Source organism: Peromyscus maniculatus, chromosome 9 (assembly GCF_049852395.1).
Source record: "Peromyscus maniculatus bairdii isolate BWxNUB_F1_BW_parent chromosome 9, HU_Pman_BW_mat_3.1, whole genome shotgun sequence".
NCBI classification, from domain to species: Eukaryota; Metazoa; Chordata; class Mammalia; order Rodentia; family Cricetidae; genus Peromyscus; species Peromyscus maniculatus.
Window position 1 is genome coordinate 55,777,081 of NC_134860.1, and position 144,179 is coordinate 55,921,259.

Sequence of the window (144,179 nt, forward strand, 5' to 3'; positions counted from 1 at the left end):
CCAGCTCCCATATAAATCACACGCAAAGACTTATTCTTAATTATAAATGCCCAGCCTTAGCTTGGCTTGTTTCTTGTCAGCTTTCCTTAACTTTAATTATCCCGTCTACCTTTTGCCTCTGGGCTTCTGCCTTTCTTGCTTCTGTATATCTTACTTTCACTCTTACTCCATGGCTGGCTGTGTAGCTGGGTGGCTGGCCCCTAGTGTTTGCTCCTCCTTTTCTTGCTCCTTCTCTTTCTCCCAGATTTCTTCTATGTATTCTCTCTGCCTGCCAGCCCCACCTATCCTTTCTCCTGCTTCGCTATTGGCCGTTCAGCTCTTTACTAGACCATCAGATGTTTTAGACAGACACAGTAACACAGCTTCACAGAGTTAAACAAGTGCAACATAAAAGTATGAAACACATCTTTGCATCATTAAACAATGTTCCACTTTGTAAACAAATGTAACACATCTTAAAATATTATTCTACAACATTGATGTGTGTGCCTATGTGAGTTTTTTTTCTTTCTGGTTTTTTGAGACAGGGTTTCTCTGTGTAGTATTGGTGCCTGTCCTGGATCTCACTCTGTAGACCAGCCTGGCCTTACAGAGATCCGCCTACCTCTGCCTCCCAAGTGCTGGGATATAGGTGTGTGCCACCACCGCCTATGTGAGTTTTTATGTGCATCATGAGCGTGTAGGTGGCCACAGAAGCCAGAGAGTATGGGATCCCTTGGAACTGGAGTTACAAAATAGTTGTGAGTCACCTGAGGTGAATGCTGGAATTTGAACCTTAGGCTGTTTACAAGTGCAGCTCATAACCGCTAAGCCATCTCTTTATTTGCCTGGAGTTGTGAGTGATGGGAAAGGAAATCATATAGGCAATATGCGGTGCCAGAGGCATCATGCTAAGTGCATATGTGATCTGCACAGGACTTTCCGTAACACTTGGTTTTGTCTTAAGTTGCCATCTCCATGTTTATCTTAGTTAGGGTTCTATTGCTGGGATAAACACCACCGCCCAAAAGCAACTAGGGGAGGAAAGGGTTTATTTTGCTTACGGTTCCATAGTACAGTCCACCATCTAGAGAACTCAGGGCAGGAACTCAGGGCAGGAACCTGGAGGCAGGAGCTGATGCAGAGGCCATGGAGGGGTGCTACTTACTGGCTTGCTCCCCGTGGCTTGCTCAACCTGTTTTCTAATTTTTTTTTTTGTTCCTCAAACAATGATAATTTTATTCTACCATTTCCACCTTGTCATGTGCCCTTTTCCCACCACTTCTTGTAGGTTGTTTTGCTGAGCATGGCATACACTTGAACTCTTTTAACACACTTGGCAAGTGTGCTGAAAGATTTACATTCTGATGCTCTAGCAAAAGTGCCCACAATGCCCAAATCACTCTGCACGGTACTATAAGCCTGAAGGAATGAGGTTAAATCCAAGAGGTTTACTAGGTCATTGATTTGTGAATGGGAATAAAATTTTCACTTGGGTCAACCTGTTTTCTTATAGAACCCAGGACCACCAGCCCAGGGGTGGCACCACCCACCATGGGCTGACTCCTCTCATACCAAGCATCAGTCAAAACAATGAGTACCAGGATTGTGGCAGGAATGTGACAATGAGCTGTGTACCCCAAGGAGAACAAGGGGGGCCATAACTGCTGTGTGCATGCCTGAACTGCAAACACCAACAGGAAGTCAACAACAGCTGTATGTATATCAACAAAATCAACACAGGAAATGAATGAGCGGACCGTCCATGCCAGAAGGGCGGCCACAAGCAGGTGGTGTTCTTCCATACAGTGCCCAGGCTCAGGATGCCAGGTGCCTGTACCATGTAGACACTGCCACCGCACACTGTGGCCACAGCCTGGGGAGTGACCTCTTTCTCCACCTATAATAAATGCTAGTTTCTGCAGAGAGAGAGAGAGAGAGAGAGAGAGAGAGAGAGAGAGAGAGAGAGAGAGAGAGAGAGGAGAGAGAGAGAGAGAGAATGCAAATGTATCACAGGCTTGCCCACGGGCCGATCTGGTGAGACATATTCTCAACTGAGGTTCCCCTTTCCAAAATGACTCTAGCTTGTGCCAAGTTGACATACAATCGAGGCAGCACAATGGTAAAGGCACAGTTTACCCCCTTCTAACCTGGGTCACTTGAGGAGAGTTCTTTTTCCACCAGAGAGTTACAAAGGAATCATCCGTGCTGTCTGGGCATGCCGGCAGGGGAGGAACTGTACTGTACATCTGAAGGAGGAAACTGTGGGCTAATCAGCACTCAGGAAGGAGGTATAGGAGGCTTAAAAAGATCACATATTTTCTCTAAAATCTTTACTAGTGACTTCAGTGTTAACCAACCTAAGCTATAGCCATTGTTCTACTTTCTTCCCTCCCTCCCTCCATATTCCTTCTTTCCCCTCACAGTCCCCATTGTCCTCCTCCACCCTCCTCTCTCTCCTCCACTATTCACACTCTTCTTTCTTTCTATCCTCTTTGCCCACAGTCTTCTAAAGATCTGTTTTCACCACTCCAGCTAACTCTCTGAACCTCCTCTTGAAGCTGGTGGATTCCCACCTCCAATTGCTACATTCATTTCTGGTTGTAGTGTGACTTTTTATCTTGGGAGCTGGGGGAAAAAAAAGTCTGTTCACTCAAGATAGGGCAATGATGACAGACAAACGCTATGAGTCCCCCAAGTCTAGCTTGGGGCTTTTACATGGGAGCGTGGGAGAGGGGTCACTTCCAGCAGCGTGGGGGACTCAAAGACAGCTGTGGTCACAAAAATGCTGAGCGCATCGGTGGTGACCCAGGCAAAACATGTCCCTGGAAGATCACTGCACAACCTGGAGGCAGCCACTAGGAAGCTTTGTCTCCCCAGCCATTATTACTTGCTGCTTCTGGAACTGTGGGGAGGACGCTGAATCTTGTAACTTCCTAAGGTTCCTGAGCGGCTAGGTTGCATGTTTACTTTCATTTCCAGCAGACAATGTTTCAGTTCAGGAAGAAAGGGCTACACATCCCTACTTTAGTGGGATTCATTGTTTCTGAGTCTCTGGAAACCTACACAGAAAGCTTGGCGGTGGGGGCCACCTGTTCATTGATCAGTCCAGGTGCATGTTATTGATGACCTTTAAGCGACAAAGAAAATCTGGACTCAACTTCCGCCAGGGGAAACATAGTCTGATGTCTCAGGTCATGTAGAAGGCTCAGAGTACCACAGTCGGAAAAGATCAGGGGCCTTCAGGGAACAAGGAGATACACAGTCTCTGTGGCGATGGCATTTCTGTAAGGTCATTCAGATTGACAAGTTTCTGTATGCAAAACAGAGTGGACCTGCTGTGTTGGACACTGAGAGGTGCAGGTGGGGAGTGCTTCAGAGGCGGCAGAGGAACTATTGAAATGGCCCAAGTAGCCCCACAGCCTGTCTGTACTAACTACCTTTGGGAGACACTTAGGTGGGACACACACTGCTGTGTGCGATGATTCAGCTAACGATAGTTACCCTCCCGAAACCACAAGGTTCTGAAGGAGGCATTATTTCTGTTGGCTTACCACTGTGAGCCTAGCACAATGTCAGGCACATAAAAGATATCATATAATAGTCATTGGATAAGGAAACTCATAAGTATGATGGAAGTAGGGAGGTCCATGCTTTGCTTACAAAAATTTTCACTTCTTATAATTTCAGTCACTGAAGTCTTACATATATTGGTTAGATTTAATTGTCAACTTGATACACTGTAGGATCACCTGGGAAGAGAGTCTCAGTGAGGTCTTGCTAGATCAGATTGTCTTGTGGGCTCCTCTGTGGAGACTGTCTTAATTTTTTTTTTTTTTTTTTTTTTTTTTTTTTTTTTTTGGTTTTTCAAGACAGGGTTTCTCTGTGTAGCTTTGCGCCTTTCCTGGGACTCACTTGGTAGTCCAGGCTGGCCTCGAACTCACAGAGATCTGCCTGCCTCTGCCTCCCGAGTGCTGGGATTAAAGGCGTGCGCCACCACCGCCCGGCTAAGACTGTCTTAATTTATGTGGGAAGTGATGAGTTGGAGCCTCTGGCTCACCCCTGCACAGCCTGGGAAGCCCCAGTCCTGTCTCTCTCTCTTTCTAAGCTCCACCTGCTCGGAGTCTCTGAACAAAGGGAAGGCACCCAAAAGCCCAGGTCTGCCTTCTTGGCGGCTACTGCAGCAGCTCCTCCCCCTGAGTCTTCAGCTGCCCAAGTCCCCACCTAAGCACCCAGCTTCTGACCATAATTGGGCACAAACTTAACTTGTGGCAGACACATCATCACCCCTCGCCTACAACCTATATAATCTCCCTGCTTTAGTTCGAGCATGTGGCTTCTCCGACCTTGATCTCTGGGGCTGGAGAACCCACCCAGGCGTTGCTTTGCTCAAATAAACCTGTTATTATTTTTTTACAATTTGGCTTAATCTGGTTTACTGCATCAGTGGAGAAACCTATTATTGGGGGAAGGGGGGGTTGTCAGAAAACCTATTAGGAAGACCCAGCCCACAGTGGGCAGCACCATTCCCTAGGCCTAGGGTCCTGAACCCAATAAGAAGGGGGAAGTGGAGCTAAGCACACTCAATCAAGCAACAGTATGCATGCGCTCATATCGCTCTGCCTTTGACTGTGGATGTGACCAGCTGACTTCCTTGAGATGGACTGCGACGTGGAATTGGGAGCATTAATAAACTCTTCCTTCCCAAAAGTTTTATTTTTTTTTGGGGGGGGGGGCGGCATCAGGGCATTTTATCTCAGCAACAGAAATGGAAATAGGGCAATTATCCTCCGTTGTGTCCTTAGAACGCCATTGTGCTTCCTTTACATTTTCAAATAAAAGAGACACTTGTGACTAGACTAGAGGTTGAACCTGGCTGTAGAAACTGGGGGGCATTGTTGCTGTTGTCTGTGGTGCTGGTGAGGGGACCCAAGGCCTCGAGCATGCTAAGCAAGTTCTCTACCACCAAGCTTCATTCCCAGCCCTAGAACACAGTGAAGGTTAAATTGACTTCAAAGTCTGTGTTTGGGGTTTTCAGTGGCTGTACTGAGGTAAAAGATGCTGGAGGCGTCAGTCTTGGAAAGCAGCCCAGGGACAGTCCTCCTAGCTCTGTCATTGCGGAAGGCATCACGGCGGGAATTCATTCGAAAGGGAGATCCAGTAGCCAGACAGCACGCCAGAGTGACTGAGTCAGTAGACACAATCCCTTATAACTACTCACCCTCCTGAGAACTCTATCGGGGAACCCCGAGAGCTATTTTAGTTCCTTCTGAAGGCACCACCACCCCACCTCCGTGACCTAGCTTTCTTCTGTTACGTCTGGGTTCTTTCTACCACCTCTAGATATCACCACACTGGGGGGGCCAAGCTTCTAATATATGCATTTTGGGGTTGTCAAACCACATCCAAACTATAACAAGGCCTCCAAGAGCATTGTAGGAAAAATACAGATTGCAGAATCAGATTCGGGTTTAAATCTCCACTTCGTGTTTTATTAGCTATGGATGTTGTAGAATTTGTCTATCACCCTTAGACTCAGTTCTCCTGAGTAATAAAGATGTGTCATTTTCTTTGCCTTTGCTATGGGGACTAAGTGAAATTTTTTTTTAAAAAGATTTATTTATTCATTATGTATACAGTGTTCTGCCTGCATGTATCCCTGAAGGCCAGAAGGGGGTGCCAGATCTCACTACAGATGGTTGTGAGCCACCATGTAGTTGCTGGGAATTGAACTCAGGACCTCTGGAAGAGCAGTCAGTGCTCTTAACCTCTGAGCCATTTCTCCAGCCCCCTAAGTGAAATTTTATACCTGACATATGTATATAGGGGTAATTTTAGTAAGAAATAAGGAGCTGGGCATGGTGGCAGTCACATTTAATCACAGTACACAGGAGGCAGAAGGCAGGCAGAACTCTGCAAGTTCAAGGCCACCCTGGTCTACAGAGTGAATTCCAGGACGGTAAAAGGTGTCTAGTGATACCTTGTCTCAAGAAACAAACAAAGAAAATAAAGAAAAATTTCACACAGTTCACAGCAAGGCATATTTCAAAGGCTGCCTGAGAGAAAACACTGCAGTGACTTTGGACTGCTGCTCTGTGGGAGCCCACAGAGGCTACCTGTTAGGAACTTACTCAGGGTCAGAGAATCTGAGCTTGCTTTACCCACCAGGGCGGCATGAGGAGATGATTTGGCCACAGGCATGTTTACCAGGTGTTTGGAAGGGTCTACACTTGGCCGTACAGGGGTGGGGTGGGGCTTTTGCCTCTCCCTTTGGCATGTTATAGAAAACCCTTTTGAATAAACCTCGGGGGTGTTGGGTATTGACCCAGGCCCTCCTGAAGCTGTCCTGTGTCTGTCTTTCTCCTCATCGTCTAAGTCTTTCTATCTGATATTTTCTCATTCTCTCCTCCAACCAAAAATCCTTCAATAGGTGGGAGCAGGTCGGGGCTGGAGTGTGAGTATTTACCATCTCTCAGAAGACTGAGCGCCTTCTGCCTATGTTGGGCTGTATTTGAAGAGGAAGGAAGTGGACCTTGGTCTTTGTTCTTTGTGTGGTGTCTTGGATGAGGGTGGTCCCCAAAGGTTCCTATGTTTGAATACCTCATCTCTAGTTGATGGAACTGTTTGGGGATGATTAGGTGGTGTGTCTTGTGAAGCAGGTGTGTCACTGGGGTCTGGCTTTGAGGTTTCCAAAGCTGGCCCACCCTGTTTTCTCTCTCCCTTCTTCGAGGTTGTGTCTCACGATGTGAGCTCTTGCTACTGCTCCAGTGCCATGCCTGCCTGCCTGCTGCCATGCTTCCCACCATGACGGTCACAGGCTCTAACCCTATGAAACTGTAAGCCCCCAATAAGCATTTTTTTGTAAGTTACCTTGGTCAGGGTATCTTATCACAGCAATAGAAAAGTAACCAAGACAGTCTTCCTCTAGATATGTATCTATTTTTATTCTGTGGCATGTCACCTCCCCCCCAACCCCCCCAAGACAGGGTTCCTCTGTGTAACAGCTTTGGCTGTCCTGGATCTCACTCTGTAGACCAGGCTGGCCTGGAACTCAGAGAGATCCACCTGCTTCTGCCTCCTGAGTGCTGGGATTAAAAGTGTGCGCCTTTACTGCGCAGCCGCACGTAGTCATTTTATCACTCAGAGTCCACATTAAGTATTATAACAGAAAGTTTGATTTTTAAAAGATGAAGTGTTTACACTAGGGATTAGGGAATTTTAATCAAAGAGAGAACTGGAGTAATCCCTGTTGGAAGCAGCTATCGTGTTTGGGGTCTGGCTACAAAGGCAAGATGTTGGAGCTATTGCAATCTAGAAGCTTGAAGGGGCAGCCCTGCCTGCTCAGGGAAGAATGCCTGGAGGCAGGGGCTGGTGCCTCTGGGGGTGGGGAGGGGAGAGGACACACAATGAAGCTGGTTCTGGGCGTGCCAAAAAAAAAAAAAAAAAAAAAAAAAAAAAAAAAAGAAAAGAAAAAAGAGGCAGCCAGAGACTGGTACCAAAGGCTTCAGGGATGAAAGCCGAGACTGGAGCCATCAAAGGGCTTGTCTTCCGTCTCCAGGCTTGCAGCCTCCCTCGTACTGCTCACTGTGGGCAGAGCCCAGGGCGCTGGCAGCAGGTACAGGGAACCAGCATCCCCCATCGCTGCCTGGCATCACTGCGTGCGTGCGTGGAAAAAGAATACCGGAGCAGCGAGACACAATAGCTTCGCCATCAGCAGGGTCCTGCAGCTTCGTTTATCCACTCACACTTTACACGGCCGCCTGGAATTCAGTCATTTAATCCACTTCTCCATTTTCACGGTGCTGGATAGTCATGTGGTTTCCAAGTTTTATTATCTGAAAGGATGCTGCCCCGAACAAGCTTTTCCTTTTCTTTGGATCCTAAACTGTAGTCGGGGCTACTTCCTACAGTTATGACTCATATATTTGAGGAGAAAATGTTCATAGTTTTTATTTTTCTGGGCCTTACTTAGTGTTTCCTTCAATATCAAATAGTTCTCACACATATTGTGCAAACTGGAGTGTTCTAAGCAAAATGTGCCCTGTGTTCACTCTCCTGGAAGGAGGATTGATTCCTACCAAAACAAAGGTGAGCCCCTAGCAGGCACGGGACAGTGTTCAGGGAAGCTTTGGTGGTGGTGGTGACGCCGAAGCAGGAACTTCACCACACGGCCAACATCCCTTTCCTTCCCCTTCAAATACAGCCCGGTGCCGGAAGCAGGCGCTCGTTCTTCCGGGAGCTGGTAAACACCAAGTCGTGGCAGTCCGCAGCCCTGCATTATTTTCTTTCAGGTGGCCTTTGAACTATCCTGTGCCTTGCCTTGCATTGTGTGCAAGAGCCTGGGCGTGCTTTTGGAATGCAAGGGTGCCACCTTGTGGAACTTTTGTATTGAGTTCTTTTTCTTTGAAAGCGACTGCAGTGATAACTGTTTTCTCTTCTAGTCTCATTCACTCTGGGACACTGAAGTGGCAGTACCGTGAATTTGCACTCCACATTTTGAGAATATGCATTCTTTCTTACGATGAACCTTAACGTGCCTAAATTAAAGAAGAATTTTAATTAAAAACGTTTTAATTTACTTTGTATGTGGGTGGGAGAGCCAATCTGGAGGTTACAAGGTAACTTTTGGGAGTCAAGTTCTTTCTTTCCACCCTGTGGGTCCCGAGGATTGAACTCAGGTCATCAGCCTTGGTAGCAAGTGTCTTTAGCCACTGAGCCATCTCATAGGCCCCCGAATATTTATTTATTCTTGAGACAGGGTCTCTTTATGTAGTCCTGGCTGTCCTGGAGCTTTCTACATAGACCAGGTGGCTTTGAATTCAAAGAGATCCTCCTGCCTCTGTCTCCCCAGTCCTGGGATTAAAGGCATGCGCCCCCACACCTGGCACCCCTCAATTTTTAAAAGAGTTACAATTTATTTTATTTTGCAGTGCTGGGCTGCAAAAATCAAACTGAGCTCTGGACACATCCGATTCCCTCATGTGTCCTGTGCTGCCCTCTCTACGGAGCTGTGTGCTTATCTGCAGTTTACAAAGCCCCTACTATGTGCCAGGAGTCGTTTGAGGTTTCAGAGACACAGCAGCGACACATGTACCTGCTGTTGTGTTGTGGAATTACATTGGACAAACAGTATCATCAGACAAAAAATACATTTTCACACTTTCAGGTGATGATGTAGGGCCGGAGACTGGGCTGAGCAATCTTTTTTTTTTTTTTCACATTCATTCACATTTTTTTGCATATATGTGTGTGGCACCCACATGTCATAGTGAACACATATGTGAGGTTATAGGACAACTTGTGGCTCTAATTTCTGACTTACATAAATTGTGGTTGCTATATATAGGTCTCATTTCCCATGCCTTAAGCTTATTATATTGGATGCATATTCCTGCTGTCTCAGGCCACAGTTCTAACCAAGCACTGTCTTCCTTGGCTCATTTTATTTCTGCCTTTCCTTAGTGGTGAACACTGGTGTGGGCAGTCCTGGCAAGAAAGCCTTGGAGCCACCCTCAAGTACATTAGCATGCTGTGGGTGCATCTGTCCAGGAGGCAGGCTTCTTCTAGGTTTCCTTAAGACTGCCTGTAGTCAGCAGGCACAAGGATCTTGTTTCCTAAATCCATGCTAACCTTTGCAGGATCCCATTTCTACTTTTTGCCAATCTGATAAGTATGGATTGGTATCTTGTCTTAATTTGTGCTCTGCTTACTAGTGAGTGCAGCTCTCTTAGGGACTCGGATCAAGCTGTGCGCTCTCACACCTCACGGTGAATGCAGTCATCAGCTCCCTTCACTCTTCTGACATAACATCTCACTGTTGCCCAGGTTTGCCTCAAAACCGTGAACTCACGTGATCCTCTCCTCAGCCTCCCAAAAAGCTGGGATTACAGGAGCACCCAACTGTGTCCAGCCTCTTCACTTGTTCTCTACCCAGTTGCGAGATATTCTAGAGGCCATTGACTCAGGCTGTTCCAGAAATGTGAATTTATTTAGGGAAACTCTTCCAATATAGTTGTGCCTGAACTCCTGGTTACACGTTATTTTATTTTATCTATAGTTCATGTGTGTTACAGCTTTACAGGTGGGCCCAAATTCAAGGTTGGCCTGCTTTACAGAGTGAGTTCCAGGACAGCCAGGGCTACTCGGAGAAACACTGTCTCAAAAAAACAAAAACAAAAACAAAAAACAAACAAAAACTGCCCCCAAAAAAGGAAAAAAAGAAAAGCAATAATGGAAACAAACAAACAAACAAACAAAATGTGTAGAAAGATTAATAAGGACTGCTATAGTTGGGATATTTTTATATTTAATCCTTTTATCATTTATTTAATTCATGTGTGTGTATATGTGTGCATTCATGGGCTACTATATAACTGTGGGAGCCAGTTCTTTCACTTTGTTTTGAGGCAAGATCTCTCGTCTCTCTGTTGTAGAATATTAAGATATATTACATTTGTTTATGCTGTGGAACATTTCTTTAATGATGCAAAGATATGTTGCATTCTTTTATGTTGCACTTGTTTAATTCTGTGTTACTGTGCCTGTCTAAAACATCTGATTGGTCTAATAAAGAGCTGAACAGCCAATGGCAAGGCAGGAGAAAGGATAGGTGGGACTGGCAGGCAGAGAGAAAAAATAGAAGGAGAAATCTGGGAGGAAAAGAAGCAGGAGCAAGAGAACAAGAAGACGAGGATGCCAGGGGCCAGCCACCCAGCCATCCAGCCAGCCATGGAGTAAGAGCGAAAGCAAGATTTACAGAAGTAAGAGAAAGATAAAAGCCCAGAGGCAAAGGGTAGATGGGATAATTTAAAGTTAGAAAAGCTGGCTAGAAACAAGCCAAGCTTAGGCTGGGCATTTATAATTAAGGATAAACCTCAGTGTGTAATTTATCTGGGAGCTGAGTAGTGGGACCCAAAGAACATAGAGCCAAAAGTTTATTGTTTAAAAAAAAAACAACAAACAACATTTTGGCATACTAACATGGGGCCTGAATATCCCTCGGGTCTGAGAAAGCTGAAGACAAAAAAAAACAAACAGAAAAAAAAAAGAAAGAAAGAAAAGAAGAAAAAAATATGGATACCACTCTTTTAAGAAGTTCTGCTGTACAGAAACAGCCTTTTTCACATTAAATAGAAACAAAAAACTAAGTGGGAAACGCCTGCCACTGTGCAGGGCACTGGCATTCCAGAGTTCGGGGGTTGAATGCAGTTCTGGTCCAATGCACCTCTGACCAGGCCATGGACTTTAGGCTTGGCTCTCAGACTTGAGAAGCAGGTACAGCCAGTGGATAGAGCAGCAAGGAGGATCCAGCTGTAGCCTAGCAGTTTAAAGTTTGATCACACAGTCAAAAAAGACTAGAGATACACAGTAAAATAAGTCCAGATTAAAAAAAAACAACAAACCTCTAAACAGGTTTCCAGTGTGTTTTACAATGTATGTAGGCTCAAGAAAGAAATAAAAAGAGTATGGACAGTCATAGAAAGAAATAGTTTGAAATAATAAAGTCTTTAAAGAGAGCAGTAAAGTAAAAAAAAACAAAATCCACACAATGATGGAAAATACACAGGGAGTCTGGATCCTGTATGTTATTGTGTTGATTTTGAACTTTTTGAATGCTGATGAGCAAAAGACAGCTGCTAGAAGACATGGGATTGTGAACAGTACTGCAAAATTGAACTAACCTAGATACCTTAGGGCTATCTTAACTTAAAGCAGAAGTCAAAAAATGTATTTGTAAAATAAAACTTAATATGCATTGCTTGGAGAAGTGGTTTTGCTTTTGTTTCTACAGGAAACAAGAGGCTGTGGATTTGTTCCAGGTTAATATAGGTCAAGTTTGATCAAGGGAGACCTCCTGAACCTTGACAGGTGATATCTATCAGCAAAGGTTACAGCTGGTCTTCCAGGACTTGGCCATTATCTTTAATTTTCTAAGGGACCCTAAAGATGCCTTTGCCCACAGACAGAACATGATGCCCACATTCCCAAGAGGGGTGTGGGAGACTTTTGGCTATTTGGTAGGCTATGGATGTTTGCTATATTTAGGGGAAGATAGGAATATAGGATAAAAAGACAACTAGTAATCTCAGATATTTTGCATTGGCATGGATTTTGGTATATTGATACAAATTTAATGTTAATTTTGTTCTACTGTTGTTGCTGGAGGGCTTCTCTCCAGGTTCCCCAAGCCCCGCAGTCCCACAATCCACATATAAAATAATCACTCAGACGCTTATATCACTTATAAACTGTATGGCCGTGGCAGGCTTCTTGCTAACTGTTCTTTTATCTTAAATTAACCCATTTCTATAAATCTACACCTTGCCACATGGCTGGTGGCTTACCGGTGTCTTTACATGCTGCTTGTCCTGGTGGTGGCTGCAGTGTCTCTCCCCCTTCTTCCTGTTTCCCCAATTCTCCTCTCTCCTTGTCCCGCCTATACTTCCTGTTTGGTCACTGGCCATCAGTGTTTTATTTATATAGAATGATATCCACAGCACACTGTACATATATTTCTACTTTTGTTTTGGGTATTGTACTTATGCAGTTCATTTAAAAATGCAATGTATAAGTAAGAAATGTGGTTAGTTAATGTATAATAATTAAACTTGTAGTAATTAGGTATGCTTTCAAGGTTAAATAGATATATTTTAGATTAAATGGTCTTCAAATACTTTAAAGACCTATAGAATATGGCATTTACAATGTTTTGTTAACATAAGGTTTTCATGACAATGAGACATATCTGCTCCTGGCACCACCAATTTATTTCAGAGATTATGCGCATTGAAGAAACTCCTTGTGGAGTTTGCTTTCATTGTGGCAAGGTTAGACACTAGGCAAAGAAACTGCTCTTGCCTTTGACTGCTGACAATGTGCTCTGTAGACTGGACATGCAGGACACACAGGAAAAAGACTTTTGAACATTGACAAAACAAGGCAGGACAGTCCTTCAAAATTCCTGCTTCACAGAAGAGTCTGCCAGATATTCTGCAGGACACAGAGTAACTGTGTAACTGATGAACTTTACAAATACAAGGTGGGATAGTGCTTCAAATTTCCTGCTTCACTGAAAAGTCTGCCAAATACACTAGGCCTGTAGGCTGAAGATGAGTTCTCCAAAGTTGCAGAGAAACTTTGGGTGACTGTCTAGGCAGCCAAATGTCTCTGTTGTTAGGTAATATTACATCCTTCTGGATATTTGATGGAGTTAAAGACTAAATTAGTTATATTTTCCTTAGTTATGATAGAAAGTAAGTTAGGTATAAAATTTTGGACTAAGATAAGATATATAATGAAGTAGTTTAAATGTGGTAAATATAAATGGACTGAATATTGTAAATTAATTCTTGATAACTGTTTTTGTTTATGTAGTTCTATTATATTAAAGTTAAAACCTTTCATTTTTATTTAGACTAAAAGGGGGAAATGTGGAATATTATTTTAAGGTGTGTTACATTTGTTTATGCTGGGGAACATTTGTTTAGTGATGCAAAGATGTGTTTCATTCTTTTATGTTGCCATTTGTTTAACTTTGTGAAGTGTTACTTTGTGTTATTTTGCCTGTCTAAAACACCTGGTTGGTCTAATAAAGAGCTGCATGGTCAATAGCGAAGCAGAAGGAAGGATATGCAGGGCTGGCAGACAGAAAGAATAAATAGGAGAAATCTGGGAGGAAAAGAAGTAGGAACAAGAGAACAAGGATGTCAAGGACCAGCCACCCAGCCACATTGCCAGCCACAGAGTAAGAGTAAGATTTACAGAAGTAAAAGAAAGGTAAAAGCCCAGAGGCAAAAGGTAGACATGATAATTTAAAGTTAAGAAAAGCTGGCTAGCAACAAGCCAAGCTAAGGCTGGGCATTTATAATTAAGAACAAGCCTCAGTGTGTAATTTATTTGGGAGCTGGGTGGCAGGGCCCCCCAAGAGAGTAAAGAGAAAAAGCAATAACATCTCTCACTATGCTACAGGTGTGAAATCATCCTGTCTTTTCCTCCCATCTCTTGTAGGAATGCTGAGATTAGAGATGAGCCACCATATCCAGTCCTTTTTGTGGGTTAGAGAGACTAAACTCATGTCATCAAGCCTATGCAGCAAATGCTTTTATCTGCTAAGCTACCTCACTGGAGAGATCTTAAATGTCCTCCAAAGACCCATGTTTAAAAGTTTGGTTGCCGGGCGGTGGTGGCGCACGCCTTTAATCCCAGCACTCGGGAGGCAGAGCCAGGCGGATCTCTGTGGGTTTGAGGCCAGCCTGGGCTACCAAGTGAGTCCCAGGAAAGGCGCAAAGCTACACAGAGAAACCCTGTCTTGAAAAACCAAAAAAAAAAAAAAAAAAAAAAAAAAAGTTTGGTCATCATCTTGGTGCTGTTAGAATGCAGTGAAGCCTTTAGAAGGAACCTAGTGGGGAGGGCTTTGTGTCATCAGGAATATGCCCCCCAGGGGAGTGAGAGACCTTTGTTGCTTGCTGCTTCTTTCTGGCTAAGAGGCAACTATCTTTGTCCTACCATGCACTTCCCATCATTGCCATCTTGGACCCACAACAGAAGCATGCAAGCAATGGGTCTCTACCTACCTGATCATGGACTGGAAATTCTAAACCCATGAGCCAAAAGAACTTTCTCTTTTTACCAGTTGATTACTTCAGGTATTTGTTACTGGAGTAGATAACTGAGTCATAAATGGACATTATAAATATCTGTTAAAGATGGTGGTGGTGACCAGCAAGATGGCCCAGGGTGTAAAGGCAGTTGCTGACAAGACTGACAATGTGAGTTTGATCTCTGGGACCCACATGGTGGAAGGACAGACTTCCTCAAGTTGTCTTCTGACCTCCACGTGCATGCCATATCACATGTGTGTGCCACTGCCCCCCCCCCCCAATATATGTAATTGAATTTTTAAAAAAAAATTAGTGGTTGTGGGGAGGAAAGTAGGAAGGATGAGAATTCCAATTCCAATGTCAATCATTTGTTTTTTCTTGCTATTTCCAAATACTTCTCTCCAATCTATTGATTAATATTTACAGATATATTAAGATATAATTCTCACATCTTATATTGCTCACTCATTTCAAGTACACATTTAATGGGTTTTGCTATATTACACTGCTAATCTAAAAAGTTGTGATAAAATATATACCACACAAAAGTGTAAACTTTCAGTATTTACAAATGTGTGACTGACATCACTCACACTGTTATGCAACCATTACCAATACGTGTTCATAAACTTTTTCATGAACTTGAACTAACATTCGTCAGCTACAAGTGACTGCCCAATCCCCTTCCCCCACTCAACTCTCAGCTCTAGGTACATGACCACAGTACATCAGTCCTTTCTGTGGCTTTCATTTTGCATACATAATCTTTTCAAGGTCAATCTGTGGTACAGCATGTGCCAGAACCTCATCCCTATATGTGGTGGAGTAACACTGCACTGTATGTATACAAAACATTTTTTGTTTCTACTTATCTTTTGATGGACACTAGAGTGTTTACATATATTGCCTAAATGTACGATGATTATCAGCATGTAATTGTTTATTTAAATTCCTAGGAGTATGCTGGTTTTTGTTTTTTTGCTCAACGTGACACAAACTAGGATTATCTGAGGAGAGGGAACCTCAATTGAGAAAGTGCTGGGATAAGATTGGTCTGCAGGCGAGTCTGTGGGGGCATTTTCTTGATTAAGATCAGTGTGGGCGGGCCCAGCCCACTGGGGGAAGTGCCACCCTTGGGCAGGTGGCCTCAGGTGGTATAAGAAAGCAGACCCAGTCAACAGCACGCCTCCATGGCCACTGTCTCCGTTTCTGCCTCCAGGTTCCTGCCCTAACTTTCTTCATGATGGACTGTGATCAGGAGATGTAGGCTGAAGTAACGCTTCCCCTCCCAAGTTGATTTTAGTCATGATGTCTGTCATAGCAACAGAAAACAAACCAGAACAAAAATTGGTACCAGGATCACAGGGGACTGCTCTGACAGACCTGACCAGGATCACGGGGGATTGCTCTGACAGACCTGACCAGGATCACGGGGGACTGCTCTGACAGACCTGACCAGGATCACAGGGGACTGCTCTGACAGACCTGACCAGGATCACGGGGGACTGCTCTGACAGACCTGACCAGGATCACAGGGGATTGCTCTGACAGACCTGACCAGGATCACAGGGGACTGCTCTGACAGACCTGACCAGGATCACAGGGGATTGCTCTGACAGACCTGACCAGGATCACAGGGGATTGCTCTGACAGACCTGACCATGTTGTTTTGAGGAGGACTGTGAAAGGAATTTGGAATTCTGGGCTAGAAAATAATTCAGCGTCCAGAGCTCAATGAGCTGTCATAGGAGCATTGAAGATAGGAGTATGTGGATATGTAGTTTCCCTAGCATATTTTGTTGAAAACCAAGTTCTTTTACTTAATGTTCTGGGTGCCTTGTGGAAAGCCGTCTCGTCACATCTGTGAGGCGTCTGCTGTCGTCCGTTGGTCTGGCAGGTGTGTACAATCTTTAGGTTGAGACACATCATTGTCACCATGTCCTTTGGTCCCACCACACAGGAAGCAGAGGCAGGTGGATCTCTAAATCAGGGGCATCCTGGACTACGTATCAAGGTCTAGGACAGGCAGGGTAACATAGGAAGACCCTTTCTCAAAATAACCCAAGTGCCCAACTACAACAAGCCCACAAAAATTTCGTAACATTTTGTGATCTTTGTGTTGTGGTGACACCGTTTTTGGTGAGACACGGACAAATGTGCTCACTGGACAAAGGACAGGGTGCTGGGGAGATGACTCAAAAGTTAAAGCACCTGTGTTCTTGCCGAGGACCTGGGTTTTGGTTCCCAGCACCCACATGGTGGCTCGCAACATCCACAGGTACACAAGGTGCACACAGTGTAGGTAAAACATCTACACACATGAAATAAATAAATAAATAAATAAATAAATAAATAAATAAATAAATAAATAAATAAATAAATAAATAAATAAAAAAAACCAGACCACAGTAACAGTATCACACCAGTCCAGCTTGGTGAAGTAATGGGTTTATTGGGGTTGTACTTCAGGAACATGGGGGAGGAGTTACAGGAGCAGGGGCTTCCACATACATGTACATGCCCACCTGTACACACATACATAAACATGTACATACATCTCCCCTTAACATGATTTCATATTGATTTTATTGCCTACTATTTTATAGTGCCATCTTGAATGTTTCCCACAACCCAATATATCTTATAAGACCTTGATCTTGTGTGTGTGTGTGTGTGTGTGTGTGTGTGTGTGTGTGTGTGTGGTTAGGAAAGTGTGGTACTCAGCTGTGTCCCATGCAGGCTGAGCCCCCAAACCCATGTGTTTGGGAGAGGGTAATGCATTTATATCTCAAAAGCATAGACAATTTAAAAGAAAGCATATTTTTCTTGTATCAATGTACATACTTTATCCTGCTTCCAGACAAGACACTGTCACATGTTCTTTTCAAGGCAGGGAACACACTGCTAAGGAACAGTCACACAGGACAGGACACGGAGAAGAGAAACTGGAGCAAGCGTTTGACTGCATTTACTCCCTGGGAAACCACAGCTTCTGGCATCCATCCCTGTCTTGAGAATTAAGTCCCTTTCCCTGCGGCACTTGATTAGCCTTCTAGAGAGCATTTCACATCCTCATGTCCAAGAGCTCCGTAACGACCTAGAGCGTCCAGCCTACCAAAGCATCGCTCTGCATACAGGCCTCTGACAATGCAGTGTGTGTTTGGAGAGGAACCTTTTGTTCTTTTTACCAAGAACTGACTGAGTCAGAGCTGGTGACTTGGCGTATCTGGTGAGGGCACTTGACGCCAAAGCTCACGACCCAAGTTCAATCTCCGGGACTCCCATGTAGAAGGAGAGAATGGCTCCCACAGGCTGGCCTCTGGCTTCCACATGCACACCATGGCACACACTTAATCCCCCGCCCTTCCAATTTCCTGAATCAGAAAATGAGTACATGGCATCTTTACAAAGCAACTCAATGAAGACTTAGAGAAAAACAGTTCATTCTTTGAGAAAATGTCACAGATTCTGGCACCTCAAACGATGTAATTGCTACCCATCTCTTCCTTAAAAGGGGCCCTTTCCAGCTTGTTTCCAGGCTTCCTTGACGCCCTTGATGCTTTCCTTCTTCACGCATTTCCAGTATTCTTGCACGCTCTGCTGCTGCGGCACCTGTTAGCCCAGAGAAAGACCAGCAGTCACTGGAATCAGGCTAGACAAGGTCTCCTGTCTTATGGTCCCGCTCATTGCCTTTCCAAACTTCTTAAAAAAAACCTGAGTATGGGCATGGCCTCCTGTCTTTTTTGTTTTTTTTTTCAAGACAAGGTTTCTCTGTGTAGCTTTGATGCCTGTCCTGGATCTTGCTCTGTAGCCCAGGCTGGCCTCGAACTCACAGAGATTCGCCTGCCTCTGCCTCCCGAGTGCTGGGATTAAAGGTGTGTGCTACCACCGCCTGGCATGGTCTCCTGTCTTATGGTCCTGCTCACTGCCTTTCCACACTTCTTAAAGAAAGCTGAGGGTGGGCTATGTTGCCAAATGCATGTAATGAAGACCATATTGATTAATTTCTCCCAGATTACATGTGCTGTGGGATCGGGATCTCTTTTCTAAGTTGTAAATGAATAATCTTATGCTATGAACACAAGCATCAATTCTCTATTATCCCTCTTTCCTGGCTCTCTTCCTAACTGTGTACTTACTGTCTGTGGAGATGCTTAAGACCCAAGTTATAATGCAAATTTCTTTCACGAGAGTACATCTTGTAGATGTTAATGCAAACAAAATTCTGGGCTTTATTTTTCCCCTAGTCAGAGCCCAGCACATGACTATGAGCAGCCACGACAAGTATTGAGAGCTCTGCGTGCTTTATATTTAGTCCCCAGTATAGCTATTGTTGGTAAGTCTATTAGTTTTCTTACTTATATAGATGAGGTATCTGAGCCACAGGAAAACTAAGTAGCTTTTCAAGATTCATCAGTTAATATACAACAGAGCAGGATTTCAACCTAATGATCCAAGGTCAGTTCCAAAGTCAGATCTAAGGTCAGATCCAAAGTCAGACTCCAGGTTAGATCTAAGGCTATGATTTCTCAAGAGTGGTTTTTCTACTAGATTCAGATTTGTGTGTGTGTGTGTGTGTGTGTGTGTGCGCGTGCATGTGCACATTCAAATATACAAGTGTGTGTGCAAGCATGTACTATGACCGAGGTCTGAGGATAGCCTTGGGTGTTATTCACTGGCCTGAAGCTCAAAAAGTAGGCTAGTCTGGCTAGCTAGCAAAACCCTCAGACCCGCCTACCTCTGCCTCCCCAGAAATGAGATTACAAGCACATGCCACTGTGCCTGGCATTTATAGGGTTTCTGGGGACTGAACCCAGGCACTTACTAACTGAACCATTTCCCCAGACTCAGGTTATTTTTAAAGCAAAGAAAATGCTAATTATCATTCTTTGTAAAAGACAGCTCAGTGTTTTGGTTGTAGTTTACAGTTTCTGTATAAATGATTAAGATTCCACTTAAGGTATTACATTTGTCCTAAATCCTAGGTTTAATACCATTGTCACTAACATGTAAAAACACAGGTAAAAAACAAAACAAAACAAGAAATAAACTAAAAATCTGTTACCCATAAACCTCGATGCATCCTGTTTTTCAGTACTCCAAGAAACTCCCCGTGGCTTAGGCACTCATCACCATCCAAGTCAAAGATCTTGAAGACGGTGTCCAGAATATTGTTTGAGAGTTCTTGTCCAGTTGCTACTTTCACAGCTCTCTTAAACTCCGCTGAGAAGCAAAACAAGAGACTGCCAATCAACCAGGTAAATTAGTTTAAGTGACGTAACCCACAGTGCCATGATTTGAGAGGTGTATTCAAATCATGCGTTTGGTTGAGAAATGCCATGAGAGTAAAGCAGGCCATTTCCAGTTAATCGAGGCTCCTAGTAACACAGTCAATTCCACTCCCTTCCCTCTTCCCCCTTCCTGAGAGTAAGAAAATAAAAGCAAATAAAGTAACTTTTGAGTAAGTGTGCTGCTGCTACGAACTGAGAATAACCAAGATGCATTATTTTACTGCTGGCTAATCATCTCCTTATCGGTATCATCTACTGAATGGTGAAACTACTTACAGACAATAAAAATTAAATGATCCACATCTTACCCAGTCTCACAGGGCGATGAGCTAAGCTAAACATTTGCATGGCGATAGCAAAGTCTTCCAAATGCGTTGTAAAATGGCAAAATGACTTGAACTCATCCAAACTAATGCTCTAATAAAAAGAAAGTTTTTTAAATTATAATTTTGTATATACATCAAAATCTTATTGATGTTAAGTCTTCTATCCTAAAGCTTATTGAACTTCGATCTCTCTAAGCAAGTTGATGAAATGTTAAACAGGATAAGAACGGATACTAGATTCTCAGCTGAGGAAGGTCCATGAGAGCAAGGGTACCACATGCTGTGTGGACCTCGTCCTCTAGACCAGCCCTGGTTTCCTCCTTAGGCTCATTCTGAAGTTCTAACCCCCTGATAAGGAGGCTGCGGTCACGGGAGGGTTGCAGCCTGCAAGGCTGATGTCTGAGGGAATACTCATTAGTGCCCATTGCCGCTCTGTTCCCGTTCTCCCTATGTACATGTGCACACACCCCCAAAGAGCAGTCGTGACGACACAGACGACACTGTGTGGAAGCTGAGAGGAATTTCACCACGAAACCAGTTCAAACCCAGCCTTGCTGGCATTTGATCTTAGACGCCACATCTCCAGAACACAGAGAAGACAGGTTTCTGTACTTTGTGACCGAGGCCAAGGAGACTATCACAGCCTGTTCAGTGGGCCACTCCTACTTAACCGGTGTACAGGCACTGAGCAAGGTGGCCTGTGCTGAAACTTCAATCAACCATCCTTCTATTGCCATCCATGATGTGTGTGACCTTAGCCTAAATCTCAGGCAGGCACCTCTTAGTTTCCTTTGTCCAAAGTCTATGGATTAGAACAATGAGATATGAACCCTGGTCTATCTGATTTCAGTATCTATGTACTTAAAAACAAACAAAACCTAAGTTAAAAAGCTACTTTTTCCAGTAAAATGAAATCAGAGAGGGGCTGGAGAGATGGCCCTTCCAGAGGTCCCGAGTTCAATTCCCAGCACCCACATGGTAGCTCACAACCATCTATAGTGGGATCTGATGCCCTCTTCTGTTATAAAGCCATACACTAGATAGAGCACTCATACATAAAATAAATAAATCTTAAAAAAAAAAAAAACTCAGAAAACTCGTCTCCTCCTTCAACTGATGATGCCTGGATTGATCTCAAACTCATTATCCCTCTTGCCTTGATCTCCAGAGTAGCTGGATTATATAGGTACACGCTGGCTGAGTCACAGTGTGAAAGTTCTCAATCTTAAAGAAAATTCTTCCAGATCTTATCTCTGCAGGGCCTTTTAGGACCCGCCCTCTGTCCACACATGATCTATGCAAGTCTCACTGCTTTCAGCTTTTGTGGGCCTTTGTGGAATAATTTAAGTTTTATTTGTAAAAACTACAACAAATTAAAAAGTTCATTGTTTTTCTTGTGTGTATGGGTGTTGTCTGTGTACCACTTACACGCCTGCTGCCCATGGAGGCCAGAGAAAGCTCAAGCTCCCTAGACGGAGTTACAGTTGTGAGCCACCATGTGGGGTTGGAATCAAACTGGGTCCTCTGCAAGAGCAGCCAGTGCTCTTAACCACTGAGCCACCTCTCCAGTCCCAACAACAACAACAAACTGTGAAGAATATAGGACCAAGGTTAAAAAACGTCAGCAGTGTGAAGGATCAGGAGCCTGCCTTCCTCCTCCGACCCCTCTTCTGACCTCACCGCAAAGGCATGGGCAGCACCTGTACGCTTCCAGAAATACACAGCTCACACGAAAGCAGCTGTGCACCCCACAACACAGACTGCCTGCCGACTCGGGAACCACCTTCTCACGCGTTTCTGCACTCCACCTTTTTCTTTTTCACAGGGAATTTGTCAGCACAGTTGTGAACAGGGACCATTTCTCTGTATATCTTATCAGGATCTTAAAACAGGCACGGAGTGCAGCCATTCCAATGCCCACTTCTCTTTCTATCATGCTGAGGCCTGTACTCAGGACCCTGTGCCTGCAAGGCTTTTCCACAGGGGGAAATGGCACCTCATTCCCATCTGTTTTGTACTGTTCATATGGGATTTTTCTTCTTGTAACTTTATGTCCTGTCCTGGTGACAGTTATCATTGCTGTGATGAAACACCATGACCAAAACAACTTGGAGAGGAAAGGGCTTATTTGGCTTACACATTTATATCACTGTTCATCACTGAGGGAAATCAGGTCAGGAACTCAAGCAGGGCAGGACCCTGGAAGCAGAAGCTGATGCAGAGGCCATGGAGGGATGCTTCTTACTGACTTGCTCAGCCTGCTTTCTTATGGAACCCAAGGCCACCAGCTCAAGAGTGTCCCCACCCGCACAGGTACCCTAACTACACAGTGTTTTCCTCAGACAGAGGACTACTTTGCTTATTGCCAGTATAATAACAACCAGGTCTCCTTCTGCAGAGAGGTCAGGAAATCTTGCTTCTGGCCTCTTCTGAAGGACTGATGTGTTTGACTGGATGATCTCCTGCACGGTAGCTTTCCTCAGGGACTCTCCCAATCACTGTTAGGGCTTTGGGCAGTGAGGGTAAATTAACACAAACAAGATGCTCACCCTCGTGCTGTGAGTAATGGTTGTTTTGTTTTGTTTTATTTATTTTTATTTTTTTGTTCTTTGACCCAATAATCTTGTATCTTCTGTAAGCATCCATTAAATTGTGCGGGGTAATTTGGAAACATAAAAATTTCAGATACTTTGTAGTAGTTGACAGACTGATCTTTTAAACTCTCATATAAACAGAGAAGTCTCAGATCCTTCTGAGTGTTTGAGAGTCATGGGTTTTAAGAGTCCACTATGTGCTAATTAGCTTCAGCTGTCAACCTGACAGGGCCCAGGAGGAGCATTTCTAAGTAAAACACTTGTTTCCTATTCAATACCAGTGGCAGCTCTAAAACCAGCTGTTTCCTTGTAACTAATCAGGTTGTAAACATCTCTCTCCTTTTTTAAAAATTTTTTAATTTGGGGTTTTTTTGAGACAGAGTTTCTCCTTGTAGACCAGGCTGGCCTCAAACTCAAGATCTATCTGCCTCGGCTCTGGAGTACTGGAACTAAAGGCGCGTGTCACCACTGTGAATGTTTCTTCATTTTAAAAATTAAATTCTTTTGTAATTATGTATTTCCATTTCAATTATTAATGTATTGCCCAACTAGGCATGGTGGCATACAGGAGGCTGAGGCAGGAGAATTACAAATACTGGATAACCTTGAGAGAGGGAGAAAAGGGACCACTTGTATGTTTTTTTTTTTTTTTTTTTTAAATGACAGTGTTTTTCTGTTTAGCCCTGGCTATCCTGGAACTTGATTGTAAAACAAGCTGGCCTGGAACATGCTCTGTAGACCAGGCTGATCTGGAACCCACAGAGATCCACCTGCCTCTGCCCTCGGAGTACTAAGATTAAAGTTGTGTGCCACCATGCCTGGATCACACATATTTTATCTTTTCCCCTTTGTTAGAAGTAGCTCTAAAGGCTGGAGAGATGGCCTAGCAGGTACTACTATTGACTGCTTTTACACAGGGCCAGAATTCCATTCCCAACACCTAGAGTGGGTTGCAAACTCCTGTAACTCCAGTTCCAGAGGATCTGACACCTTCTTTTGGCCTCCATGAGCATCACATATATACAAACACACATGGACACACATAAAAAAAAAAGGGGTTCATAATTTAAAAAATAGAAATAGTTTTTAAGACCTTATATAAAAATACTTGTTCACGCCAAAACCATTTTGCTTACATAAAATTACAAAGGAAGAAAAAACTGTGTTGACAAATGCCTGGGGAAGCAGAGGTGAAAGACCATCTGAGCTTCCAAGTTTAAGATCAGTCCCTGCAATATGGCTAGGCACAGATTCAAAACAAACAGAAATATAACAAACAAACAATCCCTTGAAATTTCACTACTGGACAGAGGTCTGAACGAGAAGGGCATCCATGGCTCACAGCTCACATGCTTGACTACCTGGTCCCCAGCTGGTAGAACTGTGTGAGAAGCATTAGGAGGTGTGGCCTTGTCGGAGGATGTATGTCACACTTTGAGTTTTCAAAAGACTTGTGTCGTTCCCAGGGTGTCTGTCTGTCTGTCTGTCTGTCTGTCTGTCTGTCTGTCTGTCTCTCTCTCTGTCTCTGTGGCTTAAGACGTGAGCTCTCAGCTGTTCCTGCCACCATACCTTTGCTATGTCACCATGGACTCCAACCCTGACACCGGGAGCCCAAGTTAAATGTTCTCTTTTGGAAGTTGCGTTTAGTCATGGCGTTTTATCACAGCAACAGGAAGTAACTCAGACACGTGTAAAAGCCATGATTGCTAGTTTGGTGATTATCATTTTGTATCTCACACACACATCACACTTTCTCACTTAAAATGTGTACACAGGACAGCCACTTCTAATATACTGACGACACAACAGGCACTTCACTGAATTCACATTGTTCCTAGTGGTTTTCTTTTTTTCTTTTTTTTTTTTTTTTTTTGGTTTTTCGAGACAGGGTTTCTCTGTGTAGCTTTGCGCCTTTCCTGGAGCTCACTTGGTAGCCCAGGCTGGCCTCGAACTCACAGAGATCCGCCTGGCTCTGCCTCCCGAGTGCTGGGATTAAAGGCGTGCGCCACCAACGCCCGGCCCGTTCCTAGTGGTTTTCAAGTGGGTTCTGTTGGGCTCGCTGGCTACAGAGTCAAAGCCAAAGCCTATGTAAACAGAGACAACCACGGCCCCCTTTCAAAGTTTCACCATCTTTACCAACAAACAACCTTGCTCATTTTCACTGGCTAGGCTATCCAGAGCAGCAGTCAGCACTGGGGAGAGCCTCGTCTCACGGCGGAGCTGCAGGCTCACAGAGGCTGTCCTCTGTGTCTGAGGCAGCTCACGACGGGGAGATCGTACACGGAAGATGTCCCTGACCGGTTTCAGGCTTCAGTAACAGGAGCCCTGTCTCAAGTAATTCAGAAGTTACTTTCCTCGGTTATAGGAACTTTCTAGTTTCATTTCTATCCCGTGTATAAGAATAAGGCACACCGACCTCTCCTACGGACAGCTTCTCTCTCACGTTTTTCCAGTAGATGTCTTTGTTCTCAGTGTTAGTGAAGAAGAGGAGCCACTCGGCAAAGTCTTCCTTTCTCATGAAATTCAGACCCTTAGAAAACTGAAGGAATTCCATTTCTTGAACTTCTGTTTGTAAATTTTCCATAAATCTAGATATTAAAATACAAAATTGGTATAATCAGCTAGTGGCATCCCACCCAATATTGTAAGTGGGGCTTCAAGGCATCTCTCCCCCCACCAAGTGGCATAAGGAAGCATCGGGGCTGTGTCGGGGTGCAGAGAGAGCAGCCAGAGAAGCTGGTGAAGTTCAACAGTCCAGAATGTCTGTGCACATTACACCTGGCAACCTAAGCTGGGATCAATGTGAAGGCATAAAAGTTACGCAAAATGCTGCTTTAATAGATCCACAGAAACTAATCTCCTGTGGAAAGCATTTTTTCTAATGTAGAAACATCAATAACTGGAAAAATTAAAGTTTAAGAAAGGACATTCCTTTTAGCTTAATAATGAATGGACACCAACACAGGGACAATGACTTTGTATCAGAAGCTTAGGTCTACACTATCTGAGTTATCAGGGCAAAAGTGTGAAAGTCTACAACTCCACAAGCCTTTTCTTTTCTTTTTTATAAAAACAGCCTGGCACTTTGAGCAAAGTCACACCAACAGCTTCCTAGGAAGGTACAGGTTGAATAGATTAAACTTTTACTTTATTGAACAAGAACCTAGAAGAGTTGCACTAGGGATTATTACCCAAGTCAAGTGAAAGCCATTCTGAGCATCCTATGTTTTCATGTGTTGCAATCTCCTTTAAAATAATTTTTATTTGTGTGTGTGTCATACCACAGTTTGAAATGGGTGGAATTAGATACATGGGATTAAAAAAAGATACCTTCAGTCCAGTGGGAGAAAGCACCATTGTTAACAGCTGGCTTCAGGGTCTGCATTTCTCCTGTAAACTTCCAAGTGTGGAGGGAGCATGGGCGTAGGTGTCTACCTCTGTGATGAGCACTTGCCACCTACAACATTAGCTGAATGTACCAGAAGCACAGATTTTTTTGATACTATGCTTCTTTATGGGTCAAAGCAGAATTCTGCCTAAAACTGAATGCGTTCTGGGTTGAACTTACGGGTTAGAGATATTTTACTGATATAATTTGCATCCTGTTTTACTGAGTTTTATTGTATTGTGTACTATGATAATATTCAATGATTCTTTTTTTGTGTTATTGTGTGCATGTACTTTATTGTGTGTGTATGGATGCATTTGTGGTAGTGTGTGTGTTGGTGTGTGTATGTGTATGGGTGCATGTATGAGTGTTGTATGTATTAGTGTGCATGTATAGGTGCATGTGTGATAGTGTGTGTGTTGGTATGTGTGTGTGTGTTTCAATGTTTGTGAAGATTATAGATTGAAACCTGTCATCTTCCTCCATCACTTTTCCACTTTCTTTTTTGAGACAGGGTCTGTCACGGCTGATTGGTGAATGCGGCTGGCCAGCAAGCTCCAGGGAGCCTTCTGTTTCTGCCTCCCCAGCCCTCGGGTTACAGGCATGTGCAGCTGCGTCTGTTTCTTCATAAGGTCCTTGTGTTTACAGAACAATCACTTCACGGACTGACCTGCCTTGGGATCATTACAGAATCTCTACTTGGAGATGAGTGAGTGTGTAGCAAACGAAGAGATGTGCACACAGAGCTGTGCTGTTCTTCTCACCTTCTGTCTTCTGACATAGGAGGAAGGCACTAACAGATGGGTAGGCTGACTGAAGAAACGGAGCAAGAGGCAAAGAAATGTGCTGGGTTGCCGCAGCACTGAAGGAAGTGAGAAACCAAGAGATCATGAGAAGGGAATTAACGGTATTTGGTGACCAACTGGACAGAGGAGGAGGAGAAAGCAGAGGTGCCACCTCGTCTGAATGGCACTGACTACGGTTATGAAAGGAAAGAACATGTATCTCTTCTCACTTCAGCTTCCTTGCAATGCCAAGGGCCTTTTAAAAGAAAACCATCTGAGAAACATACATGAGAACCCGTATAACTTCATGGGCCACACACCTTCACGGGGGTCTCCCCTTATCTACTCCCAACTTCCCACACGGGGTAAAATCACCTCTTCACTGACAGAAGCACTTAGTGCAATGCATCTGAATGGTGTGCATATTGTCACATAGCTTGCAAAAGGGACTAGTGTTTGAGACACGGCCTGACATACAACAGCATGTGTACACACACACACACATATACACACACACTAAATCGTAGAAGAAATGCAGTGAGCTGAATAAGGTGCAGGCCCTCTGCCTTCCAGATCAGTATTTTTCTGGTGTTCTGATCTGCTGCTTTCTAGTACCCGTTGAGAGACTATTCCAGAGAGCACTACAGGGAGGCCCTGGGAGGAGGTAAGCGGGGCTCCACTCTGTTAATGTCAGCAGAAACCAGATACTCTACTGGCCCAATTTCACAAAGAAATGAATTCAAGGAAGTTAAGCGAACTGCTCCAAGTCAGTGTTAGCATAAAGCTTTATCCAAGACATGGAGCTGCCTGCTTCCTAATGCACTGTTCCAGCTGCTTGCATAATACAGCTGTTGGGTTATACCGATTATGCTGGGTCTCTACAGAAGAGGCCTGTGTAGACCAGAGCTGAGTCCCCACATCTCAGAACAGCTTCAATGCACAGTAACTCCAGCTGAGATCAGCCAGTGCTGGCCACAGCAGAGCTGCACTCAGGAACACAGCGCATGGACTTGTTTTACCTTCAATGTGGCTGGTTGTTTTTTGTGTTAAGAACAAAATTGCTGGGCAGTGGTGGAGCATGCCTTTAATCCCAGCACTTGGGAGGAAGAGTCAGGCAGATCTCTGTGAGTTCAAGGCCAGCCTGGTCTATAGAGTGACAGCCAGGAGTGTAGGGAAAAAGGGCTGGCTAAAGAAACCCACCTTGACCCTGGAGCCCAGAACTAGGGAAAGATGGCTCAGATAAGACCAGTGAAAGAAACACAGTTTGGCTCAAATCAGAGTCATCTCTGCCCCTGGCTAACTGACTTGTGAAATCAACCAATCACAGAGCAGGACAGTAGAACCCTGGCCCTGGGGCCCAGGACCAGGGAAAGAATACGGCCTGGGTTTGGGACCTGAGCCACAGAAATTAACACTTTATCCCCAAACCCAGAGCCAAGGAAACATGCCCTGACTCTTAAACTAGTGCCAAAGAAACACTCCTGGTCCCCAGAGTCAGAGTCAGTGAAAGAAATGTACCCTGGCCTTAGAATTAGTGTCAAAAAGCTAAGTAAGGACAGTGAAAGAAACACAGTTTGGCTCAGTTCAGAGCCATCTCTGCCCCTGGCCAACTGACTTGTGAAACCAACCAATCACAGAGCAGGACAGTAGAACCCTGGGCCTTGACTCCGCCCCCAAGGCATCCTATACAAACTGCCCTGTCTGATCAATTAAAAAGAGCTATTCTCTCCACCCTGGTAGAGGCAGCTACTCTCCTGGACTCCTCCTTCCCAAATAAACCTCTTTCTCAAAAAAGTTTTGGGTGTGAAGATCTTCATTCACTGGCATAGAGAAGATCCTCACTGAGATGTCTCTTAGTGGATAGAACAAGGAGTAGCTGAACAGAAGATCCTTGCTGAGATGTTCCCTCAGTGGATAGAGCAAGAGAGAGCTGAAAAAGTAACACTTTTCTCTAGAGCCGGAGGAGATCTTTTTGCAGAGTGAAGCAAAAGAAGCAACATCTTAGGCCAGAGAAAAAGAGCTCTGCTAGGAAGTCCCCTTAAGGGAGGGCTGAGCAAAGCTCAGCTGTAGTGGCTCTCCAGGAGAGGAACAGGACTGCTATATCCTGTGGGGAGACCATCCCCCATCACACCAGGTATAGCTTGACTCTCCTGAACAGTTAGGATACCCCTCCATGCAGAGCTCTTGGCAGCTCCACGCCTGACTCTCTTAAACAGTCAGAATACCCTTCCCTGCTGAATCAGTTCCAGGCCTGATTTTCTGACAGTCAGAAAAACTTCCCTTCCAGGGCTGAGCTGTCTCTTTGCAGCTCCAGCCATCAGAGCTGTCCTAAGCAGCTCCAGGTGTCCAGGACACCTTCAGGGCACAGCTGTCCTGAGCAGCTCGAGGTGTCCGGGATACCTCGCTTTCCAAGGCTGAGCTGTCTCTTTTGCAGCTCCAGCTGTCAGAGCTGTCCTAAGCAGCTCAAGGTGTTGCCTGACTCCCCAAGTAGTCAGGATATCTTTCCCCAGATTTGGAAAACTCACATTTTGGTGCCAAAACGTGGGGCCAAACCCACGGAGTTGCAACACATTTACTTACAAGGAGCACACAAAGAAACCCTGTCTCAAAAAACCAAAACACCAAAACAAAACAAAAACCCCCTGAAGTAATGCTAGGGGTATGTCTCTTAGTTGCCAGTATCAAGTAACCAAAAAGAACTATTACGTTTTATAAATGACATTATTTTTTAAATAGGCTAGAATACTTGAGAATAGTGTTTTATAGGTTAAGTTCTCAGTGATAAATACCTTAAAGAACCATAAATAGAATCTTGGTCTAGAGCAGTGCTTCTCAGCCTTCCTAACACTGCGACCCTTTAATACAGCTCCTCATGCTGTGCTGACCCCAACCATAAAGTTATTTCAATGATAGTTCATAACTGTAATTTTGTTACTGTTAGGAATTATAATGTAAATATTTTTGGAGACAGAGGTTTGCCAATGGGGTCATGACTCTGAAGCTGAGAACCACTGCTTTACAGTCTGCAGTTCCAGGAAATGAGGATATTTAGTTTCTTCATTTTTTTCTCTTTTCTTTTCTTTTTTGGCTTTTTGAGCTCTGACTGTCCTGGAACTCATTTTGTAGACTAGGCTGGCCTTGAACTCATAGAGATCTGCCTGCCTCTACCTCCTGAGTGCTGGGATTAAAGGTGTGCGCCACCACTGCTTGGCCAGTTTCTTCATTTCTTACATATAAACATTTCCCAAATTTTATGTTTACCTTCGAAATTCTTTATAATGAAGTTTTTTTTCTCCTCTTTTCCCAAAGAAACGCACTTGAAGGGTTGTGTTAATTCCAGGCTCTTTCACTGTTGGTTCCTATAAAAAAGGACAAAAAGGAACCTGTGGGTGGGAGCTTGGGGAAATATCCACAAGTGTGTCCTGTAGGACAAGAAGGGAGTGAGGGCAGTCATTCCTGCTTATTCCTTGACTAACTCCCCCCACCCCCCCACTTGACATCCTTTTGTGATAAAAGCCTTTTGTGATAAAAGCCCTACAGAAACTAGTACAGAAGGGACACGTTCTAACAGGACAAACCTACAGTCAAAATTATACTAAATGGGGGAAAGTCAAAATTCTAGAAAGAGTCCAGGGTGCTTACTTCTCACCCTCATTCGGTACAGGTGGGATTACAGGTGTGTGTTACCACACCTGGACTAGTGGTGTAAGCTCCTTCTAATGCTCCTTGAAATGCTTTTGACACTGCTACCCAGAAGGCTCTCTGCAGGCTACACCACACTGGTCTGGAGTCTAGTATCCTATGCTCCTGTCTTCAGTGCTGACTTCTCTCTGTATAGAGCAGCAGTTCAGTCAGGGGCTGTCTAACTCAAATAACTGAAGGACTGGAGGGAGCTCTTTGGCACCTCTTAGCAAAGGCCTGTGTCTGCCCAGGGCCTACAGACAAAATTAGCTGTGAAAGTGTCTTTATTCTCTCTCCCACTGTTTGGCTATGAACTAGAAATTTTTATTTTTAGATTGAAATTTCCACAGTACTAAGGTTCTACATATCTAATGAAGTTAAGGGTAACTGCCTCAGGATTACAGAATCAGAGGACAAATCAATTAAATAGCCAAATCTCCCCAAATTTAAGCTCAGAAAAAAACTGTTTTATTCCCAAAACACTACATAGTATTTACTGGTGGGCTGGCTATTTAATAGTAGCTGACTATTATGATTGTGCCAGTAATCTGAGTAACATTCAACTTCATAAAAATATGATTCTTGTTAATTCTGTGGGGTGTAAGCTATGTGTTTAGACAGAACATTACACTTCCACATTCCCTTCAGAAGGATAGCTTCTACTTTTGACATTTACCAAACATCAGACCAAATGTCAAAGCATGAATAAAAGTTTATGGTAGCTAAAATATTTTTATTAATTCTTTGAGAATTTCATACAATGTATTTTGATCATATTTACCAATTCTTCCCCTTAATTCCCTGGTAATTTTGTTTTTCTAGTTAGATTTAGATTAAGTCTTGCTCAATATAAAATTAAATGAAGTGACAGTCTCACATTACATCTGCTTTAAAGTCAAGTCCCTATTTATGAGTTGCTGATTTTACTTTACAAGTCTATTTTAACTTCTGTTCTTTTGAGACAGAGTTTCTTGTAGCAAGGATGACCTTGACCTCCTGGATATGGGACTGCACCTCTATGCTTTATTTATGTGGTGACCTTGGATTCTGTGCATGCTCTGTAAGCCCCTACACTGAGCTGCATTTTCAGTCTCCTTGCCCATTTCCCCTTTTTAAAGATCTGTCTACATGTAGGTCTGCACACCAGAAGAGGGCAATGGATCCTATAGGCTTAGAGTTATAAACAGTTGTGAGCTGCCATGTGGGTGCTGGGAATTGAACTCAGGACCTCTGGAAGTGCAGCCAATGCTCTTAACTACTGAGCTATCTCTCAAGCCCCATCTTTTTTTTTTTTTTTTTTGAGTTAAGGATCTCACCAAAGCCCAACTTGGCCTTGAAGTTGCAATTCTACCTTAGAGGTCCGGATTCTGAGATTCAAGAAGTACAGCACTGTTTTAACAATGTCAACATACTTTGCTCTAAGCAAACAAATATTTCTAAGTTTTCATTTGTTTCAAGGAGTTTCTCATTCATGTATTATACATATCTGCCTTTGTGTATGTGTGGTGCATGTGTGTAGATGCTCAAGGCTGACAGAGGAGCTCCTTTGGATTACTCTCGACTGCACTGAGGCGGGGTCTAACTGGGCCCTGACTGTCAGAAGCCCTGTATCTGCAAAGCTGTGATCACCGTGGCCCCTCTACCTGCCCAATATGTGTACATGAGTTCAGTTCTTATGTTTCCACACAAGTGCTTTAGACACTGGGCCATTTCCCCAGCTCTTAATTATTGTTATTTTTAACAGTGTTTGTGTGTGTGTGTAGGCCAGAGGACAACCCTAGGCGTTACCCTCAGGAATACATCTACTTCTTTGGAAACCAGGTCTCTCACTGGCCCAGAGCTCACCAACTAGGTTAGGTTAGATGAGCTTGCCAGGGAATCCCGAGGATACTCCTGCCTGCCTTCCCAGTGTTGGGATTACAAGTGTGCACTACTAAATAGCTTTTACATCAGTTCTGGGGATTGAGTTCATGTCCTTGGGCTTCCAATGCAAGTGCTTACCAACCGAGCAATTTCCCAGCCTAGACTAACTTAAGTATTTTTTTCTTCCTAAAAAGACAACTTTGGCATCAGGATTAAATCCTCCCCGCTGTGCTGTCAGTGGAGGGGAAGCTGTTTTGGTTTTTGACAGGGTCTCACTGTATCCCAGGCTGGCCTTGAACTCACAGAGCTCTGTCTGCCTCTGCCTCCCAAGTGCTGTGATACAGATGTGCTCCTGGCAGAGGCTGTGATTTTTAAAAAATTTACACATTTTGAAATAGACATGTTCTAAAGATGGAGTGATTCAGAAGTTTAAGAAAATCTCACAGGATGGAGTTATATTTAATAGAACATTGTCAGTCAAAATGTATTGGTATACACCACTGGTGGAAATGAAAATTCATGTTCCACAGGACATACTGGTTAATATTCATCAAAGTCTGCTAACATTATCAACAGTCACACTCTTGATCCAGCAATTGAATTTGTGGTAAGTTATCCCTAAGATACAGTCACATGCCTATAAAACAGTGTAATCCTAAGATTATTCCTTGCAGCTTTATGAACTATGAAAGAGATATATGCCAAATACTCCCCAAAAGGAAATGGCAGCATAAATATTATAGCCATACAACAATGTACTTTGAAGCCACAATGAGATGAGATATTGAGCTATGGGGACAGTTTCGTGTGTCGAGTACTGACCACACAGGGGTGGGGACTGAGTTCAGGTCCTCAGAACCTCCGTGCTGTCAGCACATCAGCACCAGTTCATGATCCCAGCACTCCTGTGCGGAGATGGGAGGTGCAGAGGCGAGAGTCCTAAACAAGGCAGGCAAGGACAGACATTGGAAGTTGGGGTCTGACTTCCACACCTGTGCTGTGGTACACACATACTCCCTACAAATTAAGAAAAATGTGTGTGATATACAGTATACTACTGCTTATATAAAAATGAAAATCAAACTGGGCATTTTGCACTAGGGAGGCTGATGGAAGATTGCTAGAAGTTCAAGGCCAGTCTGAGCTACGGAGTGAGACTGTGTCTCCCAAAAAAAACAAAAGGAAAAAAGCCCCTGGCCATACATAGGAACCTCACTTGCTGCCCAGGGCAGGGCCTGGCACTGGCTGGACAGCCCTGTGCATCTGCACATACCTGTGTAGCTTGGTGGTGTGTGGGCTAGACACCAAGTCCTTCCTGAATCCCACAATGACCTGGGATGACAGCTGTTACTGACTGTGTATTTGGAAGGGTCTCCTTACATACCTGGTATTCTGTCTCATTAGTCTTCACTGTCTTGAAGTCATCTTGCTTACTTATGATCTTCTGCAGCTGAAAAGATTACAGAAATGAGCTCACAAGTCTGTCTAGTGAAGGTTTTGCAGTAACCTGGAAACATGCTGACCTGTCAGAGGGCATCTAGCTGTCTGCGGCTGACTGCCTGCCATGTAAGACTGCAGGAGGAAGCAGGCAGACAGGCCACCCTGGCCACAGTTCTCTGCTTAGCTGCAGCTCCTCCAACAGACGAACTCTAACGGCTGCAGTCTGCAAGGCTTCTACCTCGTCTTCCTTCTGGGCCATTTTTATTCAGGCATGTTTCTTAAACCACTGATAGTTTACAGCCACATTTTCAGATCCATACCACATACAAGGCCATTCCTCTATATATGCGCTTCCTTTTATTTATTTGTAACATGTTGAAATACTTCATTTTTGTTAATTATAAAACTAACAGTTTCTTAAAACGGAGTATGTTAAGTAACCTACCTACCTTTCAGGGTCATTTGTACCAGTCTTCATATGGAAAGCAAATTAAAAGAAAAGGATTAAAGAGAAATGAGATGTACACACAATCTCAAACTATGGTTTAAATCAACTAGGAAAAATCATCAGGACTTTTTTAAAAAATGTGACTTGTTGGCAATTACAAACTGCTAACATTAAATCACAACTTATCAATCTAAGCTTGGCACCCCGTCCTATGTTTGGTTAGACAAACGGCTTGTGCTGGGTTCTCTAGAGCCCTCCCTCCCCTGTGCCCAACACCTCTGTGACTTCAGGTTGACAAGTGAAAGCTTGACACTGGTTTCACCTTGTGCTGAAAACCCAATCTCGCACTCTGTATCCCTCCCTTTGCCCGACACCTTCACTTCTTTCACGCAGACATGAACATGATCCACTGGACTACCACGTAAGGAGCACTCAGCCTCGGGCAGGAGCACTCTGCCATGCTTGGCTCAGCTGGGCTTCACCTGGTGCTCCCTGCTTGGTTACTATGGACAGTGCAACAGAGAAAATTACACACATTAAAACCCAGATCCTAGCCTTGCATACTTGAAAAGTTTTCTCTCTGTAGTCCGTCTGTCCTTCCTGAATGTCCATGGAGGCAATTCTGTTTTTTGCCTCTAGATTAACTTCATCTAGTTTTCAAGCGGAACTGAACACTGCACATTGTTCTCTGTGTGTGTGTGCCTTTTTTCTTTCAGCATGGTTGTCTTGAGATGAATCCCTGTGGCTTGTTTCTGTTGACTGCGGAGCTTTGTTGTACTGTCTGACCACAACACATTCAACTTATTCATCTGCCGGTGATCCATGGCTGCGGTTTTGGCTATCTATGAATCAAACTGTCATGGCCATTTTTGTAGAGCTCAATTTTATGGACGATGGTTTAATTTTTCCTTGGCTAGATATTTAACAGGGTAACTGCACTGTTTAACTTTATTTAAAACAAAACCAAACCAAACCTGTCAAATATTTCCAAAGCGAACTGAAGCCTTGGCTGTCCTGGAACTTGCTATGTAGACCAGGCCCCGATTCACAGAGATACACCTGTGCTGTGGATATCACTCTATATAAATAAAACTCTGATGGCCAGTGACCAGGCAGGAAGTATAGGCGGGACAAAGAGAGAGGAGAATTGGGGAAACAGGAAGAAGGAGGAGAGAGACTGCAGCCACCGCCAGGAGAAGCAGCATGTAAAGACGCTGGGAAGCCACCAGCCACGTGGCAAGGTATAGATTTATAAAAATAGGTTAATTTAAGATAAAAGAACAGTTAGCAAGAAGCCTGCCACGGCCATACAGTTTATAAGTGATATAAGCGTCTGAGTGATTATTTTATATGTGGATTGTGGGACTGCGGGGCTTGGGGAACCTGGAGAGAAGCCCTCCGGCAACAAATGGCGCCCAACGGCTCGAGTTTCCACCTTAAACCTGAGAATATTTAATAACCAATTCTAAACAGAGCCAAAACCAGGTTCCTGCTTCTTGTCTCATATGAGCAGCTAGACGCCGCAAAACGCGGGTTTGAACACTGGCGGGTTCCTGGCGTGTGCGTTTGACTGGCAGTATGGCGGGAATGGGGGGGGGTCTAAGACGCCAGAGGCACATTATGCTGTGTAGTAGATTTAGTCTTTACTAGTATTTAAAAAAAAAAAAAAAGGTTTCTGGGCTACATGCTGCTTTGATAAAAGCTTAGACCCACTATTTCTGAGACTTGATGACTCCCAGAGCTGGCGGAAAACGTACCACTGCCATGTTGGGAAGCTGAAGTGGGCGGAGCCAGCAGCCACAGCGCTGTTTCAGGCTTAGAAGGATGCAGTTTAAAGCAATAGGCTCACAAAAAGACTGATTCAGATAACATCGTTTACAATGTGTGTAAAATATACGTAGGCTTGAAAGAGACAAAAAAATTAATGTAAAAAGCCACGTAAAGATGAATATTACACAGACAATCTGGATTGTGTTGTCTTTGGGATTTTTAACTGCAAAAAAACATTTGATCAAAAAAGATGTATAAGAATTATACCAATATGTATATTTTAAAGGTAACTTGACTTCAAAATTTGGATTTAAGGACATGTTGCTTTGGAAAAGAGGTTCTGCTTTTGTTTCCACAGAAAGCCAGAGGCTATGGATTTGTTCCATATTAATATACATCAGGTTTGACCAGCCAAGACCCCCTGAAAGATATCCGATGACACCATGGCCCAGATGATCCAACATCCAGAACGGTTTCAAGGCAACTGGCTCCCACAATACAGCCTCAAGGACTACCCCATAGGCCTAAAATTTTCTTTTGCGTCCCCATAAGATACAGCGCCCCCCTCCAGCAGGAAGTAGTAAGAGATGCTACGCCCAAATTCCCAAATATACCAAGCTGGCTTTAGAGGTAGAATTGGCTCACTCCCCCTCTAAACCCAGACATATTGCTTTAAAAAAAAAATGGTTAAGAGATTCTTGTGTCCCAAATCAGAAGAGCCCTCTGATGTGGGACAGAGAAAAAACATTATTTTTATTTAAAACAGGTTGATTATAAATGTGATCTCTTTCTAAAAAAGAAAAGGGGATATGATATAGATATATAGGAGAATGTGGAGATGATGAGATAAAAGGGTAGATTAATGAACCTGCTTTTAAAGAAAACTTGTTTGAAATGTCTTACATTGGTATAGATTTTAGTTCATGTTTAAAATGTTTTACATTGGTATAAATTTTAGTTTATTGATACAAACTTTAAGTTAATTTTGTTATACTATATATATATTTCTATTGTTTGAGGTATTATGTTTATGTAACTCATTTAAAATTGTAATGGATAATTAAAAATAGATTAATAATTAGTCATTTATGATAATCATATTTGTAGCCATGTTAGTTAAGTCTTCTAGGTATACATAGATATATTTCAGATAGATAAGTAATCTTCAAACACTTCATAGACCTAGAGAATATGGCATTTAAATAACTTAAAATTCTGTTGACATGAGACACAATTGCTCCTGTCTGCACCAATTGATCCCGAGAGAATGTTGGGCTTCTAAGACATTTCCATTTGGAAGTTTGTCTTTTTGGCACAAAATGGCCTACTGGGCAAAGAACTGCCCTTGCCTTGATGGCTGACAGTACAAATACAATGCTGTCCTTTCTGGACAAGCGGGACACAAGGAAAGCGACCACTGTACTCTGCCAAGACAGGGTAATTTGGTCTTTCAGAAATCCTGCTTCTGAAAATGGTCTGTCAGATACTCTAGGCCTGTAGCCAATTTGAATGCACCAATAATGCTGAGAAACATTAGGTGACTGTCCAGGCTGCCAGCTGTCTTGGTCTAATCTTGCAAGATTCCCGAAAGTTGCTTGCATCCATCTACCATTTCTCAGGTACCATTATCTTCCTTCTCAGGTCTTTGATGTGGTTGAAAACTAGATAGTTGTAATTTCCTCAGTTATGATAAAAGATAAGTTAGATATAAAACCTTAAACTCACAAATATAAGATAGATAAGACATCTTCTTTAATATTGTAACTATAATTCTTGCTCGGTAATTGTTTTGTTATATGTAATTTTACCATGTTAAAGTTAAAACCTTCCTTTTTAAAAAAAAGAAGAAAGGGGAAGTGCTGTGGATATCACTCTATATAAATAAAACTCTGATGGCCAGTGACCAGGCAGGAAGTATAGGCGGGACAAAGAGAGAGGAGAATTGGGGAAACAGGAAGAAGGAGGAGAGAGACTGCAGCCACCGCCAGGAGAAGCAGCATGTGAAGACGCTGGGAAGCCACCAGCCACGTGGCAAGGTATAGATTTATAAAAATAGGTTAATTTAAGATAAAAGAACAGTTAGCAAGAAGCCTGCCACGGCCATACAGTTTATAAGTGATATAAGCGTCTGAGTGATTATTTTATATGTGGATTGTGGGACTGCGGGGCTTGGGGAACCTGGAGAGAAGCCCTCCGGCAACACACCTGCCTCTGCCTCCCAAGTGTGGGATTAAAGGCATGTGTGCCCAGCCATTAAATGAAGTTCTTTCTTCCTCCTCCTCTTTCTCCTTCCTCCCTCTTTTTTTTTCCCCCTGAGACAGGGTTTCTATGTGTAGTCTTGGCTGTCCTGAAACTCTTTGTAGACCAGGCTGGCCTCGAACTCACAGATATCTGCCTGACTCTGCCTCCCAAGTGCTGGGATTAAAGGCGTGCGCCACCAAGCTGGGCCAATGAATTGAAGTTCTTCCACCCTCCCCACATTTGCTGTCATGGACCTCTTTAATTTCAGCTATTCTCTTGGGGTGAGGTATGTGTCACCATGGCTTGCATTTCCTTAATGTAAGGAACACTTACATTTCCACATGCTTATCTCTCATCCATGTACTTTTTTCTTGTAAAATGTCTATTATAGTCTTGCCATTAAAAAAAGAATTACTAAAGCCGGGTGGTGCTGGTGCACGACTTTTATCTCAGCACTCAGGAGGCAGAGGCAGGTGGGTCTCAGTGAGTTCAAGGCCAGCCTAGTCTACAGGGCGAGATCCAGGACAGCCTGGACTACACAGAGAAACCCTGTCCCGAAAAACAAAACAAAATTTACTAAGCTATAAACTTCAATATATATATATTCTATCCCAATCTCTACCATGTCTATTTTCTCACCATGTAGTCTAGGCTGGCCTTGGACTTGAGATCCTCTTGCCTCAGCCTCTAAAACATCAGTATTACAAGTATGTACTCATGTCTGGCCACAGTCATTTACCCTTGGTGTTTTCCAGCAGAAATTTTTCACTGTGGTGAAGACACGTCATCATGGCTGTCTTTTGTGGATGCTGCCTTCAGTGCCCTGAGACTGCCTAGGGCTGGGGATGAAGTTCAGTGGTAGAGCATTTACCTAATATGTGAGAGACCTTGGGGCTGCATTTCCCCAAACTGTAAACAAAAATACAAGAACCATAACACACCACACCAAGCCAAATTACTCGGCCTCCCCTAGATTCTGAAGATATTTGATGATACTTTCAAACCAGAGGTTTTATTTTTTATTTTCTTTTTATATATTCTTTGTCTATTTCACATCATGCATCTTGATCCCATTCATTTACCTGTCCCTTTGAATCTGCCTTCTGCCCTTGCAACCCCCCATCCCAAATAAAATAAAATTTAAGAAAAAAAATATCTTGTCATGGAAGCTGCAGTGTGACACAGTGAGTCATGAAGTAAACCCCTTGTCCATATATCTTTACTTGCAAGTGTTCATTGCAAAGTCATTGGTCTGGTTCCAGGCCTCTGATTTCTGCCACCCTATTGATGCTGGTCCCTCACAGGGACTCCTCTTGGATATCCTGTTGTCCTGTGTCATGGAGATCCTGAAGCTTTGGGTCTGCAGGACTGGCTCCTTCATGTGCTCCTGCAGATTATGGATGGGGTGGGCCAACTCATAGCTCTGGTTCTGTCAATCCAGAAGTTTATTTTTGTGTATGGCTAATTTTCCTTTCATATATCAATTATTCTAGCACAATTTGTCAATTAAAAAATTCTTTCCCTATTTACTGACTTGGTGCCTTTACTGAAAACCAAGTGAGCACAAAGTATGAGCTTTGTCATTTTCTACTGACTGACCTCCACGTCAGTACCGCAGAGCCACAGAGCCCTGTCTGAGTCTGTCAGCTGCTGCCTCAGCCAGCTTTGCTTCTGTTTCTCAAGACTCATGTCTCAGCCTTCTATTTTGACATGTACACTTAATTCTTCTTACTTTATTTATTTATTTATATTTTTAAATAACAATTTATTAAGAGTTATTTATTTTATGCATATGGAGCTCTATCTGCACGTACACCTGCATGCCAGAAGAGGGTGGCATGTGGTTGCTGGGAATCGAACTCAGGACCTTTTGAAGAGCTGCCAATGCTCTTAACCACTGAGCCATCTCTTCAGCCTATTTTTTTTTTTTTTTTTTTTTCGAGACAAGGTTTCTCTGTATAGCTTTGGAACCTATCCTGGAACTTGCTCTGTAGACCAGGCTGGCCTCGAACTCACCGTCCAGCTTAGTTATTTTTAACTTTTTAAACTAAGCCTTCTATTGCAGACCTGGGGATGAGAACCCAGAGCTTTGTTCATGCTAGGTAACTCACATGTTTCAAAAGCACTTTGCCAACGTCTATAAAAACACCTGCTTTTTGTTTGCTTGGGAAGTTGATTCATCCGACAAGCTCGGGGAGGCACAGCTCTGCTTACTTTCGCCTCCGATGTTCACACCAGCAACTGGGCAGCACTTTCTTTGCTTGAAGACTGACTTACTTTCGGAGAGTTTTGTCTGTATGTGTGTGTGTGTACCACGTAGCTGCCTGGTGCCCATGGAGGTCAGAAGGAGGGACTGGATCCTCTGGAACTGGAGTTATGGATTGTTGTGAGCCATTACGTGAGTGTTGCAAGCTGAACCTGGGTCCTCTGCAAGAGCCACAAGTGCTCCTGGGGCTGAGTCATCTTTCCAGGTCACTGAAGCAACACTTGAAGTTTCAGTGCAAGTTTTCTGTTAACTTACTTGTAACTACGTTCTGTTAGTTCATATTGTCCTAAGTGGAGCTGACTGTAGCTTTACTTTCCAAACATTTCTACCCTAGGAACAGATTTCACTTCTGCACACTGGTTCATTTTAAACGCACTTGTTCGAGTGGGCTGTACGTCTGTTGTTAGTTCCTCGTGTCAGCTGGAGAGAAGCCACATTTGACTCATTCCATTCCAACCTTTTCACCTCTGTTTTATTTTTTTCTTCTTGAATGGCTGCTATCACTGGAATGTCTATCAAAATGTTGAACGTAAGAGTTAAAAACAAACTTCTCTGCCTTGCTCCTGATGCGGTGTGGAAGACATCCAGGATTTATCACCCTTCAAGCAACATGCTGGGTTTGCTTTTAGTTTCTTGGTGCTGGGGACCGAACTCAGGATCTGATGCAATTTAGCATGTGAGCTACTGAGCTATCCCCCAGACCCTGTAAGATTTGGTAAATGCTCTTTATCAGAATGAAGACACTGTTTTCCTACGTCACTGACTTTTCACAATGATTCATTTGGTTAAGTGCCTTGTGTATACTGATATGATTAGCTGGGCATGATGGTGCCTGCACAGACCTGCAGAACTTAGAGGTGGAGGTAGGAGGATCAGAAGTATGGCCAGCCTGGGTGTTACATAAGAGCTGTCTCAAAAGGCCAAAGGTCAACAAAGAAACAGACAGCATATGCATACATGGCCTCTCTGCTATCACTCTGTCAGGGTGGTGGCCTGCACCCACTGATTTCTTCCTGTCGAGCTCACTAGTGTTTCTATCTGGACCTCATCTGCACTTCACACAGGGACAACTGGTTTGCTTTTTCTGGGGAAGTGCAGAATTCTGTATTTTGGTTCGTGAGGACAGGAGTAGAAATAACTTCTTGGCAGGCCTTTTCCTACATCCTGGGCTTCTTTCCTTTGTCTTGTGTTTCTGGAGGGCTTGTAGAAGTTTGGCATCACCGCCTTCTTAATCCCAGTGAACCCCTCTGCTCTTCAACGCCTCTTTGTGGGAAGATTCTGGGACAGTGATTTCTAGGCTTCTGATAGAGAGTTGTTCATATTTAGAGACCTTGTCTTGTTAGTTGTGTTTAAGACATGAGTCCATTTCTCTGAGCACATATGAATTGGCTGCCACAACACTCCATTTCTGCACTTGGCTATCAGTAGCATCTGTGACACTGTCTCCTTTGATTCAAAGTACTGTTAATGTATCCTTCCTTTCTAGATTATTTATTAATATGAAATTTGTTACATAAGGGGCCAGAGATGGTTCAGCGTTAAGAACACTTGTGGTTCTTGTAGATTCTACAAGAGCAGTGCTTCTCAACCTTCCCAATGCTGCGTGTGACCCTTTAATACAGTTCCTGTTGTGGTGACCTCCAACCATACAATTATTGTGTTGCTACTTCACAACTATCATTTTGCTACTGTTATGGATTGTAGTGTAAACATCTGATACGCAGGATATGCAGCCCCTAGGTTGAGAACTGCAGTGAGGATCTGGATTTGGTTCTGAGCACCCACAAGGTTCTAAGGAATCTGGTGCTCTCTTCTGGCCTTCATGGGCACTGCATGCATGTGGTGCACAGAAAATATGCAGACAGAACACCCATACGCATAAAACAGAAATAAATAAATCTCTAAAAAGTTATTGTGTAAATAAGTAAAATTGAAAAAACCACACATGGATGTTTGGCCTAAACATATATATGAGTGCACACTACATGCACTGCTGCCACATACAGAGCCCGGAAGAGGGTGCTAGATGCCCTAAGCTAGAGTTACAGACAGTTGTGAGCTGTCAGTGGGTGCTGGGAACTGACCGGGGCCTTTGCAAGAGTAGCTAGTGCTCTTAACCTCTGAGTCATCTCTCCAGCCCATAAATAAGAATTTTAAATAAACATTTTAAGATGGATGTAATCAATAAAATGGCTAATTATAAATTTTCTAGAAAGCTTAAAACTTGTTTTCATTATGAAACATTAAGTACAGTTAAATTTAATCTTCATATAGTCTTTCTTCAAAAAGTTACAAAACGAAGAAACCAAAAAACTATGTGATTAGGTAATTAAAGTAAGAGTTTCTTAGGAGGCGTATTAGAACAGTGTGAACTTTAGAACAAACCCCGCAAGGGTTTGTGCTAGATAATTTTTATCGTGTCGGGCTTTACCTAAAACACTAGAGTTTGGACTCAGAAAGAGGTTCTGCTGGCCTCTGAACACTGAAGACTGTGGTGGGGGAAAGTGCTCGCTGCCAAGCCGCGGAGCCTGACTTCAATTCCCAGACCCACATGGGAAAGAGGGAACCGACTCTCACAAGTGGTCCTCTGACTTCCACACATAGGCCGTGTGTGTGTGTGTGTGTGTGTGTGTGTGTGTGTGTGTGTGTGTGTGTGTGTGAGAGAGAGAGAGAGAGAGAGAGAGAGAGAGAGAGAGAGAATGTGACTTAAAAAGGATTATATAGGATTATTCAGCTCTGTACTAACATTTCCATTTGAGAGTATGACCCTCAACATCTCAGTCTGACACTCAGGCCAGAGGGTCTTCTCTTCCCCTAAGACACTGACATGGTAGCATAGGACCCGGCTCACGTCACAGCCGCATGTGCCTGCTCTGTGGGAGTGCACTGCTGGGGCTGGGGAGACAGCAGTGAGGGTCAGAAAGCTCCCGTGCTGTCACTGAACTTCTGTTCTAATGAGCTGAAGAGAGCAGACAAGTAGAGCAATCGCAGGTGCTGAGCACTGTGAATAACACATTGAAACGGGGACAGGAGAGACTGCTGGGGTGCAGGAAGCTTCCTCCAGGCGGTCCTGCATGACTGAAAGTGCCTGGAGTGGTGTGGCAAGGACATCCAAGCAGAGGGAAGAACAAGGATTTGGGCACAGGGGTGCCAGGTCACAGAAACAGAGAGGTAGAGTTAGAGTAAATTAGCTGTGGAAGACCCTCAAGGTACCCCTTTGCTAGACATATTCTGAATGACTGAGGACATATTGAATGGATTTCTGAATCTCTGTTGATCAACACTTTCAATTTCAGGCAGAAAATGAATTAGGCAGAGTCAATTTTACTCCTCTTTGCTTCCAAGACAGTTTACATTCAGGAATGGGAGAATCATTACAAAACCAGGAGGATAAATTCTACCAAAGGCTTTTCTATGTATTTAGCAGCAACTCTAGCAGGTGCATTTAGTTTGATCAACTCCTAACACTCCTATATTAAGAGCACAGTCCTTTCCACCAGTATGAAAGCAGCTCGGAATGAAGGGACCACCTAAGGAGCCGTTTCCCCGGTGAATAGCCTGGTCATTAATCTACTGTCTAGAGAAGCTGCTTAAGACCCTGGCACTCGGCCCACAAGCAGATGCACCATCTATCAAGGTGAAGATTACATGGATCAACTCTCACTGGCTTTGATCACTGTCCACACTGTTTATCACACCTGACAGAGAGCAACTCACGGAGATGGCGAATCTTTCACCAGTTCTCAGACTGAAGAAGTAAGCACCCTGCTTCCTGACACGGCATTTTCATCTGGATGTTAATAAAGCACAAATGCTCACAAGTACTGAAGTTACAAACCGGGGCAATTGTGTGTTAGGACACTTTCACAAGACAGTACAGTGATGTATCTTATCACTGCACCCCACACCTGGCTCTTTCAAGAATATGAATATGTATGTATGTATGTATGTGTGTGTGTATGCATGGATGTGTATGTACGTATGTGTGTATATATATACTACATACTTAGGTTTATTAAAATAAGGACCATGGAGGTGAAACAATTAACACAATTAATATAAATGGAGTTTTCTTCCTTGAAATCTTTCTTCAGAAACTGACCCATCTATCAATTCCCATCTATCAAGTTCCATTTCTATAGCCAGCACTAAGAACCCACTAGAGGCATCTAAGGTTGGCTTTGTATCTTTAGCCTTCAAACAATCAGTGATGCGTCCTAATAGTTTTCTGTTTTCTTTCTATATGTGGTGCCTGTGCACGTGGAGGTCAGAGATCAACCTTGGGTATTCTGCCATTAGTCACCACTGTCTGGAAGTCATCTTGAGTACTTAGCATCTTCTGTAGCTGACAAGATTTCGGACAAGCTTCCATGCCTGACTACCAGCTTTGTGATTTTTGCCTCATGTCAACCCCCACCCCCACCCCAAACATCACTAAAGTGCAACATAACTCTGGGCTCTGGAATTGTGATGGTGATGCCACAGTGGAGGCAGAGAATTGACTCCTGTAAGCTGTCCTATGACACATGCCCCATGGCATGTGTGTGCTCCATATATATACCATGCATGTGTATATGTATACATACACAAGTAAAAAAAATCTCAAAGAACTTTCCTAAATTTATTGATAGCAATTTTGCATTTCCTATTTATTTTCCAGTCTCTACCTCTCTTGAAAAAATTTTAAATGATTTTATTTATGTGTATGAATGTTTTGTCTGCATGTATGTATGTGTACTATGTGTGTGCCTGGTGCCTGTGAATGTCAGAAGAGGGCATAGGATTCCTTGGAACTGGAGTTACAGATGGTTGTGAGCTACCATTAGGTTCTGGGAGCTGAACCTGGGTCCTCTGCCAGAGCAAAAAAAAAAAAAAAAAAGCTCTCAACCGCTGAGCTATCTATCCAGGCCACCTACCTTCTTTTGAAATGTTTCTGTAATAATTCTGCTGACCCACAAAACCTCAGATGTCTCCACTCAGCCTGTCCATTCGACCACTAGAAGGAACGGTGTTAAACATTCCCTATACCCCTCCGTTCTTTCCAAGATTTCCTGCCTTTCTCTTGGGCTTTCCGGATTCTCCAGGACTCTGCTTACTGCTCTTGGCAATCCAATTACTTCCACCACTGGAAATGAGACTGAGGAGAAGTATTTCTAGAAGGCTTCTGAGCTGTGATAAATGCATACTGCTGATAAATCTGCTCCTAGTTCCTAAGGGTAGACTTGTAATGGCTGGAAAAAATCATAAAAATCTATAAGGATTCCTTATTTAGATTGCTTTGCCAAGTGCCTTTACATATTTGCTGCACTTTACAGTGAAACATTTTTTTCTGGACAGGGTCTTGCTTGTGCTGGTGTGAACTTCGTGATCTTTTGGCCTTAGCCTCCTGAGTGCTCTTAGCTGCACTTCAAAGCAAAGGACACTGGCAGCTGCAGAGACTACATACATACATCCACCTAGATCTAGGCAAGAAAAGTAACAAGGAGTGTCAATTAGTCTATCCAACTAAAAAGCCTTCATTCTAGATCAGACATTTAAGTTAATCATGTGTTTGTTACAGAGGTATTTTTGTTTATTTACTGTGGCAGGTGTATGTGGTATATGCATGTATATTTGCAGGTATGTCTGTGTGCCTGTGTTTGTACAGAGGCCAGAGCACCATGATGGATGTCCTTTTCTGTCACTCTGTCCTATTCCCTAGAGACAGAGTCTCTCTCTGGTTTCTGTTAGCCTGGCTGGCCAGAGAGTTCCCAGGATCCACCTAGCTTCATCCCCCAACACTGGTGTCACAGACATGCATGGCCGTATATGGGTGCTGGAGATCTGAACCCAGGTCCTCAGGCTTGTGCAGCCAGTACTCTCAGGCACAGAACCATCTCCCTAGCCTAGGGCCTTAATTTCTAAAAAGTGACATGCACCGCCCCCATTTATCAAACTTTTAAAATGAACAGAAGAGCCACTCCTGGTCACTTCTGGTAACGTGGTGTCTGCACTTTAACCCGGGGAGCCGCCAGCCACGCTGCAGCCTCCTCAGCTTTCTACCGTCTGCCCTTGTTTCCCCACTTGCTAGGATGGACACGTCTACTCTGGGTCATTCCTACAGATGGGAAGCACTGGCAAGCCTACTTTTTGAGGGGCTCCACTCTTTTACAGTTCATTCTCTATCTCAGTCTTTTTCTGCTCTTCCTCTGTTCCAAGACTTTGCAACAGTTTCTTGTACAAAACAAACCATTTTCAAAGTTATGGTATGGAACTGTGTCAAAAAATTTTACGAGGTGTAATTTACACAGAACAAAATACACCTTACGTAGCCACGCAAGCACCAGTGATCAAGACTCGAAGTATGTTCAGCATTTCTTCTCTCCTCTTGGAGGCAATCGATCGACCCTTACTCCTTCCTGGCTGAGTCAACCGGGGGCCTGCTTTCTTTGAGTATAGACATGAAGAACTGTATACACACAGAACTGGAAGTTTGGACTTTTTCTTTTATTTGAATTCATCCGTATTGTTGATTACTTAATACTATGTCCCTTTTTGCTGCTGGGTAGAATTCTACTACATAAACATTTATTTGTTTAGTCACTTGACGAACATTTTGGTTGCTCCCGGATTGGGGTTATTATGAATAAAGCTGCTATGTGTATTCATATTCAGGTCCTGGGGGAACATACGCTTTCTATCTTTACTATTTTTTGAGACAAGGTTTTACTACATAGCTTTAGCTGGCCTGGAACTTGGTATATAGACGAGGCTGGCCTTCATCTTACAGAGATTCACTTGCTAGGTATTTTGTGTTTTTGAGACAGGTCTCTCACTGTAGCCCAGGCTGGTTTAGAATTTCCTCTATAGCCTTGGTTGGCCTAGAACTCATGGCAATCTTCCTAAATTTACTAAAGACTGGGGTCGCAGGCTCGAGCTACCACACTCACCTATGTACTCTCTTTTCTTTGACTACAGATCTAGGAATAAAATTCTCAAGTAATGTGCTACGCATGTATTTAACTTCAAAAGCAGACGGTAATTTTGTTTTTCAACCCGAGCATCATCTTGTTTCTAGCAGCACACACACACACACACACACACACACACACAAATAAATAAATAGAGTGCTATTTGCTTTACATCTCCTCAGCTGGGCATAGTGGCCCACACCTTTAACACCAGTACTAGGGAGGCAAAGGCCAGCCTGGTCTACAGAGTGAGTTCAGGACAGCTAGAGCTACATACAGACACCTTTTCTTGGGGAAAAAACAAAACAAAACAAAAAAACAACCCACCAAAACCCCAAACCTCTAAACCCAACCAACCAATCAACCAACCGAACAAAACCCCACAAATCAAAATGCCACAAATCAGTCATGTATGTACACACATAATTTGTCATTCACATATCCTCACTGGTTTATCACTGATGCCTATAATCTACTAAATTCGTAAATGTAGGTATCCATATACATTTTCTCCCTCTGCATTTAACGACAGAGCACACTTAACAGTTTGCACTGAGGTATTTCTTTTACATCAGCACCAGCTTTTAGGAAACAGAGTGGAATTCACTGTTTGGAGGTTCAGAACTATGTCCTCAGAAAAAATATTATTAAGGGGCGAGAGATGGCTCAGAGGTTAAGAGCACTGACTGCTCTTCCAGAGGTCCTGAGTTCAATTCCCAGCAACCACATGGTGGCTCACAACCATCTGTAAAGAGATCTGGTGCCCTCTTCTGGCCTTCAGGCAAACATGCTATTTACATAATCAATCAATCACTCACTCAATCTTAAAACTGAAAAAAGAAAAACAGAAAAAAAATATTATTAAATACTTAGCTCTACTTACAGCCTTTCAAATATTAGCTGTATCCAGTTTCTAAAAAACTTGTGCTAATTCATATTTTTTGGGATATTATTCTTCACAAAGGCTTCCTTTTCTATCATTTGTTTTTGATATGAGAATAATTTCAAACACATCTCTAACATGTATTCTTTAAAGCATATATATGGTCTATAAAGCCCTTTTTACTGTATAATTATGTACTAAAGTCCTGAAACTATAGATGCTCAAAGGTCATTTCTCCTTTTAGAACCTTATGCTCTAGTCACTTGTCAATTTTTCCAAGACTGTATTTCAGAAAGTGTTTTTAATATATATATATTCACACACACACACACACACACACACACACACACACACACACACACACACACACATGTTGCCGGAGGGCTTCTCTCCAGGTTCCCCAAGCCCCGCAGTCCCACAATCCACATATAAAATAATCACTCAGACGCTTATATCACTTATAAACTGTATGGCCATGGCAGGCTTCTTGCTAACTGTTTTTATATCTTAAATTAACCCATTTTTATAAATCTATACCTTGCCACGTGGCTGGTAGCTTACCAGCGTCTTTACATGCTCTTCTCCTGGCGGTGGCTCCAGTGTCTCTCCCCTCAGCCTTCCGCTTCCCAGAATTCTCCTCTCTCCTTGTCCCACCTACTTCCTGCCTGGCAACTGGCCATCAGTGTTTTATTTAGATATAGAGCAATATCCACAGCACTTCCCCTTTCTTCTTTTTTTTAAAAAGGAAGGTTTTAACTTTAACATGGTAAAATTACATATAACAAAACAATTACCGAGCAAGAATTATAGTTACAATATTAAAGAAGATGTCTTATCTATCTTATATTTGTGAGTTTAAGGTTTTATAGCTAACTTATCTTTTATCATAACTGAGGAAATTACATCTATCTAGTTTTAAAGTATGTACATCATACCATTGACACCTATTCAGGATTTCAATGGGCAACTCCTATGAGTTCTGAAAAGGCTGATTCTGTGATTACACACCTATTAGAAGTTATGGCCATCATGGGAATACCTGTACAAATTAAGACAGACAATGCCCCAGCATATGTCTCCAATAAAATGAGACAGTTCTTTGCTTATTACAATATAAAGCATGTTACAGGTATACCACATAATCCCACAGGCCAAGCAGTCATAGAGAGATCCAATCGAACTTTAAAGGATATGCTAAATAAACAGCAACAGGTAACAATGACTCCTAGAAATAGACTGCATAGTGCTTTATTAACCTTGAATTTTCTCAATGCTAATGAGAAAGGAACAACAGCTGCGGAGAGACATTGGACGACAGACAAAACTCCTGAGCTAAACCAACCAGTTTATTTCAAGGATGTGCTGACCTCAGAATGGAAACCTGGATATGTTCTACGTTGGGGAAGGGGTTTTGCCTTTGTTTCTGCAGGAGAAGAAAAGCTATGGATACCAACAAAATTAATAAAAATCCGATTCGAACAGGAAAAACCCCTTGATGAAGAGAAGTAAAAGATCATCCACCAATGTGACATCTCTACAAGTTGTAAGAAAAATTTAACAATCAAAGGGTGGGGTAGGGTTCTGTTTTTGTCTTTCCAGGATAATGGAAATACCCATCTTCCAAAACTCATAAGGCCTTGGATATCCGGATCTTTACAGCAGAAAGGAAGAATCTATTGGTACCAATCTATCTACACATGGTAAAATCTCACTGTCTAACATCTTTCTCTCTATCAATCTAGAAAAGTTGTGGTTCCAATTCAATTATAGCCAAGCTGGCTTTGGAGATGGAATTGGCTCACTCCTTCTCTAAACCCAAGCATATTGCTAAAAGAAAAGTTTAAGAGATTCTTCAGTCCCATATCAGAAGAGCCCTCTGGTGTGAGACAGAAGGAAACCAATAAAAGGGACCATTGTCTTCTAAATTCTAATTCTCTCCATGCTTACTCTTGATTTCTCAGAATCCTTTCTTACATGCTATGTCCTCTTTAAATCCAAACCTCCCATTTTTGATAACAAATAAGTTTTTCCAATAGCAATCTCAGAAGTCACCAGAAGGAAGATGGGGCCCCAACAACAACAACTCTACCCAATCCAGAATGATGCCATGGTAATCATCATCATACTACACTTCTTGCCAGAATTTCAGACAATCTTACCCATTACTCTAAAACTTGCTGCAGAACCTACAGTTAGTCTAACTGAGATTTAACTATCTGAGCTTTCTCACAGTACCCAACAGAGATAACATCACCCCCTAAACGGCAGGAAACAATTCTTAGAAAACGACGCCCCTTCTCCCTTAGGTTTCATAATTCTCAGGGTTATGGATGACGGTTGTAGGGTTGGGGGTGGAAAAAAATATTAACTCAGTATTGTAAAAAAAAAAAGGGGGGGGGGGCGGAAGAAATGGAACGGATAGGTATAAGATATGATGGTAAATCATTGTATATACTAGTAAACAAACTTGGTAAAATAGCAACCTTAGACAATTTGCACTGTAATTTGTACTGTTATAGATTCTTATATGTTGATACAAATGTAAACTATTTTTATACTCCTGTTTAAGATAATTTGTATATTGATACAAATACAGAACTATATTTGTTATAATGTACATATATTTCTACTCTTATTTGTAACATTTTTATATTGATACAAATGTAAATTTATATCTGTCATACTTTATATATGTTCTACTTCTGTTAGGATATTTGGTATATTGATATATATTTAAGATTATTGTCATATTGCATATCGCACTATATATTCCTACCTCTGTTATAAATATCTTGTGTATTGTCACAATTTTGAAGTCATCGTTCTTCACCATACATTTGCTTATAGACTGTTTACCTTATTTACGTGAAGCCTTAGTCCTTAGGTTATTTCGGTAGATAAGATTTATAGATTTATGGTCGCCTATGCCTGTCATCTCTATAGTTACGTTAGTTAGGTTATCCAGATTTACAGATACATAGGTCAGATGGACAGGTAATCTTCAAACACTTCATAGACTTAGAGAATATGGCATTTAAATAACTTAGAATTCTGTTGACGTGAGGCACAATTGCTCCTGGCTGCACCAATTGATCCCGAGAGAATGTTGGGCTTCTAAGACATTTCCATTTGGAAGTTTGTCTTTTTGGCACAAAATGGCCTACGGGGCAAAGAACTGCCCTTGCCTTGATGGCTGACAGTACAAATGCAATGCTGTCCTTTCTGGACAAGCGGGACACAAGGAAAGCGACCACTGTACTCTGCCAAGACAGGGTAAGATGGTCTTTCAGAAATCCTGCTTCTGAAAATGGTCTGTCAGATACTCTAGGCCTGTAGCCAATTTGAATGCACCAACAACGCTGAGAAACATTAGGTGACTGTCCAGGCTGCCAGCTGTCTTGGTCTACTCTTGCAAGACTCCCGAAGTTGCTTGCATCCGTCTACCATTTCTCAAGTACCATTATGTTCCTTCTCAGGTCTTTGATGGGATTGAAGACTAGCAGTTATAGTTACAACTTAGTATATATAATATCTTAGATAGAACATATTAAGTATTAGATTCAGGTTCTTTAGGATAGGACACCTTTGAATGATCTTTATAACATGCCGTTTACCTATGCTCTATACTTCTCTGGATTTTAGAATGTGTTTCTTGCTTGATATTGTTTGCATTGGTTGTAGTTACATCTTATCTAGGTCATTATCCCTCATTATTTCTGGACAATATTTGATAACCATTCCTTTGTATATAGTCTTGTATTAGTTTAGAACCTTCTTATTTAGACAAAAAGGGGGAGATGTAGTGGGTAGTCATTCCAGCTTGGATCTGGAAGCTCCAACCCCCATTGAGACTCTGGCAACTGTCACGCCTACGAGGCGGGGCGAGGGGAGGTGCTGGAAACCTGAGAGCTGGATGGGCAAGCGCTCGCTCGGGGCGCGCTCTCTGCGCCTGGACCCTGGATGGTGGAGATTGATTGTGCAGAGCTCCAGAGAACACCGCTGGATTGCTAAACGCCTTCCCCAGACCCCCGCGACCTATCCATTCTTTCATTTGTAAGTCATCCACTAAATAAATCTTCCTTTTAACTACGTGGAGTGGCCCTTATAATATTCCCCAATACACACACACACAAATGCGCGCGTTTTGCCCGCGTGCATGTTTGTGTGTCATGTGTGTCTGGTGCCTGCAGAGGTCAGAAGAGGGCATCAGATCGGGAACTGGAGTGACAGTCAAAACCTGTCACGTGGGTGCTGGGAATGGAAGCCAGGCCCTCTGCAAGAGCCCGAGTGCTGAGCCATCAGAGAACAGTTTTTAACATGCAATGGTCTGATAAGACGGTGACTACCGTTCTGACTTGGAAGGAAATGCACAATCACTGCACAAGCACCAGCTGTTCCGACAACCCCGATCAAGCATGTGCTCACCTTGACAAACTCCTTTCTTTCAATCATCTCATTGCCATCTGCATCCAGCATTTTAAAAGCAACATGGAAGCCAGTGTGAGGTTCTGCAAGGAAGTGAACAGTGGACAATTATTTAGTTGTTGGCAGAATGCTAAGCATTTGTAGCTAAGAAAAACTTCAAATTTGAAATAAATAACCAAAAAGTATATAAGCAAGAGCTAGACAGAAAGAAGAAGGATATGTTTCATATTTTTTTTCTTATTTCTTTTTTCTTTCTCCCTTTTTTTCAGACAGGGTTTCTCTGTGTAGCCCTGGCTGTACTGGAACTTGCTCTGTAGACCAGGCTGGCCTTGAACTCAGAGATCCGCCTGCCTCTGCCTTCAAGTGCTAGGATCAAAGGAGTGTGTCATCACCACCTGGCTAAGAAGGTTCTTTTTCTTTTTCTTTTTTTGGTTTTTTGAGACAGGGTTTCTCTGTGAAACAGTCCTGGCTCTCCTGGAACTTACTCTGTAGCCTAGGCTGGCCTCAAACTCACAAAGATCTGCCTGCCTCTGCCTCCCGAGTGCTGGGAGTAAAGGCATGCACCACCACGGCCCGGCAAGAAGGTTCTCTTTCAAGCAGTACTTGAAGTTGAAGCTCCTGCCTCTCAACATCTCCCAGGGGGGCTGTGGCTGGCCTGCTCGCCCTCTGCAATAGATTACCGTGAGAACTTGTTGATCCATCTTACCTCTGTATTTCGTGTATTCTCACAGCACTCCTGCTACTTTCAGAGCAGTTATTATTACTATCCTTTTTTACTTCCCTTCCTAGTTGTAACTTTTTATTTTGCCACTTTTTGACAACTACAATAATGTATGCCCACATAGTCTTTAGCCAGCTTCCTCTAGGGGTTAACACTTTACATATCCACAGCACACTTATCGAGACTAAGATATTAACATTGGCACAGCATTATGAACCACGAGCAGCAGGTTTTGTAACTTTCACTAGTGTTGTGTTTTGTTTTAGAATCAATGTAAAGTATTCTGCACTTAGTTACAATGTCTGCTCAGTCTCATCCATATACGAGAACTCCTTAATCATTTCTTAGTTTCCACCACTGGAATACTTTTGAAGGTCAAGAGTCCTGTTCAATGTCAAATAAAGTTGCTTTTTAAAAACATCCCTAAGAGGCCAAACATGGTGGCCTATGCCTTTAATTCTGGAGGCAGAGGCAGGAGGATCTCTTTGAGTTCAAGAGAGTTCCAGGCCAGTTCACACTGTGAGACTCTTCACAAAACAAAACCAACCTCCCAAAATAAAACACAAAATCCCCGCCCCCCTCCGTGAAGGCTAACTATGATTTTTCTCTTTCTTTCTTAGAGAATACTAACCATGACTTTTTTCTTTCTCTTAGACAACACTGACCATGATTTTTCTGTTCAGTAAATGTTCTGTGTCAGAAACATAAAGTTACAGGGTGCCATAGTGTGTGGGGTAGAAGAACACACTCTAATTTTTTTTTTTTGTTTTTTTGAGACAGGTTTCTCTGTGTAGCTTTGCGCCTTTCCTGGATCTTGCTCTGTAGACCAGGCTGGCCTCGAACTCACAAAGATCTGCCTGCCTCTGCCTCCCAAGTGCTGGGATTAAAGGCATGTGCCACCATGGTCTGGCCACACTCTAACTTAACATTGTCATTTTGTAGATGTAGAGATTAAGGTTCATGTGTACGTGGTGTGTACATTTGAGTCTGCCCATGTGTGTGTGTGTGGAAGTCAGAGGCTGAGGTGGATAGCTTGGGTTACTGCTCTCACTGAAGCTGGAGCTCTTCCCACTATTGTACTAGACTGGCTAGCCAGTGAGCCCCACTCCCAGCACTGGGACAACAGGTACACACGCCCATGCCTGCTTTTTCTGAATGCTAGGGGTTTCAACTCAGGTTGTCATGTCTGTACAGTAATCACTTTAACCTACAAACACCACATTTCAAGTCCTGTTTGTTCAGGATGCAAATGCCACATGACTGCTGTAAAGAGAACTAGTATACTTACTTGTGAGGATTGTAAGTAAGAAAAGATACTCGGTGTATGAAATTACCCCTGAAGGAGAAAAATAAGAACAAGTCAGGAGATAAATTTTAGATGAGAACCATGGAAATAGGGCTGGAGGGATAGCTCAGCCATTAAAGGCTAGGCTCACAACCAAAAATATAAGAGAACCATGGAAATAACCAGTCTTGAAACTTCACCTTTCACTTTTTACAAACATTGTAAAAATCAATGTTTTTTTACTCTCTCTCTGGTATAGTAGAAAGCACTGTATAACAAAAGTTGAAATACAACCAGTGTTTAAAAAGAAAGACACCATGCTTCAAGTTTTACCTCCAGCAAGGAGGTCATGATAGTGAATCTTATGTGCCAGTTTGACTGGGCAAGGATTGGACATTTTTTTGGGTGTATCTATGAGGTTCTCCAGCTGAAGTTAGCCTATGAGCTGGTAGACTCAGTAGAGGAGACTGAGCTCTCAACGTCTGGGCATCACCTAGTCTGTCCAGCAAGTGCTGAGGAAAGAAGAATTCGGGCCTGCCTTCCCCTTTCCTTACCTGCTGGACATCCTCTACCCTGAGACTGGGACTTTAATTCCTGCCTCTCCAGACTCTGGGCTGAGACTGAATCCCACCCTGGCTCTTGGGTCTCCAGCTTACAGAGGTCACACAAACCTGCAAGTCTCCTTGTGGGCTCTGCTTCCTTGGACAACACTGACAGATGCTGCTTAGCAAGTAACGGAAATTCACTAGCATCTCATCTGTAGGTTGTACCATTTAGACTCAGTTTTCCGGTAATACCTCACTTGATTGAGGGAAATTTAAAATTACAATAGTACAACTCTGGAGATATAGAAACTAAATTGTATTAGTTAAAATGTTACTATTCAATCTTTGTTGCAGTAACTTCCTTTCTCTTTGAGAAACCATTCTTTTTTGTTCTCAAACATGCAGTTTGGGTGAGATGCCTTGCTTTTCCTTCCATTTCCATGAGGCTGAAGGAGAGATGCTATCGTAGTTAGGTTTCTGTTGCTGTGATAAAACGTCGTGACCAAAAGCAACTTGGTTGGGGAGGGAACGGTTTACTTTCCTTTACAGTTCTATATAACAATCTCACATGTGAGGAAGTCAGGGCAGGAAGCAGAGACAGGAACCTGGAGGCAGGAACTGAAGCAGAAGCCATGGACAGGTGCTGCTTACTGGCTTGCTGCTCCCTATGGCTTGCTCAGCCTGTTTTCTTATATCACTCAGGGGTGCCACCACCCACAGTGAGCTGGGTTCTCCCTTATCAACATCAATAAAGAAAATGCTCCACAGACTTGCCATAGCAGCATTTTCTCAATTAAGATTGCCTCTTCCTGAATGACCCTGGCTGGTGAACAGGTCACAGGAGTGTGGTTCTAGGGGACTGGTTCAGGGATAATTCATGACTGAAGTTGGGCTACTTGAGCGGTACTGCATGATTTCTATGGAGGATGCTGGATGACTGACTTGTTTTGTGGAGAGGATGGTGCATGTTCTCGATGATGTGAGAGTTACACTCAGGACTCTGAGGCTATGGGTAAAGTGACTGGAACTGACTGACACAAGGCAGTATTCAGAGCCTGAGAGCCCATATTTAACCGGGAGGCTTGAAAGATGGGTACTGGGTATGTCTAAGCTCCAAATTAAGGAAGTTTTAGGGCAAGCTCTGTATTTGGTCACTAAATAAAACTGTTGTCTCTGGATCAGAAGCACAATTTACAAATGAACACACTTTATCATGAACAACTCAATGACAGATAAAATTACACTGAATGATAGTTATATATTATTATATTAGATAATGATATAACGAAACCCAGACCTAATAATTATCAATTTGTGAGCCTTATTTTGTCTTTTAATCCCCACCTCTCACTAGATTATTCTGAAACAAATCCTACATATCATATCATTTCAAAGCCTCACAGGTAAATACTCAAATGCTCTCTATTTACTTGATTTTAGAGCAGTTCTGTTCTCTCAGAGTGAGGACGTGTAGTCAGTCTTCGGACACTTCTTTCTGAAGGCTGTTCAATGTTTACATGAAGGGAGAATAAATTCTATGTGTTTGCCATATCTTGCTCCTGGCAGAAGTGCTCTAATGTTAGTTTGAGGATCAAAGCATTTCATCCCTTGGCAGCCTGAAAAAAGGTGGAAAATAGTGTTTTTCTGTATTTCAAAGGAATAGAGCAAAGGGGGAAAAAGGCCAACGTGTAGATTGTCCTGGGCTTGGCGCCAAAGGAGACCTCTCTTGTCTTTAAACACAGGTAAATGTCCTTTAAGCATAGATGACTTTTGAAAGGAAAATCCCAGCGACTTTTTCTGAAACACTGACTTCAGTAGAGGTTTAAATAAGCACAGTTGAGAAAGGGTAAAAAGAGCAGCTTGTGCTCAAGATGCAGGACAAGCAACAGCACCCCTGCAGCACCCCTGCAGCGGCCTCAGAATGCACTTCCAGAGACACACATCTGAGGGCACACGCAGGAAAACAGCTCAGTGCCTATCTGTTACTCGGAATGGGAAACCGAATGCTCTAAGTGGCAGTTTCAAAGCTGCATGATAAACAGGGAAATTTTTATTTATGTGTATTGGTGTTCTGCCTGTATATCAGTGCACCATACACATGGGTTACAGACAGTTGTGAGCTGCCAGGGGCTGCCAGCAATTGAACCAACCTGTGTTCTCTGGAAGAGGAGTCAGTGTTCTCAACCACCAACCATCTCTCCAGCCCAAACAGGAATGTCTCTAAAGCCTACCTTTAAAGGTTTGATAAAGAATCTTTAAGGGCCACTAGGAACGACAAGTGAATAGTTCCTACACTTTCAGAAATATTTTAAAGTTGGAACCACACTCAAACATGGTCTGTTCAGTAGCAGCATTCTGAGAACAGTATTTCCCAAGGTGGCTGGGTTATCTCTCTTCCATGGGGATCTTACAACAATGTGTCTTGTAACTTATGGTCAGAACATCCTTGAGGCAAGTGTGATATCGAGACTGTAGCTCAGTTTAAAAATTCAGAATAAGCAAAACTTACAATATACTTTTCTTTCTAATGCATAATAAATTATTTCTCTTCTATCTCAAGAGCATTCCACCTTTTGTTGGTTATGTTATAAACTGTGACAGATTTTATATGGGGTGAAATGCAGTATCTTAAATTGTTCTTTACATATTTTTATTAACATTAGCAGTGAGGTACGGATGAGCCTTTCCTTCTTCCTTGGAAATACAGATTTCAACAGAAAACTACAACAAGCAAGCAAAATCCCCGTTTAATCCCTCCTCAACTTTTTTCTATCTGTGATGACTAGACTTCATTATTGGTTAATGCACCAGACTCTGGAATCTCTGCTGAGATAACGGAAACTGGAGAGAGCTTGAGTGCCAGAGTTTATCTATCCCTGCTTCCTCCTGGTCACAAATACAGGAGAACTGACTGTGCTGACTCAGAACACATACATCCCTACAAATTCCCAATATGAAAACTGTAGGAGGTATTACCTCTAAGCTCATAGGTTTATTCTGGTGCTGTGATTGGGAGGGATCCAACTGGGAGGCAGTGGTTCTCAACCTTCCTAATACTGCGACCCTTTAATCCAGTTCTCATCTATAGTAACCTCAACCATAAAATTATTTTGTTGCTACTTCATAACTGTAATCTTGCTATTATTATGAATTGCAATGTAAATATCTGGTATGTGACCTTTTCACAACCCACAGGTTGAGAGCTGCTGCAATAGGGGTTACTACAGTGCAAAAATCATTGGGTAATTCAGTATAAGCAACATAATGAGATCTGTGCTGCCTGCTACATACTGACACACTGAGGAATGAACAGAAATGGACACAAGCAGCTATCAATTACTGTTTACTAAAATGTACAGTGGTACGCACACAAGTTTTCATTTTGTGGACTTGGGGATAAAACACAGGGCCTCACACATTAGGCAGGAGCTCTGCACTCAGCCATAGCTCTAGAGCTATTTTGAAGATTTCTAAATGTTTATTTCTCAAACCAACCACTCTTTCCCCACTATGTATGCTTTCCAACTTCCCTGGCAGCTTTCTCTTGACTTTTTAACTTTCCCTCTTCATCTTCCTTCCTCTCTGACTTCCTTTTCTACTGTTTAGGGTCTGTGGATAATTAGTCAAACTTTCTCTAGTAGTCAATATTCTCAATGGCTTCCTCCAGGACTGTCCTCTACTTGCCCAACATGACCCTAACTCAATTCAAGTGCAGCATTCTACTGCTCCATGGGAGATGCAGGATAATCACGCAGCTGACCAGTGGCTCTAATCTTCATGAACTACATCTCTGCTTACAGTTTTTCACAATAATTTTGTTTCTCTATAGTTCACTCCACTATTCTGTCTTGTCCAGGCTGCTCCCCAGTAGTCGATACCAACACAGTACATCAGATGGGCATCATCTATTCTCTCTTCTCTCCTGGGACAATAGAAAAGCTAGCAGCCAGTGGCACGATGGTCTTTCCCTCTGGCTTTCAAAGAATCCCTCTTCTCCTTCTTTCTAGGATTTCATCATGTTCAAACTTCCCCCTTTTCTCTCATCAATAAGAAATGTGCTCGTGTTGCTCCATCATGACTAACAAACATGCCCTCACTAATGTCTCTCCATCATGACTAACGAACATGCCCTCACTAATGTTTCTCCATCATGACTAACGAACATGCCCTCACTAATGTCTCTCCATCATGACTAACGAACATGCCCCCACTCTCTGTCTTCACCCCCACCTCCCTCCTTCTAACTTCCTGCTCATGCCCAGGTCCCTCAACTATTTCTCAAAAATTTGCAACATGGCTTCCTATCTCACCGCTCACTCCCCTCTAAGTATCAAGCCCTCAGGATAAAATGGGCTAGCAGCTGGTTTATGTGAAAGATGGAGGGGAGGAGGAGCCAGGATCAAACAGAGCAGACTGGATTCCAGAGGGAGAAGGGGACAGCACCGGAAACCACCAAGGGTGACAGGATAGCTTGGAGAAAGCATGGCTGACTCGGCCACACAGAGTTCCAGCGGTACAGCTCCCGTGTGGGGGTGGGGAGCAGAAGCCTATCTGGAAGGAAATGCAGGAGGCCATGGCGAGGGACTGGCAATGTTGCTCACAGCACAAGCCCACAGTTCTCAGAACCCTCCGTGCAGTGTAGGTTTTGGTGAGAAAGTGTGGCCCACAGCGGTGAGCAGTTCCACACTGTCACTCCTCACAGGAATTGTAGAGGGCTGTGGCTGGGTGCCATCTTGACCAGGAACCTACTGTTTAAGACTGATACTTTGAGGCCTGAGCACAAGAGATAATTACATAGCAAAGACGCTGTGGCTGGAGGCTGGGGTCGGATGAAGATACAGGAGGAAGTCCTGCTGCTCTTGGCGGCTGGGGCAGATCTCATCAAATGAGAAAACCCTGGAGTCCAACAGCCCTAAGCTCGAGGTCAGTGGGTAGGTCAGCCTCAAGAGCCATCTAATTGCCACAAGGATCCTGTTGTAGAGACTAAGAGTTCTGAAGCTACAGGGAACTGCCTGTCCACAGCTGCAGCCCTCCAGCAGGGTGTTCCATACTTAGTGGGTTTGAAGGTGAAGGGGACAGGTCTGCCTGGGAAGATCTCAGTGCTGTGTTTTCTTCTTTACTCCCAACACACTTGGGAGATGCCCTCCAGTAGGAGGCTCCTTGGGATAACAATGAAGTCTCAGGAGGACGGGAAAACCTGCCTGGCCCACAGTCTGCAAAGCTAACTGGGGCCAGCAGAGGGCCCCTATACTCAAAGGGAAGCTACCTAAGTGAAGACTGCCCTGGCTGACTTCTAACCCTTGTCCAGTCCAGCCTCACAGCAGTGTGAATCACAGCATGACAGAAGTCTCCAAGTTCAACTGACAGTGCCCCTGACCCCACTGCAGACTCCGGTCCTACAGTACTCAGACAGAGCCTCTCTGACACTTCATCTTTTGTTACTGTATTTTCCTTTCTCCCCTCTATACTATTCTTTTTATTAGTATTTTGTCTTTTTCTAGTATTTTAAGAATTGTATGTATATGAGTGTTTTATCTGCATTTATGAATGCATATGTACCACGTGCATTCCTGGGGCCTCCAGAAGGCACTGGATCCCCTGGAACTGGAGCTATGGATGGGTGTTGGGAACTGAAACCTGGCTGCCTGCAAGAGTAAATTAACTGAAGATTCTTCATTCAATTTCAAGCATCATAGATCAAATGGACCAATGAGACAGTTACACAGTACTCTATCCAACATTCTTCTGAGTACTTCTCTAAAATAGATGACACCATAGGCCGTAAAGCAAGTCTTAACAAATATAAGAGAAGTGAAATAATTCCTTGTATCTCTTCAGATCATAGTACAGTAAGAGTAGACAGCAAAAGAATATATTGAAACTATATAAGCATTTCTGTACTGTACAGTGTACTCTTAGGTAACAAATCACTGGGTCACCGAAGAAACCAGGAAGGAAAATGTCAACTTCCTCAAATCAAATCAGAGTGGAAGCACACTTATCAGAATACAGGTAAGGTATCTGCAATGTCTGTAACTATGATGGCTGTCAGGAAACCACAGTGGGGCTGACCATCAACCACATAAAACCCAGGGCAGAGGAGCATGCTGTAATGGCAGCACTGAGGAGGTCGTGACAAGAAGACCTCCTGGGTTGCCTGGCTAGTCTAGACTAATTGGTGAGCTCCAGGCCAATGGGAAATCGTGGCTCAAAAAGGTAGACAGTGTTCTTGAGGATGACACCACAGGTTATCTTCAGGTCTCCATGTGCAGCTTCACACATGAGCACGTGAATATACACTGAGAAACAGTCATCTTGTATCTGAGTGACTTAAAGGAGCATCTGAAAGTGTTTGAAAAACAAGAACGAGACAAACCCCAAAGCAGTAGATAGCAAGAAATACGAGGGAAGAATTAATGAGCTGGACTAAAAGAACAATACAAAGACTTAATGAATCAAAGTAAGTTTTTAGAAAATAAACAAGACAGAAAAACTATTGGTCAAATTAAAAGAGAGGGAGGATGCAATCAATCAATTAAACAGGAAACAGCGACATTTCAACAGATACCAATGGAACCCAAAGGATCATTTGAAGGACTACCTTGAAAATCCATATTCCAAAACCACTAGAAGCGAAGCCACAGCACAGGTACCCGCCAAAGTCAATCAGGAGGACAGAATTCGTTTAGGCAGAGCTCTACCAAGCAAGGAGACTGAAGCGTGAGGCTCTCACAGCAGCACACAGACTCCTTCCCTCGCTTCACTAACACTACCCAGGAAGAGGCAACACTAACACTCTTCAAACTACTCACGAAGCAGAAAGCTAAGGAAACTGCAAACCTCACTGTGAGAAGCTGGTCTTAACCCTGGTACTAAAACCACATAAGCACACAGCAGCAACAGAAAACTGAAGACCGATTTTCCTGATAAACAGACATAAAAATTCTCAGTAATTTGACATTAAATTTAAGAACGTATTAAGAAGCACAAACATTATGACCACGTTGGTTCTATTTCAGGATTCAAGGTTGGTTCAATATATGTAAACCAAGAGATGTCATACAGACTCAAAGACTGAAATCACAGCATTTCAATCAGTGCAGGACAATCTTTTGACAAACTTAGACGTCAGGGCACTCCAGGTGTGCATTTGCATGCCTGGCCTAACTCTCCTCTTTATCATGTTCTCTCAGCCTCTGTGAAACACTCTCAGTGTTTTCCTCTGGCCATTCTGCCTGGCCTTTTTATGGCCTCTTTGCACAGTACTCCTCAGGGTTCTCTGAGGCTGTCTTTTGATTTCCACACTGGCCTCATCCCCTACTCTCCACTTTCCCTCATTCCTTCTCTAGGACTTACTCACTGATGTTCTAATAATTTATCTTTAATTGCTTAAAAAATTTGAAAAAGTTATCTCTTCATCATTTATTATGCCATGAAACATCAGTTAAATTTCATGGTATAAATATCCCAGTTTAATTATCTAATACTACTTAATTAAATAAAACTTATACATAGAAATTTAGCAATGATTAAAAATTACCTTTATCACCCAGGTCTCTAAAAAAAGTTGATCCACAGCGTGCTGTTTGGATTCCTGATAGTACATCCTCGATATCCTTTGAATACACAAGTTAAAAACTTTCAATTTAAGGTGTATTAGTTCATTTTCGAGGTCACCCCAAACAAACAAAAGCCCCAGCAATGCTTACCTTTCTTGCCAGCTTCTTGACTAGTGTTTTACCTACAACAAAGAAGAACCATGACTTAGCCCTCACATTTCTTCCCCAAACCCAGACTGCATTAAGGACGAAAATGATCTTTAAAACAACCACCCTACGTAAGAAATAAAGCTGGCGGTTTTAGTCAATATCTCTAATGTAAAATCAGGAGCCAAAGAATTCTGAATCTGAACACAAAGATAGTATAGCTTTCTGCAATTTTCAGTCTCACACATTGAAATCTCAGAGTCTTTATTCCTTGTAGACACTGTGCATTGATTTGTGCCACACAAGTCCTTTCTTGACTTGTTTTTTAAAATCAGTCTTTTGGTCTCACTGATTCAAAGAAGTCTTATCAATAGGGTAGTGTTGGAGAGATCCCCTGTTCTGTCCGGATCCTAGGATGCACTCTCAAGTGTACCATTTTCCAGCCCAGTTTGAGAGCTGACCAAGAGTGTCCTAGTTGCTCTTCATAATGTCAATTAGACAACAGAGACCTAAAGTTCTTTCACGTTTTCAGACTCCTTCTTAACAACTTTAGTATTACCTGGGCGGTGGTGGTGCACAGCTTAAATCCCAGCACTTTCCAGGCAGAGGCAGGCGGATTTCTGTGTGTTCAAGGCCAGCCTGGTCTACAGAGTGAGTTCTAAGACAGGTTCCAAAGCTACACAGAGAAACCCTGTCTCAAGCCCGCCTCCAAAAACCCCTTTATTATTATTATTATTATTATTATTATTATTATTATTATTATTATTATTATTATGTGAGTGTTGGCATGTGCATGCCACAGCATTTGCAGGGCGATCAGTGGACAACTTTCAAGAGTCCCTTTTCACCACCTTGCTAAGGAGGCAGGTCTCTCATGTTTTGGCTTCAGTGTGTACTCTAGGCTAGCTGGCCTGCAAGTTTTTGGGTGGTTCTCTGGTCTCCATCTCTCATCTTACTGTAGAAGTGCTGGAATTACAGATGTGTGCATTTGACTCCTCATATGGGTTCCCCAAACCCAGAAAAGACAATAAATATCAATGAGAGGGAAAAAAAAACCCCTAGAAATAATAAATAGTATCTACCTCAAAATTAGTGATGAATATTACTGTGCAGTTGTAGAAACATCTATGATCATATCTGTGAGGTTACATGCTACTATCCCAGTATAATTTTTTTTGCTGAGCATTATGCACCTGTGAGTGAAAGTTCTTGATTGTCAGGTGCCATCATAGCATCTTACTAGCTAGGTAAATTACTATCTAATCTACATTTCAAGTGACTGTAATACAGTGTGTATAAGATGTAGTAATATAATGCTGATTACTTGCTCTAGAAAATGGTGCAATATATATATATATATATATATATATATATATATATATATATATATATATATGTTAACTTTTTGTTTGCTTTTCAGACAGGTGATGTTATATAGTCCAGACTGTCCTGGAACTTGCTTTGTAGTACAGGTACACCTGAAATCAGCCACCCTCTGCCTTATTTCATGAGTTTGTATGGCAACATGCCCAGGAGTATTTTAACTGTTAATCTAACAGCTTAATTATGCATATAATCATGGAGGTAGTTTTATGACTTAATTAAAATTCAAAATATTTACTTAAGATAAATTGATCATAATTCAAATTTATCATAATGCTTTTCTTTTTTATTTCTTGAAGGGTAGCCTTGCTATATAGCTCAGGCTGGTCTAGACTGGTTAACCCCTGCCTTGGTGTGCGTCATCATCTTGAGTTCCTAACGTTTTTTCTTAAAGTTTATGTGACAAAATTCTTTCCCATGCCTGTTTTATTTTCAGTCCTACCAGTTCTTGAAAGAAACCGCACTCTATTCAGGAAGCACGCGAGGCAGCAATAACTGGCAGTGTGACGGCAGAAGAGGATCAGGAGTCTGAGGTGGCTTTTATGTGATAGCGAGATCCCTTTTTGGACTTTGAACAATACAACAATAAAGTCATGAGTGATAATATAAAAGCTCCTGAAGAAGGGAGACCTCATACCTGCTTAGTTGTGTAGGTGGAGTGCTCAGCATGGAAGTGTGGAATTAATACCTGAATAAAAAAAGTTAAATTTCATAACATTTCTTCTAGATCCTGGGCTTCTGGATATAGTGTTATCCTTGTCTTACATAGGAAACAAACGAGCAAGAGGACTTAGGTCATAATACTGGCACTGGAATTTTGTATTCTCAACCAGATTTTTGAAAAATCGGGTACTGGCCAACTTGAGCCAAGTGAAGACAGTAATGGAACTATGGACTCTTCCTCACAGAACTGATTCATCAGTTTTGTTGTTGTGAATAAAAATTAAAATAGAAACACTGGTTATTTCAAATTAATTACAAGGTCTGTTGATTTGTATAGAGGAATCTTATCATGAAAGAGAGGAGTGGGTGTTATAAGCACCAGGATGGTCTGTGGCCTGATGTGCCACCACACCACTTCTCAGTCACAGGGGCATGGAGGCAGGACCTGGGACCAGCCTCTGCTTTATGAACACGGTAGAATTAACGTGGGACTTCAATGAAATGCTTCAACTGCCAAAGGGGAGAGGTTGCTGTGTTCTGGGCACTACGTACGTCTTCTGGGCTAACACTTCCTTGCCGTCATATTCCCAAACAGTACAATCTGATGTTGAGAAATGAGCTTTGAAAGATGAACAGTGGAACTCCTATCAGTTTCCCACTGAAATAAACACAAAAGTACAACAGAAGCAGTGTGTCTGACAGCTGTTTTTGCAGTGTGAGGCAGCAGTGAGTGCAACAATGAGTATAACAACGAGCAAAAGAAACGTCTGCAGAACTTAGGAGAGAAGGGTGGTAACATCCCCGCATTGGAGGGGAGATGCAGTCTGTCCCAAAGATTACAAAGGACACCTGTTCTTCAGGTAGGAAATGCAGCCAGTCCCCATTTGGGGACGAGATGATGATGTATCAGGGGACAAGTAAGTTTCAAATTATTTGCCACCTTTCAGGGTGACAACTGATAATATCCTTGTTGGGCTCCATCTCAAGGGTGTACGCGTGTGCTCCTGTGTTTTCAAAAAGCCCAGTGAAGCTGGGTACTCTTGTACCAGCCTCAAGTGCCCTGAGAATAATGATTTTCTGTTCAGCAGGAGTAAGGGGGTACAAGACTCCTTAGAGTCCTTGCAAGTCTTCACAGCTGATACAGTTTTGAACACTGACTTTATAAAGCACTCTCCTATGCTTTGAAAGCTTTTCAATTTCCACGTTCACCACTGCATTACAGTACAGAACCAGCTTAGGTGTTCACACCAGATAAAAGGGAAAAGATGTCCCCATCATCAGAAAGGGGGTGATGTCCTCTGTCCATCTTTATTACTCTAGGGTCAAACTGTGCTCTTGAAATCTAAAAGTAGTGCTTCTTGATAAATGTAATGAAATCAAACAATTTATTATTGAAAAGTTGATGAGAAAATTTCCAGTTAGGCAGGAAACAGAATCTTTAGATTCTTTGTTTTAGTGGACAATTTGATAATACTCTTAAAAAGTCTCAGTATTTGTATTTCATAATTACAAGTTCAGAAAATTATTTTACAACCAGTTAAGCAAAGACTTATAAAATAACTATAGTTACTATGAAATTATTCGTATTAGTAAAATAACTGCAGAAAATTTAAATGCTCCAATATTAGGGAACCAATTAAATTATAGCATACAATGAAACAGTCAAACTTTTTCCAAACAACACTGACAAAGGGAAACTACTCATTATGGATTAAACAGACAATGTTAGGTTGTAAAGCACACGGTAGACAATGCGTGGTCTTACATTTGTAAGTAAAAGAGTATGTTTTAAAGGGTAAACCTCATGGCATGTGAACTATATCTCTTCCAAAAAGTTTACAGGCCAAGAAAGGTGTGTGCTAGTAAAGCTGGTAACTACTAGGTGGCGGGCGTCTGGGTCTGGCTGACTGTATTTCTACTCTACAGACTGTAAAGCTTCAGTTTTAAATGGACAGACTTTTTTCTCATGCTCTCTAACTTCATCGTCCCTACAGCACTCTGCACTACTATTCTGTGGCTCTAGAAACAGTCAGGAGAGGCTCTGGTGCTAACCCAGCGACTCAATGGGGTTGACCCCAGGTCCCCGCGACTCCCATGCACTACCCTCTGCCCTAGCATAGCGACACATCCCGTGGTAAGTCGCCTCACATTGTCCAAATACTTCTCAAACTTAACTGATCGGAGTAATACCTCCAGGGTGCTTGACAAAGATACAGGAGCACAGTGAGACTGCCCACAGAGGCAAGGGATGACAGGTCACTTCTGTGCCTCTAGCTCAGATCTCTTGAGAGACTGTTATCTGGCCCCACATGAAACTTTAATAAGGCTCCTGACAGTCAATCCCCCTGTCTTTCTTAATCCATTATGTCTTACTGCTGAGGTTACTTCTGCAAGCCCTTTGACATGCCTCCTTTTCCTTCAACTTGTAACTGCTTCCTCATTCACTGAGAACATAGAAGCAGAGGGATAGAGGGATGGTATCTATCCCTCTCCTGATGTTATAAAGGGCCTTTCTAAGATCCTCGTTAATTCCAGCTTCCACCATGCTCCCTCACCCTTGTCCTCTCAGGACCCTTTCCCTAGAAAAATCCTCCCTTCTACCCTCTTGTGCCTCAAACCATCCCTCTCAGTCCAATGTTAACGATCTTCTGGACAGGTGTGGTGGCTCACGCCTTTGATCTCAGCACTCTGGAGGCAGAGGCAGGCACATATCTGTGAGTTTGAGGCCAGCCTGGGCTACAGAGTAGAGTTCCAGGGCACTCAGGGAAGTTATACAGAGAAACCTGTGTTGAAAAACAAAACAAAACAAAACAAACAGCTCCCCCCCCCCCCAACTCTTGTGTTGGTAACATTTCCACCAGCTGAAGGGGAGATGCAGCCTCCTGGTGAACAGGGAGGGAGGTAAGCCCTTTCAGGTAAACAAGATGGGGAGAGGTAAAAGGCTCTGGTTAAGGCAGCATGAGAGAGAGGCTGACTTCCAGCCTTCGTTTGCTCAGTTAGAAATAGGTAAAATCTTATCGTAAAAGAGAAGGAAGGATGTGACAAACAGGGTGAGAAGTTGAGCAGTTTGGGAGACTGAGGAAGAAGGGAGAGAACGGGAACTGGACTAGGTCACATGACCGGGAGGATCTCGGGGAGGCTGAATTTAGTGGCTCCGATCTGTGTGTGGCTTCCCAGGAGTTTCAATAAAAGGGAGAAAAGGGATATTATCAAGTAGTTATCAGAGCGACAAAATCACAAACCTGTGGCTGCAGGGAAAGAGGAGAAAGAGACCTTGGAATGACAGAACAGTGGACATGAGACACTTCTATGAGGTCAGAGAACAGACATATTGGTTATCAGGTAAAGTGGAAGATAACTAATTAGTTGTTGCCAGAGATGCAAATTCTGAAATTTGACTGTAATACTGGGACAATTCCAATAGTAGCATGGGATGTGAACAGTGAAGACAAACGTCACCGGGAAGGAGAACAACAGGAGAGAATTAAGGAGGGGAGATGGGGTCCTGGCAGGGTAGCCTGTGCTGCAAGGAGAGCACACAGCAGACACCCAAGCATACAGGAGCCCAGTAAAGGAGCTGCCAGTGTCCATTTGGAAGTGCTGTGCAGAGTGCTTACATAAGCCTCATCAATTGTATTAATAAAGCATATTATTAACAAAAGGCCAAAAAGATAAATGCCAGGTAAATGAGTTTAAAATCTAATAAATCTTAGATTGTTTTGTATCATTTCATTTACCCAGAGACCATGGGTCAGTGGTTTGGCTGAGGTTTTCTTTGTTTTGCTGTTCATTGTGATCCGTAGGAATGTAACCGAGATTATCTTATCCACGATGAAAAATGAAGATGAAACATCATATGCATAAAGGATGTATTATCTGGCCTGCAAAATTACTAAAGTCTTGATTTGGCTCAGTGCCTTCTGATGGTTTAACTGCATTCCAATGAATAATAAAAGTAAAAATGTCACAGTCTTTAATTATAGTTTACTTTAGTTCTTTGAACATATTTTAGGGGCTATTTTGATGTCTTTTTCTGTTAAATCTGTTATCTGGTTGCTTCACAAGCAATTCCTGTTGCTCACTTCTGTCCAGCGATGCTACATGTTCTTGTTTCTTTGTAGTTTCATGCTTTTGCTGTCGGGCCCTGGACATTTCAGATGACTTACTATGGGGAATCTGGTTTACCAGCTCCTTCCCCATGGCTCGTTTACTGCTTGTGAATGTGCACAGTGTCTGGCCGGACAGTTTTTAGTAAAGACCGTGTCTCATCCTGCCCTCTAACAGAGCTAAGCACTTGAGGGAATGCCCTAGCAAGGCATGGGGTGGTTTTGGAGTTCCTTTCTGACCTCACTAGGGTGCTGAGTCCAGACAATTTGGCCCTGTTGACTTGATGAGACTCCTAGACACATACTGCTCTAGAGATCATCTTTCAAACTCAGGCTCCCATGAAGGAGTAATTCCCATTGTTGGTGATTAATATTTGTTATGATCCCTGGAAAGCCCCCCAGTTTTGTCTTCTTCCTAAGGGTTCCTATGCAAAACAGCCAGCACATAGGTTGGTCTGTTATCATCACTGAATCTATCCCTGACAGCTCAACTACCTCTCACCACAACCTACACCTATTTGTTTGTTTGTTTAATTTATCTTAATTTTTTTTTTTCCGAGACAGGGTTTCTCTGTGTAGTTTTGGTGCCTGTCCTGGATCTTGCTCTGTAGACCAGGCTGGCCTCGAACTCACAGAGATCCGCCTGGTTCTGCCTCCCAAGTGCTGGGATTAAAGGCATGCGCCACCACTGCTTGTTGTGGATATTGCTCTATATAAATAAAACACTGATGGCCAGTGACCAGGCAGGAAGTAGGTGGGACAAGGAGAGAGGAGAATTCTGGGAAGCGGAAGGCTGGGGAGGGACACTGCAGCCACCGCCAGGACAAGCAGCATGTAAAGACGCCGGTAAGGCACCAGCCATGTGGCAAGGTATAGATTTATAAAAATGGGTTAATTTAAGATAAAAGAACAGTTAGCAAGAAGCCTGCCACGGCCATACAGTTTATAAGTGATATAAGCGTCTGAGTGATTATTTTATATGTGGATTGTGGGACTGCGTGCCTCACATTAGCAATCTTTCAGCCTCAACTTCCAGAATGTTATAATTAGAGGCATTTGCTTGTGTGCCTAGCTAACCTGTACCTGTTTCTGAGAGTGCCTGAAAGTCCCCATCTTATATTATGAGGAGACAGGAAGCTACTTATTTAGCCTATTTCCATCACCCAGGCCGGAGTTCTGCAACAAGACACAAGGACAATGGTCCTGCTCTTTCTGAGTAATGTCTGGTACAAGAAGTGGAGCCCAGGGCTTCATCTCCTTTTCTGGATACCCTCTCTGCCTTTCAGGTCAGAACAAGGGCAGCCAGGTCTCTAGTGGAAGAGCATGCAAGGCAGAGACTCCACTCCACAAATAAGGAATGGGTGGAAGAGGGTGCTCCCACCCTTCAGCTACCCCACAGCACTCCGCCTCCAGGAACGGGGCAGGAGTAAAGTCCTAAAGTCAAGTCTAAAGTACTGCTCCTCCCAACAGCACTCAGAGCTGGTTCCTGCTGTTGAAGTTTAGAATGAGCTTCCATCTCACTGAGCTGCAACTGGTAGGGAGAGTGCTCATCTTAGTTAAAATGCTCTATACTCGAACATTTTCTTAACAATTTAGGAGCTTAACTTGAATAGGTATTTTTTAATTCCCTATAAAACCCCAGACTCATTTCCAGAGACTTTAAATGTGGTTCTTCATTTATTTTTTTATTTTTATTTTTTATTAGTTTCAGTGAGCATTGGATCTATGGGTTCTTTATGCTGCCATAACAGATACTAAGTTTATTCACTCTTATGGATTAGAATTCCCTGGTGTGAACACACCCTGCTTTATTCATTCTCTCACCAGTGGACGTGTGGCCAGTTTCTAGCTTTTCTGCTAACCTAACATTGCTGCTATCAACATTGTTTTGCATGTATCCTATGGCACACCAGCAAGTGTTCCTATTGGGTATAGAGTATATATATATCTAGGAATGTGAATGTTGGTAAAAAAAAATTCTGTAATATTTAATTTTGCAAGGCAGGTACAAGTTGTTTTCCAAAGCAGCTGGAGCTGTCCATTTCCATTTCCAACTAAGTGTGTAAAAGTCCTTGGAGCTGTCCACCTCTGATCTACAGCCTCCTCAACCTTTGTTGTGAGACTTGCCAAGATAACAGGTGTAAAATTTTATCCCACCACAATTACAAACGAGGGAGGAATTTATGTTCATTTTCTTGTTTTCTCTTCTGTGCATATCTATTTCTTCCAGTTTTTACTAGCTGTCTAGAGGAGGGAGGGGCCAAGGAAAAGATCAGGAGAGGAGAGCAGCCTTCCCTCCTTAGTCTTCTTGTGGCAGGCAGGTCTAGGGTGGAAGCCAGGGCCTCACACAGCCCAGGTAGCACCCTCAGCCCTCAGGAGGGCTCCGGTCGGATCGAATGAGTCGATTAAGGAGTCTGCCTCATTAAATTGACGTGTATGTGGAGAGCCTCACAAGAAAGGGGAGCCTGAAGAAACAACCAAAGCAAGATGCTTTGATATTAGACAACAATCAATTTAGGAAGGACAGACAGGACAAATGGATCTTCGACTAAAGGTAAATCCTAGGGATGTCACTGAGAGATGGGGGGAGGGTAGAAGCTAATGGAAGCTAAAGGTTACTTCAAAGAACTTGTTCATTGGGGTTGTGATGAATTACTGCAGTCACCAGTCTGGTGATCAAGGCTGTTTTTCTGGCTTTGCTTTGTAAAAGAGTTTCTCTCAAGAGAATCTTTATGGCTTGCTGCATGTAGGAAAGGACAGGTCAGACGGCCCTTTCTGTAGTGACAGTCTCTCCAGTGATGTCACGCTGAAGTAATCACCATGTCACTTGGCATACCGTGAGATGACCGATGATTTTCACTCTTCCATGGCTTAGCCTTTTTTAAAATTGTAGTTTCATATGTAAATATTAACTCTTGTCCATTCTGTGTATTATAAATAAATTCTGCCAGTTTGAGGCTTGTTTTAATTTCTTTAAGGCAACTTTTGATGAACAAAGTTCTATTTTAATATGGCTGAATCTTGTTCTTTTGGTTAGTACTCTGTCTTGTTTAAGAAATGTTTCTCTATCTCAGGGAGTCAGTCAGTCAGTCAGTCTGTCTGTCTGTCTGTCTGTCTGTCTGTCTGTCTGTCTGTCTGTCTGTCTGTCTCTCTCTCTCTCTCTCTCTGCCAAAAGGAGAAATGATGTACACGTGAACCACTGGAGACTCAAATACACATATTGCTAACTGACAGATGGCCAAGCAGGGGCAGCTGAGCAGAATGGCACCCTCAGCAAAATCTATCAACTCTCATAAGATACTCATTTTTAAAAAAGATTTATTTATTTATTATGTATACAGTCTTCTGTCTGCATATATCCCTACCCAGCAGAAGAGGGCACCAGATCTCATTATAGATGGTTGTAAGCCACCATGTGGTTGCTGGGAATTGAACTCAGGACCTCTGGAAGAGCAGCCAGTGCTCTTAACCACTGGCTGGAAAAATACTCATCTTTTTTGAGAGCAAACTGTTTGTCTAGAGACAACTTTGTTTTGTTGGTTCTCTTCTTCTACCCCACGTGGCTTTGAAGGACTGAAGAACTGAGTGCTCCTCCTATCTTCCCAGCCATGTTACCTGCTCCTCTCCAGGAGTTTTCACTCTCTCAAGTTGGTCCGTATTCTGTTATTGGTTCGATTTTTTCTTTTTTGGGGGGCTTGCCAACCAGCTTCCAAATAAATCACACAGGAAGGCTTAATTATGAATGCCCAGCCTTAGCTTGGCTTGTTTCTAGCCAGCTTTTCTTATCTTAAATTATCCCATCTACCTTTTGCCCCTGGGCTTTTCCCATTCTCTTCTGTAAATCTTACTCCGTGGCTTGCTGTGTAGCTGGGTGGCTGACCCCTGGAGTCCTCCTCCTTCTCTGGCTTGTTCCTTCTTTTTTCTTCCTCCCAGATTTCTCCTTCTATGTATTCTCTCTGCCTGCCAGCCCTGTCAGTCCTTTCTCCTGCCTTGTTATTGGCTGTTCAGTTCTTTACTAGACCATCAGGTGTTTTAGACAGGCACAGTAACACAGCTTCACAGATTTAAACAAGTGCAACATAAACAAAAGTAACACACCTTAAAATAATATTCTACAATACTCAGATTCTAGCAGCTTATCAATCATTCTTTAAATATTTCTGACATAAGGTCCTGGGAGATTCTGGGTAGCCTTTGATCTGAGCAAGCCCTGACCAACCCTCTGGATCTACCTGTCTCCAGTTTTTAGGCCAGGGTGCCCTGTGACCTTAATTCTGTTGTGACCTTTGATGGACCTGAGTTGCAGATTTTATATTTTTCACCTTTTTTTCTTTTTTTGCTATGAGGACAGGAGTGATAATGTCCAAGTTCTCTTCATGTCAGAGGTTAAACTACTTTATTATTTATTTATTTGTTTGTTTTTTTGAGACAGGGTCTCAACTATGTAGTCCTAGGTATCCTGGAACTCATTCTGTAGACCAGGCCAGACTTGAATTCACAGAAATTCGCCTGCCTCTACCTCCTGAGTACTGGGATTAAAGGCATGCACCACCACATCTGGCCCAAACTTCTTTTTAAATCCTTGTTTAGTATCTTACTGTATCAATGTAGGTCAACATTTTTAAAGTTTTGACATGTACTGCTAAATTTCCTTCCATGGGGCTTTATTAAAATAATCTAAGCACATTTTATTACTTTATTTTCTGATTTCCAAATCGTCATTGTTCCCTCAAGATGAAGTCCACACAGCCCTGCCAAGCATGCATTCCTTGGGTGGGTGAGCCGTCACTGAGATCTTTTGTACAATTTAGCCCTCATTTGTTCTTCACTGTGATCACCAAGAACTGCCTTGCCCTCTCTGTCTACAGTGACTGCTGGGCTTCCTGTCCCCAGGATGCCGATAGTGTTCACTCTGCTTCTGCCCTGCTCCGCCTTTTCCCGGGCACCCCGTCCTGTTGCCGGCTTGCTCACCTTGTCCTCAGACTTCTGCTGTCCAGGAGCTTACTCCCAGAGAGCCCAGCATTTTGTTCCGTGTCAGGAGGAGGTCTACAGCACCGTGGTGCACACACAGCCTGCTGCAGCGAGAGGGCTGGTTCAGGCCATAACCTAGGGCTTCTGCCATCATGGGGCAGTGTGAGTCTGCTCTTTACAGAGTCCTTGTACTGTTATTTTAATTGTCGCTTATGTGCTTTGCTTCAGGATTTTTCTACTTACAACATAAAAACACAGTAACTCTGATAAAGGCTCTCCTTAATAGTTCATCTTTTTATAAATATAAAAATAGTTTACTTTTTCCTCTCAATTTAAAACCTCAATTCCACCAAAAACTAATATCTAGTCAAATTATTAAATAATCTTTTTAGTGGAATCTTAAAAACACAGTTTTTTTTTTTAAATTAAGAAAAACCCATACAAAACATACAAAACAACTAAGATATATATGAAAGTTTTTTCGAGACAGTGTTTCTCTGTGTAGCTTTGCAGCTGTCCTGGAACTCTGTAGCCCAGGCGGGCCTCGAACTCACAGAGATCTGCCTGGCTCTGCCTCTCCAGTGCTGGGATTAAAGGCGTGTGCCACCACCACCCGGCTGATATGAAAGTTTACAACTGTCACATTGTAACAAAACGCACAAAACTCAAGAATGGTGATAATTCAAATGCAAAAAAGCTGTCACCAATTTTGAAAACAGGTTTTTCAATGCTCATGGTTAAGCTTTTAAAAAAACAAAAAACCACTCACGCTCCACTTGCTCAAACATTACTGAGAAGAGGAAGTCTCGGGGTGTCATGTAATATTCTCCTTCATGCTCCAGGGATGAAAACTGCATGAACCGCTGCTTACGTAGAGAAAGTTTCTCTATTGGTCCCAAGTCATTTTTCTAAAAGAAAAAGAAATAATAATTAAAAAATTTTTTCAGTATGATTGCCAAACTCAGCTACCCCTAGAATTACATTTAAAGAGTAAGTTAGGTCTCACAGTCCCCAACGTTTACACTAGTCATACAACAAATATCAACTAAGTCCCTCCGTTTTAGGCACTGAAGGTAAAATACCAATTGAGACTAATTGGAGGGCAGTTACTTTCAAGTGGGAGAATGGCACTGGCAGACGTGTAAAGTCACCGAGATGGGACAGCGGTAGCAGGTCTCTTAGTTAGACAAGGCTGTCTTTTGAAGGAATGGCACTTACAGAGACTGTGCACATGAGGTGAGTGAGTCCTGTTCTCCTGAGGAACAATGTCTTAAGGAGGAGCAGAAGGCACTGTCACCACGGTGACAGGAAGAGAGTGGCGAAGTCACACCAGACAGATATGCTCCCATGAGGGGCTCTGTCCACACAACTATGAATAGCAAAGTGCAGACAGGATGCACACGGGTCAGACACTGTTGGCCCTTCCCAACAGCTGAGGGCAGCGCTGAAATACCCCAAGCTTTCTGTTCCACTCAAGGCCTTCCGCCTCTGGTTTCCACGTTATCCTCCCACACGTGGATGAGCCTGGTGCTGGACAGACTGACATGTGGTTGACAACATGTGCTGGAGCCGATGCGGAGCCTCGACGTGAGACTGCGCTGCTCACCCTGCTTTCCTACAGCGCCATTTTCACTGGGCTACGCGTCCTCCCAGGACACACCTACTTCTACTCCGCACGGATCCGGGAATTTACCCTGACCTACAGGCCATACATAGTGACTGACGACTCAAACCAAAATGTAAGAACTAGGAATTCTGGCCGCTTAACCTCCTCACATTCAAGGCCACCAGAGGCCTCTTTTTGCTGATGTGAGTCCCTAACTAGTTCTGTCCCCTGAAGTAGACAACAGGCTTGCTGAGCGTTCAGTTTTGCTCTTTTTGCATTCTATTCAGTGTACTAACAGCCTACAGAGTACTAACAACATACACAATGCACACCAATGCTAGTGTCTCTATGTACTTTCTGTTCTTTGCCCATACATTGTTACTATAAAACTACCAAAAGGTGAGGCGGGAACTCAGTACCTTGCACAAGCTGGGAAAGCGCTACCCTGACCTATAACTCAACCCAAGGGCAAGTTTTATTCATAGACTTCATACTCATCCTCACGACCAGGAAGTGGAATCACAGTAACGCTTTCTGAATGTTATATATGAAGCACACACACACACACACACACACACACACACACACACACACACACACACACACACACATATGGTGGTATTCTAATTGTACTGAAATGTGATTTTCATTGTATGTTAATAAATAAAGTTGCTTGGGGGTCAGAGCTATTAGAGCTATAGCAAGAGTGTGGTGGTGGTGGTGGTGGCGGTGGCGGTGGCGGCAGTGGCTGCGGACGCCTTTAATCCCAGCACTTGGTAGAAGAGCTAGGTAGATCTCTGTGTGTTCAGGGATACAGCCAGCATTGGAGACATACGCCTTTAAGACCTAGAGGGCTGTACTTACAGGCAGAGACGAGGCAGTCATGTGTTTGGGTTTACAACCAATGAGAAGGCAGAACAGAAAAACTATTTAAAGACAGACACACAGGAAGTAGCTCTCTTTCGGGGAGGTAGGAGCACTGCAGGAGGTAAGATTTTAGCTCTGAGCTCTGACCTCTCGGTTTTCTCTTTTACATTGGTTCTGTGTTTTTTATTTTAATAAGACGGTTGGTTACATCTATACACACACACACACACACACACACACACACACACACACAGAGTAAAACATAGCAATATATGCATCGTTTTGCTTAACAAAAGAAAAAGCAATGGTAAGTCAGACAAACACTAATTTCCGAGGCAGTCTCTTATGCTTTGACAGTGAATTTATAAAATCTATGGCCAGGAAAGGGAGGTTGGGTTGGAGCAAAACCAGGAACCTAACTGCATTTGCAAGCCCTAGGGATCAGAACAGAAAAAGGCCAAGCATGAGTATGTGTCGTAACTATATGGAAGAATTTTAAAGGCATAAAGTTAACTTACAGTCTATTAAGAAAATAGCAGCTGGGCAGTGGTGGCGCACGCCTTTAATCCCAGCACTCTCTAGGCAGAGGCAGGAGCATCTCTGTGAGTTTAAGACCAGCCTGGTCTACAGAGTGAGTTCCAGGACAGGCTCCAAAGCTACACAGAGAAACTCTGTCTCAAAAAAAACAACAACAACAACAACAACAAAAAAAAAAAAACAGCAAAATGAATAATCACAACAGAGAATGCACACACTCAAACCCTGAAATACTATTGGTGTCTTTCTAATTTCTGTGTCAAAGTTGTTAAAATTTCCTTTTTTTGATATTTCTTTTTGTTTAAATTCTTTTCACACCTCAACCAATTATACAGTCCAATACTGTACTCAACCCTCTGTCTACAGGTCTCCTAACCAGAGGGCGATTTACTGTGTATCTGCTCTGGTTTCAGGTTGTCTTCTTTCTTGTGACAATCTTACTTTTCCTGGGCTTAACTGACTTGTAGGAAAGAAACACACAAATTACTGCTCTTTCACAGCAAGTCGTGTAAAAGTTACCGTATTTCTTTCTTCTAGAAGGTTTGGTCCTAAAAGTTCCTCTACCTTGTGGTTATCATTTTTTTATTAAAATACTTATTTAATTAAAAACAATGTGAATATGTGCATATGCCACATGTGTGGGTGTCCACAGAGGCCAGAAGATGGTGTCAGATCCCCTCAACTGTTGAGATGCTTGATGTGGGTGCTGGGAATCAAGCTCCAGTCCTCTCCAAGAGCATCAAGTGCTCCTAACCATGGTTATCATTTTCCATGTGCCTCTAAGAACCTTTCACTCACACACTCAACATTTCTGAAGAGTAACATTTTATAGAGTTGGATAGTTGACTGGGTTGTTTGCATCTGGTTACATTTTGGCCAAATATACTTTCTAGTGAACAATAAAAGAGAGGAAATAAGGATTCTTTTTACTAGCTAATTTCTAAGCTTGAAGTTTGCACAGAACTGTAGGTCATGTCGACACAACTTCCAAATGCGACCTGCAACCATGACTCTCTCCATCAGCAGATGGCTGAAACTCTACAATACCGTCTGCCAGCACCCTTCCAATTTAATTTGGTATGGTAGCTTTCTGAATTTGTTACTCCCTAGTATAAACAAACCCATTCTACTAGCCCAAAGCCTTTCCATCCCCATTATCAGCAGCAATACCCTGCATATCCTCACCAGTGGTACTCTCCACTGCCTCTCTCACTGAGATTGAGTACTTTGCTACCCAGTCAACAGTACCCTTCTATTTCCTTTATGAAGTATACAGTGGATGCTCCCAGCGCACACCTTACTACCAATCTTCCCTTTCTTTATTATAGCTTTACCCTCTCGGATTTAAACACTTAATTGAGCATCTACTAATTTCAGAAACACACTAGGAGCCAGGATGCAAATGAACCAAAGAGGGTAACTGTGGAGCAGAAAATGTCAGCAGCAATGAAGTAGATAATTAAGTGAACAGGATGTACAAGGCAGGCTGGTAGCATCTTTATAAGCATGTTCTTTCAAAACACCCAGTTGCAACCAAAGTTTTTTAAAATCACCCCTGTTTTATAAAAGAAGGGATGTAGGCTTGTTAAGGTCAGCCAGCTTGCCTAGTTTAACACAGTAGTTAACTGATGGCACAGGCCATATGGCACCAACTTCAGTCTCTACCAAGTTCCCAGAGCAGCTCCTATGAGAGAAGATGCAGTGTAGTAAGATCTCATGTAAATAAGGGGAGGCTATAAACTAGAGTCTAGAGATTAACAACGAAAAGGTGGAGAATTAGCCATTCTTCAAGTCCCAGGCTAAATGTTGCCCATTTCCTAACTAGTATTCACTACTACCCTGGTTATATCAAATTGAAGTTGAGTAGAATGTCCTGAATAGATTTGTTTGCTACTACAAAGTTTAAGTGGAGTGGGAGGTGGTGGGAGGGTGGGGAAGGACTTTGTGAAATTATCACTTTACAAATGAATGTACCAACACAGTTTTGCTTGGGCTGTTACTATTATTTTTTAATCAATCAGTACTCAAATTTTAAAAGTAAATTCTGAAGGCTCACAAGTGCAGTTAAGTGTACACTGTACCTTTATGGCTATTTTATATAATTTGGATTGACTTGCTAATGCCAGTTTTATTGCTTTAGTCTTTCATCTGTTAGGCTTTATTTTGCTTTACTTTATATTCATAACTATTTTGATCAAATCTCAAATCTACTAGATGGTTCCAATGGTCAATAAAGTCAACAGTCAGCCATGATACTACTAAGAGATAGATGCTTTACTGTGTGATTTCCCGAGGATGTTCTATTATAACACCCAAATTCTTTCTGCCTGGTTTTCAAGTAGACCGCCAAGCCTGGAGTGATGCCTCAGCTTGTCTTACTCTAATGCATAGCAGCACACTGAGCTGCTGCTTCGTACACAATGGAAGTATAGTTGTTATTTATAACCCAGAATTTTTAAAAGAATTTATTTATTTTTATTTTGGGTGCACTGGTGTTTTGCCTGCACATGTCTGGGTTTTGGGTTCTCTGGAACTGGAGTTACAGACAGTTCTGAGTTGCCATGTGAGTGCTGGGAATTGAACCTGGGTCCTCTGGAAGAGCAGCCAGTGCTTTCAACTGCTGAGCCATCTCTCCAGCCCCAGATTTCTTTACAGATTAAAAACCCTTGTTCTTTACAGTTCCGTACATGTATATTATGGCTCCTCACACCCCACGATATTCTCCTATCGATCCCTCTGCTCCCTGCAAGTCTCCCTTTCTCACATGCAGTTTTTTTTCTTTGCTTTTTTTCTTTTTTGGGGGGTGGGGTGGGGTGGGGACTTGCTACATACTGGGTTTAACTAGGGCCATCTGTGTGACCAGGGGGTTCAAATGTTCCATTTTATCCTGGTGGGCCCACCTGTGGGCACAGAGCTGAAGACAATGACTGCCTTTCCCCAGAACTGACTAGTAGCCGAAAGTTCAGCTGCGTGAACCTTCTCCATCCATGACTGACTGACGACGGGCTCAGTCTTGTACAGGCCTAGCACAGATAACCTCTGCTGTTTTTTTTTTTAATTTTTTATATTATTATTATTATTATTATTATTATTATTATTATTATTATTATTGAGACAGGGTTTCTCTGTGTAACCCTGGCTGTCCTGGAACTCACTCTGTAGACCAGGTTGGCCTCCAACTCAGAGATCCCCCTGCCTCTGCCTCTGAGTGCTGGGATTAAGGTTGAGTGCCATCACCACCCGGCTTAACCTCTGCTGTTAAGGGATCCTATTTGCAATAGCTGCGTCATGCCCAGAAGGCAGCATTTTGCAGCCCTTTTTATGTTCTTTCCAAAACTTCTTTCTTGTTCTCTGAGCTGTGGAGGTAGTGGTAGAGATGCTCTGTTAATAGTAAGTGATGACTTATTCTATGGACTTGTGCAGCCATGAATCTCTACGTTCACCACAGTCCTTTGCAAAGAGAAGCTTCTCTGATTGAGGTTGAGTGTAGAATTCGTCTATGGGTATAAATAAAAGATTTATAAGGGAATTTGATGCCATACCAATTTATGTAAGCAACTGTAGTTAAATTCTCTAAGAACTTGTAGCCATTGGATCTTGACTGTGTTCACAGTACCAGGAATAAAGTCCCTCTTGTGAGGCAGGCCTCAGATCCAGTCAGAGAGCAAATGGTTACCACCGTAATGTTGTGCCAATAATACCTGTGGGCATGTATTGCCTTGCAAGTTGGTACTGTAGCTTGCAGGGTTCATAGACCATTGATGGATGCCTTTTCACCCCCAGTAGCATGCATAGCTCCTTCTGGCAACATGAAAGCTTGCAAGCAGGGAGGAAGTTTCTGGCACAGTTCTAGCTTAATTTCATATCTTGCAACAAAGATATGTTGTGTCTTCAGCAAAGGTACAGCCCGGAATTTTAGGAGTTAAAAAAGGACCTAGGCAGCATCTAGTTCTAGCTCTGTGCAAACACCAGCACCACAGCTTCTGAGTTCCAGACCATGTTTGGTTATACAGGGTACCGCACAGGACCAGATGCTGAATCCTGCTCTAGTGCCTTGAAAAGTTTTGCAGAATGCTTTGGCAGGCCCTCCCTCTTCCCTGTCTGGTTCTTTTGTTCCTTCCCTCCTTCCTCTTGTCTGTTTTTGGCTTATCCCATGTGCCCGAGCTCTCTTCACCATTCTCCTTTGTCCCTCTAACACACACACACACACACACACACACACACACACACACACACACACACACACACACACGAGGTGGCTTTGTTGTGCTCTTTTCAGTGCCATCAACCAGCCATACTGTTTTGGGTGCTGACTTCCTTCCTCTCTGTCTTCTCTCTCACTGACTGTGTGCATTTGTGGCAGGCTGGAGTTCACAAGTGAGTGAAGCAAAGGAAGCGGCTTGCAGACTCAGTGAGCACAGTCAGCTCAGTCAGGATGGAGAAGAGGAGGTGTAACAGATGTCAAGATGTCAAAACTGCCCCTGAGAAACCAGGTGCCTAGTGGAGTGGTGTTATACAGTAGGCAGATGCAGATGTGTCCACGAATCCACGCTCAGGGAGGTATTTCAGAGCCCGCTGTTGTACTGTTCTGAGGACACGACAAAAATGTACACAAGAGAACAGTGGCATACTATAAAGATCACAGTTGTTTCCCTCTTTGTGGATGTGTGGAAGTATAATTGTGTGTGGATGTGTGTGGATGTCAGGAAACCTTAGATACTGTTCCTCAGGAGCTGTCTACCTTGGTTTTTTGAGATAGGGCGTGTTACTGGCCTGGGGATCACTAATTTGGCTAGGCAGACTGGCCAGAAAGCCCCAGGGTTCAGTCTCTGCCTTCCCAGTGCTGGGATTAGAAGTACATGCTATCATGCCCAGCTTTTAAAATGTGGGTTCTGGGAACTGACCTCAGTCCATTCTTAGGCAGCTTGCAGCTTGTCAACCGAGCTATCTCTCCAGTACCAAAGATCATAGATTTTGACCCCCTCTCCCCCACCAAATGTATACAATAGTCATCACATATAAAGATACTAGGGCTTATAAAGAAATGCAGAATTAGGATTTTCACACCATGACTGAGCACTTACACTTAATCTACATATTCAATAAACTTGGTTATTTAGTTTACTGCAAACACTCTATTGTAAATGCATGTTTTACACTGAGTTCCACGTAAATATTAACATCCACAGACTCACACTCATGGGGACTGGAATATGCTATGACACCTGAACCGAGTCAGGGTTCTAGTAAGCCCATCACTAATAAAAGGCAAGGTAGAAAAAACTTACATGTGCCTTAAGGCAGTAACAATTCTGTTTTTTTGCTTTTCTGGATGTAATAGAAACAATATTACTATTCTCTTATTTTATCTTTGAGATTATAGTATATTTCCTTCCTCTAAACCCTCCCAGAGGCCCCTCCCCTTGGGTTCTCTGAAGGAAAAAGGAGATAGGACAAATGTTTTAAGTGTCCTGTCACTGATACTCAGGGCCAGAATCTCACAAGAAGTTCGTCCTCAAGACCGAAAGGCTAGCTGCAAAAACAAAAGCAAACAAAACCAAACCAACGAATTTGTAAGCAGTTATGATTTCTTCCTTTCGCCTCTTGTTCATCTGAGGTCTGCTTTGGCTGGTTTAAAAAGCCTGTGTCAAGCAAGAAATGGTGGCATATGCCTGTAATCCCTGCTGTAGGGAAGCTGACACAGGCTACGAGTTCTGTCTTAGGGATAAGAAGCCATGCAAGAACACAAATGCTTGCAACTGTGCATATAAATATCAAGAATGGTCAGGTACAGTGCATTCAGCTATGCTCGCTCGCTCGCTCGCTCGCTCGCTCGCTCGCTCCCTCTCTCTCAAATCCCATGGGGGAGCAGGTCCATAGTTTCGGAGCCACACAAAGCTCTCCACAATGATTTTCCAAAGTGGTAAGCAAAATTATTGATAAACAGTTGGCATTCCATCTGCCTGTTTGCTCTTTGGTCACTACCTCAGTCAAGCTCATGTGCGTGCATGCGTGCGTGCGTGCGTGCGTGCGTGCGTGTGTGTGTGTGTGTGTGTGTGTGTGTGTGTGTGTGTGTACTTGGACAAATATTCAGTCTTTATGAAGCTCCCAGAAGCGGGGAGCTAAAAGGCAGAGTGGTATTGAGACACTGTTAATTTTACAAACAGAAAATGGACTAAGCCAGAGTGATGGTATGACATATCTGTGGTAGATAAGGAGCCAGTGGAATTCTTAATTGTTCAGATTTTATACAAAGTCCAACTCCACACTTTTATTTTGATAAGGGTGTGACATGGTTATAAATTTCTTTGAACTTCTGAATCCAAACTAGAAGTGTAGAATACTTAAATTTCTTACACACTACATCTGAACTATCTGTAAAGCATTTCTCATTAATGTTTTCTATCACATACTCCATTTTAATCTTTTGCCAATTTTGTTTTTAAATTTTATTATAAAAACACTGCAAATAAAAAAACCCACATACTGAAATTAACCAGTCCCAAAGACTAAACAATGTATGTGTAAACACCACACAAATATCTACTGGGTCACAGCCTTCACTATCTGCACGATACAGTTCATTTTTACTGAGCACAATGTGTCTTTGAACGGATCATCCTAAATGTTTGTTTTTGAAATAATGAACTGTGTATTTCACACTGAAAAACTATATAAATGCTGGAGTCTAGTCCACTAAATAGCTGCAGGGAGGTAGTGGGACAGGGGAGAATAAAAACACATGGCTGCAAAGGTTTGGGCCAGCCAAGGTTACCACAGTCAACCAACGGCCCGAGTGCACATACACGAGTAACCCTCAGAAGCCACTCACACACAGAAAATGCTGCTCAAAATGTAGGAAGATGAGAAGTATAGCTTAAAAGCACTTAATGTAAATCTTTTATGAGAAAAATACGTTCTAACAAATGAGCTGGAATTATCTGAAGATTCACTGACATGACAGCCCTCACACTCTACTGTGCTGTATGAAGTCAGCATTACTCCCTGCCTCCCCAGACGGCCACAGTACTCTATAGAGTGCACACTATAGACAAAGCAGGGCTTTGCTTATATAAACTGCAAATGATTAGAGCTATGAGTGAAAACAGAACGTCTTTCGGAAAAGTACAAGTAGACAGAGTTCTACACTGTCATGAATAACTGTTACACGTCAAATAAAACTAAATCACAAGGCACACATGCTTTCATCTTCCCAATAATGTCAACACACACTTTTTAAGAGCTCACTATTAGTTCATTCTTTGTCATAACGAGGCACCAGGAAAAGAACCTTTGTGAGCAAAAATTCAGTGTGCTGACACACAGATTTGGGATTTCAGGAAACCAAGAAAAATGTGACTGAAATTATATCCTAGGGTTAAATCAACTGCTTACAAAAATAGTGACTATCAGAAAGCAAACTCTTAACTTTAAGCACTGTACTTTGTATATAAATTTCAGTACTGATGTTGCTGCTCATGCCTAAAATCCTTGTACTGGCCCCTGATCTGCATCTGGAGGGAGTGGGGAGCTCCAGGTGTTACTGGCTCCCTTTCCTATGCATTCGGCCTTTGTGATTTACTCTCATTTTACAGACAAATCCAGGAAATACAATCTGGGGCCATCAGATCTATACACTGGTTTTCTTCAACCCAAACAAACCAAACAAAACCCAGCACAATGTATCTTTCTGATGACAACTCTTTCTTAAAGCAAAAGGTCATTTAAAAAATTGACAAACTAATGAGATCAGTAAGTACTTGACTGTTACCAAAACACCAAAAAAACCCAAAAGTAAACAACGACACTAAAATTAAAGATTTTAAACTTGACTTAAAGGGCCTTCCTTCCAGACAGTAAAAATGTGTCTGAAACTCCAGGACAACCCAGGCAGAAGCAGTGTCTTCTTCCAGGGAGAACAATGCAGTGAGTCTGCGCCAGTGAACTCCTGAGCCACCTCAGGTGGTGGGGCTGCCAGGCACAGGCCATTAACTGCATGACTCCAAGGGCACCCCACTGCAGCTCGGGTTTGTGGGCAGCAAGGTGCAGACGAAGGGGTGTCTGCTTCTGGTGTGTGTGTGTACAAAGGCCGCCTATGGGCCAGCACCATTGCTGTCAGGGCTGGGCAAGGCAAGAAAAGAGCAATCTCCTACTTCACGTCCCCATCACTCTGTGCCCAGTGAAGGCCCAATGTCAGCCCTTTCCTCCCATGTCCTGTTCAGGGAAGGGCCAGCATCATCAAGTTGTGACTTTGTTGGGAGAGGAACATGCTATATTTGTGGAACTGATCTAGGAACTATGAAGCTAAACTGGCAGGTACCCCAAAATGAGAGAACAAATGAAATTGAAAAGCACACCCCCACTGGATATGATCAGCTCCAACCGGAACACCGGGAGAACTTCCAAGCACATTCAGGTCACAGGTATGTCCCTAGCTCAGTCAGCCACCTCTCAAATCTTCTACTGCTCAAGTACTGTATCGCAGAGGCTACTAGGACCGTTGTGTTCTTCAGCTGATATTTTAATGCAAAGATAAAAGAACCTTAGATCAAGATGGACAGGATCAGGAAATGTATTCACATAATTTTTGCAAATGGCATAACTAGCTAGAATGTCTCCTTAAAATCTAAGGTAGTACCTATTCAAAATCCTGTGGGAACAATGAGGCAAGAGCAGCAGCAGGAGATAATGGAACCATGTTCTGAAAGAGAACGGGAAGATCAGGAAGTCAGCGAGGCAACGGACTGTCAGGAGAGCACAGGGAAGACACGGTACTCCCTGAAAAGGGATCTAGCTAAGTAAAAACACAGAAAAAGACCGTTATAAATAAAAAAAGAAAACACCATTTTTCACTGCCCCGTATGTGTGCATTCTATGTTTATATAATTTTACAATACCTCAAAAAAGACCGATTAATTTTCATCTTCTAAAATAGGATTTCAAATATGGTATCTTTATTGCAGGATTCAATCTTTTAAAGCTTGTTTAAACATACACACTCACTCACTCACTCACTCACTCACTCACTCACTCACTCACTCACTCAAAAAACTACAGTGTGGGGGTAGAATTAGCTCTAAGATGATTCCTCAAATGGCCAGCAATATGGCTCAGCAGGCAAAAGTGCTTGCTGCCAACTCTCTAACCTGAATTAGATCTGCAGATCATACATGGAGAGGGAGGAAGCTGACTCCTACTTGCTGTCCTCTGGCTTCCATGAGAGTATGTCCTTCCCAAGTCCCATAAAACAAAATGTTAAAAAACAAAACAAAACCCCCAACCAAAAAAAACCAAACCAGAGCCGTGTTTCCTCGAACTGTAGTGTGGAGAAATGACGGCAGCAGCAGATGTAGGCTATGTCCACACATCCACCTATGTATCAGCACTGAACTTAATTAACCTGGGAGTCTGGAGTTTTTGTCCCTTCTTACTCCAACCTGTTTGTTATAAACAGAACTATTCCAGAGGAATGGAATCAACACTACTAATCTTACTCTTTATCTGCACGAGATTTCATAAGGTACTTGTACAAATCGACTCTGCTGGCCAGTGTATACAGTTACATATAAATAACGAGGGCTCGACTGCAAAGCAGCTGCCTGAGGAGCCAACTCCTAGGGAAGAGGGAGGGCTAGAATGCTGGGCTGAGATCAAAGGCTCAGGCCTGCTGGAGGCTCTGTTACCCTAAACCTGGGGAGACTGTTCAGAGACTTGCTAGGTGGAAGCTGGGGAGTGGGGGTGGAATTCCTCCCATTACCCCATGACTGCTCCTCAAACCTGCATCTAAGACTAAATATGCAGGAAAGGAGGAACAGAAAAAAAAAAAAAACTGCTGGGATTTGGGGCTATATGAGCATGTGAGAACCATCCACATGGTTCTAGTTATATATAAAATGCTCCATGGATTTCAAGGATTACTTGTAATGCAGTAAAAAATGTGACAAAGGAATTAAGAGCAGTGAGTGATGGGAACTGGATAAAAGAGATCTTTGAAAGCTGATGACTTCTGTTAAAACATTTCACTCATTTATTGCCTTTAAAGCAACAGGTGCTTCACCCTTCTGTCTCTACTTTTTATCCATGAAGTGACAAATTACAAAAAGTAAGTTCTCTGTTCTTTGTTGAACATTCCTTGGTGTCCGCATTTCTCAAGAATAAAGTGGGAACAGAAAGGGCCTTTCTTACAGTATTACAGCTTTCAGAACGTCTAATACACACACACATTGCATTAGACAAAATATAGTAAGTAAGACCTAGTCATCTGGGGCCTTTATTTTGGAATTGGTAATAATCTGGATGAAATAAATTGCTTTGCTTCTGAACATTCTGTGCCATGACTGAAGCTTTCTCTTAAAGAAAACTTTACGATTGGAAATTTTCACTCATTACACATTTTCTACTTTGTTCCGGATGAAGGAGATTTTATTGTATATGAAACAAAACACCCCAGACTAAATTAGAAATCTTCACTGGGTAAGCGAAGTCTCATGATAAGTTCTACAGAATGACGGAGCCTTAGCCAAGGAGACAAAAGCTATTCCCAGAAAACCTGGGCCCTGGGAACACCTCCCTGGCGTTTCAGTACTGTTTTTCTAGTGATGATACTCCAGCCTTCTTCTGAAGTTGTCATGCTTTATTTCTATTTAACACACAGACCCTGATGCATTTCACCCCCACCAAACAACTGGTGTCTAGGGCAGAAAGGCTGTCAGGAAGTGAAACACACACCTCTTTTATTGTTTTTTTCTTCCTAACTAGATTACTTAGCACAATATTCATTTTTCCTTCTCCACTACGGTCTTCTAAGAACCACATCATAACTTCTGTGATCTAAACAAGTTTAACTTAGAACTCAAGTGATCTCTCTCTCTCTCTCTCTCTCTCTCTCTCTCTCTCTCTCTCTCTCTCTCAAATCTTCAGCTAAAAGCTTAACACCATCCTAAAATAGCACCAGTCTCCACCCCTCCACTTTAATTAAATAGTGTTTTCTTAAGAAACAGTTGAGTTACTTTGGCTTTCCCCACATAGTAAAGGTAGACAGCACTGGGTGAACTTTTTCAACAATTACTAACATCAGTACTTAACAAACAGTACACACCTCCTATGACAAAGCACCAAGCAGAGATAGAAAGACTATCTGCTTCCCAGTGGAGGGACATTCCAGAAGGTGGTGCTGGACCAGACAGGAAAGAAGTGAGCAGGAGTTAGCCAGTATGTATGTTCTATAAGAGTAACAGTTAAGCTCCCACCATTATTTTTGAAGGGTATAAATAATGGCATTTTGGTTTTCTATTTTTCAAGGATTTTTCTTTTTCTCCCCCCAACCCCAAAGACAGGTTTCTCTGTGTAGCCCTGGCTGTCCTGGAACTCACTATGTAGACCAGGCTGGCTTTGAACTCAAGAGATCCTCCTGCCTCTGCCTCCCAAGTGCTGGGATTAAAGGTGTGTACTACTACCACCACTTGGCAGATTTCTATTTTTTATGAGATATGCACCAGACTAGTATCTTTAAAGATTTTGTAATTAAACTTATGCATAAACTAGTAAGAGCTTTGGTACCAGACCGTTCGTTTGGGGTGTGAATGTTCCTTCCCAGGCAGTTGAGATGCTGAGCAGTTAAGAGGGAACTTCTGTGGCAGACATTCTCATCTAATGGAGGGACCAAAGGCACCCATGCAAAACAGCTCTTGAGAAGCTGTTTCAGAGAAGCCTGGAATACTGTGGGGGCGGAGTCCTGAACAGAAGCTGCCGCAGGGACCCGGCACCCAGGATAGTGTCCTGCAGTGTGTGACACAGAGTGGAGCAGGAAGGGCTGGATTAAGGGATCCCCTTCCTCCCCAACCCCTTCCTGAGAACAGCTGCAGTCCAGCTATGAAGGAGAGGGAGTCATTCGGAGATGACTCTGCCACACTTCCCCCTCCTCCCCCCAGTGGTGGTGCTCCCTCGCCCTCCGTACCCACCCTTGGCACACGGCTTCAGTTACTCCCTCAGGTTAAGTGGAGAACAGTGAGGCAGCTTTCCAAAGCTCACTGCTGACTAGTGACAGCCGTCTCTCAGTCCCCACATCTTAAGTCTATAAAAACATGAAATTCTTAAAAAAATAAACACCTGGCATGTATCGGACCGCGTATAAATGAGGACTTATCCAGAACAAAGAAAGAACACAAGTTTTAGAAAACTCTTAGGCAAATGGCAAGATTATGAAAGCTTAAATGTATTTGGTCATAAGTTTCACTAAAGAAGTACACACATGAACAAAACTAAAGAAAACCAAGGGGCAGATTAGCAATTTCTCATCAAAAACTATATTTGCATTGATAGTATTGTTCTTTAATGAATGGCCTCTGTAAGAGGCAAACCCATTAACTTAAACTGTCAATCATAGTTCTTATGATTGCTGTCAGGACTGTTTTATAATTCATTTGGGCCGCTGGGGTGTCCTTCGCTTTAGCACTCATTCTGCTGCCTCTGATCGACTTCAGTGAACCTTTCCAGAAGACGGATCGACCACTTATTTGATCGACTTCAGTGAACCTTTCCAGAAGACAAATCAACCACTTACTTGCTTCTGATTGCAAAGAAACAACGTGACAAGGCTAAGTGTGCTTACAACGAGAAACAACACGGTCAGGTGTTTCTCGTCCTCCTCCTCCTCCTCCTCTTCCTCCTCCTGCTCACCGGGCAGCTTATTTGTTAAGAGTTAATTTACCTTCTCCAAGAGCCCTTCCTGGAGCAGCCATGTGGGTTAGGTGTCCTCCTTGTGAGAACACTTGTCAGAGCTCCATGCCCTATTTTGGGACCTGACTGGAGTACTCAACAACAGGAAATGTACCCCAGTGCCCAGCACACAGTAACACTGTTAGTGCTTTGAAGATACATACCATGAACCAATGGAACCAGTAAAACTTAAGGTGTGCTATTATAAAAAAACTTAATAGAAAGAGTTTAGTCTTAGATTCAATATATAAAAATCTGCTTTATGCATATATCTCAAAGCATTAACAATGTATTAAAAGTTTTAGATATCTTGGTGTGTGCTCTGCGACATGCAGTTTCACAAAAAAGCCACACACATGACCAGAAAGAAAAGCCCTTTGTGCTCATTATATTACAAACGCAAATTATGCATAGCAAATTATGCATATTTATTACTATATATAGATTTTCAAATGCTCTCCTAAAGGGAAAAGAAAAAAAGAAGCCATTGACGGGTGCTGGCTGTGTTAACTATACCAGAGGGTACTGCTTTGGTTCTGCTCAGCACAGAAGCCAGGGAATCTCTCAGAAACAGGATGCTCTGAACCTGGATTACACCAGCTAGCTGTCTCATGCTCCCGTAAATCTCAATGAATGATCTGATGGATTTCAGGCTTTCTACACAGTTGGTTTATGTCTCAATGGATTTTTCTCTGTGCTTCATCTTTGAGTCCACCGACAGCCTGAAATACTGTATTTCTGAGACAGTTCTGTTATTAGAATGTATCTGCAGGAAACGAGCAGAAAGCCAATGAACAGGCAGTAGCACCATTGAGGGCACTGAGATGCTGTCCACATTTTGCAGGCTCGTAACAAGTCACCAGCAACTCAAATAATACATGAACCACAGGCCGTAAGTGTGCAATACAAAGAGGGAACACAGGATTTCATAGTTCAGGCAAAGACTGCTCAGGATCGGCTGTGCACAAAGGTAGTAAAATCATCTGAGACCTGGGGTTTGCCAACACTTCCATTCCACTTTTACATCACTCTTTTCAACAGAGTTCATGATGATCCATGTATGCTCTGATTAAGTTTTGAAGATACTTTGATAATGATTTTCTTTTTAAAGTCTGTACTGGATTTGATGTGTAATTCCTGAAAAACCAAAAATAAAAATAAAACTGGTAAGAAAGTGAACCAGTTTCTTTAACAGGCGCTACCACTACTAGTATCCAGCATTATCTCTTTTAGTTTCTGCAGCTTTTATGGCAAGTGAGGTCAAATGGGGAATGTGAGTTCTTTACCTTAATCTCAAGTACAAGAAAGCAGCAGTGTAAAACTGCCAGAGAAGCCACGTGGGTGTGCTTGCTCACACCTGCAATTCTAGTACTTGGAATACTGAGGCAGCAAGGTCAGCCATGAATTCCATACCAGCCTGGGCCACAGAGAGACCCTGTTTCAAACAACTAAACCAAACCAACCCGAAATGTGGTTGGTATATTGTGTACCCTAATAAAATTTGTCTGAAGATCAGAGGACAGAACAAGGCACTAGATTAAACATAGAGGTCAGGCAGAGGTAGCACACACCTTTAATCCTAACACTTGAGAGGCAGAGATCTGTCTGGATCTCTGTGAGTTCAAAGCCACCCTGGACTCCATGAGACTGTCTCAGTCTAGGAGAGAAACAGAGCCAGACAGTGATGGCACACACCTTTAATCCCAGCACTTGAGATCTCACACCTTTAATCCCAGTATTTGGGAAGCACACACATCTTTAATCCCAGCACTAAGAAGGAAGTGATATGGCTGGGTGGAGAAAGGTATGTAAGGTGTGAGGAGACAGAAACTAAGGCCCTTTCGGCTACAGCTTTTTCAGGCTGAGGAGTCCTAGAGGTAAGACATGGCAGTGGCTTGTTCCTTTGTCTCCCTGGTCTTTCAGCATTTACCCCAATATTTGGCTCCGGGTTTTTAATCAGAAGAACATTTAGCAATTCGAACTACACCTGAACAACACACACACACACACACACACACACACACACACACACACACACACACACACACACCAAAACAACCTGCCAGTGAGTCAAGTGTGCAGAGCTGGTAACATGAGTCAGGCAGCCTGTATCCAATGATGCTCTTCAGAGGTATGTAAAGCAAAGAAAGAAACAACAAAAACAAACCCTGGAAATGCCAGCGAATTTACAATTATTTTTTTAAAAAACCTATTGTTTTTACAATTTATTTTTAACTACATGTATGCATGTGTGTCTCTGTGTGGGTGTGTGGGTATATGTAACTTGAATACCCCTAAAAATCTTCTATAAGGAACAAAACCAGTGGGGTGGAAAGATGGCTCAATGGTTAAGAGCTCCTATGACTAATCCAGAGGACCCGGGGTTAGTTCTTAGAGCCATACTGGTCAGCTCCCATCCACCTGTAATCCAGCTCCAGGGGATCAGGTGCCCTCTTCTGGTCTCCACAGGCACTGGAATGTTTGTGGTCCACATAAACCATGTAGACAGACAGACAGAGACACTGTGTCTCAAAAAACGACCATCACCACCACCACCAGAAAGAAACAAAACCCAGAGAAAATGTGCAATTTTGTAAGTTGTTACAAACTCTGAGGGTAGAATGTGGATGGAGCCAGCATTTGGGTCATCTTTCACTTAGTTTTCCCCCTTATTTAGTTATTATTTATACTTGTGTTTGAGTGAGAGTGTGTGAGTGCACACCCCTGTATATGATACAGTGGTATGTGTGTGGAGGTCAAAGGTCAACTTTCAAGAGTCATGTTTTTCCTGCCATAGTCTGGGTCTCAGGGTCTGAACTCTGGTTGTTCTTGCTGGCCCAATCTTTCTCTTTCAAAATGTGCCTGGTAAATCTACTCCTATACTGGTGATAATTAATAGATAATGCTAGGCTTGGGGAGAGAGTGGAACACACACTTGCAGCCCCGAGTAGACAGAGCCTGAAGCTCTGAAATGGTTTAGGCACCAGATCTGCCCAGACTCGTTCTTCCTGCCTTGCTAGTAAAGTAGCAAAGAGTAACTTTGAGTTTTTGAAAATTTGGGTAGATTTTGGAACTTTGTTTAAATTAGTTTCTGAATATTTATAGGCTATTTATTGTTTGTATAGTCTCTCAATTTAAATTTTTGTAGGCTCTTCTTTAAGAATTCATATGTTCATCACTGATATACATATAAATATATACAAGAAACAGTAATTTTTATATTTTACTAGTATTAATAATGTACCTATAAATATAAGTAGACCCGCTAGGCTGTGAAAACTTGAATTACTCAACTCACTCACAGGCTGGAGAGGGGACAGAATAATCTTCAAGTTCCATAGACAATGAACAACAGACAAAGGTGTCTGTTCCCATTTGTGAAGTTGTAAAGGGGTAAGATAGTGAAGCGGGGCTCACAGAGCATACTGGAACAGAAATAAAGGCCCAAAGCACTATGTGTGAGGGACGAGAGGAAAGGCCATAAAGCACACGACCTCACGGTAATCTCACCGTGCATTTGGAGCAGAGAAGCATTCTTTCTTGCAGACATTGGAGACATACTGTGAAGACTTCCAAATGTTAAGAACCAGAAAGGCACAAAGACAGATCCTAAAAACTGGAAACATAGTCCTTTTACTTTACCGTGTATGGAGAAAAATCCTGAGTTCTCATCCATGAAACCTAATGGGAAATGTGCCTTTTCAGAGATGGCACCTAAGAAAGAGAGATCCACCCAAAGCTTGTCTTGATGTAGTCTCACATGGATATCTGTAGAATTCTGATTTTGTTCTCACTCTGTTGTTTCCTTAACACTGTGACAAAGCCACTGTGGATGTCTTCCTTCGTGGATGCCTTCCTCACTGCTCCACACACAAGCAGATGTCCGAATAAGCAAAAAAATCCACCTTTTCCAGGACACAGGGAAAGGTGCTTTTCCAGAAGGGCCAAAGCACCTCACTTTGCTACGGTCAGAGTGTTTGGAACCACCATAATGATTACCTTCAGAGCTAAAAGGTTTAGTTTTATAACAGAACTTGTGTGCGTGTGTGTGTGTGTGTGTGTGTGTGTGTGTGTGTGTGTGTGTGTTGCTTGAGTTGGCCTTCAATTTGGTACGTAATGAAGGATGATCTTGAATTATTGGTCTGTTTCCCAACTGCTGGGAGTACAGGGCGACACCACTATGCCTGGCTTTCTTCTACAATGTGAATGGGCAACAATTAATTTACTGCCAACTTTTGGAATCTTTTGACTATTTGTTAAGTCTCTGAAAAAAAAAAAAGCACAGACACATCCTATATAATTTCATGAACTTAGAACATGGTCCAGTCTGCAGTGTCCAGTAACATACTAGAAGTTCAAGGTCTCTGACCTGAAGCTTTAGAATATATCTTTGTCCCTTCCTGGGTCTTAAAGCATTGTAAAGTTTTAAGTAAGTTTAAAGAAAACTTTCTATTTAAGGTATAGCTTCCAAAGTTCAAGAGTAACTAGTCTTTTCAAGTTATGCCAGGAGGCAGAATTTTTTACATTTCTTTTTTCTTTTTTTTTTTTTTACTTCACCCTAAACTTTCTATAATATATAAATACTCCAATAAGAGGAAATATGAGCCAGGTGGAGGTGGTACACACCTTTAATACCAGTACTTGGGAGGCAGAGGCAGGTGAATCTCTGTGAGTTCAAGGTCAGCCTGGTTTACAGAGTGAGTTCCAGGACAGCCAGAGCTATACAGAGAAACCCTGTCTCAAAAAACAAACAAACAAAAAAAGAGGAAATATAAGTAATTTTTAAGAAACAAACAGACATCTCCAGATCTTTTCCTAACATATTTCAAGGAGTTTCAGTAATTATATTTTATTTTAGTGTTTCAAGAAATAATTGTCATGGCTATAACATAAATGTACCTAATTACTGCTGATATCAAATCTACTGGCAAAACATGAAGTCCTAATTTAAAAAGAAAAAAAGCTGGAGTGTTAAATATGCAAGTTTCAATCACTGATAAGACATTATTAATCAGTAAGGAATTTTTGAGAAAGTGTCTTTCTAGAAAATACTACTATACTGATTGCTTTTGTCATCTCTGCCCCATGTTGTTTATTTTATGGGTAAGAGTGTCTGTGTGGACATACGTCTCCCTGTGCATGCTTGGTGCCCTGGGAGGCCAGGAGGAAGGCCTGTGTCTACTGGAACTGGAGTTACAGGCAGCTATGAGCGGCCATGTGGGTGCTGGGAACCAAGCCCAGGCCCCTGTAACAGCAGTGAATGCTCTAAAGCGCTAAGCCACCTCTCCAGCCCCTTGACTGTTCTCCTTGATCACAGTGGTTGGTGGCCAAATTGCAAAGCTTCCTTCTTACTTTTTCTGGTTGTCACTAACCTATCTTTTATACTTAGTACATGGGAGTGAGAACTAGCAGAAGGGCTAAGCAAGCTTGCCTTTCCATGCAGGCAGGACGCTGGCTCAGCTAACCGTGTCATGATCAGATGAGTCTTCAGGCACTCAGCAGTTTACTGCTTTCCCTTGGCGGTATGACAGTCACAGCTCCTCCTTTGGGGCACCTACTGTAGTGGGTAGCCATTCCAGCTTGGATCTGGAAGCTCCAACCCCCATTGAGACTCTGGCAACTGTCACGCCTACGAGGCGGGGCGAGGGGAGGTGCTGGAAACCTGAGAGCTGGATGGGCAAGCGCTCGCTCGGGGCGCGCTCTCTGCGCCTGGACCCTGGATGGTGGAGATTGATTGTGCAGAGCTCCAGAGAACACCGCTGGATTGCTAGACGCCTTCCCCAGACCCCCGCGACCTATCCATTCTTTCATTTGTAAGTCATCCACTAAATAAATCTTCCTTTTAACTACGTGGAGTGGCCTTTATAATTTTCCCCAATAACCTACTAAGCCACATACAGACAAAGGAGCGCTGCCACACAACCACAGTGGTGCTCTGGCCTGGACTTCCATCTTGGAGCAATTCCTCGTATCCCGCAAACTCCAGGACTGTGGGTTTAAACAGGCAGAGAAGCCTTCCTAGGGGTCTGCTTTTGATTTAAGCTGGTTTCTTAATTGGGTGATTATAGCTAAATGAAACCAAAAAAGACTTTTAAAAACACAAGGATGTGATTTAATCTCTTGACATCCATACTGCATACACAAACCACAGAGAGCAACTCATGTACAGCTTCTTGTACATAACCCCAGTAGACAGCCAAGCCCTTTACATCAAGCCTGCCATACCTGGAGCAGTTTGGTGACATATGCCTATGTTTTCAAAAATTTCATTCTACCTAACTTAAAAAGCGATTTTCATTTCCCAGGTGCATAGCAGCTAAGAAACTGAGGACAAAGATACCTGGGATCGCTGGGTGGTAGTGGCGCACGCCTGTAATCCCAGCACTCGGGAGGCAGAGACAGGCGGATCTCTGTGAGTTCAAGGCCAGCCTGGTCTACAGAGCGAGATCCAGGACAGGCACCAAAACTACACGGAGAAACCCTGTCTTGAAAAAAAAAAAAAAAAAAAAAGATACCTGGGATCTCAAGGTATGAGGCTCCTAGTATATGACATATGGAACTCTGAGTGTGGGTAAAGCTAAGATCGGATAAGGCCTTATTCACAGTAATTACAACTTTTACTCTACATATCATACATTCATGGAACTTTCATGGATGAACATTTTGTTTGTCACCAGACATACTAAAATATGATTCATGAAATATTACTTTAGATTTAAATTGCATTGAAATCCAGAGGCATTAAATAATATGGTTATCTGTGAATTAGGTTATTACAGATTTGTTACTCCTATTATAGCATGCACTTGATCTTTAAGCTCATACATTGCTACCAAGAGTGGTTCAGAATATGCACTGGTGTCACTCTCAAAACGTTCAAAGGGCCAAGGCACAGCAGCCTCACAGACACAGCACAGGCCACAGCAGCCTCACAGACACAGCACAGGCCACAGCAGCCTCACAGACACAGCACAGGCCACAGCAGCCTCACACACACAGCGCAGGCCACAGCAGCCCTCACACACACAGCACAGGCCACAGCAGCCCTCACACACACAGCACAGGCCACAGCAGCCCTCATACACACAGGACAGGCCACGGCAGCCCTCACAGACACAGCACGGGCCACAGCAGCCTCACAGACACAGCACAGGCCACAGCAGCCCTCACACACACAGCACGGGCCACAGCAGCCCTCACAGGCACAGCACGGGCCACAGCAGCCCTCACAGACACAGCACGGGCCACAGCAGCCCTCACAGACACAGCACGGGCCATAGCAGCCTCACAGACACAGCACGGGCCACAGCAGCCTCACACACACAGCACGGGCCACAGCAGCCTCACACACAGCACAGGCCACAGCAGCCCTCACACACACAGCACAGGCCACAGCAGCCCTCACAGACACAGCACAGGCCACAACAGCCTCACACACACAGCACAGGCCACAGCAGCCCTCACAGACACAGCGCAGGCCACAGCAGCCTCACACACACAGCACAGGCCACAGCAGCCTCACAGACACAGCACAGGCCACAGCAGCCTCACACACACAGCACGGGCCACAGCAGCCCTCATACACACAGGGCAGGCAGGAGCGACTTCTTACTTGGGCTCAGTGAACTAACTAGAGCTGGGAAAGGAGAGATGAACTACCTCCTGCTTTTCTCACTGTGAGTGGTTTTTCTTTTGTCCCTGGCCCTGCAGGAAATCTCCTCCCCAGATGTACAGTAAGACAGACAAAGTATGTTCTGTTACCAGGACGGGAAGACAGGCTCTTATTCCTGTCCTATAAATAGCTACGCCAAATCACAAATTATCTCTAATTACAGGGGATAGCTGTGGCATCTTTCTTGTCATAATCTAGCCATTTATACACTTTGATTTTTTTTGACTTCCATTTGGGTTTATTAACATCAAAGTTTGTCAGCATTTATCTGTTTTCAGGCATTTTTACCTGAGGCAGTAAGATTAAAAATGAAAAAAAAAAAAAAAAACAAAAAATGCCCCAACCTTCTTTGCATTCTATAAGAAAGCTTTACATTCGCATTGGTCTTATAGAGTTTCATGGTTATCACACTTTCTTTTATATTTTGCTGTGAAATTCATTGCCTGGGCATATCAATTTAAATGAACACAAATACACTCAGTAGAGGCCGGCAAGTCTTTTTACTCACTGGTAGTATGTTGCCATCTTTTACTTCTTTGCCCCCATACACACCACAGATACAAAAGCACCCTTTACTCCTAACGCCGTCCTGTGCCTCTGCTGACGTGCACACACACGTCTGCTGCCACTGACCCAACACTTCCTGGTTAGACAAGCATTCTGCTTTAGAGGATGGGAAACGGCCACACAGGACTTTGCTATATTTACTACAGGAACCCGACAGGAAACTCCAGGAAACAGGAGGAAACACTATTTCCGTCACAGGATCAGTTATGCTTCTGCATGAAGCATGTAACGGGCCTGCTCCTCTCCAAACTCGCTGAGTCGCAATCGAAGAGCAATGCAGACCTCACGGCACTTTCACCGCCATGGCCTCTACGACCTGCTACCATTCCCTCTCCACTAGAAGCCGGTACCCAGCAACAGCACTTTTCCAGGGCATCACAGATCTTTCCAGTATCTGGTCAGCATAAACAAACATCTGCACTCAGCAGAAGGGCAGCAGCAGTACCAGCGGGGTGAGGCTTACTTTCATCTTCCCAGATATCCTGGAACATTTTGTTTATGACAGAAAGAAATTGAACTTTCTCTTATTTGAATGCCCAATGAAGCCTTGAAGTAGCTCCCCACGAACTTTTACTATCCAGTGATGACATAGTACTTTTTAAGTCTACAGTGAAGAAACCTGACAAACCCTAAACTATTACCAGGAGGAAACTCTGTCCCCTACCTCACCTTCTGATCTAATGCACTACAAGGACACAGTGTGGCTCGTAGTATTCCTAACAAAAGTACATAAACCACAAGGAAACAGCAACCCATTCTTTTAAGGGACAGTCTACAAAGCAACTAGCCACCACTCAGTGACAGCAGACACGCTTGGAGAATGGAGATGGACTGACGCTAAGAGGAAAGGCCCACTGATTTTGAATCAAGTGTAGCCTTTTTGTTCTTTTTCTTTCTTTCTTCCTCCCCTGCGCCCCACGCCCCCAACCCCTGTGATTTTTTGAGACAGGGTTTGTGTGTGTAGCCCTGACTATCCTGGAACTCACTTTGTAGACCAGGCTGACCTTGAACTCACAGAGATCCAATTCTCCAATTCCCCAGTGCTGGAATTAAAGGTATGTACCACACACACATTTTTTTTTTTTTTAAACAGGGCTTCTCTGTGTAGCCTTGGCTATCACAGAACTCATCCTGTAGACTAGGCTGGCCTCAAATTTAGAGATCTGCCTGCTTCTACCTCCCAAGTGCTGGGATTAAAGGCACACACATTTTTTAAAAAAAGATTTATTTACTGATTATGTATACAGTGTTCTGTACTGCATTTATGCCTGCACACCAGAAGAGGGCACCAGATCTTATTACAGATGGTTGTTAGCCACTATGTAGTTGCTGGGAATTAAACTCAGGACATCTGGAAGAGCAGCCAGTGTTCTTAACCTCTGAGCTACCTCTCCAGCCCTGGCACATACATTTTTGAGATGAAGTCTCCCTGTGCAGTGCAGCCTGGCCTCCTTGAACTCAGAGACACTTGCTTCTGCCTTCCAATAACATGTTTTTGTTTTAAGAGTCTTTTCTGAGCCGGGCGGTGGTGGCGCACGCCTTTAATCCCAGCACTTGGGAGGCAGAGCCAGGAGGATCTCTGTGAGTTCGAGGCCAGCCTGGGCTACCAGGTGAGTTCCAGGAAAGGCGCAAAGCTACACAGAGAAACCCTGTCTCGAAAAACCAAAAAAAAAAAAAAAAAAAAAAAAAAACAAGAGTCTTTTCTGAACTCATGATTTCCTTTTTCCTAAGGATGAAAATCTGTTAAACAATGAACATATCTTAACTGAAGTGAAGAAGTCATGTCTGAGTTCTCAAATTCTTATGCAATGATAAGCCATGTCTGCCACCAGGCCAAAACAAAGGTTTGTAAAGCACCGTGGGTTTATTCTAAGATGTATACAGGTTTCAGACATGTTAAAATGTGTGTTGGGAGGTATTCTTGAATAGGTTAAAATATAAGTATAGAGGTGCTAGGATACTCAAATCTGTTCTTAGTGATTTTTTTTAAAAAAGTTATTTGGTATTCTGATAAGTAATATTTAAACAGTGAGCTAGATCACACTATAAAAAGTCTTAGCTTCACAATTAGTAATATTGTTATAGACATTAGATTCTTATAAGAAAATGCAAATGCTAATAGCATGAATAGCATCTCTGTGGATAGAATCAGGATGAGCAGGAGGAGATAGACAGTGATAATAACTGATACCAACAGAAACTGTCACTGTGGGTGTCAACATTTTAAAACTGAAGAGTATTCCTAGCTTCCTAATACTTCTGCAGTCTGTCTTGATGTCCCTGAAATGCTCAATCATAGTAAAAAAATGAGGTGATATTAAAAGGCAAAATATATGTCTAAAGATATGGGTCATGGAGGTGATTATAGGGGACATAGATGCAAAAATCATACTAATGCATTATTTCTAAAGTATGTTGACATTTATTATTAATTTTATTATGCCTACCAAATATTTATAAAGATCTACCTTAAAAGCATTTGTTGCAGGACATAAGAGGGCAAGTGTACATATGAACTTACAGCAACTGCTACAGCGTGCACAAGGGCCGTTCAAGCTCAAGTTAGAAGAAATCCCGGCATGGAGGGAAAGAGGCATGGAGGGAGCTAGGCATCTGATTGCTGCTGGAAGAGGGAGAGTCAGTTTTCTTTTTTTCCTCCTCCTCCTTCCTCCCTTCCTCCTCTTCTTTTTCTCTCTCTCTCTCTGTTTTTGAGACAGAGTCTTTCTACACTGCCTTGGCTATCCTGGAACTTACTACGTATTCCATCTTGTCCCAGAACTCACAGAGATCCACCTGCCTCTGCCTCCTGAGTGCTGGGATTAAAGGTGTGTGCCAACCATTCCTGGCAACTATCAGTTTTCTTTAATGGTGTGTGTGGTAATCTGAATGTAATTGGCTCCCATAAGCTCACAGGTAGTGGCACTCTTAGAGGTATGGCCCGGTTGGAGGAAGGGTCACTGTGGGGGAGGACTTTGAGGTCTCCTATGCTCAAGACACTGCCCAGTGTCTCTGTTCACTTCCTGTTGTCTATGCAAGATGTAGAATTCTCAGTTCCTTCTCCAGCACCATGTCTGCCTGTAAACTGCCATGTTCCACCATGATAATGTACCGAATCTCTGAACTGTAAGCCACCCAATTAAATGTTTCTCTTTATAAGAGTTGCCATGGTCATGGTGTCTCTTCACAGCAACAGAAACCCTAAGACAGCATGGTCTATCAACTACACTTCCAGTACAGGCCCCACAGTTCAGCCACTGCCATCTTAAGCAGCTGTGACGACCTGCCAGAGGCCCTCATAAGATTGGGTCTGTTGAGTTCTCTCACAGGAAAGGAAGACCACCAGACCTGCCTCTAAGACTTCAGCCACTCCCTCCCACCTACGCCCCACACTCTCAGCTATGTGTGATTGGGTCCCTGCTGTACCTGGCCTTGCAAGATGCTAGAGTATATGTAGGAGGCAGGAAGTTAATGAAGCGGGAGACTCCATCTTTGCAGTCTGGGGGAGGTTGACACCCATGCCAAGGTAGGACATTTAGTGACATAGCTGTTTTGTTATCACCCACACTCCTGCAACTAAGCAAAACAAACTTACTAGTTCACTAGGCTGGGCTGATGAACCCTTCCTTTGGTCTACCAGTGCTCCATTTAGGGTGACTAGGCACTTGTTCACAACTCTTCAAAGTCCACATATCAAATCCTTGCTATCACTAGTCAACTAAGAGTTTCCTTCCCTTGAAACCTGGTGGAATTGTCTTCACTCTATACCAGTTATCCGTGTATTGTTTCTCAACTCCTCAGCCACTGTTCTCAGGTCTATTCTATGACACTGGGGCTCGAATTTGTTAATTCTTCTCCTTTGCCAGCTGGAACAACTTTAGCCTGACAACAGAGGACAGTGGACTGATATTTGTAAGACACCAGAAATAGAAAGGCATTTGTTCCTATGTCCCAGTCTGTCTTATTTATTCAGAGATGGACCCCAAAGGCCCACATCAAAGGTTAAGGCCACTTCCAACTGGTAGGTACAATGGTTTTGGCTGCACCTTCAGGAAAAGATCCTTCACATCATGGCATTTCCAAGAAGCTCTACCAAGCAGCTTCCATGGCAATTCCAGAGGGGTCTTGAGTCTCACACAATTCAGCATGTACTGATTAGGAAATGCTGTGGTGAAGTTGAATGACTGTATAGACCAGATTTAGCCCACTCACCCTTGCCAACAATGGCATACTCCTTCTGGCAGGTTTCTTCACCAGCAGAAGGCTTTATATTGCTGTGGTATCTATCCACGCCTGCTTCAAAGGGGCCAACATTCAGCTTTATGTGTCCCAACACCTTACTTCCTTCACTGTCCATTCTTCCTTGCCCATGGGTAGGTAGCTATTTTTTGGCCCTGCTACTTATCTGGGTTTCTTTCTCCTAAGAAGTTTTGAGGGCATTGCAAAGATGCAGACATTATTCTATAACCTTCAGTTGAGGTGAGCAGTAATACACAAACGCATGCATTTAACAAAAAATTAAAACATTTATTTGCTGATTCATGTTGTATGCATACACATGCACATGTTTGTGGAGGTCAGAGAGGAACTTGCAGGAATTAGTTCTCCCTTTTGCCATGTAGGTCTAGGGACAACTCAGGTCGTCAGGTTTGGCAAATGCTCCTTTACCCACAGATCCATCTTGCCAATCCCCAGCATCTAACCATCCTATAACACCCAAATATGCTATTCAGTTGGCTTTTGTCATATGCCAGGACTATTTAAATTAAAAATAATCTAATTAGTTTGAGGTTAATTAGTGGAAGTCTTGCAATTTAGTTGGAGTAAAATCATTGATTTTACATAAATTCTAAAATTGACATTTGCTCTATTAAATGTAATAGCAGAAGACAAAATCTTGCTGTATAGAGACACATATAAATGCTAGTAATATTAAAATCTCAATTTCATATGGATAGGTAAAGGAGATGAAGTTTTACACTTTTGAGAAAATAACATTATTATTATTAGTATTAAGGCTGTATCAATTTATTTACTATTCAGTTAATATTTATTGCATTTATATGCCAGTCATAATACACTTGTTGAACACAGAAGAAAATTGTATAGTCTCATCTTCACTTTCTTCTACTGGGAATGGCATGACATGTCTCTAGGGTTTCGAGAGTATCAGAGTTTATTTGGGACAATGGGGAATTGCTCTATGCTTCTGTCTAACCTTTCTACAAAGGCCAGCTAAACCAAAGCCACTTTATTAAGCAGTGCAGTTCAGTTTATTCCATCACTGTTCTATGCACAAAACGCAGAGATAAAACAGACAGACAAATGCCCATTCCACCAGAAGGCAAAATAAGTAAATAAAATAATTCCAAAAGAGAAAAAAAGAAGAACCTGATTAGTGTAGCAGAAGTTTTTAAGAATTTACAAATACAAATGCAACTAAACCTACTAAGGGGAATAAAATATGAATGAATTTATATAATAAGTGTGGACTAACTCCTTACTTTTGCTTAGAATAGAGAAATGCAGTAATGTCTACTGTTAGGCCAAATAATTTTACTATTTAAATAGTAGAAGACAAATCTGTCACTGAGAAGCAAAGAAAATAAATCTGAAATGAAGCCAGGGAAACTGCTAGTATCCAATATTCTATAACTTGACAAAACTTAGAAGCAGTTCACTTACAATGAACCATGAAACAGTTCCACTACAAACTCTGGCAGGAGGCAGTGTTGTGTTCCTGTTGTACTCATTATACGTTCTGAAACAGTACAGTCACATTTACATAAGACATGTGCAATTCAGATCTGTACAGCTTATCTTGTAAACCAGTCCCCTGATAAGGCGCCACCATTTCCTGATTACTGTGACAACTCTAACTTGTTTTTAATTCACTCATTTTTCTAAGGCCTTGACATTTTCCCACAGAGCAAAGCAAATATTATATAGCTTGATAAAATGGCAGGCTTCTCAGGGATTGCAAAATGATACTGAGATGCTGGAATAATTATAATAGGAAAGTAACATTTCTATTCAAGACAGAATTCAAAACGCTAGTGCAAGGCTTCTTAAATTTTCCTGTCCTGATCCGTTTTTCACTGAACTTTTTGGTAAGACCCTAGGAATAGAGATATGCAAAATAGGTATACAAACGATCTACTGACAGCAAACTATCAAGCTATCTGACAACCACTGCTTTTTATACATACATACATACATACATTTTAACCATTTATTAAAGAGGAAAACACATCTTGGGTAGGGATGGGAAGATGGCTCAGTTGTTACAAAAACTTGCAGCTAGTTAGGGGACCACAGTTCAGATCCCAGGGCTCATGCAGATGCCATAAATGCCAGGTCAGCTGGGTGTGGTGGCCTGCCTGCAGTTCCAGTTAGGAAAGAAAGCAGACGGGTTTCTCAGAGCCATCTGACTATAAGACCGCCCAGAATCTGCAAGCTCTAGGAAGATTCCTGACATCACCTCAGACCTCCACTTGTACCCATACCCATATTTACACACAAGCACACACTCTACATACATACATTAAAAAAAAGAATTAAAAAAAAAAAACACAAAAAACCAAAAACTTGGGTCTGTGAGGTGGCTGGGTGGGTAGAGGAACTTGCTGCTCAGACTGAAGCCCTGAGTGTGATCACTAAGATCTACAGGGTGAAGGAGAGAACAGACTCCAACAGTTAAGTTGCCTCTGACCTCCACATGCAGAGCACTTGAGCCCACACAAAATATACTTAATAACAATTTAAAAAGAACTTAATAAGACAGATGTGCTTCTTAAATCCTGGCTGGAGATCTGACAGTGCAGGATGTGGAGCATTTTCAATTTTTTTTTTTTTTTGTTTTGGACTTGACTGACACTGCTTTTCTAGTTATCAATGCAAACACACAATATGCATAACGACACATGAGCATTTAGGAGCACTTCAGAAACTGTTGGAAGTTATGTCTTAATCCCAAATCAAAATTCATGTAATGACTTTTTAAAATCAGTAACCTAAATTTTTCAAAGCAAATATTTACACACAATACAATTACATATATAATAATTTGATACACACAGGATGATGGTAGAAACATACTGAATGTCTCTTTTCTGTTATTAAACCACTATGTTTCTGTAAGAGTAGAAAACTGTATATACAGCAAAAAAATACTGCAGTTCATAACACACAATAGTCTGGAATCTGAGCCAAAGTTGTGTGTTCAGAACAAGGCTCATGTGAAGTCACATGTTCTAACATTGGCAAGCACTGCTAGAAACACCTGAGATTCACTGTATATGTTTGAATTTTTTTTGGTCATGGGTACTTAGAAACCTTTAATTCTTGGCAGGCTTTTTTTTTTTTTTTTTTTTTTTAAATAAAAAAAACAATCCCTCAGCCAGTTATGGCTCCATATGCAAGCCTGTATGAGGGTGTCACCCTGAGTTAAGTGGTTGGTCCAGTGTGCCTTGTTTGCATTCCTAATTAGACAAGTTTAAATCACAGGCCACAGAAAACAAAGTAACCTCTTCACCTTAAGATGCTTTCTGTGGGGTAGGAGTGAGTGAGTGAGTGTGTGTGTGAGTGTGTGTGTGTGTGTGTATGTGTGTGTCCATGAGACTTTAGAACTTTTGCAATGGCTTCCTACAGTCCTTAAGATAAAGTCCTGCCACATGGCTTGCGTGACTTGATGACATTCCAGGCCACTGCACACACCCATCTCATAGCTCACTGTTCTGCTCAGTTCAACTTTCTTGTAGCTCCCTGAGCAGGTATTCCCTTTACCTACATCCCCCTCCCCCTGCCCTTTTTTTTTTTGCCAAATGAATTCCCAAGCAACCGCAGGACGACCATTTATTTATCATCCCTTCAGGAAACCAGGAGTGTGCTGGGTGCTCTTCTGGGCCCCTGCAATGGGCAGCCAGCATTTACAACAACACTGCATTAAAATTGGCCCCTGCTGTCACACTTTAAGGACGTAAGCTCTCTTCTAACCCGACTCCTTGCACACATCCTTGGTACAAAGGATTTCAACAGTTATGAGAGGACAGAAAGAAGGGTTCCAAACTGTCTGCTGCGTCATGACCTGGACATCTACACTTACTCCTGGTGATCCCACACAAACCACAAGCTGTTGGTCACCATGGGAAACAGAAAAGAGTAGGATGCCGCTAACACGATTTCTCCATTTTTACTGGAAAAATCATTCAGTGTCATGAATGAGAATGAAGGCTATTCTCGATATTAACCCAGATCCACATGTGGTACTGAGTAAAGGAAACAAAATAAAACTGTGTGCACACATGTGCCCCAAATGGTGGAGAGGGATTAACAGGTCCCTTTATAGGAAAAGGCACGCAAATCCCTACCTTAGGGGAGAGTTCTCAAGCCCCAGCTACACTGAACACACTAGTTTTCAGCCACTGTTGAGGAAGGAATGTCCACTATGGGAGTAAAAGCATAAAAACCCATTTTCAGTTCGTCCAAAAAGCAGACCCAGCCGACTTGTGTCAACAGACCTTAGAAAGCCACTGATAAGATTCTGTGTTACTTTAGCTAGGCTGAAGGTTACGGAATGGCAGAGAATGAGGAGGATAAGAGTTGGAGAAAGAATCTAAAATACTACACTGATGTGAACTATAAGGTGAAGTTAGTAATTAAAAGTGGAAATAGGATAGAAAGGAGCCAGAAAACAAACAAGACCAGAAAGAAAGAAAAAAACCCTTAAAATTCAAAGGAGGATGAAGTGAAATCATCTTACAAATTGCCGAGGGCTTGTGGGTGGGAATCAAACTTGGTTCCTAGACAGTGAGTGAGTCACTAGCTGGAAGTGTTTTGAGTTAATAACAGGTCAGGGAATGTGACTACAAGGGCTGTGAATCACAAAGTTTGAAAGTGTCGAGGGCTGGGGATGTCGTTCAGCAGTAGAGCACTTGCACAGTATATGGCAAACTCAGCAACAGGAAAAAAGAGGTGACTTTATTATTCAAGACACTAGTAGCTTCTAAGTTAAAACAATACCATGTGGGGAATTAACCTAAGGTTCTGAATAGGACGGAATCGAATATGCAAGCAGAAAAACCAATAGTGAAAATTAAATTTGTTTGGCATAAGATTAACAAAAATGTCAGGGCTGGAGAGATGGCTCAGTGGTTAAGAGCACTGGCTGCTCTTGCAAGGGGCCTGGACTCAGTTCCCAGCACTCCTGTGGTGGTTTACAACGGCCTGGCACTCCAGTTCCAGGGGCCCAACGCCCTCTTCTGGCAACTGGGCACCGTGCCGGCGTGCAGTGTACACACATACATGCAGGCAAAATATCCATACACATAAAATAAAAATAAATCTTAGAAAAACTTAACAAAAAGGCTATATAGCATAAGAAGTTTTCTCCACCTCAAATCAGATGTGGTGCGAGGCTGGAGTCAATGCATGTATAAGCTATATTGTATCTTCATACTAACAACATTTACCAACCTTTAATTTGTAAGGTTTGCTGTTCTTTTTGTTGTATTTTAATGTTTCTTGAGTTTTTCATTAGAACTAGATAACAGAAACCTAACAAATAAAGAAATAAAATAGTACCTTTAATTCTAAGAAAACTAAAACAAAACAAAACACTGAAATGTCTCTATTTTAGGTAGTAACATTCAAACTTCCCAATGTTTTTACACGGCGATATTCATCTTGAAGTAAGATAATTAACATTTGCACCCTAACAGCCCAGGCGTTAAGAAAAATTGGTCTTGCTGAGTAGGCGGGTGACGCCCTAAAACATTAAGGCTTAAGACTTAGTAGTCATAGTCGTCATTAGAACATATAAAATCGGTAACAGCTTTTAGAGTTGGTATTTTCATGACTGGAGAAAGTCATATAGTAGGACGGCTCCACCGGTCCACACGAAGGGGCGATAGGGAAAACCTTTAGCTATTAAAGGTTAACGATAAAGAGGGTCCCTCCTGGGGTCGCCCAGCAGCCGCACAGCAGACCGCCCCTTCTCCACCAGGTGGGCAGGGGCGTGGCGAGGCCAAGGCCCGCCCGGAGCCACGCCCACACGCTCCCCAGCGGGGGCGGAGAGGCTGCCACCCTCCTCCCGGGGCCCTCCGGGCAGGCGCAGCGCTCTGGGGTCTCCGGGGCCTCCCGCCCAGGGGCGCCTGAGGGCGGAGCTGTGCCGAGCCCGTCCCGTACCTGCGCCAGCACCTGAAGGCCGCCCTCGCGCGCGGCTGCTTGCACGCGGCCGTGGTGCCACACCGCTCCTGCCCCTGCCAGGGCCACGCCGGCCACAGCCGCTGCCAGAGGGCCGGGACTCGGGACGGCTCGTCGGCCGGCCGCGAGCCCGCGCCGCAGCCTTCCGCCCCAAGCCGCCAGCCGAGCGCTTCTCCCCGCCGCCGCCGCCGCCATCTTTGCGGAAGCGCCCGCGCGCCGCGCCCCGCCCCCTCCCACCTCCTGTGGCCTGGGAATTCACGAGTGGCTTGGCTCTCGCGAGATTTTAACACCTTCCCCCCCCCCCCCCGCCCCGGGCCCTTCCGCGTGTGAGCTAGGTGTGGTTGCTTCCTCGACGTCTGAGAGTGGTTGGAGGTGACCCTCCCGTTCGGGTGACAGGTTCCCAGGCAAAGGACACAAGTTAACAGGAAGGTTGTACAAACCAGTCGGGAGCACCATTCCAATCCAAGACAAGGCTGGAGGGATGGGTCGGAGGTGAGAGGACTTGCTGCCCTTCCAGAGGACCAGAGTTCGATTCCAGACACTTAAAGCCACATGTAACCCCAGCTCCAGGGGATCCAGCGTCCTCTTCTGCCCTCTTAACTCCCCCCCCCATAAAAATAAAATTAAAATTAAAAAAGAAGAAAGGGAAGTAGGTACTGGGTGGAAGACTATGACTATATCTCAGACAAGCTAGATTTTGAACGAGGGGAAATAAAAGGGAATAAGTCGGAAGGATGTTTGATGATAAATACGGAGTCAAATTCGTTTTAACATGACTTTTCATTTGCCAGACTTCTCCGGAAAGTGGATGTCATTGTTAAGTGGGTACTTTTGGGGCTGTGGAGGGAAACACTTCTAACAATAAGCGGTAGGGAGTGTTAATAAGCTTCACTGTGAGCATGATCGCGACAGGAGAATCCCATCCTCAAAAGTGCCTGGGGTATGGGCTGAAAAGTTCTGCATTTTCTACATTATGTTTGCCCTAAATGGCACATGTCTGGCTATATTAAGAGTTACTTGAGCCAGAAAGTTGGTTCAGTGGGTAAAGGCACATCATGCCAAGCCTGACTACCTGAGTTGGATCCTCAGGACATACATGGTGGAAGAAGACAAGAGACTCCTACAAGTTAGTTTTCCAACTTTCTGGTCTACGCACAGTTCCAGGCCACCCATGGCTACATAGTGAAATCCTGTGTCAAAAGAAAATAAAGAATGTGTGTGCGTGTTCACTCTTACAGATTTCTATTTTTGCAGCTAAGCAAACTTTAAATTTTATTTTTCAAGACTTATTAATTTATGTATATGCATGTGTGGTATGTATGGCACATATGGGTGGGTGCCCTCCGAGTCCAGAAGAGGGTGTTGGATCCCCTGTAACTGGAGATAGAGGCAGTTGTAATCAACCTGATGTTGTAAATGGAACCCTGGTTCCCTGAAAGAGCAGCAAGAACTCTTAACTGATGATCCTCAGTCTCCAAAATTTGGTTTTTAATTGCAGTTAAATGTACACGATGCTAGTATTTTACACATTTGAGTGTAAAGGTCAGTAGCATTAAGTCTTATACACTTGTTATACAAAATCTATCATCCATCTCTGGAATTTTTTCCATCTTGCAAAACTGGCTAACACTTTTCAAGGGTCTCCCCGTTTGTCCCCTCCTCACGAGTTCCTGGTCTTTCATTTCTATTAATATCTGATTCAGACTTGTGACAAGGATTTTCTTCAGAACTCCCAGACAAAGCCACTGCATTTTAAACAATTGCTATTTACTGAATGTTCCATTTAAATTTTGTTCTTACAAAACATTGACGGATAGCTGTGATCCCACCTGGGACTAACAGCAGGTGCACCCTATGCCATGGCCTGTCACCAGGGCCCACTTGTCTTCCCTAGGGCAGATGTAGACCAGGACTTCAGTCCTGGTTGTTCTTTTGTGGTAGAAAGGTTTCATCCTTGAAGAAAATTATGGCTTAATTTTGTAGCCTGGGTTCCTCTGTTCTTCACCACTGAGTAAACTTAATATGTTCTTGTTCAACGTCTGAAATGGCCCCAGTCATTAAAATCTTTATGTGGGTGTGTAGCAAGTATGGTGTAGCAAGGCTGTGATGCCCAAGTCAGAGGTGCCAGAATTCCTGATGTATAACTGCCATTTTGAAGTGCTCCAAGATAATAAAGACAACAGCGAAAGTTGCCATTCCAAATCTAAGTTGACAAGTTCACAGAAACCCACTTGAGTTATTATCCATGCCTAATCTTCACCCCCTTTACCCTAGCCAGTTTGTTCTAATCTGCAGCTATAGCTTCCTCAATTCCTCCCAGGTGCCGAAACCCTTTCCACGTGCCTTCCTATTAGGGAAGTAAGTAGACTCACTCTGTATAGCCTCATAAGCCAAGCCTCAGTGTTTGCATTCCGGCTCTACCGGGAACATCACTGTGATTAAGGGCACCAAGTCTCGATTTTCTCATCTATAAACAACCCTCTCACAGTTTCAGATGGGAAATGAAATGGGATAATTTATAGGAAGTGATTAGCCAAATGCCTGGCACATGGTGCACTCATGACAGATGGGAGTTAGTCTCAAGATCTGGTGGAACTCTGTCATCACACATGAGCTTGACTGGATGTCCATGATTCCAGATCACTAACCCACATTAACCCACCTCCTCGTGTCTCACCTGATGTACGTCCTCAGGTTTATTTACCTCTCTGCTAGATTTCCTAATTCTCGACATGTATCCTGATCTTCTGAATTACTGATGCATGGCTTGTTTCTGACTCTTGGTGGTTCAGTGGATTTCTAGGACATGCTGAGACACAGTGGATATCTTATCTTGTAGCTTACCCTCAGTTTCCAGAAACCATCTCTTTATCGGCTTCAAGCGGTCTAACTTGCACAGCTCCATCACCTACTTAGTGGAGTTAACACCTACTACTCAGTCATGGCCCTGAGCCCAAGAGAGGTGCAGAATCTCACCACATCACTCAGCACATTTAAAACACTGTTTCCCCCACATTTTGACATCCTCATGGGTGAGAATGTCTTCGTTTTCTTTGTTTTCTCAGCACCGAGCAAACACAGCGTCCAGCACACACTAGACATTCAATTAACAGACATAGGAATAAGTGAACGAATCCATGGCACTGATGAAATACTGGGGCACCCCATGTCTGGGGTGACAGACATGCTTTGCTACAATTACTCTTCAGAACAAAAGCCTCATGTTATATTTGCAATTTTTTTTAAAGGTGGAAATCTTTGACCTTGCTTGGAAAACTGCTTTGTAATTTGCTTGTTTTCATGTTCCGTGTCCAGCCCCCTCGAGCACTCAGTTAAGAATTAATGTATTCAAACTTTTCTTTTGCAGAGGAAACAAAGTCTTTTAATAGAACCAATCTCTAGCCAGCTAACCATGCTAAGTATGAAATTGTCCCTGGCAGCTGCCGACTATATTGGTCTTTTGGGGCCCTGGCTTTGTTCATTCCTTCATCCCCAGCTATAGAAAAAGCCCTGAGCTGGGATGTATTTTCAACCATGCAGTTTATAAACCAATCCCCAAATAAGGAACTGCTGCTTCTTCAGCTATAACACCCAGTCTGTTTTAAATGGTAATTGGAGAGAAACAGAATGGAACCATGGATGGTTTCAAAACATTGTTCTTAATTCACTTACTCGGGGCTCTTTCTCTGGAGGAGGGACAAACGTGATATGGCAGAAAAAATGATCACGGCGGGGGGTGGGGAGGCCTTTCCCCCCTACTGGTGGCAAGACTAGGCTAGATTCAGCAACAGTGCCAGGTGGTCCTTCACCATTGGGCTGCACAGAAGGGGAAGGATGCAGTGGGCTGGAGCAGTGGGTGAAAAGCGTACAGGGAAGAGAAGCGGGCAGAGGAAGGGTCAGGGGTAGAATGTAGAGATGACTGTATGCAATGTGTGTTTATGAGGCTTGGAGCAGAAATGCTGGGTTGGAGTTGACCTTGAATGTCTTAGTGGCTGGAGTGGGGTGGGAGGATGTCTTTCACAGTATGTGCATTCATGTGCTGCTTAAAAAGTTGACACATCTGGGGACTGGAGAGAGAGCGCAGTGATGAAGAGCTCTGGATACTCTTGCAAAGGGACTGGGTTTCGATTTGCAGCACCTACATGATGATTCACACCGTTCTATAATGACAGTTCCAAGGTATCTGATTCCCTCTTCTGGCCTCGTCGTACACAGACAGACATACAGGCCATAAACATAAATACAAAAAACAAAAACATTAAAAATATGACACATCCCAAAAGACAATCCTACTGTCTCAACCTCCAGAATACTGGGATTATTATAATTGTGCTACCATGCTCAATGTCATTATAAGTTTATAGGACCACGGCTGTATATGTGGCCTGTTACTGTCTGCAATGTCCTCTTGCTGGCTGTCTAGGGAACAGTTGTCAGCCCCCTTGACTTTCCACACAATTCCCTGTGGCTTCATGTCTCATCTCCTGCATTCTCCTTTGCCCTGAAGCTGACCTCTGCACCTCACACTTTCTACCCCATGCCTGTCTTTTGCCTGCCCAGACCACTTTGACTTTTCTCACCAATGGCTTTCTGCAAATTATCCTAACTCCTGACATACAGTAATATAGTTTCTTATGAATTGCTGGTCTTGAATAAAGAAATCAACCAGTTCTTCTAACTGAGGAGGACATTGTACTTCTGTAACATCTTAAAAGATGCTATGAAGTCAAATGCTACTTTGATCTTAGCATGCGTGGGATAAATAAAGATTGTGATCTGATTCTGCAAGGCTGTTTACTGTTACATTACAGAAGAATGTGCATTAAGATTGATTATCTTTGGTGGAGGAGAAAAATACGGGGGATTCTTAAAAGATAAGTTAAAGAGGTTGGGCTTAGTCCAATGTTAATGGAGAAACCAGCCCTTGAACGGACGTTATAAAGGACCATTGCTTAGAATAGTTGGAGGTTGAACTATGTTTATGGTAGATAATTGGGTGGTGGAGGGTATGATTCACTCTCAGAGGCCTTAGATGAGTCAAAAGGATTGCTAATTATGTCTTTCTGTGCAGTTTGGGGCATGGGTAAAAATATCTGGGGATCATGATTGATACCAGCATGTGTAGAAATAGGTCAAGATGAAATCTCACTGACAGCAAGACAGCCCTGCCAAGAGGAGCCTTTTCTCTGTCTTTCAGGTCCTCCCCTGGTTCTCATTCCATCCCCATCATCCCAGCTTACACTCTCATTACCTCGCGCTGTGATGATTGCAAGCATCTCTTAACGCATGCCTTTGCTTCCCGTCTTTTCCTCCTCCCCAGCATTCCATAGCTGGATGTCAGCTCAGTCTTCCTAAAACATTTCTTTCAGCACGCATCCATTAGCCGGGTGCTTTAACCTCCTAGGCCCCCGTCTCCTTGTCAGAAAATGAGAAGATGGGTTTCAGTTTATTTTCCCAGTTCTAAAATTTGTGTTCGGTGCTACTCCAAAGTGGTATTTGTTTTTCATTTGACAAGTTGTATGGAGGGTGAAGTATGTGCCAGGCATGGTACCATGCCCCTGGGGGTGTGTGTGAAAAGAGAATTCAGATTGCGCTCCCTGTGTGGTGCCCAGGCCTCTCACAGTAGTCTGCGCCTTCTGGGTTTAAGGCTTTACAACATGTGATCCCCATCTATGTGTGTTTATTTATTTCTTAACTCTACACATTTAACGTTTAAAAATACATACTAAAAATTTAAATTTGGGTGCCGAGGGAGGACACTGAACTGGGAAAGTGCCTGCTGAACAAGCACGAGGACTTGAGTTTGGTACCCAGAACCTCTATTTTCACTGTGGCATGCAACTGTGCCAGCACAATAGGCTTTAGGGAGCAGAGCCCTGAGGCTTATTGGCCAGCCAGCCTAGCCAGTCAGTGACCTCTGGGTTCAGTGATACACACTGTCTGAAGTGTTTATCTAATTATTCTTTATAAATAAAAACTCGGGAGTCAGATATTGGGGTAAGAATTTTGGTCAGCTAGTGGCTAGCTCTGCCCTCTGATTCAAAGTAAACTTTATTGTCTGTCTCTGGAGTGTCAGAGTGCAATCAAAATATCACACAACATTCTCCCCTTTTTGTCTTAATAAAAAGGGAAGGTTTTAACTCTAACACAGTAAAGCTACATACAATAAGAACAATTATTAGGTAAGAATTACATTCACCATGTCCAATCCATTTGCATTTGGCAAATTCAGAGAACATACTCCATTATCTATGTTATCTTGGTGAGTTCAAAGTTTTCTACCTAATTTATTTTCTATCCTAACTTGTATTACCAACCCCAAACTATGTTTTTAGACCTCAAAACATTTTCTTAGATAAACAATTTAAGCTTTCATGTCTCTCAACCTTATACATTTTACACCTCTTTTGTGAGTTTCTTTTCTGAATTTGGTAACAAGGAAAACTATAACTATCTCATCTTCAACTTCATCAGAGACCTGAGAATGATATGTTATACAGGAAGTGTAGAGCAAACAACTCCCAAAACTATAGAAAACAACAGAGATATCTGGCTGCCTAGACAGTCATCCAAGGTTCCTCTGCAATGTTGGGACATCCTCTTTGATCTACCGGCCTAGAATACCTGACAGACTTTTCAGTGAAGCAGGAATTTTGAAGGACTGTCCTACATTGTCTTGGCAAAGTTTGGCAGTCACTTTCTTTTGTATCCTGCTTGTCCAGTTTGGATAGCATACTGACAGCAGTCGAGGCAAGGGCAGTTTCTTGCCCAGTGGCTAACTTCATCACAAAGAAAACTCCATATGGAGGTTCTTTGATGCCCATCATCCTTTTTTGAAGTAAATTGATGCTGCCAGGAGCAGAAATGTCTCACTGTCATAAAAAGCCTTATGTTATTAAAACATCTTAAATGACATATTCAGTAGGTCTCTGAAGTGTTTGAAGACCATCTATCTAAAATATATCTTTATTTGACATGAAAAACATACCTAACATGGCCACAAATTTCATTGTTATAGATGACCGACTACGAACCTACAGTTCTTAATTATCTTAAACAGTTTATAATAATAGCCTTTAAGGACTAGAACTTTAAACTATATTTTAAAATGAGCTGCATAGGTATAATACCTTAAACAAGAGTAGAAACATATATACAGTATAACAAAAATACCTTAAATTTGTATCATTATACAAAAATCCATACCAATGTAAAATGTTTAAGACTAGTAGTTGTTTCTTAGTTTAAAAGTAGATTCAATAATTGACTCTTTTATCCTATCATTCCTGTACCCCCCCTTTTCTTTTTGGAACTAGATAATCTGAATCTAATCTTCTTTGCTTAGTTTCCTCCCTGACTATGACCAATAACAACCTGCAACCAACCCCTGCTAAATGAAGATAAATATCCATAATCCACCAAATGACCAAAAACCACCCACCCCACCTCTTGGGAATATGGGTGTTGTGTTCTAAAAATTACTTCCTGTTGTCTGGGGGCAACAGTATCCTTAGCAGTTCATGAGAAAATTGAGATAATGGTCAAGTCCTAGGAAAACTAGCTGTAACATTTGTTGTCCAGTCTCTGTGTGATGAGAAAGTGCAGAGATTATCTGAAGTCCTGACTAGAGTAGTCTGTGAGGCTGGATCATCTCAGATAGCAGCTTTGAAGTTGTTCTAGATACAGAATTTTGAGGAAACTGCAACAGAGGTGCTCTGAGAGGCTGGATCACCTGGGCTACTTGTCTTTATTGGTGTCTGTCCTTTTCTGAAAACAGTCAAACTTTTAAAGGTAACATGTATTTGCATTAACACAAGTATAGAATGTGCAGCGTGTACAAGTCAGTTAAAGATGATTTTTGTGTTTCACGTTTGAACAGGAAAAGGCATCTGTCAACTTTATAAGTCCGTTTTGACTTTATAACCAAACCTCTATCCATGCCATATGAAAATATGACATGTAATAATGAGTCATGAGGATTCTGTAGCCAACAAGATTTATCATGTGTCATCCAGTCTCAGAGCTGCTCCCATGTTGAGGAATCATCACCTAACTTGTAGTCTTTCCTGGCTTTCCCCCTCATGTCTATAGCCAAGAGCCTCAGGAGGTCTCCCCTGGTCAAATCTGATCTTGTTTAACTTTGAAAGAATCCATAACTTTTCATTTCCTGTGGAAAAGCACAACCTCTCCCCCCACACAACATATTTTCTGATTTCCATTCTGAAGCCAAGATATCCCTAAAGTATATAGGCTGGTTTAACTCAGAAGTCCCTCCCACAATCCACTGTGTCTTAGCAGCTGCTGTTTGCTCATCAACATTTAAAAAATCCAAAGTGAACAAAACACCATACAGGATCTAGATGCCTTGTGTATTTCCCATCCTTATGTGGCTCATTGTTTTTATATTACTTTACTCTTTTTTTTTTTTTAAAAAGTCTATTATTTTTAAACTATTTTTTCTATGCCTGTCTACACCTATTTTCTTTTCTTCAGCACCTAGGCACCTTTTTAAGCATACTGTACTTTTTTAGAGGTCTTCTGTGTCTGAACCTGGCCTTACTAAGTTCCTGCAGCATTCTCTGACTGTGTGAGACAAATCCTAAACTGTTAGGCAGCGGCTAGGCACTCTGCAGAACTGCTCTGGTGGCTGGCTACGCCCCACTTGGTTCTGGAGAGCCAACTCTTTACGCCCACAGGCAGTGGCTGGGAGCTGTGCCTCTCTTTGCAGAGAGCATCAGCCAGCCTGAGAGACTGTGTGACCAGGAAGCCATGTCCAGCTACTTGTCCTGAACTTTCCTTAGCTTTCTCGGACCCCATGTTTGGATATTTGAGACTCAACAATGGACGCTCTATGTGACAAGCTTTGTTATCAGCTCACAAATAACAACACAGATACTTATTCATTATGAAAGCTTGGCTATTAGCTTAGGCTTGTTCCACTAGCTCTTATAACTTAAATTAACCCATATTTTATTAGTTTTTATTAATCTATGTTCTATCATAGGCTTTCACCTCTCTCCCATTTTGTGTGTCAGACTCCTTTAGCATCTTGATCTTCCTCTCTCTGCCTGGAAGTCCCTCCTATCTCTCCTGCCTAGCTATTGGTCATTCAGCTTTTTATTACACCAATCTCAGCAACTCATCTTCACACAGTGTACACAGTGTACAAGTATTCTTCAAAGGGTAAAGTGCAGGGGGACTGAGGAAGACACTCAGTGCCAACCTTTAACCTCCACATTCATGAACACACATACATACATGCCCTACACACATGTGTGCACACTCATACATACGACACACATTAAAAGATTAAAATTTTAAATTTCGGCATAAAGGTGAAATAATTTTTACAAAATAAAGTTTAAAATTTATTCAGAGATGCAACAAAAACTTGCTTTCTCTAAAAATGTTAATACTATTTAGTAAAATGAAATTGGCTTGGGGATTGTGTGTGTGTGTGTGTGTGTGTGTGTGTGTGTGTGTGTACAGTGTATGTGCATGCTTACATGTGTTAGTGTAGGTGCATTCATGCCACAGTGCATATGTGTTGGAGGTCAGAGGAAAACTTTAGGTTCATGATTTTCACCTTGTTTATGCCAGGTGTGGTGAATTGAATGAAAATGGCTCATATGAAAAACAGGCCCATCTGCTTGAACACTTGGTCTTCAGTTTGTGGAACTGTTTGGGAAGGATTAGGAGGTGTGGCCTTGGTGGAGGAGGTGTGTCACTGCAGGTAGGCTTTGAGGTTTCAAAAGACTTGTGCCATTCCCAGTTCTCTGTCTGCCTCCTGCTTGTGGATCAAGGTGTGAGATCTCAGCTGTTCCTGCTGCCATGTGTGTGCTCTGCCATCATGGACTCTAACTTTTTGTAACCATGAGCCCAGTTAAATGCTTTCTTTTATAAGTTGTCTTGGTCATGGCACTTTGTCATAGCAATGGAAAAGTAAGACAACAGACTAGCTGATCAGGAACTTTCTAAGGATTCTCTTGTCTCTGCCTCCCACCTCACTGGAGGAGTGCTGGGGTTACAGACACATGGAACTGTGCCTGGCTTTACATGGCTTTTGGGGATCTGAACTCAGGTCTTCATATTTGTTCAGCAAGTGCTTTAAGACTGAGCCATTACTGAGTCTACCAAGTTGATTGCAGTCCTTGGGGGAGGATTTGCCCTGGAGGAGGTGGGAATGGGGCATGGGCTGGGGGTAAGGGGAGGGGGTGCGAGGGGGGAGAATAGGGGAACCCGTGGCTGATATGTAGAACTGAGTGGTATTGTAAAATAAAATAAATAAAATTAAAAAAAAAAATAAAAAAAGACTGAGCCATCATTGCAGCCCAGCTTGGAAGTTTTTTCTTGGTTTGAGTTATCTATGATAAAGACACAAAGTCTGATACAATGCTCAGTTAATTTAGGCATTAACTTTTGAATCAGTGTCACAGCTCAAGAGAATATCACACAGAGATACATTAATTCCAGAGGAAGGAGTGACTATCGTTAGCCAAAGTAGCAGAATCATGATATTGTGTCTTTTCAGCCTTTTATAGTGGAATGGAATATAAATATGGACAAAATTAGAGATAATAAAATATTGAGTATCTGTGTATAATGCACCTAGCCTGCCTCCCTCAATTTTTAACTCATTGTCAATGTTGTTTTGTCTTCTTTTTCTTGGACTAGATTATATTTGCATAATTGTCAGATTCACTGTATTCATTATTGTCTTGTTGTTGCAACAAAATGCCCTACAGAAGCAACTGAAGGAATGATTTAATTTGCCTCATGGTTTGAGTGGTGGGATAAAAGGCACGCACCACCACCACCACCTGCTTCTTTTGTGTTTCTTAACAGCACTCTGTAATTCAATGGACACATTCAACTTCTCTTGGGAAAAAGTTGTATAAATTGTATTAAATGCTAGAAATGTGGGGAGACACCAAATGTTAAAAGCCCATTGTGGGGTGTGGTAGTCTGAATGTAACTGGCCCTCATAATCTCATAGGGAGTGGCACTATTAGGAGGTATGGCTTTGGTGGAGTAGGTATGGCCATGTTGGAGGAAGTGTGTCACTGTGGGGGCGGGCTTTGAGGTTTCCTATGCTCAGGATACCGCACAGTGTGTCAGTTGACTTCCCGTTGCCTGCAAGATGTAGGACTCTCAGCTCCAGCACCACCTCTGTCTGCACGCTGCCATGCTTCCTGCTCTGATGATAATGGACTGAATTCTGAAACTATAAGAAAGCCACCCCCCATTAAATGTATTATTTATAAGAATTGCTGTGGTCATGATATCGCTTCAAAACAATAAAAACCCCAACTAAGATACAGAGGGCTGGAGAAGTGGCCCAGTGGTTAAGAACACTTATTCACTGCTGCTCTTGCAGAGGACCCAGGTTTGATTCTCAGAACTCACACAGTGGCTCACAGCGCTCCATGATTCCAGTTTCAATGATCCAGGGCCGCCTTCAGATCTCTCCTCTCCTCTGCTCATCTCTTCTTTTCTTCCCTTCTCTACCCCTCCCTTTTCTCTGCTCTCTTTGTTTTCTTCTCCTTTCCCCTCTTCATCACTTCCATCTTGTTTCCATGTCTTCTCCCTTTCCTTTTCTCCCATTATGTTCCCTCTCCTTTTCTTTTTTCAATTCACTCTTCTCTCCTTTCAGGTTTCCTTTTATTAAGCTGTCTGCTACTGCAGTATGATTAGCAGAATCCATGACTTTTACATTATAGATACTCAGGCATAATAGTAAGCCACCTTACTCTGGCTGTGAAAAGCAAAAATATCTCCCAATTGTTACAGAATGGCCCTCAGGGATGGAACCACTGCCCTTGAATGCCAGATCCTTGAGGGCAGAGAACTTTGCCTATTTTGTGCACTCCTAAATCTCTATCTCTGTTTCATATAACAATGCCTAACTCATAGTAGGTATTCAACTGCTTTTTTCCTCCTCCTCCTCCTCCTCCTCCTCCTCCTCCTCCTCCTCCTCCTCCTCCTCCTCCTCCTCCTCCTCCTCCTCCTCCTTGGTTTTTTGAGATAGGGTTTCTCTGTATAGCCTTGGCTGTCCTGGAACTTGCTTTGTAGACCAGGGTGGTGTCAAACTCAGAATTCTGTCTGTCTTTACCTCCCAAGTACTGGGATTAAAGGTGTGTGCCAGTACCACCTGGCTCAATAGCTACTTCTGAAATGAATAAGCAAACAGATGAGCAAGCAGAGGAGCATCATCTTCATAATTTTTATTATGACAAGAAAGAGCAAGGGGTTGAAGCTTTTTCTTTGTGATTTGGTCACACACCTCAGAGGAGATGGTGACGTCATGAAGTTCATCACAGGCGTGCAATACCAGCTCAGCTAAAACATTTGTTTCTCAAGTAAACTTCTTGAAAATTATTATTATAGTGTCCTTGGAGGTCAGAAGTATTGGATCATGACAGATGTTTGTGAGCCACCATGTGGGTGCCGGGAACCAGACCTGGGTCCCCTGTAAGAGTAATGAGTGCTCTTACCCACTGAGCCAGCTCTGCAGCCCCTTCTTTAAAACTTTGTTTACAATCAGATTCATTCATTTTATTTTATGTGTGACTGTTTGGCCAGAAGCACTCTTTTTCAAAAACAAGTTTCCACTCTGTTGTCCAGGCTGGCTTCTAACTCCTGGGCTCAAGTGATTCTCTAGCCTCGGCCTTGCAGGCAACTGGGACTGTAGGCATGTACTACTACATTCAGCTATAAACAAATGACAAGAAGATTTTGGTTTTCATTTAAATGTAGATATGGAGAAATAGAACAACTGATTATTTAGGCAGAATACAATTAGTGCTCTCTGTCTTGGTTCTGAATATATATCTATATATATCTATAGCATATTACACACACACACACACACACACACACACACACACACACACACACACGTCCAAAATATTTGAGGAGCTGGGGAATTGGCTCATTCAGTAAATCATTTAATGTGCAAGCATGAGGACCCAGGTTTGCACTATGCAAGTACCTATGTAAGAAGCCAGATATGGAGGTGCAGGCTTGGAATATTAATGCTGGGGAGACAGAGAGGAAGACCTGGACCATCCGGCTTGTCCTGTGAGTGAGCCCCAGGTTCACTGAGAGACCCTGTGTCTAAGACCAAGGTAGAGAGCTATTAAATAAGTCACCTGATGTTGACTTCTGGCCCTCACATGCATACACACATCTCCACACACACATGTATATACACATATACATGTACACCTCAAGAAAATATTTGGAAAAAGTTGTATCTGTACTGAACATGTACAGACTTTTGGGGGAGATTATTCCTTAATGCTACAATATGACTATCACGTATAGAGAGAATTTATATTGTGTCAAGCATTATATGTAATTCAGAGATAATTTAAAGTATACGGGAGGATGTGTACAGATTCTACGAAAATACTGTGCCATTTTTACAGGAGACTTAGCAGCTTCAGAGTGTGGTACCCATGGTGAAATGAAGACCTGGAACCACTCTATTGTGCATGATTGTAGAGTGTTTATTAATTTCAGTGAAAGTCTTACGATGAATTTAAAATTAAAAAAAAATCAGTGAGATAGCACACAAGACCTGAAAAATAAATATAAGAATATTTGTTTGGGGTCTGAGGAGATGGCTTAGTGGGCAAGCTTGAGGGCTTCACTTAGCATCTCTAGCACCCATGTAAAAAGCTGGCCATAGATGCACGTACCTGTAACCTCAGCATTGAGAGGTAGATTGACAGGTGGATCTCGGGAGCTCGCTGGCCAGGCAGCCTAGTCAAAACAGTCTCCTGACATCCTCCCCTGGCTTCTGCATGCATGCACAGGGCACACGCCCCTACATATCCACATTTATGTATCACCCACAGAGTCAGAATTATTTATTTTTCTCTAATGAAGATACCAAGATTATCAAGGCTGCAGAAAAAGATCCCACATTCTATATTGTAATTTTCTTCAGAGGTGATGGCAGTGATGAATCACACCTCACCAGAAGTGCAGATAAAGCTCTGGTGTTAGCCCTACCTGAAGCTTGCTTGTCGTAGAAGGGAAGGCAGGTGTGTGTCCTATGGGCCATTGGAATAGACAGGCAGCTCCACAGGATGGACTATTTGCATACGCCTGTGGCTACCTGTGATGGAATGGACCTAAAAATCACTGTGACACTGGGTCCTGATTAGCTAACACATCAAAGGGCTGGATGCAACTTGAGAAAGATACACTGAGTTTACAAACCTGGCTATTATGAGTGACTAGTCAGAAAACACAAATATATATGACCAAGTATATCGATATGTGTAATATTTATTTATATGTGAGAAAAAGAGAAGTGTTCACTTGAGTCTGTATAAGGTTTCTTTTTGTCTGTGGTAATATGATGTGCCTGGGAGAATGTAGGAAGAAAATGCTGCTAATCCAGATAGATATGCAAAGTAGACTGCATACTGTAGATCTAAAGCATTCTTATGGGGGTCGGCCTTTGTTGAAATTTTACAATGTTTCCTGTTTGTTGATGCTTTATCAAAGTTTTAAGTCCCCCACCCCTTAAAAAAAAAAAAAAAAGAAGCAGGTGTGAGACTCTTCCAAAATATACTTTCTAAATGCTTTCTTCAGAGATCAAAATTCTAAATTTCAGATTGGGTTAAATACATTTTATAATTCATCCCACAGCTGTTGGAGTTATCATGGAGTAAAATGAGAATTGCTTTGTAGGGCCTATGTCTCCACGGAGCAGTTTTGAAAATGAAACCAAATCTTCACGCTCCACTTGACATGGGGATTTCAAGTCATTTTTACAGGCTTCACTGTAGTTACCATGTGTAACACTGAAAGAGTATTAGAATGCAGTGAGTTCACGGTTAAAACAGAAACAAATAAATGATAACACAGATTGTATTTCGTCATCTCCTTTTGTGGATTTCATATCTGTACTTTAACCAAAGAACACATTTCTTGTATAAAGTGTCTCCTTGGTTAATTGCAGCCAGGTCTGCTTCCGTGGCTAGGAGAGCTTTTATAATACACAAACGTCTGTTTGGTGTAAGTAGGGGATGTGGGGACGAGCTCTTAAAGAGGAATCAGATTTTCCCTAAGACGCGGTGTGGTATTTAAATAGTCTTTACTAAGTCCCCAGGATGCTCAGAGACTGGAAAATTCTCAGGTGTCCCTTGTAACGGATTTGCTCCTGATTTTTACAAAGCAGTGACTGTCTGAAGTCTCTCAAGGCAAACAGAAAATGAAGCTGGGGGATGGGGTGATACAGGGTCGAACTTAAGACCTGGCGTTCAGTTTCCAGAAATGAAAAAAGCGCGAGCGCCATCTTCTTAGCGGACCCAAAGAAGGAAGCTGAACAGAAATGCACGCACAGGAGCCACCTTTTTTCTGCTTCTAACCGGAAAGGCCTTGGGCCCTAGACTGGGAGGCGGGTCACCTTTGAAATTAAGCTTCCTTCTCAACTCCATTCTGCTGCCGGCACATTCCTGGGGCGACTTTGCCCGCCAATCTGTGTGGAGTCTACAGACAAATCTCTTTTCAGCAAACGGTGACTTGCTGTCCTTAAGCTCCCAGACTATGAGGGCTTAGGTTCGAACTACAGCCTAAAGATGGAGGATTTAGGTTCATCTTTCAGTGAAGACTGCTAAGTATCAGTTCCACGTTAATTCCGGAAGTTATGGGAAGACTTTCTCGATGCTTGAGACAGTTTAGTCTTTCACTTTAATCTGGGGACAAAACGAAGACACAGTAGCTAAAGAGAACATTCTGTGTAGTATTTTTGTGGTTAAGTGGATAATTAGGGTTGTTTAGGTGGAAACAATAGTAGAAAATGCAGGTTTTTAATTTCAATGTCTTTCTGAAATACTAAAGAATTTCTTAAATGTAAACCACTGGAGAACGGGAAAGTCACCTTGGTCTTCTAAGGAGGTAGCCTAAGATTGTGGCTGCCTCTCCTTGAAAAAGTGGGGGTGGGTGGGCAAACCTGCAACAACAAACAAACAAACAAACACAAACAAACAAAAAAAACAGGCTCATGGAGTCCTTGTCTACTAAAGCTTTTATTGAGGTTGGAGTGAAAATTGCATTTTGCTTGGGATGATGTGAGCCTGGGTACAGGCCTGTCCTCTGTCTCCTTGGGCCAACTGAGGGGAAAAAAAAGAATGAACCCCATTTATTTCTGATGGTTTAACTCTGCAGTCTCTCTGTTTTGTGTTTCTCCCAAACCCAAGATGGACATTTGAGATAGGAGGCAGCTAACCTGAATGTAATATTGTGAGCTTACTTTTTGTTAGCTTTGGGCCAGGAAAACAGATAATTATGACTGTCATAAGTTTACCCTTTAGATTTGTGGCCAGTTTAGGGCTGCAAACTGCTCTTCTGGCTCATTATCTCACCAAGTAGTGACAAGCAATTTGGGGACCGCTTCCTAAAATGTTAACATATGAAAGATTTGAGTATCCTCCTCTCACGGCCCTTCTCATCCCTTTGCTTCTTGCAGACCCTAACAGTTAATTAGATAATTGGTGAGCTTTCTGCAAATAATCTAAATATCCCATAAAAATATAACACCAGTCAAAGACCAGCCTATTATATCTTTCACTGAAGTTAGCGTGGACAACTCTATTTAGATTAGTGCTTTTTAACACTATGAGCATGTAAACACACGACCAGGGAAGCTTGTTCAAAGACAAGTTCAGGTTTGGTAGGAACTAGGTGGGGACTGTTTCTAAGATTTCCCAAGAGTCCCTGATGTAACTCAGTGAGAACCACATTAAGTAGCAAGAATTCAGACTGAGATAGAAGAGTCTTTGTGCCCTAGAAAAGGCACAGTATCTTCCTGTAAGAAGCCTCACCAGGCACTTACATAGTACATGAATGCTTAAGTGAGTTGTGAGTGCACACACACACACACTGAGGGGGGTGGGTGGGTGAAAAACACCCAAACATATAAAATAAAAAGAGGAATCTTTCAACAACAACAAAAAGAAGTGTTCACTTTGCACTAGGACATGAAATAAATAAGCAAAAGTTAGACATCAGACACATGTATCCTGAATATCTCATTTTAATATGAATTTTATTTCACTATGAATGATGGATTTTTCCCAGTTAGAGGGAAGCCCCTCCTTAGCAGTGTTACTCTCTAGAAAGTCACTCCATCCACAGTGGCTGTTAAGAAATGCCGAGTGGCTGACATACAGGCTACTTGAACCACCGGATGGAAATCCAAATAGAGCTGGGTTAATTCATTCCTGCGATGAAATTCCTTTCAGTGATGGCTTATCCAAGTGGCCGGATGGTGGGGTCCTTTGCAACTTCACCAGTCCCCTAAAAGTTTGTTACTCCACAGGCAGAACAGGGGCAGGGTGCTCATGAGCTGTCTCTGGTCACTTAGAGTCAGGGGTTAGGAGGTAGATGAAGAGAGGTGCAATGAAAATTGCTAGTATCCTTAAAAATTGTCTAATGCTGGCTTATCGATACAGTAGGTACCAACCATGAACAACTGTTTAAATTTAAATTAATCAAAAGTTTAAAGCAAGTCCTGCAATTACAGTCACTACAGTTCAAGAAAGTAGATGTCTGGACAGCTAGAATACCTCACCATTTCAGAAGCTCAGTTGGGCAGCGCCACTCGAAGAACACAGAGCAAATGAAAACTTGGCTCCTGGGTGGCTGGAAGTCTTCAAGATGGAGCCAGACAGCAGTTGCTCTGAGGACTGTATTTGAACTGAAGGGAAGGGATGCAGGATGCTGGTGCAGCCGGGGTGCTGTGGGTCTTTGGGTGCTGTGGAAGGAGAGAGTCCCGTGGACTGTTAGGGATGGGAAACATGAAATGCTGATCTCACCCAGAGCTTTTTGACAACGGCTCCTGCTTTCTTCAAGAGACAATACGTAGATTCTGAGGAGGAAACTGTGGTAACAAAGAAAGATGAAGCATTCGTTGCTTGCATCATGATCAATTATTTTGCCTCACTACATGTTTTATGAGCCATGAGGACATGCTCCATTACCTCTCAGATCCATCCTAGAATCCATCCATTCATTCTCTTTACCTGATTCTACAGCTCTTCCTGCAATGCTTCAGCATATTGCTTTATACACATTTTATGCCAGGCTCTTGAACTTTGGGGCTCCCCTGAGGCTCTTGAGTTTCTCAGCTCAGACCATGGAAGCTCCATCTTCTGGGGTTCAAGATTAGAAATTCTGCTTTTGCCGGGCGGTGGTGGCGCACGCCTTTAATCCCAGCACTCGGGAGGCAGAGCCAGGCGGATCTCTGTGAGTTCGAGGCCAGCCTAGGCTACCAAGTGAGCTCCAGGAAAGGCACAAAGCTACGCAGAGAAACCCTGTCTCAAAAAACCAAAAAAAAAAAAAAAAAAAAAAAAAAAAAAAGAAATTCTGCTTTTATGTCTTATGATATTTTCTGATAATTCCATTTCCATGTATTCATTCAACAAGTATTTATTAAACAACTACTGGATGCCAAGAGTTAGCCGACTCTCGTGTTTTCTCTTCAGTGGCAGCTTCTTTGTTCTGGTTGAGATTTCAAACCTTAATAAAATGAAATTGTCCGGCCAGAACTTAATGTTACAAAATATTTTTTAAGTAGTGCAGACCGCATTGTTTGGTGACATGAGCCAAACGGATTAGCTTCCGCCTCAGGAGGGGAGAACTTTCATAGCTTTCTTCTTGCTCTGAGGTCTCTGATTACTCAATATCCTTAGTCGCTGTATCAGTTTCGTAGGGGTGCTGTGCAAATGCCCACAAGCTGGATGGCTCAAAACAACAGAAGCACATTCTCTCACAGACATGGGGGCCCCAGCAGAGCCCTGCTTGTTCTGAGGGCTCCGGGGAGAATCCCTCCTTGCCTCTTCTAGCTTCTGGTGGGAGCTGGTGTCCTTGTTCCATTGCTCTCTACTGCACTGTTCTGGTCCCTGTTTCCACTGTCACATAGCTGCTGTTGCTGCTGTTGGCACATATGCGCTCATGTGTGCGTGCGTGCGTGTGTGTGTGTGTGTGTGTGTGTGTGTGTGTGTGTGTGTGTGATGTTGCAATCATCTCCCTTTTCTTTTAAAGGCACTGTGGGATTGGATCTTACTTTATTCTAGTATGACCTATGCTCACTTAATTACATCTGCAAACTCGATATCTGACCCATTTTCACACAGGGTCACACTTATTGGTATCTTGGGGGCCGTTATTCGGACATACCATTTTGGGGAACATAATTTGACCCACAGTAATGCCCCTCCAATCTAGTCCAGAGCCTGGGGCTTTGTTCATGCTGGGCAAGTGCTCTGACATTAAGCTTGAGCCCTAGCTGAGTCCCTTCAAATCTAGATACACGTCTGTCTCCACTCCAGCCACATGGAAGCAAGACGGCGGATGGAGCCTGTCGTTCAGCAAAGGAAGGAGCAGCAGCATCCCCACTCTTGGTCCTCCCAACCAGGAAGCAGATGGGATGAGCTGAGAGGAAGATCAAAGAGCAGCAGGGTCGCGGGCAGAGTGAGGTACCAGTCAGACACCCCGAAGGCTATCCATCACCTCTGGCCCTTTTCACTTGCTCCTTGGACCTCTCATTTTTCTTGAACCACTCTTTTTCTGCCACTTGCTTCTTCTCTGTCTTCTCTGTCACCCTCCTTCTCTGAGCCCCAAAGCAAGGAAGAAATATATTCATGTGATCAAAGGATTTCCAAAGGCCATTGGCCTGTTCCCATTAGGTTATCAGTACTTTATGAAATGTTATTGTTCATGATCAGGACAACATCCATGCAGCACTCTCAACACCAGCCGAGGGGCAGGGTCTGCAAAGTCCCTTCTGTTCAATGTCCTCAGATCCCTCCATCCTGTCTCATTCATTCCCATAGCACACAGTAGACCATCCAACATGTTTCTATCGGCGAGCAGAGATAAAGCAAGCGAGGAGAGCAGGAGGGCAGCTCAGTATCCTACAGAGTTTCCTCACACTGTGGGTTAACCCATTTTGACTTTAAGGAAATGTTTGATCATTTCTATTACAAGTATTTATAAGGTGGCCACTGGGAATGAAGGGTCTTGCTAGAATGTGTAGAAGTGATTCAGACTCATAGGTCTTGCTTTTAGAAGCTTATAATTTAGGGGGAGAAAGACTGTATACACTGACTATGATATATGCTACAAATGCCGCAGAAGAGGTTTACTGTGTTTGGTTGGAGTAGCAGTCATGATGGGAGTGTTGTTAGAAGAGGCAGACCAGTTCTGGGAATTCAGGAATGGAAACTATACTCACTAGCAGCTTTCCCGTGAAGGATTCACCATCCAGGTACTTGAACCAAGGTATTGTCATTTCATACAATGGGGCACAATCGGGAAGAATGCCCATATAGGCAGGACATGGGGAATATGGTGGAAGATGAGGCAGGAAAGCTTATGAATCCGAGAAAATGGGGTTCACTTCATCTTCTAGGTGGTAATGTTTGGTCTTCATCTTGTGTTTAATAGGGGAGTCATCAGCATTTCTAACTGTAGGGACAGCAGAAGGCTAGCTCAAAAACTCTTGGAATGGCCCAGTACTTGGGAAATAAGAAAAAGAAGCAGAGAGCCGAGGGCTTGAAGTTCAAGGTAGACTCAAAAAGAATCTGGCAGACGAGACACCGCTGCTGCTGGTGAGCAGGGAGCAACTAAAATCTTGGCACCATCATGAACAGGGCAAGACAGGCCAAACGGGGAGGGAGATCTGCAGGGAGATGAGCTGGAGGGCAGAATGGGGCTTGTGGTCTCTACAGTCCAGCAGAAAGTGGAGGTGCATGTATAGAATTAGAGAGCAGGCAGGCCTAAGTTATTGAGCTCAGATAAAGTGAAGATTATTAACTACAGCGTGAATTCAAGAGAGGAAAGGGTACTTAGCTCTTTTTAGGTAATAGAAATATTATTTTGTCCACCTTTAAAGTAAATGCATCAGCCGGGCGGTGGTGGTGCACGCCTTTAATCCCAGCACTCAGGAGGCAGAGGCAGGCATATCTCTGTGAGTTCAAGGCCAGCCTGGACTACAGAGTGAGTTCCAGGAAAGGCACAAAGCTACACAGAGAAACCCTGTCTCAAAAACAAAACAAACAAACAAACAAACAAAAAACAAACAAACAAACAAACAAAAAAAGTAAATGCATCATGATTGGAAAACTAGACACAAAAGCATCGTTTTCTAAAGGTAACTGGGTATAAACAGAAAGAACAATAGGTTAAGAAAAGGCTTTATCATTCTAGGAAGAGGAGAATATGTCTCCCTTAGAACTGATTATTTTAAAGAATTACACAGCTCTCCATATCAGTGGACTCCCCACTAGTGAATCAAAGCTATTGAAAATTACTGTGTCAGAACTGAAAGTTTACAGACTCACACTGTCATGATTCCCAGCAGTACAGATAACTGTCTACAGAGCATTTACATTCTATTAGATATTCTGTCATTGAAAGGCAACAGAGGGCACCTGAGAATCCATAGGTTTTAGACTCCAAGGATTGGGAGATGTGTGCTGTGGATATCACTCTATATAAATAAAACACTGATGGCCAGTGACTAGACAGGAAGTATAGGCGGGACAAGGAGAGAGGAGAATTGGGGAAACAGGAAGAAGGAGGGGGAGACACTGTAGCCACCGCCAGGAGAAGCAGCATGTAAAGATGCCGGTAAGCCACCAGCCACGTGGCAAGGTATAGATTTATAGAAATGGGTTAATTTAAGATAAAAGAACAGTTAGCAAGAAGCCTGCCACGGCCATACAGTTTGTAAGCAATATAAGTCTCTGTGTTTACTTGGTTGGGTCTGAGCGGCTGTGGGACTGGCGGGTGACAAAGATTTGTCCTGATTGTGGGCAAGGCAGGAGAACTGTAACAACAGATGTGTGTGTCCAGGAAGCAATCCCTGTGGCTATGGAGGAGAGCTATGTTTGTTGGTTGGAAGAAGTCTTGTTGGGTGACTGAGGGGGCTGCAGAGATGGCTCAGCAGTGAGGAGAGCCTTGTGCTCTTCCAGAGAACTCAAATCTGGCTGCTCACAAGCCTCTGTAACTCCAGCTTCAGGAGATCCAGTGCCCTCTTCTGGCTGCTGTAAGCCCTTGCATTCTTGTGCACAAACCCACATACAGACACACAGACACACACCAAAAATCAAATAAGTCTTTTTTAAAAAAAATTGAAGATGATTTATAAATGACCAATACTAGGGTAGATAAGATGGCTCAGCAGCCGAGCGCCTGCCCAGAAAGGCTGGTCACCTGAGTTCTATCCCCAGAGCTCACAAAGATGTGGAAAGAGAAAGCAAACTCCATAAAGTTGTCTTCTGACCTCCATGTGCACACACATGCACACATGTACACACATACCACACACAAGTTTATTAATGATTGGTAATCGCATCCTTTAGAGCAGTGGTTATCAACCTGTGAGTTGTGACTCCTCTGGGCGTCACCTAAGACCATGGAAACAAAGATATTTACATTATGATTTAAAACAGTAGGAAAATTATACTTATGAAGTAGCAATGAAATAATTTAATGGTTGGGTGGTCACCACAACACGAGGAACTGCATTGAAGGGTCACAGCATTAGGAAGGTTGAGAACCGCCGGTATAAGTTTTTCTTCATAGTTGAACTTGATACCCTTTGACCAACATCTTTCCATTTCTCCCATCTCCTCAGTTCTGGCAACCACTGTTCTCTCTGATTCTGTGAGCCTGGCTCTTTTAGATCCCACATTAATTTAAAAGTTTATTTTCAACCGAATGGGTTGAAAATGGGTACTGTATAATGCTTCCATATGTGTACATGTGCATCCTCATTTTGTGTGTGCTTTGAGATAGGGGCTCATGTTTTCCAGGCTCTTCTTAACTTACTGTGTAGCTGAGCATGACCTTGAACTCTTGATCCTTCAGCCTCCACCTCCCAAGTGCTGGGATTACAAATGCATGACCACACCCAACTTTATATCTTAAACTTTTGAATTGAAAGAACTCACAATTTTGTCTGTATTTTTGGAACCATTCACTAGTTAACGTCCCTCTAACATTTGAACGTCAGTCTCTCTGTGTTTGGAACTTGTCTTGATGCTCACCTTTTTTTTTTTTTTCCCATAAGATTAGTCCAGTGGGATAGCACAAAAGTGAAAATAGTCTTTGTAAATCATCAATAAAATGGAAGGAAAAGTACAACTGCTTGGCATGCCTTAGCGCCATGGTGCTTCTGCTGTAGGTGAAAACAAAATGGTAGTTCCATCATTTGATAGTCTTAAAGCCAACACCAGTCAGTCCCATTTGTCGTCTCCAGTCCCAGTCATGTCAGCTGTTCAACAACAGGTGGCGCTAGCACACAGCCTCTCATCCCCATGGATACATCAGCAGTGCTCCCAGGTGGCAGGGAGGTGGCAGAAACTCAAGTTGCTTGAACTCAGGGAATTTGTTCTGATGCGTAGATGTGTGGGGGAGCCATGTGACATGAAGGCTGTTCTGGGGGCAACGATCCATGTGCTTACACTACTAAGATACACACACATAGCTTGTTGTAGTCAGCAGTAAAAGAATACTAGATAGTGCCTGTGAAGTCGGCTGCAATCCCTTGGCAGAAGGCAATGTGGAAGGAATAAGAGGGGGTTTGGACAATAAGTGAATGGCTGAGACATTTGAAACATCAGTAAAAGGTGCCTGACACTCCCTATTTCTTTCTAAGAAGTATAGAAAGTGAGATGTTCACATTAGATGTCTAAGAAAATGTCCTCTGGGGAGAACACCACCCATAAAGATGAAGAATGGGTGATATTACCATATGATACTGGCAGTCGCTCACAGCTCCCAGTCTGCAAAGCTCGCACAGGTGGAAAGTTCCTCTCATTAAAGTCTATTTAAGGAGCACTGCAAATTGCGTGTTTGTCCCCAGATTGGTGCCAATTACAATCAAACAAAGACTTCTTTCTAAATAAGCCAAGTCTAATTTTATACCACCACATAAAAATCTAATTGCTGTTAAGTGTTCTCTTTAAACTGGAAACCTTTATTAGAAGAGCAGAAGGCTGAAGAAAGGGCTCAGGGGATAAAGCATTTGCTGCGTAAGCGTGAGGAATTGAGCTCAGACCCCCAGGACCCACGGAGAGCTGAGGACACCTGTAGCCCCCGCGTTCCTACGGGAGATGGGAGGTAGAGACAGGAGAACACCCCAGAGTTTGCGGGCAGGCTAGTCTACTGCACACTGGAAAACCACTGGAAACCTTGTCTCAAACAAGACAGAGAGCAGGGACCGGGGCCCAGTGCAGTTGTCTGACCTCCGTATGTACACCCACATGTACATGTATGCCCATGCCCATAGATGGACAAAAAGGAAAAGCCCAATTTAATGTATTAATTTAGTATCACTGATTCTCCTTTACCTTGTTTACAAAATGTAAAAGGTAGAATATTCAAAATATCCCTATATTGTTCTAGAACATTTAAAGAACCACAAACGCTTTGAATTATAACTATCTTATTGTTTTAAAGGCAATTGTTTTAAATTTTCTTTCTACTTTTGACTCTGTCCTAATATCAAACATCTACTGGAGGCTAGGTTATAGATCAAGTGTTTCTGGACTTCATGGTCTTTGGAGTAAAACTATATTCCTTTGAACACACACACACACACACACACACACACACACACACTTTTAAATATCTTTTCTAATGAAATTTATGGTTATCGGTCTCCTCCTCCTCCATTTTCTTCACAGGGATCAAGCTCAGGGCTTTGAGAATGCTAGGCAAGTACTCACCAACTGAGCTACAACTCTATCCAGTTACCCATTTCTGTTCACCCACTGAAGCTATAGATATATGTAAAATGCTATTTTTTTTAAACCAAGCACTTAAAATTAGTAATTCCCCTTAGCAATTTAATAGGCTTGGTAATGGCTTAGCCCCTATGGATAATACAAAATGCATTGGAAGAGAAAGCATTAAAAAATAGTTTAAAGAAACACATACAACACTCATAACGTGTCTGTTTAAAGGTTTTAGGTCAAATTCTACTTCTTTTGTAGAATCCCTCTCGCCATCCCTGATCATCCAGTTTGACTGAGCTTGATACTTAGGTCTTTGTATAGTTATCTCCTAGAGGACCTGAGGACACTTGAAGCCAAATTGTTTTCTTGTGTATTTTGCTGATAACTTTTTGCTGCTTTTTCTTTTGCTCCTTCATTAATTTCCTCTAGTCTTCTATGAACACATCCTTTATTGGCCTCGATCCTGTGTGGGTTCTATCAACAGAAATCCAGTACCCTTCTAGTCTTGAAGAAAGCTGTGTTTGTCCTTCACCTTGTCGGCTGCTACTTTAGTCCCATGGCTTTCTTCCAAAGCTTTATCATAGTATTCACCTGCTGATGGATTTCCTCCAGTTTTTTTTTGTTTTTACATAGGTTTACATTCATGGGTGTAAGAAAGGAATGAAGATATATGCACACATGTACTCTGCTTTCTGCAACTTGAAGTAAAAAGGGCCTCCATGATTATTTTGGTTAGAATTTTAAAACATTAACTTAGATTAGTGATTCTTAAAGTTTGGTCCTGAGACTACCACCAGCAGCAGTAGCACCCAGGGGTGAGTTATAAATGCAAAACCTTAGGTACACCCTACACCTACTGAACCAGAGACTTTTGGGGTAGAGGCAGCCAGCCCACACTTTACTCCCTCCAGGTGCTTCTCTGAAAAAGAAAGCTTAACTGACCTGTGTGGCAAAATGTGCCCACTGGTGCAGTAGTGGCATGACAGTTAAGGGGCAACCAACCACTCCCTGATTGGCTCTGAGGCCTGCTTCACAGGAGCGATTTCATGCCTAGTACTATAAACCTGGCAAAAAGCCCATGATTGGGGAGATCACAGACTTCAGTGGGGGGAACATGTCATTGTTATATGAAATGGTCATGTTATCAAGCTGCCTTCTAAATATTTACACCCACAGATTTGTGTGACTTTCAACTTTTGTCAGACAAGCTTCTTTTTGCAGCAGACAGCGGTTAATGCAGAAACCTGTAGCTGGTCAAGGTGTCAAGTACAATTAATGGTGAGTGCGGATGAATCCTGCCATCCAAAGCTCAGGGAACACGATGGAAGAGCAGGCAGAAGGGATGTAGGAGCTGGTGAACTGGAAAGAGGGCTATGAAATGCTGACTTCTGGACATGACATGGCTGTCTGTCACACCGACCCACACTAGCTGTGGTTTTGCATGCGGAAGACCTGTACAAGATCAAGCCAGTCAAAGTTCCAGCATGAATGGGGGAGGGGACCCAAGGCCTCACCCTTGGTGGAGGAGCTGTTGGCAATTGCTGGTTGAAGGAGGGAGAGTCACTATCCTTTGGGGACATGGACACTAGTTGATTACCAATGCTGCACTGGGTGAAACAACACCTATGTGCATATGGGAAGCAGTCATTAGAGTCAGGTTTATTAACAACAACAACAAAGAAGACATGGAGTTGGGAGGGAGACAGGGTGGGGGACACTAGAGGGAGCTGGAGGGAGGAATGGTGGATGGAGATGATCAAATACATTGTATAAATATGCAATCTTCAACAAATCAGTAGAAATATTATTTTAAAAAAGATGAAGGTTAAGAGTTATCAGCTTAGATAACTGAACAACCTCAGAACACCATCTCCTTTGTTTCCTCTTTGTCTTTGTGCTAATTTATATCCTACCATTTATTCTTTCCCTCTTACAATTCTTTGTTTTTCTTTCTCGTATTAACTTCTTAAATATAAAATTAAATCGTCATCTTAATTTTTTCCCTTTTCTATGAAGTAAAATTGGATTTCACAGTCAGAAGAGTGAAGAGTCAGTCTAAGGAAAAAAATCTTTGACAACTGTGTATGTGACAAGGAATTAGTATCTACAACCTATAAGTAACTAAAAAATTAAACCAATAATCATCCAGGTAGTAAGTGGGAAAATGAATTGGATACAAAGTTCTCAAAAGGAACAATACAAATGGCCAATGAATATTTTTTAAAATGCTCAATATCCTTAGCCATTAGGAAAATGTGAACTAAAAGTACATTGGGAGTCAGTCTACTTCACACCATTCAGAATGGCTTGTTAAGAGAACAAACAATAAATGCCAGCAAGAATGTAGGTAGAGGAGGAGCCCTGTGGAAATGCAAACCAGTACGGTAATGCAGAAATCAGAACGGCAGTTTCCAGAAAGTCAAATGGGAGCCACCCCTTGACCCAGCTCTGTCTTTCCAGGGTATTCCTTGAAGGGCAAGAGAAGTAACCCAGACTCGTAAAGGATAAATAGTCCATGTCTTCTCATATTTGTAGGAACTGAGATATAGATTTATATATACATGTATATAAGTTATATGAAAGTCCAAAAGGGTCTAAAACAGGGGATGTCTAAAGGGAGGGGATGGGGAAACCAGGGAGGGAAAACACGTGACGTGAAGGACAAAGGGCAAGTGGAGGTGAGTGGTCAGAGAAGGGAAATGGAGCATGGGGTAGATGGGAGCCATGGCTTCCTCACCATGATGGAGAGAAGGGAAATGGAGCATGGGGTAGATGGGAACCATGGCTTCCCCATTATGATGGACTGAAACCCTCTGAAATTATGAGTGAAAATAAACCCTGACTCCCTTGGTTGTTCCTGTCAGGCACTGAGGTTACCACGCAGCAAAACAGAGACGTGACTCACAATACCATTGCTGGTTTGTGATCTGTCTTTTAAGTTTCAACAATCTTTTTAAAAATTATAAACAGCAGTTTAAAATACATCTAGATGTGCACTCGGGAAGTAAAGCATCCTTTACATTTAAAAAAAAAACCAATGAATTGGGCTGGAGAGATGGCTCAGAGGTTAAGAGCACTGACTGCTCTTCCAGAGGTCCTGAGTTCAATTCCCAGCACCCACATGGTGGCTCACACCCATCTGTAGTGAGATCTGGTGCCCTCTTCTGTGTATGTAATAAGTAAATAAATAAATCTTTTAAAAAACCCAATTAATTGTTAACACTTAATAAATAAACAAATAAATAAATAAATTTAGTGTGCGTGCGTGCGTGCGTGCGTGCGTGCGTGCATGTGTGTGTGTGTGTGTGTGTGTGTGTGAGTATGTCAGTTTTACACATTCCATAACACACTTGTGGAGGCCAGAGGACAACTGGGAGTCACCTCTTGCCTTCTACTGTGTAGGTCCTGGGGCTCAGACACAGGTCATCAAGCCTAGCAGAAGTGCTTTACCTACAAGCCATCTCACCAACCCTGATTAATGCATATTCCTAATACCTATTGGTTCTAGAATCTAGTACAGCTTCAGAACTACCTAAGAGCTTCTGACTGAGCAAATGATGAACTAGATAGGTCCTCTCACTGTGGAACAACTGAATTTTTCATAGGGCAATGTCAAAGATTGCCTGCCCAAATAAATGTGCTGCATCTAATATCTGAGAATTGTCACTATCTTTTCAACTGTTGCCTCCCATCCATTTCATTTTAGAGGTTTCATTTGTTTGTTTTTGAGACAGGGTCTCACTATGTAACTCTGGCGGTCCTGGAACTCACTCCGTAGACCACGCTGGCCTTGACCTCCCAGAGATCCACCAGCCTCTTCACCTTGAGTGCTGGGATTAAAGGCATGCGCCACCACTCTTGGCCTATTATTATGAGTTGTACTTCCTACTATATTTACCAGTTAATCTTTTAGTTTTCTTCTTGTCCCTCTTTTCTGAATATTGAATAATTTCCTCAGATTAGACTTCCAACATGCCGATTTTAATTTTACCTCTGTTTTCTGATTTTCATTCTTTGGCCTTTAATTTATGAATTGCTACTTTTCATTTATAGATTATGTGTGTTTTACTTTTGATAATTTCCTGTTGACTGCTAATTTTTTTGTGATTCAGTTTATACATGATACATGAGTATTTTGTAGGCTGTAGGCAGAAATGTAAATATTTGAGAAATCTGAGTGTCCAGTTCTGTTTGTTTCTGCCGACTCTTGCTCACGGTCATTTTTCTGTTTTGATTTTGTAAGTTTTGATTGGAACCTCATATTTGGTTGATCTTAATGTCTGGAAAACCTGGAGAACTATTAACTAAAGGTATTTGTGGATGTAGGAACCCATAGTTTTCTCTGCACTTTTGTAGTCTCTGGTCAACTTCTTGCCTCTTAGCTTAACACCCATTCCTTAGTCGTGGCTAGATTGATGTTGACATTTATCTCCAGAGCAACGCCTCCCCTCTCACCTGCACTGAGAGCTTGCGGCTTATTTTTCCTCCTTGAGCGTTTCCACCATGAACCAATTAGAATAGGCCAAGTCCCACGATTTTAGTCTGAGTGGTCTAAAATAGAAGTTGGAATCTCAACCCATGCAAGGCCTTGCTCTAGGCCACAGCAACTACACACACCAGCGGTCCATCTACGGCTAAGCTTCTAGTATGTCAATATTTAGGAGAGTGTGGTGGAAAGCACACTCAATCCTTACTCTCCCCACTCGAGTCTGATCCTTGTCATCCTGTTTACTAACTGGCCAGAAGTATTCTTGACCTCTGCAGCTGTGAGAAAGCTGGGACATTCAGCCTTCTGTATTCCCAGGAGGAGAGGAGAAGCAGGCTTTGGTGAATCCTAGTAATGCCCAGCACGGCTGACTACCAAAAGCCCAGTGCCAAGGCCAACTGTCTAGTGTGTACTGCTGCACCAGAAGGTTCCAGATAACTACCTAATATTGCACTGGGATTTGAGACCCAATAAATGTCACACAGGCTGCTTGGAGTCCTTAAAGACTTAAGCGACTAATTTTTATGCGCTCTTGGGAGTAAGGAGATAATCGCAAGTGTTTTTACTTTCTTCGAGTTTAATGCGCTAGAATAGAGTGGACATGAACAGAGACAGCACACCACAGTGTGTATGACATGAGGGAAGCTATTTGAGATCAGTACAGTCAGATAAGATCGGGGACGGGAACAATGTTGGGGATATGGCACAAGCATACCCACTGTCACTCACCACTTGTCCTTCGAAGTAGCTGAACCTCCTCAGATTCTTCTCCGAGAAATATCCGTAGTCATACGTGGATGAAGTTATTACTTCTGCATAATTTAGGATGTGTAACATCAGTGGAATTAGCTCTCCTAAGTTCTGACTAAAATGATTATTATTTTTTAACTTCTTTTATTGGTTTTGAAATTCCAGTTGCATTTACTTATTATTACTTATCAGTGTGTGTTAACACACACACTTGTCATATCACCCTTGTGGCGGTCAGAGTCAACACACTTCCACTGTGTGAGTCCTGGGGATCACACTCAGGTTTCCAGGCTTGACAGCGAGCACATTTACCCATGGAGTCACCTCGCCAGCTCGAGATGAAGAAAGTCAATTAGTTGTTTTCCTCCAGACCCTGGCGAAGTTTATTATGGTTCTGTCTCTGTTGAATGGATGGTACAGGGGTGTGAAGAGCTGTTACCTGTGCAGCTGGAAGGAACAGGTTCAATAAGAAGGAGTCTCTTATGTCACAACACTATTAAGGAAACAACTATAGAGTTACTTGTGTTTAAATCTATTTTCAGGATTTTAAAATTATATGTTGCATGAAAACCTTAAACTTGAACAGGCTTATTGAACCTCTCATTCCTCTGTCTGAGCAGCTGCCAGAGGCTGATGATTATAATTAGTGTTATTATTGTTAATAATAATAATTAATAAGAAAGCCTGTTTTAAGATGTGATGCTTTTAAAAATACTACTGAAGATGACAGAGCGTATATCATTTTTTCCCCTCAATAAAGTTTCAGGTTGTAAAAAAAAAAAAACATCATAATTATTATTTCCTACAAAACACAACTTATTTTAACTGGTATTATTTCCTCTAGCCAAGATAGTTAAAGAAAATAGCTCTGAAAAAAAATACACCCCAACCTTCGGGATAAGTGTTACCTGAGTAGAGGGCTCTTCTTGCTGTTCTAATGCTGGCATTGTTAACAAACAAGCAAGCAAGCCTGCCTGCCTGCCCATCTCATGCCTCAGGATGAATCTTTGCCTTCACTAGGAGTTCATTTTTCTTTGGAATGACTATTTAGTTGACCTCAGAATTTTAAAATACTTTTTTGGTCATAAATTTTGGCATAGCATTCTGCAAAGTTCTGAAATACTGACCAAGAAAAAGAAACTCCCCCCCCCCTTAGCACTTAACTATGTAATAAAAACAGGAGAGCTAACTTAAGCGATGCCACACACATGCCCAGCACTGGTACTGTATGGTGAGCGATGCATGGGGCTCATTCAGTCTCCCCAACATTCATGCCAGGGAGTCATCTTGTTTAACTACAGGGGATCAGAAGAGTTATGGAAATGGCATTCCAATGACACACACGTGTGTTGCTATGTGTGCTCAGGCTCGCTTCTGTGTACCTGTGTGTATGTGTGTGTTGCTGGGGGTTCGAAACCAGGGCATCATTCATACCACCTAGCCACTCCTCCATGGACTTCAAGCCCAGACCCAGCTCTTGATCATAGTGTTGTTGCTTCTCAGGGAGGGAATCACAGAGTCGTATTTTAATCTATGTTTCTGTTAAAAAGCCAGACCCCAGTTGGGCAGTGGTGATATGTGCCTTTAATCCCAGCACTTAGGAGGCAGAGGCAGGTGGATATCTGTGAGTTCGAGGCCAGCCTGGTCTACAGAGTAAGTTTCAGGACAGTTAGGTCTCCACAGAGAAACCCTGTATTGAAAAAACAAAACAAAACAAAATAAACAAACAAGAAAGAAAGAAAGAAAGAAAGAAAGAAAGAAAGAAAGAAAGAAAGAAAAAAGCCAGACCCCAAAATCCAACTAATGAATTTTCAATAGGATAAAATATATAATTTGTAATTTCTTTTTCAACTCAATTCCTTTCCAGAAAAAAAAAAATCTTTATAATTGTAGGTCTGGAAGAAACCTTTGAAGTTATTTGCTAACTCTGAGTTTAAGAAGGAAATAAAATAAATCTAGAGACTTGCATTGAATCCAGCAGAACTGAGTCAAGTATTTTCTTCTAGAGACTTTATTTTTCAAAAAATTTTATTTTTATTAAATTTTTTTAAATGTGTATGAGTGTGTGGTGGTTTGAAAGAAAATGGCCCCCAAAGGGAGTGGCACTATTAGGAGGTGTGGCTTGTTGAAGGAAGTGTATCACGGTGGAGGCGGGCTTTGAGTTTTCTTTTGGTCAAACTTCCCTCAGTGGGACAGTCAGTTGACTTCTTGTTGCCTGAAAGGTGCAGGACACTCGGCTATTTCTCCAGCACCGTGCGTGCCTGCATGCTGCCATGCTCCTGGACATGATGGACTGATCTCAGAACTGTAAGGGAGCCACCACAATTAAATGTTTCCTTGGTAAGAGTTACTGTGGACATGGTGTCTCTTCACAACCATAGTAACCCTAACTAAGACAGTGTGTTTTGCCTTCACCACATGCCTGTGGAGGATGGATAAGGATGTTGGATCTCCCGAAATTGGAGTTACACATGGTTATGGGCTTCCATGTGGGTGCTGGGAATTGAACCCCGGTCTCTTGAAAGAGCAGCCAGTGCTCTTAACCACCAAGCCATCTTTCTAGCTGTCCCTGATCCCTGCCCTGGTTATTGGGCCTATCAATTTTGCTTCCTATCAAATAGTCCTATAAGAAACAAATCCTGCCATACTAGGGTGTTGATGAAGTCTTGCTAACTTCTTACCACCCATCACAAACTGATACTTTGTACTTTTCTTTTTCCTTACCTAGCCCTCCCCTGTCTCCTCCTCTCTCATGCTTTGTAGTTCTGGGAGTGGAACCAAAGGCCCCACACATGCTATCCGTGTGCTCTCTCCCTAACTATAGGCCCTACCCTCATTTTACTTTTAAAAAGTGCCTACGTTTATTATTACTGTGTGTGTGTGTGCAGACAGATGCACATGGGGCCCATGAGGCACATCGCAATGGTGGAGGTCAGAGGTTAACTTTTGGGAGTCTGTTCTTCCCTTCCACCATTACATCCAGGGTCCAGCTCAGGCCACCAGGGTCGCCCAGCAAGCACTTTTATGCGCCGAGCTATCTCACTAACCGTTTCTTTTGACTTTTTTGTTTTGAGACAGGGTTTTGCTAAGTTACCCAGGCTGTTTTTGAACTCACTCTGTAGCCCAGGCTGGCCTTGAACTTGTGATTCACTTGCTTCAGCCTCACTAGTAGCTGGGATTGCAGGTTGGTGCCACCAGATCCGATTAATTCTTTTCTCTTCCTCCTTTCTGTTGTATTTTTTCTCTTAATAGATTAATTCTTGTATGAGATGCATCTGGTTTCTTTTAATTGGAGGTGATCAGAGGATGAATATACTGTTTCTGATTGAGTATAAAAAATAATGATGTAAAAACAAAACCCAAAACAAACAAACAAAACGCTCCACATATATCTGAAAACACCCTGGGAAAATGTTTTACCTTTTCCACATTCTGCTGGAAGTCAGAAACTGCCGGATCCTACAGCATATGGTCACCACCCCGATGACACTCTGTTTTGGGGGCCTGTTGGCACCTCACACCTCTATGTCAACATCTACATCAGTGGCATTGCATTTGTGCAACAGGCTCTGCACTGACCAATGCTCACCCGAGCAAATGCTGTCCCTAGGATCTGATCGTGTCTTTAGCAACGGCAGCAGCAAGGCCTCATGGGAAAAGGCCTAGCCCTGGTCATGGGAGTGGTGGCATTGCTAATGCATGGATCCATCATTTCCTGGGATTTTATCACTTCTAGGGTAGTGACAAGGCCATATTGCTTGAGAGCGGAGGACCAGAGACAAAAAGGAACGAGTGTTTGTGAGGTGCTTACTCAACGCAATGACAATTAGAGTCTGGAAATATCACCTTACTCAGCCACTGAATTCAAACCTGTGATTTCCATTTGCTAGACTGGAACGTTCCATCTGTAAGAAGTGGGCTGATTTGCCTAAGGTTACTCAGCTTACACAGACAGGTCCAGGATGCACTCCATGCGGTTGGTTTTAGATCTTTATGTTGTTTTCCAATTCCCACTGTGCCGCTGACCTGTGCAAGTTCCTAAGCTCTCAGGTCACGTGGCTTCTGCATTGGTTGGGCCAGAAGAAGGCTCTGGTTGGGTCTTGCTGGGAAGAGAAGACAGGATATCTCTCTCTCTCTCTCTCTCTCTCTCTCTCTCTCTCTCTCTCTCTCCCTCCGTCTTGTGCCTTCCATCTCTTGTTTACCTCTCCCTTCTCTCCTCCTCCTCCCTGTCTCCTACCACCCTGCTCTGCCCTTCTCCATGGCCAAGCCCACGGTTCACCATAGCTTCTACCACAATTCAGCTGGACCCTGGCTCCAGGAACACTGCCTCCCTTTTAGTTCTGGGTGGTGGCAGCTTTCTGTTGCTGCCAACCTTCAGGTTATTCATGCTACTCTGCTGTAGCTTCTATCACCAGGTGATCCATTTTGTTTTTCAAGATGTCTCTGCTTTTCCGATTGGATCTTGCATCTATTCCATGTTTTACTTAAAAGCTGATATTGACCAAAAAAAAAAAAAAAAAAATCTGACTTAAGCTCAAGAACTCACACTTGATGCATGACTTTTCTCTCTCTCTTTTTTTAAAAGGAAGCTTCTTTTTTCTTCTTTTTCTTCCTCTTAGGATTATTTGAGGATCCATGGAGTCAAGAAGGGAACTCCTTGTAGTCAGAGGCATGCATTTTAGTGCATGTTTCTGTCACTTACAAAGTCATGCGTGGCCCATACCTTGTCAAAGTTCTTCTTCATGCAGGTCTTCTGCCTGGGAGACCTTTCAAGGCCGCTAGCTAGGATCTCACTGATTTTGGTTGTGTTGGGTGTGTTCTGGAAAACCCAACATTTCTGAGTCTTCTGGTGGTTTCGGAATGTAGTCTGTGTGAGAGTTAAACCATTGCTTTGCATCAACTGCTTCCAAAGTGTGACCCTCGACCAACAGCCTCAACATTGCTTGGTGGCATGGGAGAGGTGTGAGCCCCAGGGCTCCAGAGCCCCAGGCTCAGAGTCTCCACCGTGGATCCCAGAAACCAGCATTTCACAACCACCCTGGGCGAATCCGATGCCTGCTGAAGCTTGGGCAAAGTTGCATCATGCAGATGAGCATTCTGTGCCTAAGAGGTTTGGTTGCCCCGATCTTCCCTCTCTGTCTTTCCCTCTTCCTGCTCTCACCCACCTGGCCAAAGGGAGCTGCTTTTACCACCACAGCCACAATTCCCCTTGCTACCTCCTGCTCCAATATACACATTAATACTTGTATATCTATCGTGGTTGCTACTTCTAACAAGTCATATGTGTGGGTAGAATTGATATGTATGCAAACCCTTGTTATAAAGCGTGTCAGAAACTGCAAGATGCCACAGCTGAGGGGACTGTCCCCAGCCTCCCAGGGCTGAGAGCGGAAAAAGGCTCAGATGAGGCAGGAGCAGCTCAGATGCATCACATTGGTTGCTGTGGAGGAGTTCTTGCCCTGGCCTGTCTTCAAGACTTAAGAAAAGCAGTATGGCTGCTCGGAGGAGCACATGGTCACAGACTGTTGCTTTCCCATAAGCTAACATTCACGGAGTGTTGAAAAAGGCAGGAAGTAATTCATTAGATGTGGATGAATAAGGCTATGGTGGCTTCAGTATCTTCCCAAAGGGTCAGGTCCCAAAGGGAGCTGACTTGGCATCTCTATAACCCACAGAGGTCCCGATGCAGGAAATTTCTACAAC

General features: G+C 42.9%; 1 protein-coding gene and 2 long non-coding RNA genes across 3 annotated transcripts; 1 reads left to right on the forward strand and 2 right to left on the reverse strand.

The window, feature by feature from the left end:
- Positions 1–17,011: 17,011 nt before the first annotated feature.
- On the reverse strand, positions 17,012–108,686 carry Micu2 (mitochondrial calcium uptake 2). The gene is made up of 12 exons (XM_006988448.4): positions 108,459–108,686; positions 75,080–75,218; positions 63,191–63,222; positions 63,022–63,097; positions 54,940–54,987; positions 52,931–53,013; positions 33,892–33,957; positions 30,225–30,322; positions 25,207–25,378; positions 20,179–20,287; positions 19,645–19,802; positions 17,012–18,191 (listed from the first exon to the last, which is right to left on the reverse strand). The coding sequence occupies exons 1-12, from the start codon at positions 108,669–108,671 to the stop codon at positions 18,087–18,089; spliced, it is 1,299 nt and encodes a 432-aa protein (XP_006988510.3). The 5' UTR covers positions 108,672–108,686; the 3' UTR covers positions 17,012–18,086.
- On the forward strand, positions 19,699–27,354 carry LOC143267393 (uncharacterized). Its single transcript, XR_013042439.1, has 2 exons — positions 19,699–19,837; positions 26,693–27,354. It is a non-coding gene; the product is annotated as an uncharacterized LOC143267393 (long non-coding RNA).
- Positions 89,986–108,343, reverse strand: LOC143267394 (uncharacterized). The gene is made up of 3 exons (XR_013042440.1): positions 107,748–108,343; positions 106,643–106,717; positions 89,986–91,174 (listed from the first exon to the last, which is right to left on the reverse strand). It is a non-coding gene; the product is annotated as an uncharacterized LOC143267394 (long non-coding RNA).
- Positions 108,687–144,179: the final 35,493 nt, after the last annotated feature.

Excerpts from the sequence above, each read along its gene's own strand:
- Micu2 (XM_006988448.4), bottom strand. The coding sequence starts at position 108,671 with ATGGCGGCGGCGGCGGCGGGGAGAAGCGCTCGGCTGGCGGCTTGGGGC. Across the intron at positions 30,323-33,891 it reads CTAATGAGACAGAATACCAG|GAACCAACAGTGAAAGAGCC; the intron begins GTATGTAAGGAG and ends CCTTTTTTATAG. Across the intron at positions 18,192-19,644 it reads GGATGCATCGAGGTTTATGG|GTGCCGCAGCAGCAGAGCGT; the intron begins GTAACAGATTTT and ends CTGGGCTAACAG.